Source organism: Excalfactoria chinensis, chromosome Z (assembly GCF_039878825.1).
Source record: "Excalfactoria chinensis isolate bCotChi1 chromosome Z, bCotChi1.hap2, whole genome shotgun sequence".
NCBI lineage: Eukaryota > Metazoa > Chordata > Aves > Galliformes > Phasianidae > Excalfactoria > Excalfactoria chinensis.
This window is the reverse complement of record NC_092857.1, coordinates 49,670,636-49,798,265: the sequence shown is the minus strand read 5'-3', so window position 1 is coordinate 49,798,265 and position 127,630 is coordinate 49,670,636. Positions and strand designations below refer to the sequence as shown.

General features: G+C 36.9%; 1 protein-coding gene across 1 annotated transcript; it reads right to left on the bottom strand.

Moving 5' to 3' along the window:
* Positions 1–6,560: 6,560 nt before the first annotated feature.
* Positions 6,561–115,830, bottom strand: MAN2A1 (mannosidase alpha class 2A member 1). Its single transcript, XM_072360356.1, has 22 exons — positions 115,232–115,830; positions 104,895–105,155; positions 96,779–96,923; positions 86,995–87,166; positions 85,240–85,367; positions 83,279–83,452; positions 81,024–81,210; positions 74,865–75,042; positions 72,040–72,242; positions 65,663–65,848; positions 64,778–64,892; positions 62,681–62,748; positions 46,391–46,556; positions 45,116–45,352; positions 44,834–44,956; positions 36,328–36,442; positions 33,769–33,902; positions 32,517–32,658; positions 28,852–28,985; positions 18,030–18,224; positions 10,368–10,478; positions 6,561–9,523 (listed from the first exon to the last, which is right to left on the bottom strand). The coding sequence occupies exons 1-22, from the start codon at positions 115,364–115,366 to the stop codon at positions 9,371–9,373; spliced, it is 3,462 nt and encodes a 1,153-aa protein (XP_072216457.1). The 5' UTR covers positions 115,367–115,830; the 3' UTR covers positions 6,561–9,370.
* Positions 115,831–127,630: the final 11,800 nt, after the last annotated feature.

Here is a 127,630-nt window from a genome sequence, read left to right as displayed (position 1 = left end):
ACTTTCTACAATATGCTCAGGAAAATGTTTGCAAGTGGTAACAAATTACTGGTGAAACAGGCATGCAGCTGCTAGTAAAACAACTGATAAAGAGCAAGATGTGCATGTGGTGTGCAATGTGTGAAATACTGGCATGTTCTGCTGGAAGAACTGTAAGGTACCATAGAGAAAACTCAGAGATTTTTGTCAGTGAGTAGTACACTACACACTATAAGATAGAGAACATTGGTAAAATCTCGTAAGTAATTGGTTGAAGCAAAAAAATGGTACAACATTCTTTCCTAAACTCTGAATTGCACTTGCTTTGGAGTAATGAGAAGGGAGGCATGGATTTTCAGATGAAGGTGAAGATAGAAATTCACCATCTGACTGCTAGTTTTAACAGGAAATGTTTAAATACTGGGCAATGGGGAAAGTGGGAAATGTCCCTGTTGTCTGAGGTGTGAAAGCTTCAGTAGACCTTCAGAAAAGTGCTATTTTAATTTGTGCAGCTGGGTTCATGCACAGACCTCATCACATCCGAAATTACAGTGAAAATTATGACTAAATTATCATGTCCTTCGATGAACTACATCACCCTTTTAATGAAAGCAGAGATGTATAGACAGGCATCTTGACCAAGTGTAGGCCTACATTTTAAGGATTTTGCATTCACTGCATTTCTTCAATTGTACTTGAAGGGATCCTTACAACCAAATGTTTTCTTATCTTGTTCGATATTAGTCTTCCATTAACGTTATCTTATCTTTCTTCATGTGAGGATTGGAGAAGGAAGTACAAGCTGAGCATCAGGCTTGGGGAAAGAAAGAGTGCTCTTCCAAGTAGGAGAGAGACCAAAGGTATCGTCATGGCAACAGGAATTCAGTGCAAATGCTTCTCCTGTCTAAACTCCAGCAGACTGGTGAAAATAATCTATTTATAAATTGGAAGTGCAGTAGTTCTGGTTAAAGATTGAATCTCTAAGTGACACTCTAATTTACATAAGTCGCAAAGGAAAGGCCAAGAGAAATGGATTTGTGTATTAAAGATTTTGTAATGATCAAGAAGGTATTGCATAAAATCCAAAATTTAAAACATTTTTGTTAAAAAAAATGTTGAGGAAAGAAAAAATAATAATAATAAAAATAAATAAATAGATGTTTTCCTTGTAGTACCTCCTAATGAAATAAAATTGTTTCCTATAATTAAAATTACAAACAAAAGAAGAAGCTAAACACCATCATATTAACAAAACACACGCTGGAAAAAATCTCTGCAATTGCTCTGCTAAACAGTGTGATAGGTACATCACTTTTAGCTGCGGACATTGATGATTTTGCTTGGTTGGTAGATTGGGTGGGTGAGTGGGTTCATGTTCTCCTTTTTGCTTTAAAAAGGTGTTACACGCATTTGAAAAGGCTTCTGGAAGAGCACAGATCCACTGATCCTATACTGCCATGCACCACTTTTTGCAGTATAAATTAAACATTCAAAACATTATGTAGTGCATATTCAACGCATTAAATGCTCAGGAAGTATGAAAAAGTATGAAAGTGTTTGTTTAAAAACTGTGATTTTGAGTCACATGTTTCTTTCCTGACGGAAGTTATGGACAGTCCTGTTTGGGTTCAAAGCAAATGATCTTTTTCCCCCATTTTACCTTGACACAGTCTAACTAGATCTGACTGTGAAAAGTGTAACTATTGCCCAATAGCAAATAGTGTTAGCAAGTTGCAAGGGGAGACCAGCAATCTGCTTTCCAGAGCTGAGTGGTACCTGCCTGCCTGACACAGCTGCTCGTAGCCACTACTTCCTAAGTGCAGGGACCCAGATCCCTCCTCACATACTCTGTAGCTCATCACTGTTGCTGTACCTACCTCCACACCTGGGAAAAAATCACATACGTGAGCAAATGTGTTGGGACTTCTCTCCTGGAGGAAAATTAACTCACAAACAGCAATATGAATCTGCGTCATGACTTACTACCTTTTCAGCAATTGATTCTCCCAAGGGCACTTCTCTTACACTGCCAGACAATGAGTCTTAAAGGCGCAGGAGCAGGCGGTCCCCCTGAGCCGCAAAATGAGCCGGTGGGGAAGAAGACCGGCGTGGATGAATAGGGAGCTGTTCTTAAGGTTGCGGGAGAAAAAGAGAATCTACCGCCTGTGGAAGGAGGGAAGAGCAACTCAGAATGACTACAAAGAGGCTGTTAAGATGCGTAGAGGGAAAAGCAGAGAGGCAAAAGCCCAGCTGGCAGCTGGGGTAAAAACAAACAAGAAACTCTTTTACAAATACATCAACTGTAAGAGGAAGACAAAGGGGAATCTCCATTCTTTACTGGACAAGGCTGGGAATGTGATCACAGAGGATAAGGAAAAGGCAGAGCTTCTGAATGCCTTCTTTACATCCGTCTTTAAAAGTCATCTCAGTTACTCCCAGGGCTCCCCACACTCTGGCTTGGTATCCTCGGCTGGGAAGCAGACTGAACCCCCTGTGATTCTTGAAGAAGAGGTCAGGGAATTACTGCTCCAACTGGACTGCCACAAGTCCATGGGGCCGGATGCCCACAGATACAATGCTACCAAGCGTTGTGCTCCAGGTGCAGCTTCAGAAGTGCTGAGTACTTCCCTGCTCCTGCTAGCAACACTATTTCTGATACAAGCTAGAATGAAGAATGTTAAAATGTTATAGGCAAATGATCATGTCAACAGGCATCACAACAATCTCAGCTTTGGCTGTTGGAGGGTAACTTAGCTTTTCATATCTAATTGCTGTAGGAGTTCTGAATATCTGATACATCCTCAAGCAGATGATGTGTAAGAGCCAAGTCCAATAAAAATCCTTCCATTGATGGCTATCTAGGAAGTTATTTAGTTTCAAGCAATCTGAGTTTTCTTTTTTGCCTGTAGAAATTTCTCTTTTTTGCTCCTCTCGCCTCAGTAATCAATCCTTTTTGAAATGATTCACATTTCCTCAGGTTCAATTTCATATCAGCAATCATGGATTCCCAAAGGCACTTGCTACAACATGGGCTTTTGTTCAAAGGCTGTACCAAGATACCATCTTTCAGCAAGCAAGGAAGAGCCTTCAAACATAGTATGAGGCGTTATGAAAGACAGTATAAATCACATTTTATTGTCAGAGATCTGGAATTACCACGAAAACATTTTTCCTTTGTCCTTTGTATTTGTTTCCATTTGCTAATACCTAATTTCAAAGTCATGAGCAGGCTGGGATCTTGCAGGTAAAAATGAAGGACTGGACCAATAAAGAACATATGGTGTCTGTGGTCTGCTACAGACCACCTGATTAAGGGGAGGATGTGGATAAAATCTCTTTGCTTCAGAGACAACAAGCACTGTGCTTGCATGTTCCTATCCTGATGGAGGATTTCAGCCACCCAGATGTCTGCTGTGAATGCAGCACAGTGGGCTGCAAACAATCCAGGAGAGTCCTGGAGTTCCTTGAGGGTGATTTTTTTGGTTCAGATACTGGACAGAACAATCAGAGGTGAAGTTTTGTTGAACCTGGTGCTCACCAGAGCAGAGGAGATCACTGAAGAGGTTAAGAGTGCCGGCAGTCTGGGCTGGGAAGATCATGGAACAGATCCTCCTGGAAAAGACATAAAGGCACATGCAAGAATAGGAGGTGATCTGAGATGGCAAACACGGCTTCACTAAGAACTGATTGTGCCTGACAGCATGGGTGGACAAAAGAAAAGGCAAGTGGACTTGTGCAAAGCTTTTGACACGGTTATGCACCACATTCTTGCCTTTAAATTGGAGAGATGGATTTGAGACAGAAATCAGACAGAATTGCATGCATGGTCACAGCCAAATGGTTGTGGTCAACAGTTCTGTGTCCAGGTGGATTCACAAGCCTGTTGAGGGGTAGGTGATCTTTAACATCTTCATCAATGACATAGAAAGTGGAATTGACTGTTCCCTCAGTTAAGTTTGCTGATGATACCAAGCTGAGTGGTGCAGTTGACACAACAGAAGGGAACCCAAGGAAATCTGGACAGGCTTGAGAAGTCAGTCCATGAGAAACTAAAGAGGTTCAACAAGGCCAGGTGCAAGGCACTGCACATTAGTCAGGGTCATCTCAGATGTCTGCAGACTGGGAGCGCTCTGCAGAGAAGACTTGAGCCAGCAGCAGTGTGTGCTTGCAGCTCAGAAGGCCAATGCTACCCTGGGCTGCATTAAAAGAGGGATAGAACAATATTATTACCTTTTTAATTTATTTTTCTGTTCATTTTCACAACTATGCCTTCTGATCATCATGCCAAATCAAGCCAAGTCACCAAGGAATGTTCTCAAAGACAATGGACATTTGTGAGAGAAAATTTCTTTTCTCAAGTCTTCATGGGATTTGTGAATGACTGCTGTGAATTTTGAGCATTACTGATGGCATTTAACCAGAACTGGCATTTAAACTGGCATCAGTATTACTGATTGCATCTAACTGGCATTTATCTGGAACTGCTGATTTACTTTTAATATTTTCCTGCTGAAATCACTGAAGGTTTTTTCTGCTAGAAAACTTAAAATTGTTCAAAACATGAATATCATCTATCTTCTAGAAAACTTTCTATTCCAGTACAATCAGATTGCTGGTTCTCTCTGTTTAATGTGACTAGAGTGGCTGATTGTTTTATGGTTGCTTCTCAATTTTGCTCTAACAGAGTCAGGTCCCGCTTGCAGGTCGCCTTTCTATTTTTCCCAAACAATTTCCAGCTGTCCTTCTTTTGAAAAGAGCTTACCCAGGTTCTGTATCATAAAAGATGTCAGGTTTCAACAGTTCCAGATATTTTGCCTATAACAATATAACCCCCTGCTGTAAAAATTCATTCTCAATACATCATTGCTTGCTTTTTGCTGTTCTGTAAGACTGTTGCTGTGTAGAAAAACATTTGGAGCACCTTAATGATCAACCATTGAGTAATAGATAAAGTTTCATCCAAGACAACTGCCACTGTCATGAAATCTGTGAACAGTTTACACGTAGGTAAGAGATCAGGTGATTTTTATTATTATTATTATTATTAAATACAAAACATCAGGGCTAATTTAGAACAAACACAACATAGAAATTGTCTGGTCCCAGCTCTAGGGAATGCATTTTATGTATTTTCTTCCCAAAGGAATCAAACACTTCAGCATCTCAGTTTACACTGTATATCAGACTACTCTTTTGCTTTTAATGTTATAAGAAAATATATTGTGTTATCAAAAAGGCAGACAACAGTACATTAAAACGCTTCCTGAGAGACAGCAGTACAAAGTGACATTTTGCCATATCACACAGGAATGCTCTGATGAAGTGTACAGAGCTGCTGGAGCAGGGCCTGATTTAGCCTGTAAAGCTGCATCATTCTTATCTCTAGAGTGTGCACAAGGGTTCCAGTTTGAGTCTCACTTTGGGTGCATAGGACAGAAATCCAAGTCCTAGTCTGTTCTTCCTGTAGGATAAGGAAGGCAGAGTCCCAGCATTAAATGCATTGAGCTTTATGCTAACACATGTGAGACCCAGAAGGGAAGCCGCAACGTGATCCAAGACAACAGTCCCTATGCACAGTGTATTTGTTGGAGATGCGTTCTCCCCCAAAGAGTTAAGGCTACATACAAGACCGCTCCCAAGCACAATCCTTTTAGCTCTATTGGAGCAAAGTATGTAAGTGTCCATGTAACTACAGACATGTAGAGAAGTGTGGAATCAACTAATTTAAAACATCGTATACCCATGTATGTGTGAAATACGGTAAAGTATATTTCAGCAAGATTTTACCTGTACCTGGAATACATACACTGTCTATACGGTCATAATGTTATCAGTTGATTTCAGGGCAGGATGATCTTAAAAAGGTGATGTGTTACTTCAGATTGGATCTAAGCCCATCAGTGCTGCTGTACGCAGACATTTTATACTTCTGTTCTTTATCCAGAAATACAAGCTTTAAAATTCTGGGGCTTATATGGAACCCATGCAGGTATACTTTTACATTCACAGCTAAAACTATCCAGTCCAGCATCAATTAGTTTCAAGCACTGAGAAATTTATACTGGCTGCCTTTGCAACCCATTATTCTCTGGCTCCAACACTTTGGGAAGCAAATCTGCAATACACCTATGCCTGCCCAACCTGTAATATGTAATTACAGTACCTTATATTGGCATTATATTGTTTTCTTAAAAGTATTCAGCCTAATATAACAGCTGAACTGTTAATTTCACTCTATTTTCTAATGGATTATTTACTGATTTACAAGAACAGCTTTCAATTCATTCCATTACTCTTGAATACTGTAAGTAGCAATGAAATTAATCTGAATTAAACGTAAAATGCAGTGATTTTACACTTCCATTACCTTAAATCAGTGCAAGGTTTCCCTTGTGAAAGAAGAAACGCCCACCACTTTCCCATCTCTTTAGTCTTGGCATCTTTCATCAGCAGTGCATCTCACTACCTACAATCCGATCCTAATTCCCAAATGCTATTGATAGATGAAACACCTTGCAGTAAGCTATGGGCACTTCGTATTTTTGAACTGGTTATTGCTAAGACATCAACAACACTGAACTCATCTCACAATAACATTATCTTTTATTAGAGATCTTATTTTACATATCCCCATAAGATATAAAACCTTCGAAGAGAAAATATCAAAAACCTTCAATTTAAATCAGTTTGTTTCAGACAACATGAGTAAGTAAAAACAAAGACATTTAAAAGGAACATAAAAGAAAAAAAATAATCAGTACAAGTATAACTAGTATGGAAAGTAATTACAAGGTTTAAATCTCTTTATCGTTTCCTTTTTGTTGTTGTTCAGCATTGTCTTTAAAACCATCCTGGCTGAAAGGAAGGATGTATGGTTTTCTTAACCAGTAGTTTTACAACCAGCAGCTACAAAACAGAGAAGAATATAATCAAGTTGAATGGTGAATGCGCAGGGAAAAGAAACACCTTCACTGGAATCTCACGGTAAGAAACTGAAGTGTTAAGCTGACAGTACGAACTGTTGAAAAAGGAAATCAATAGTCACATTCTGAACCAATTGAAGTAAAATTTATTTTCAGGCTTTGGAGTTTAGACTTAGTTACAGACTTCGGGAACGTCTAAATTCTAATCTGAAGGCTGTTCTGCTGCTACGCAAAAAATAATGCAAAATAAGAGAACGACGACTAAATCTCCTGGTTAAGAAAGACGCAGGCATTGTGATTGTACAGCTGATGATGAAAGGTACAATGCTATTTGATCTTCTGGAAGCAATTCCAATGGTAAAATGCTTTAAAACTTTATTGCATCAAAATTTTACCCTTCTGCTTCACAAAACTTGAAAAGATTTTGAAAGCTCTCTTGCACGGAACAAGCAAAAGTCTCTGAAGCATTTTAATTCTAACGATGCAATAGCATACACATCATGAGAACCTTCTGCTGGCGAGTCTACCGAGCTCTGACTTCCAACAGCAACAAAAGTATTTTCAATTACTATAGCTAAGAAAACTTACAGTACATGTTTATTGCATGAAAACATCATTTTATTGGATCTGATTCTTTCATTTGTGGTTAGTGGTTCTTGTATTTCTGACATAACTTGCACCAGATCCTGCTAAGTTTTCCACTAAGTAGAAAATATACAGTAGGCTGAATCAAATAGGGCAAATCAATGCAATCCTGGTGGAGAATCAACCCATGACAACGCACAAAACTAGAGTTTCGCTTTCAATTTCTTTTTAAGATAGCCTGTAGCTACAATTTATCATCTGATGAATCGTGGAACAATAATGATGGTATTAAATACAGTAGGTAATATTAGAGTTAAAAAATAGCACACCTTCTTACCAGTTACAGTGACTTTCCATGCAATAGTATTGAAGATAAGCGATGATGACTGGAAGGGATAAACAAGAGATGGACGAGGTACGAAGAAATGTGAAGACCAGTAAATGGTATAATTCTCAAGTGTATTTTCATATGAGTTAACTGTAAACAGCAGCTCTACTTAGGGAGTATTTTTCACACTTGAATGGCTTCGGCACTAAATATGAATTAGTTAATACGTGGAAATGAAAGCAAAAAGTAGGACTCCGTTCTTCGGTAACGCAAACGTGTGAACACTGGCAATGTAACTGAGGTTACATGACTGAAAAATGATGCTTAAAATATAGGCACGTGATTCTGAATACACAGGTCACAGAGTCTGTGACAGGCAAGGACATGTTTTGATGGGTTTGCAAACTATGTCTTGCTTACTATCAGCTTTCTGCATTGAGTTGCAACTTCCTTGAAAGCAGCTGAATTTAGATTTTACAGTAATTCTTGTCTGTTTCCTATTATGACATCATGTTAATACATTCAAATAGTTGCTCAGAACAAGATAGTACAAACTTGGTGAAGGAGGACATAGATCAGAGTGTGGCCAGCATTGTCAAACAGGAGATACACAGCTTAAGTATTATATAAACTACCCTTCCCCAAAAAACATTAACATAGACACCAAAATTGTAACAAGACATATCAAAAAATAAGGCACATTTATCTTGATATGGTAATCTTGAAATAGAAAACTCACTTCAGAGAACATTGATATCTAAATGAGTTTTATAAAAAATCTTGTATTCATGGTAAGTATGGACATTTCTCATCATGTATAATGGAATAATTGCACATATCCCAGTGTGTCAAGTAACAAAATGGGAGTTTTATTAAATGTTTCCATTGCAAAATTGTTTTGTAGGTTCATGTTTTCCTATTTACATCATTCATGTGAATGGCAGACGTGTTAAAATCTACCACCACTTGTCACAAGTACTGCAGGCTTTAATTTTACCACAATTAAAGATCCCCTTTTCGTTGAGTAAATTGAAATTAATTGTGGAGTAATGTGACCTTATTGTCATTTCAATTAATGATTGCAAGTTTTTGGAAATCAGCTGGTAACACATAAATTCTATTGTCTCTTGTTTCAAAGTTGAATCAGGGTTTCCTATGCTGAATTATTAGTACATAAATTTATCAGCAATCTACAAAGAAAGCTGTTCAAAACCCAATCCCCTTCTTATGAAAATTTCAACACCAGAAACGTAAATCAGCATTTAACCTGAGATTTAATCTGTTGAGAGGTTAACATCCTTATAAATTTCTTCACTTGCTGCACTTATGTGTCAACTTATACTGATGTTGGTATTTTATGAAAAAAAAAAAATAAAGTTGCTTGCAACATGGCTTTTCACTGCGTTGGTAAAAGTAAAAATAAAAAATAGACAATGCATGTTTTTCTCACAGTATCCAGAAGCTGGAATAATAACAATGTGCTTCTTATTGCACGTAAAACTTTGAGGAGATAATTGCAGATTCCTCTTCTCTATCTGAGTATTACAGCCAGATTTCATCTTAGTCGAATCCGGAATGTATTTATCTCCATAGAACTCATATTTATTTCACTTATATTTCTGGCATCTGGAGGTGAATGCATCAGAGATAAAGATGCAGGTGTAAGACTTTCCACATGGAATTTGTTAAAGAGTTTATGCACCTTTACCTGCAGAAAATAAATAAATAAGTTAGAAAATACATTACATACCTTAAACTTCACTTTAATCCCCAAAATGCTGGTCAAATACCCTTTACAAGTATCAGTGCAACAATCCTGGCACCAAAATTACCAATTACACCCCAGACGCTACATACTTGATTCAGTCTTTTTAGGTTAGTGTTTGCTTGCCATATTTCAAAGCAAGTAAGGCAAACCAGAATATTTAAAACACGACTGGAAATATTTGGGTTAAAATTCTCCTTGTATCTAAAAAATTCTTCAACTTAACCAAAATTCTAAATCTGTTTCAAGTTTTGCTGTAAAATATTTCAGAGATTCTAGAAATTACTACCCAGCCTACTTGCTGCCCGTGGTATCATTTACAACAAAGCTGTATAATTTCCATGTAATTGCTTTTACATATCACACCAATCCAACAGCATCTGCACAACACTCAGATATATGTATGCTTCATATGCTGTAATAAGAAGTCTGCGAAGTGCCAGCCACATGACTTGCAGATACGTTAAATATAACTTGGCTAAAGTTGCTCATACTACACCACTCAAAAAGTGTTTGAGAAATTCTGCTGTTATATGAAAACCGCACTCACAGGAAGTCAGTAAGACTAGAACTGACCTAAGAGTTAGCCTGCAGATGCTTACATTGTAATTTCCACACAACAGCAGAACTACACCTTTATTAAATGGAAAGTAGATTTCAAGATAAACTATGCTATAATTCTGCATTTCTCGAGAAATATCAACCTACACTTCAACAATAATTTACTTTGAATATCACTGTTATTGCAACACTTGCAAGGTACAATATCCACAGAACATCAGCATACCTTTCCCTGAGTGGTGGAACAGAGCAGACCCACATCCCTGTTTGAAAACCGACAATCAAATCCCTTTCTGTGAAAAATCAGAGCAGCTTCATCAGACGGCTCAGTATCTACCTGCAAACAGACCAAAAGTTACTGCAAAAGTTGCAGAGCCAGCAAGACGTTTTGAGACCTTGTAAGACTATCACTGCCTTAAAATGATGGAACCACTCATGCATTAAATAATGTTCAGCTTGAACTGAATGTGTTTCTTTTGTTGTCTGTAAGATTAGACATAAAAATAACTAAACAACAAAGTGATTTTACATACACAGGTACTACTAAATGTGAATTTAAATGGAGAACAAAAAAATTCAGAGCTCGATAAATTCACGAGCACAAGAAGACTCAGAATTGAAGTGTGTCTATTGTAGTTTTACTAATTGGCTTCCCAGGTAAATTATATGACAAAAACAAAAGAAAACAGAAAGCATCCAGTAATTAGAAATGCTACCTCTAACTACCCTGTCTATGTTGTATGAAATTCTTCTTTCTCAAATCAGCCCTGTGAAACTTCACACGGCTTAGAACTTGTGTGAAGTCACACACTAACATATAAATACTGAATAGATACAGATAAGACACATGGTGCTCTTGAGCCTCAGCAGACATCACAGAGTAATCCACAATCTCAAATTGCTAATTTGGAACAAATTTCTAAGATCATTTTGGACAAACAAGTCACATAAATGCCTGAAGTCAGAATCTCGTTTTGACATGTAATTTTCAGAAAACAGTCACACCCCAGAAAAAGGAAAGCTTCCCATGGTTGCAAAACTTTTTGTTATACACTAAGGCATAAAAATAAATATATATTAAATTGTACTGTAAGAGTAACAAATGGAATTCTACCTCACATTATAGATGTATACACACTTCATCTTCACAGCACCCACAAGTGGCCTGTGATGAGTTTTCCGACATGCCACAAGCTGTTTGCTGTAGCACCATACTCACCTGTCATTTATTTTCTATCATGTAATTTATTTCACTGTATGCATTTCCTATTTTAGTTCTTCAGCCCTTTACTTTATTAAATACTTAATAGAGTGGTGTAAGATTTTTGTTTTTTTAAAACCTTATTTAACTTGAGTTGTGCACTGACATTTTCTCCCAGTAATCTCTCTCATGAGTCACATTCATTTTTGGTACTTCAATAAGATCTATTGCCTCGGAGAAGCCTAAGTCAACAAGCATTAGGCATCTGTGAAGCTTCATCACTTTGAGGTGTAACAAATAAGCAATGTCAACAGATTAGGTCTTCAGATCCAAATCAAGTTTCTTCTAATAGAGTAGATCTCGGAACAAAAACTTGGACCGGTTTCTTTGAAATACAGCATCACACAGGTTCACGGTCCTACAATTTCATAGTTGTAAATGTAATTCAGATAACAAAACAATGAACTTGAGTTATTTTTTCTTAAGCAAGTTCTCCCTTTTAAAGAACAAAAAATGTACTCAGCAGTACTTGGACCTGAAACATGGTATTTTGTAGTAAGATGTTGACATGTAAAAATGCTGCATAGTTTACAAAACCAAAGCAGCACATCTCAGTTTGAGAAGATTTTCATGAGTAACACAGCTTCTAACCTCCTAAAGTCATAATGTTAATTAATGAACAGTATTCATAATAAAACAATTTAAACAGGTTTAATATGCTTACTTAGTATCTATGGTGGCTGAAAAAGTTCTTACATTTTTTATTAAAACAGCAGCTCCGCTTCCTAGATTAAATTAATAATAATGATTCATCAAAATTATTTTCAGTTTCCTACTATATGATACCTAGCTTTGTCATTTTGTCAGTCACATGGAAAACTACTACACTTAAAAGCAGACATTTTTACGCACACAAAATATTACTGTCTGTCTAAACATCAGATCAGAGACGCATTAAAATTCATACTAAAAAAGCCTGACTTTTGATGGGGTTAATCGATTTTAAGAATGACATGATCTAAGGAATTATCAAAACTTCATCTGTCTTCAACAGAATTCCCTTGTAGTCACCTGCATAACAAATACGCTACAGCTGACAGTATAAAAATTTCACTTCAAGTTTTTAAGACTAAATATTACCTTAATTAAGATTCAAAATGTTTAAACCAAAGTTAAGCGATGGTGCCTTCAGGAAGAGAGCTTTGCTAAGTTTAAACACAACATAATACTCAAGATTTTACACTTTCTAGGACTTAGCATGCACAAAGCATCCATAATGCATTACCAAAAGAGGTGTAAGACAGACCAAGCTGCCACAGTTTCCACATCTACTTTAACTTATCTATTCTTATATCAACTCTACGTAAATTAGGTTATGTCTATGCATGCGTAAGAGAATGTCTGAGAAAAAAAACGAACCAGACTTATGCCACATACACATTCTAACACAGTTGTGCTACCTGTATGAAAATCTCTAACAGATCTCTCAGTGTCTAGAAAACAGGAACATCCTTAATCTTGCAAAACTTCACACATTTATATTTGGTATAAGGGGACAACTGCACTTAGTTTTTAAATCTCAATGTCTTGTCCACTTATCATTGTCAAACAAGATACGCAGTGTTGGATTTCTTCATGACAGGATCACTCCCAGTGGCATTTTTAACCCCCTACAGGGCAGGAGAGTTTAAAGTGAAGTGAGAATTTCCCTTTTTCTCATTTACATTTTAATGCATTTTTTTGTGAATTCTCACTTCTACCTTAAATCTTAAATATATATATTAATTTAGTACTCTTTTATGTGTAATTGTTATGATATCATTTCTTGAAAATCTGTTCCTTAACAATTAGAAAAGTTAATGTGTGACAGTAAATGACTCTCAGTAGAAAGATAGGGAGGTACCCCATGACACATCCTCACCCACTCCACTCCCAAGACAACATCAAGCTGACTGCCCACTGACTATTATCTGCTGCTTCTGTTTCATGTGGGCACCAGTGATACAGGCAGGAGCAATGAGAGGATTATCAAGAAATACCGGGACTCTGGAGCACTGGTTGCTTTTATTTCAAACCTTCCTTATTTCAAACCGTCAAAAGGAAGAAACTGGAAAAGGCCAGTAGGATCTGAGCATCAAGAAACTGTTACAGGATTGCTGCCACAGCCAGGGACTTGGTTGCTTAGACAATGGGACTCACTTTAAGAAACCTGCTCCACTGAGAGCTGATAGGGTCCACGTGCTTGCAGAGGGCAAGATCATCTTAAATTGCAAACTTTGTCAAGCTGGTGAAGAAAGCTTTAAATTAATGTTGCCAGGGAAAGGGAATGCTGATATTAGTATTAGCTACAACTGCCCACAGATAAGAAAAGGAATAAGGTCGAGTAAGAAGGCACCTAAAAAGCAACAGAAAGGAATGCCAGTCAGTAAGTCAGTTTCAGTAGGGGCCAAATGCCTCTAGGCAAAAATGTTACATGGGAAATCAGCAGGAGGAAGATCTGCAGTTTTCAGTCCAGTCTTAGTGTTACATCGCAGGTTTCGGTGAGACATAGTGAGATGGCTCACACAACTGAGTATGTGATTTAAGAGATAGGCAGGAAAGGAGGAAGGATAGTCCTCTACATGAGAGAAGGTTTGGACTGTATGGAGCTTAGTTATGGTAGTGAAAGCGTAGAATGATCCCATCCTGGGACCAGTACTCTTTAATATCCTTATCAGCAACACCCTGAGCAAGTTTGCTGATGTCACAAAACTAAGTGGTGTGGTTGAGGCAGCAGAAGGAAGGGATTTCATCCAAAGAGATCTTGACATGAAAGATGGACCCTTTTGTGCTTTAAAGACACCTTTCAACTCTAAGCTCTCTACAATTTTATGATCTTTGAAATTCCTTACAGCCCAAACCATCCTACAATCCTATGACATGATTTTACTACACCACCTGAATACCCACAGATCTAAGACTCCAGATGGGATCCACATAAGGGTGCAAAAAGAGCTGGTGCAAGGACATGCTGAGCCACTTTCAATAACGTGCCAGAAGTCTCAGCTAAGTGGGGAGGTCCAAGATGACTACAGGTTGTGAAAGTGATGTGCATCTACAGGAAGGACAGGAAGGAGAAATAGGGGATTAAATGGCCTGCCATTGTGATCTACATACCAGGGAAGGTCATGGAAGCAGACCAACTCAAATGGTATCACATGGCACATGCAGAACAACCAGCTGAACAAAGCCAGACAGCATGGGTTTATGAAAGGCAGGTCCTGTTTGACTGATCTCCTTCTATAAGAATATGATCAACTTAGTGGATTCGAGGAAAGCTCTGGGTGTAGCTTACTTGGGCTTGAGCAAATGCTTGATACATAGCTTTCTCCTGGAGAAACTGGATGCAGATGCTCTGTCTGCTGGGTAAAAAACAGACTGGATGGCCAAGCCCAAAGGGTTGTTGTGAATGGAGTTAAATCCAATGGCAGCTGGTCACAAATGGCATTCCTAAGGACTTAGTACTGACACTGGCTTTGTTTAATACCTTCATCAATGATCCTGTCATTGTCAGGGATTGCATAAATCATAGTGAATTTGCCAATGACACCAAGTTGGGTGGGAGTGTTTGTGGAGAGTGTTTATGCAGAATGGCTTCGTGAGAAAGGACATGATGAAACTCCATTAGTTAAATTGTAAGAGAAGGTATGTGACTAGAGGCAGCAGCTGAGGAGAAATCAGGATGTGAAAGACAGGATATGTAGCTAAAGACAGAATATGTAGCGAGAGGCAAGGACAGCCTAAAGGGAAAAACAAGATGTGTAGCAATGTGTAGGCATAGCTGTGAAGAAAAGTAACCATAAGGCTAACCACAAAGGTCAGATGAAGTAATATGTAACCCACCAATCCTGAGCTTTACTTTTGCAATATGCATGAGCTTATTACTGACTGTATAAATGAGATGCTGTTACTCCTAATAAACGAGACCTTTTCACCATGATATATAAGACACGTCTCCCGTGGTCTTTTCCAACAAGTGTTTACCTATTTGAGCGTAGAAAGGCTGTGGAGGAATCTGGATAGGCTAACTTTAATGAACTGCATCCAATTGTACAGCATTCTACAAGGCTAAACACTGTGTGCTGCCTCTGGCTGTCAAACTTATCCCAGGTCATAAGGAACAGGACTCAAGGAAATGGCCTAAAGTTGCATCACGGAAGGTTTTGACTCAATATCAGGATGAATTTTTCACAGAAAAAGTGTTTAGGCACTGGAAGAGGATGCCCAGGGAAGCAGTGGATTTGCCTTTCTTGGAGGTAATTAAGAGACATATGGATGCAGCACTTAGGGACACCCTTTAGCAGTGGACTTGTAATGTTAGGTGGATGGTTAGATTTGATAATCCTGAAAGTCTTTTCAAACCTAAGTGCTTCTATGATTCAACAGTAAAAGCTATAAAGGAGTACTCTACATTTCTGGCAAAAACAAAACAAAAAACCACCACATCAACAGCCAGAATTATGGCATCCGCCATTCATATTCTCAGAAAACAGAAAAAGGAGGCAGAAAATCAGAAATGAATTGAAAAGGCCTTTTGGCATGCATGCAAAAACGTCTTTGCAAAGCTCAGTACCATTTCTGCTGTGGGTTAGAATTGTTCTGTACCTGTATTGATAAGTGCCCCCCATCCTGTGCCTATTAACCGTTTTCACTTTGAAGTATACAGAGTTATGCTGCAAACTTTAGCATTGTCCGTCAAGTATGCACTGAACTACACTACACTGTAGTGTAGCTTGATGGACAGGGAAGAAGTCATAGCCTCAAACAACTTTATGCCAACTGGGATAAGGATGTTGGCATAGTCTAGTTAAATTGGTAAAATTCACCTATGAATAATACTGAACAAAACAGCTGAAGCACAGCCAACTTTCCCTTTCATGAATTTCATGACTGCATTATAGAAACAACAGCAAGAAATTTAGGTCCTAAAGTTGAAAAGGTGGCATGTTCAAGAGGATCTGCTGCTAATCCTGACCTGCTGGAAAAAAAGAAGTGGCACTGAGCTGCCAAGGCAAATGGAAAAATTTTACAGCAAAGCCTGGAACATGCACTTCACATAAAGATTTTATTTAATACAAAGCTTTCTCCTTACTCTTCATGGGCTTCAGACTCACAGAATCAAGAGTTCACTTTGTAATTTAAAACAACAAAATAATAGCTGAGGGAGTTCACATGAGAATGAAATACTAATAGTAATCATGAGTAAATGAACTGATTAAGTTCTAAAATAATGATCGAGACTAAAAATGATCAACTGATAAAGCAGTTTTGCAGACACTATGAATAGGTTAGGTGTCAATAGAGAAGAGCAGTTCTACCTCAGCCACAATGGAGACTCTACAAGAGAAAGGACAATTCTAGATGCTAAGTATCTAAGGATTGAAGAATTAAAAAGGGATTTCACCGATGGAAACACAGGTGAGCGATATTACAATACTGCATAAAATTCAGATACCCACATTTTGAAAGGTGTTTAAAAGCTGAAAACAATGACTCTCTATAGCTTTCTAACAGGAAAATTAAATACTTTTACAAAACAAAAACCAAAAAGATATGCCAATAGTCCTTCACTCACTCCCCCAAAGCTTCCCATTGTGATGGGGGAGAAAATCAAAAGGAAAAATAGATGAAGTAGAACTCATGGGTTGAGATAAACAATTCACTAAGATAGAGAAGAAGATAAGAGTAATAAGTTTGACAAATATATATGAAAATATATACCAAGTGATGAACATCAGTAGACCACTACCAATGCCCAGCTAATCCCACAAGCAGTGGAAGAAAGCCAGGTGAACACCTACCCCTTTCAAATCTCTCCTTCTGCATGATGTCATACGGTATGGAATCCCCCTTTGGCTAGTTTGTCATCTGTCCTGATTCTGTCCCCTCTCAGCCCTTTGTTAGTATGAGCTGAGAAACTAGAGTGATCTCAGCTTTTTACAACATTGCTTAGCAATAATTATAAACATCAGTGTGCTATCAACATTGTTTTTGTCTTGGAACCAAACCATATACCACTCTGAAGAAAACAATTCTGCCCCAGCCGAAATTTAGACACATGCCTGGGTCTTTAAAACATACCAGAGAACAGCTTCACAAGAAGCCTAGACAGTAAGTTGATATCAGTATAATTAAAAAGGTCTTGTACTGAAGTATAAGAATACTGTAAGAATTTATTCCAGTGGGAGTTAGATGTGGCAGATTTTCATCAGGTCCACCAAATGAAATCAGATGGAACAAGATGCTTTTTTAAAAGCAAAAACTAGTGTACTCAGAGCAGGGTTTACTGAACTTAAATTTAACTTTTTATACAGAAGAAGCTGAAGTATTTGATCTAAGAAACTTTTCTTTGCTCAAACTGTAATAAATTTATGGAAATACGCTCACTCCAGAGACAGAATAAAATGCTGTGTGTTTTACTATGTTGTGAAAAAGCAGTTCTGCTATTTCATGACCTTCATGACCACTGTGTAATCACAATTCTTGCAGAATTAACAAAAATGAGCCATTACAATTTAGTTGTAATATATATAACGTATGAAACACATTATGTAACGTATGAAATACATGTATGATACTTTCCTAGAATAAAGCACTCGATTGGACTATATTAATAAAACTGATGATTAAAAAGCTGTTTGATCTTACCTTTGATTGGATTGTCCTCAGATTAACCATATGAATATCACAAGGCATGGATGACATGAGTGGAGAAAAAGTATTCAGCATCTCTGGGACACCTGAATCTGCATTCGTTGTCATTGCAATTACAGGATGATTTAAGAACGAAGATGTCATATGGCTAAGAAGTGAGGGAAAACTGACTGATGCCTTCTCTTCATTCTGCAAAACGTAAGAGAAAACAGTTATAGAATCAAGTTTCTATAGCAACATGTCTAAACTTCTAAACCCATTTGCCTTATTTAAGATTCCACTAACATAAGAGAAACTCTTACTTTATAGAATGTCCATTCAATGACTTCTGGAAACTTCTGATCATTTGCAAGTTGCCTTTACTAGTAGTAGGAGATCCTCCTGATTTTACAAATAATTACTATGTCTTTCAAAATAGTCACTAGCTATCTCCTTTTATATCATTAAGAGGCTTTTGTGTTAGCAAATTTCTCTCAGTTATTCAGTATTTACCTGAATACCAAAACCAAAACACTCTTTTGCAGGCTTCCTTTCCTCCATTTCTTATTTTTTCACACTTTATTCAGATTCATAAAACTTGAATCCTATCTCTCACTTTATTTTTTATTATATCTAGTATCTTAAAACTGTTTTCTGGAAGAACCTGCAATCTTTGTCTTGATCTACAATGCAGCTTACTTTCAGTGATTTTATTTCAACACTATGCCAGCAGGAACCGAAGGGAATCCTTCCCTAGCTTTTATTGACCTGTTCATTGAGTGCTTTTACGTGGCTGCAGAAACCGTAACCACAAACCCTGAAATAAATAACCCCTCATATTCACTCCAGCTACTTAAAGCTTTATAGAACCCAAAAAAGAAACCTAAAAAGTTACTTTCATTCAGTCAAGGAATCATGTGAAAACTTATTTTTGTTCTTACTTTTCTTCGCATTGTTTATCAGATAAACCCCTACTTCTTAAAACAGGTGACTTTTTGTGAAGACTTTGCAAAGAGTTTACATCATCTCAAACTTTGCCATTTCAAATTTGCATTTCAAGATAGGCTAAACATTAAAATAAAAAATAAGTAAGAATCCTTAAAGCAAAGAAGGAGATTATATATCGATTCATAATGAACAACCACACTAGTAATTCCTATTTTGGTGTGTACATGAGTATTTATTTCTTTTACCTCTGCAGAATCATTAAATACATCTGTCAGTGTAGCAACTGAAAAAATGCCAGAGCTGAGTTGATGCAAGTTGATCATTTCTATTTTGTTGGTGGATCTTTTCATAGCAATGACTAACAGCGATTTGCTTTTTTGGTAGCTACTAAGCATTGAGGACAATCTTTTTATTGATTTATTATGATCCCCAAAATTGCATTCCATAAATGGAAAAAGTTAATAGTTGCAAAGGAGAAGATATTTCCCCCATTTGCATCATTGCATCTATCTGCACTGAACTTCATATACAATTTTACTGCATGATTAATCAGTTTGAAGCCTTTCTGCAATTCTATGGCTAGCTTCAATTTTTAACATTATTTTATATAGCATTACTGGCATTTTTTTTTTTTTTAATGTTATTTCCCACTCTTCCAATTAAAATACAAACAGACTTGCTCAAAATACAATTAAAGCTAACAGAAGCCTTGTTTTTTGATTGCATGAACTCCCAAACAGACAAGGAAAATACACACATGTGTTCTGTTCAAATAAGAGATCACTGTTTGATCCCAAAAATGAATGCTGACTGTTTACTTTGTTGCCATAAACATGCTGAAGGCAGTTACAAACATTTTATCATCCTTCAACCTTTTTTTGTTTTCTGTAAAAGAACCTGATTAGATGCATCAGACAACTTTAAAAGTAGCATCCTTGAATATCATAAAAATGACATGTGAATAAGTTAAATAATAAATTCATTCTAATTCCAGCCATAATACCAGAGGGCAAGAGAAGACAAAACTGCTGTCCAGCAATCACAGTTGTTTGAGAGTAGTTCTTCATACACGCTTTTTAACTGTGGGCATTCATACTCCAAAGCATTTCACAACACAGGTTTTGCTAGAACTCAAGTTCTTCTATTTCTTCCCCTGGTTTTGAACACTGCCTAATATACACTACAACCACATCAAAGTAAGAGTTGTACACCTCATTTTTTTCCCCTCATTTTTTTACCTACATGCACATGTTCACTGTAAGACATCCCACATACTTGGAGAAGAGCCACAATCCATTACTGGAACTGCACCTAATAACTCATTCAATCAACTATCACTTATGAATGGAACTACAGTGCTGAGGTCATCTGAGATGTACAGAAGTGAGAATTTATACACGGAACTGAAGCGTTCTGTAAAGTATGTATCAGAGAATCGTGACATCCATAAGTTAAAACTCCTCCTAAATCTCCTCAATCTGCAACACAGGAAAATAACAGAAACATAAAGAGTGGCTCTCAACTTCCTAGGTTCTTGAAGTACTGAATAATGTAGGAAAATGACCTTGAAGGACTCTGGCAAATGTACAACCAGAGCTGAATCAACTTCACTCATCTTTGCTCCTGGTGTGCTTAAATATTTTATCACAGTCAGAAACATTCAACTTGAGCATTATCAAATTCAAACTTTTAAAAGCTGCACTAAGATGGGGATTATATGATGAATCTTGATCTGGAATGTCAATCCGCACCAAGAGAATCTCTGCAGTCAACAGGAACGGAGAGCAAAGCAGGTGTCAAAACCTGTCAGAAGATTAAGTAAAGGAAAGGGGGTTTATAAACACTGCCAAGACAATTGTCTGCTGTTACAAGATCCAGAAGGAACACTTCAAAGCCCAGTTCCCTCTCCTATAAGTATTACATTCACAAAAGGATTGAAGTATGGCCCCCCCTTCTTAATCAAATGATACAACATATAAATGTGACTCTGTAGAAATACAGAGAAGGGAAGGTTTTGGTTTTTTTCCTGTAAACAGAACAGATTTGGAAGAACAGTCATTCTCTATATATACATTCGCTATGTGTGTAGTTTCCAGCAGTACTCTGCTGATGCCATGTCAGGTTGGACATGAAGAAAAATTTCTACTCAGAAAGAATGCTGAGGTATTGGAACAGGCTGCCCAAGGAGGAGATGGAGACATCATCCCTAGAAGTCTTCAAGAAAGGGGTAGGTCTTGCACTGAGTGACACGGTCTAGAGCAGCCACAAGCACGGTCTGATGGTTGAGATAGATGATCTCACTTTCCAACCTCACTTATTCTAAAAGACAAAGTCCCACAGTCCCCATGTAACTAAAGTGCTGCTCTCTCAGAACTGTCACTGTTTCCTTAACTTCAGTGACAATGTTCAACAGTCAAAGTTTGAAACTGAGCTCCATTGGCAGCTTTGTAAACATTACATATTGGCAAGATTCTGACAAATGCCACTGATACAGCTGGCTTAATTTCTTCTAATCAAACTTAAATACTGCTTTTTAAAACTACCACGTAGCACATTCACATACAATTATCCAACTGGAAACAGTCTGCTTTGAAATACGCAATGATTTTATAGAGATGTACCCATACCCTAACACAGGTTCTTTCTTTGTCATCGAAAGTAAGGTGAATAGTTCTGAATTTCAGACTCAAGGGAAAAACAAAAAACAACCAAAAGGAAAAAACAAAACCAACAACAAAGCAAAACAGACTCCAATATAACCCTATGTTACAGTGTGCAACGAATTCTAAGGATGGCCTCATCTGTAGCACATGCCCTTTCAGCAGACAAGAGCTATTCTGTCAATAAAAGGAGAACAGAACATATTAAGAAAAGACTCAAACACTTTTCTGTTAAGAGTTTAAATTGAGGAACTAGGGTCTTTATTTAGAGGGGAAAAAACACTAATTAAAACTCTTCAGAAATCACTTAGTAATTGAAGGGAAGAAAGAACAGAAAACGCTGTAGAGAATACAGTAAAGCTGAAACAGCTGATAATTGGACTTCAAATGAGCTAACAGAGAAACAATTAACTTTTCAAAAGGCAAGTAGTCTTAAATTTCCTATGCAAAAAATTAAGGAAAGCAAAGCAGAGCAGACAGAATATCAAATCACAAATCTTGACTATTCAGTTTTCCTTTAGATATACTTCTCTACAAAGAACAGCCCAAATGTGGAACACCAGCATACAAACAACCTGATTGAGCCACTGAAATGTGGATAGTGAATATGGAACTCAGTGCATTCCAACAAGATCTGGAAAGAAACAGAATTCTGGGCCTGCAAGATGAAGGAATGCATATGAAAACACTTGTACTATTCTTGAAAGCAAACAGCCCATCACACTTTTTCATGTTGTGTGAAGAAACAGATCTTATTAACTTTCTCTTTCATAGGTTAAGAAAATTCACTGGCAGAAGAAGAAAGCTTCTGAACTGGACAATACAATCTGTGCAGTAAAAAGACTCTCCAGAGCATTTCTAGTTCCAAAACAAAGACAGGCAAAGTTATTTAATATTTCTCCATCACAACCTAGCAACAGACAGCAACTGAGACAGTAAGGTAAAGAATCTAAGGCTTCTCAAAGACAAACAAGGAAAGAAAAATTTGTTTTTTTGTGAAATTCAAAGGCTGACAATCTGTTTGCGTCAGCTGAAATACTCCCTCTATGTAGGAAACTATACAGGTGATACCATAATAACATGTTTATAGGCATAACGACAGACAAAATCACTGACTATATCAACATGGCAAAAACCCATGATAGTTAAGGACTGCTGCTTTATCTTTAAAATACATACATTAAAAAACAAAAAACCTTTGAATCCTTAACTATGTAAAGTGTTCTCCACTTGAAAAATGTCTGTAAACTGGAAGAGTGAAAAGATTATGCAAACTTCCTGCACACACATTTACCTGTAGCTTCTCACTTTGCATGGAAATTCAGACTTTCTTTGGAACTGATTTTAGTCAGACTCATGATTCTGACATCAAGCACTAAACTGTTTTAACTTCACTGCACTTTCCTTAAACAAAATTGCACAAAAGGAATGATCATGTCAAGTTCTATTTCACTAGAAAGTCATGCAGATATGGATGTACAGGTACTCCTTTCCATTTGAGGTCTCTGTCTAGAACTAGAATTTATCGTGCCTGTAAAGGCTAGTGTTTTTGAGAAGGCAATAAAAATATTTCATGGAGTTTACACTGATAGTGGAACAAATAGCAACTAGATGGTAATGCAGACTGGACAAAAAGATCTTGCATGTTTACATATTTACATCTATCCTCCTTCTGAAGCAACTATATTATTCATGGTTTGAATTATCCATTTGTGAAAAGCATATTGAGATCTCCCCTTAGCCTACAATGGGTCTCCAAACTTTAATCACTTCAAAAGCAGGAATTATAACAGAAAAATCTTTTTTTCTTCTGAGATGAAGAAGTCCTTTTTCAGTGATGAAGAATACCACCCATATTTGGCGAATGCAACCACATGTTGAAGAAAACACTATCCATCACTTCCTGCAGTTTTCACCCTTGCTAGTGCAAGTAAAGAGACACTATAATTGGGTGAAAATCAGGCAAGGTGATAAGACCTTCCTTGATTTTGGAACAGTTAGGACCTTGAGATTGCACAAGATTCTTCAGCTGAGCAATCAGTGAATACTCCATAAAAGAGCAGGTCCTCTACAATGAATTACGCTCCTAGGGAAATCTGGATAAACTGCCATCAGAAATATCAGCCAGTAACTTTAGTTCTGAGCAGGAAGCTGTCCTAAAATCTTACGAAGCTTCTGAATGAGAATACTAGCACAGATTATTTTCTGCTATAGTAAAGCACTAAGTCTTTCCTGAAATCTTGGGGGACAAAAATCCCTACTTACTTTAGTAACATGTCTCAATCATGATTTGGATTTCTAGGGTGATTTGGTGTGTTTGTTTTTTTTTGTTTTGTTTTTGTGTGCGCGCGCGTGTGTGAGCTGTTAAACTGACGGGCAAAGAAAGTATCAACTAAGTTGACAAGAACTGATGCCAGGTCTTTACCTGTGAGAATGGAATATTTTCAGTATATTTACTTGGAGGCTACACTAGAAACACACGGTGAAAGGGGTTCCTGAAGATTCATTATACAGGACACAACAGTTATGGGGCCCTGTGAAACATCCATGAGGTTCCAAGCTAGTTCAGAGTCACTCTAAAATCACCACAAAGTGTACCGGCAGAGCTGAAACTAAGACTTTCCTAAGTGAGGAAACCCTTGTCTTCTATGGTGAACTTTGTCCTCAGGGAATTTCTTTTTGCCAGTCTGCTAGACTCAAATTTGGTGGTCTCTAAGACCATTCCTATCCTAGTTCAAAAGACAGGAGACTGCTGTGATCCTGTTTTCCCATTCCATGCAGGAGCAAGGCCTGTATCCTCAACAAACACACACAACTTTCTTGGCCAGCCACACAAATGAAAACAGAGCCTTTAACTGAACCCACAGAGCACTCAGAAACAGAATAGACCTGACTTGATCCTACACATAATGAGGTCTAAATTCACTGGTGAAACATCATCACTGCATTAACATACTCAATATCTGCTGATGCCTCAAAAGTTAGCATGGACTTTAAGTCTGTCTGCTACTCAGGTCAGATATCATAGGCCTCTTAACCATTCACTAGATCAGGCTTTTACATAATCTCTGGTACACGTCCCCTACACATCAGCTTGACTAACTTCTGAAGAGACATACCTTCCTACTTTGGCCATTTACATGGTCTAGGAATGAAGAAACCAAGCTTTAATACTAAACATACTACTGAAATAAAATACTGTCTTTATATAAAGAGTTGGCAGACAAGTATACACAAAATAAAATAAATAAATACAATCCAAGAAAATAACATAATTCACTGCAGAGGTATTCATACTGTTATGGTTTTATAATTTTAGTTACTAGTATTCCACATTATAAAATCATGCAGTGCACTGGGAGTTAAAGGATTAATGCTCCAATTCTGTGGATTGTCATTATTTCCAGGTAACTGGTTCTCAGAAGATAACTACATATTCCAGAAGACTTTTGCTGTTTTGTTTCCATTTTTTATTTAGAGGGAAAGATAAAACTGCTCACGAGTCACAAGACTGTCCCTTCTTTACTGCTCATCTCTGCAATATGAGCTCCCTAGCTGTCTAGTCTTCAGCAGTAGAGTAAGGCCTTTGGTTCTGAACACTCTGTCTCCCATTTTATTTGATTTACTAGCTTCATTTCCAATTATATTGCATTATACATATATATATTATATATATACATACATACACACATATATATATTATATTATATATTACTATCTCGAATTCTGCTATCGTACTTAGTAAATTAGTTTTCTCCCTTAGCTCGCTGCCACTGTTTTTGTTTTTAGGCCCATCTCCCTACCTATTCCCATTTTTCCCTTCCCCCTCTCCCAGGTGTGGGTCTGTGGGTCCCTCCATTTTGTTAGTTATGGAAATGTGCCAAATTAGCACAAAACCATTATCAATTACACTTGCTGAGGTACAGTAATGAATAGCAGTATACAGTATATAGCTACCACTTGAATTATGTATATACAGTATAAATAGGCACTTCATATATGAGGCAGGTTTAACTCAATAATCAGACAAATGGTTATATAATCAGGCATATGTTTTCAAAGACAGTGGATACTGACAGATGCCTAATAAGAAACAAGAACAGTTGTATGTGATGGAGAAAAAGGAATTTAATTATACAACTGCCACATATTTGTGACTTTATTAACTTCTAGTAAAACTTTCTCTAAAACCTTCCCCAAATCATAGCAGATTTTTGAGCTACTGGTTCTTTGCTTAAAACTACACTATAAATCTAGTAATAAAAGCTGAACATGTCAAGCTAATGTACAAAATATGAACCTGAAGAAGAAAATGCCTGCTTGGAATAGCATCTTCTTCTCTGACAATGCAATTGATGAAATAAACATATTACTTCTTCAAAAAAATTATTCGCCATTCCTATTCTTATACTAATATAAAACATTGAGGCTTGGAAATAAAAAGGTTTATTTTTAATAATAAATGTAAAATAAAGATTCTGTATTTTCAAGAATAAAGCTTCACTTAGTGCTTTGGCAGACAGGTACTAATAATTGTACTCTGCTTCATTTTCAGCTAACATAATGATCCCTTTAAAAATAAAATGCATTTGATTCTTGCTGAACGATCTGAGGTAAAAGAGGAATGAATATGAGGAGAAAGAAGTAAAAAAGATGCACAGAGCCAATCAATGCTTGCAAGGACAAAATGAACATAGGCAGAAAAAGTTACATCTAGTAGAAGATGTATCTAGAGTTTGTATCAAAGCACATTAATAATACAAATTGAGGGCTCAGAAACAAAGTTAGCAGTAAATCAGATGAATGTAATTTAAAATGAAATGGGATTTGCCCAGCTCTTGGTATGTACATAGCTTACTTAATGTACAATACTGTCAGTTAATATATTTTTTGTAGTATCCAGATTCATGGTATGGGCCAAAATCAGTTAAACTAACCTGAAGCCATTTGTGTGGAGGTGATATCAGCATGAATACTTATTACTGGTGAGATGAGCTAAAATTCAACGGACAACATCCAGGAAACACTAGGATTATGCTGCAGCAACTACATTCAAGTGATGCACATTTATTTCAGTTTATCTTAAGGAATTTTCACATCCTACACTTCAAACATGTTCCTTCTTAAAGTAGAAGTTACTACTTAAAACAGAAATTTCCCAAAGAGTAGAAAAACCCCTACTCATATGAACTTTTCTGAGGAGAGAATTAAATTGGAAAAGCCTGTACTGACAAAAAATGCCAATTTATAAAAAAATCTCTCCTTCCTTCCATCATTCCTTAAGTAAATAACAAAGATAGGTCCTGACAACAAAATTAAGGTCAGTGTATGAGTCACACAGTGCATCCCATCACATAAATAAATTGCATATAATTTCTCCATAATCTCTTCTGACAGGGCTGTTGTTAAATTATAACAACAAACTCCTGAGCAACAACACACTAAAAATATATTTGCGTATTTTACAAAACACTGAGACAGGAGTATTTCCCCTTCCTTATCTCAACACATCAGAAAGGTACAAGAATCAGAAAACAATACAGATGTTTGGAAAACTTTCAAGAATCAAAAAGCTAAAATACTCCACAGAGGAACTCCAGATGTAATGTCAGAAAGATGCAGTTATGAATTCAATCTGATGGTCAACCACAATTAACAACCCACTAAATATAAAATAACCCATGCTATTTTGCAGAAGAGACTGAGTATGTGTGCAATAGTTTTCCTTTAGAGGAAAAGTAACAAAGAAGCTCCCTTAGTGCTACGCAACAGGTGTGTTACAACCCTTCAGATCACACCATCACAGTCTGAATCAATGATTAGCCCTTTGAATTATTTTTACACCTCCTCTGATATAGAAGTAGACCTGTTTTAAGCAACGTCTGGACAGTAGGACTTGCAGAGGTGCAAGTGTAAAAGTATGAAAGTATTTATGGTTCCATGGAAAATACCTGAACTGCACACAGTACAGATGCAATGCACCATGGCACTGATGGCACTCCACTTCTCCAGTCCCCTAAAATTATTTGCTATATAAAAATTGCTTTCTGTGTCCAGTAAGTGTAATTTACTTGCTTCAAAATGTAATTTAATTACTTTAATTAAATAATTAATTTTATTAATTTTATTACCCCGGGTACTAAAAAGTTTATTGAGGCATCACAGAAATTCTCTGCAGGCCTTTTCTTACCAAGATAGATTAACATGGGTAACAACCTCTGCTGTCAAAGCTAGAATGTTTCTAGCACTTCAGTGGTTCAGCTATTTCCAGACCATGCTGATAACTGTTAGTGCTTACGTTACACAGGATGAGGAACTAGAAAATTACAGCGACACGTACTGTCAGTCACGTTGGAAATTAGCTTTAGGCTTGATATTATCAACCTTTCACAGTGCTTGGTGGTATCCACCATAAAACAGAATTTATTTCCATTTATCTGCACATTCATTAGCAATTCAGTACACAACTACTCATCTTACGTCATGTGCCAATTTCAAAATCTATTCAGTGTTTTCATCATGACTGTATTGTCTCAGTATGAAAATGTACTTTTCATTTTATCCTTTTCAAATGGTATAAAAGAGAAAGAAATGCAAAGAACAGTTAACTCAAAAGATTAATACATAAAACACTAAAACAAGACATACAAGAAAAAAGAGGGGGGTTTTTTGGTCTCTGTTTTCCCAAAACCACAGTGAATTGAGAAGGCTTATATCTGGCATCTAAATATTTCTTGTCTAATTTTATTTCCCAAGGATTTTAAGTTCAGTTTTGTTCCACCCATTCGTCCCAAATTATTTTTCACCATTATTTCAGTTTCATTAAAACTCTGATAAGAGGAAGTCTCACTAACTACCCATCTCCTACAAGCTTCTTGGAAAAATAAAAGCCAGTACATATTTGAAGAAGAAACATTCACACCAGCACCTCAGCGATGGACTGAAGTGTAAAGTTACCTGTTTTAACTGGTTTGCTAGTAACACAATCAATATACATACAGTCTCAAGAACCTACCAAATAATCGTCGCCTCTTATCCAGGTGACAGATAAGGGAGGAAGGCAAGGGTAAGAAAGGAGGTATCTCTGTGATAAACTGTTAAAGATGTAGACCTTATGATGAGAAAGAACATGCAAGCAATCTCAGAAAACTCCCAGGGAAGCTGTAATTTCTTAGTTCTACTAAGCTCACTACTTTTACAACAGAAAATATCCAAGCAGTAATTCCTACCACATCTGTTCCATGCCTTCTTTCTAGCAGAAGTCGGAAGACATTAGCTGTAATCTTGTTATCTTGGACACCTTGTCCAAGGCCACGGTTGTCATCCTGCATAAGTCGACGATCCATGATTACTTCCAATTGGCCTAAAATACAACATAAAAATTACAGCAGTAGTAGAAGTATGTTAGGTTTCTAATAAATGTAGAAAAATGTACTGAAGTATGAATTATAAAAATCACATTTTTTCTCTTGCATACAGAGGATTAATAGTAGTTTCATATTGTTAGGACTGATAATAGGAACACTCCATGATTTTGGCTGTAATCTTCCAAAGTTTCAGTGTACAATCCAGTAGAAGGTTTGGTGAATTTTTTTTAACATACTTCTCTATGCTGAAATTTAGCATGAAGAGCTGTTAACCATTTCTTTCAACAGGGGTGCTTGGTGCATCAAATATCAAGAGTAGAATCACCTCAAGTAGCTGCAGAGAGACCCTTTGCAGTGGAACTTCTAATGCATTGTAAAACATGTCATCTAATGCTAGATAAAACACTGCACCTCCTTTTTTTTTTTTTTTTTTTTTTTTTTTTCTCTCTCGAGGGAAAAAGGAAAATACCAGATGAAAACAAAGTACAGACATCTGAGTTTATACACTGAGCTATAGCACTGCCATTGTAGCTGTTCTATCACGATGTTAAATCATAGATAACCTCATAGAAGATAATTTGTTTCTTTATATGTTTGTAACTCCAGAGGGAATGCAGCTCAGGGAATGTAATTGAGGTTGTTAAACATCTATCTTCCTAAATACTTGTTCTTCCTTTCCCTCACAAAAATTACCCAACAAAAGATCAAAAAGCAACAGATCTTGTGTACTCAGCTCAGAATTTGGATGGAAATTATAAGAAACCACTATATTTAGTAATATGAAATAAACATAGGATTGTGACTCAATTTAAAGTTTTCATGGATTGCAATATGAACACAGGTTAAAGGCAAACAAAATATGTCTGAAAAAAAGTTAGAACCATAGCAAGGAGAACAAATACATGATAAATTTTTGTCAAAGCCTTCAAAGAATGCTTGAGAGATTAAGATCTGAAATAATACAAACAAGTTTCCAGCATTCTTTAAGAAGCTAGGATGGTGACAGGTGATTATAATTCTTAAGGTGACTGTGAACAGAATATAAAAACAAAATAACCAGCACTGCTGAAGTCATGTAAAAACCATCTCAAAACTGGGTCAAAGAAAAAAAAATGGTAAAACTTCTGGCTTAAAATGGAATTAAAAGTATTTTGTGAAGCTTCAGGACATAAGTGATTGCTGCTACTTCATTAATTATCCATTAGACTGCAGGGAAGGCCATTTCACAGTGGTAGATGCGATCTACTTGGAGGTGGTCTTTCCTAGGGCATGTAGGATAATCCACTAAACAGTGAATTAGAGCAGAACTGGATGGAACTTACATCATGAATGGTGTTCAACATCTAACATTAAAAGCAAAATTACATATCCAATCCTACATATGGAAAGAGAGCCAGAAAAGTAGCAATAAGGACATAGCAAATGCATTTTATGGGTTTTGATCATGTTTCTTAGAAGCTCATACGATGACTGACAACTATTCAGTAAGAAATCCAACTCCACACTGCTGGGACTGTCTAACAGCATATGAGTTAACTGTTTCATAGTAAGAAACTGCCTCTAATACAGGAAAGGGGATAGAAGAAATAAATCAGTCGTTCAGAAAAATTCAAGTGGTGAGCTATGCCTTGAGACATACTGTCTGTGACTTAAGACATCTGCTTCAATTACAATGCTTTAGGTTCCTCTTTCAGGACCCTTCAAAAAAATTGTCACAAAACACTGAGCACAGCCAGAGAACTTTCAGCTCCATATTTCTTTGTTAAGGAGTCTCACGTATCCTCAGGAGAAATAAACACAGTAATTTTATCAAACATTACTTAATGATAACAAGTGAGATAAATACATTTATATTCTTTTAGTGGATGCAGAGTAAATAGCTGATGTTGCTAACTAGCTCTTGGACCTTAAGTGACATAAGTTTGCTAAAAAGAGTCAGACAATTAAATGATTAATACCATTAACAAGTATGGAATACATCTTTTGCTCTTTGATATAACTGGATTAGGGTAAAAAATCCTAATGTCCTCAACTGGATTAAACAAATGCTCACAGAAAGACAATTTCTCCCTGACATGTATGTGAAATACTGCATACAGCACTACTCTCAACTCCCCTAGTTCAAAGAAAGACGGAGTATCTCTCAATGTCTTGCAAACTGCATGTGTTCTTGTGCATAGACTAAGATAGCTAAAGCACAAATACAGGCTCTTTCAGCAATTGAGCCTTTGAAGACTTTTACTATTTACATAAGGGAAATCATAGAATCATAGAATCATAGAATCACTCAGGTTGGAAAAGACCTTGAAGATCATCAAGTCCAACCGCAGCCTAACCAGTAGCCTATCTCTTAAAAAACAACCACAAAACAATACCACAACAACAAACCTCTGCTAAATCATATCCCTGAGTACCACATCCAAGCGGCTCTTAAACACATCCAGGGATGGCGATTCAACCACCTCCTTGGGGAGCCCATTCCAGTACCTAACCACCCTTTCTGTAAAGAAGTTCTTTCTAATATCCAACCTAAACTTGCCCTGGCGCAACTTGAGGCCATTTCCCCTCGTCCTGTCACAAGTCAGTAGTGAGAATAGACCTGCCCCACTCTCACTGTAAGAACCTTTCAGGTACTGGAAGACAGCAATAAGGTCTCCCCTCAGCCTCCTCTTCCTCAGACTAAACAGCCCCAGCTTCCTTAGTCTCTCCTCATAAGGAGGAGATACCTCCTTATGAAATACCAACATAAAAACACTTTGCCCTAAAATGAGAAAGGCATAAAAATATTTCTACCATCATAGGATCTACCTATATAGGATCTACCATCATGGTACCCACAGCCTGTCAGAATGGACATTAAGATGACAGTTTATTGAAAAGAAAATTGCAAGTTTTTTGCATAGTTTCTGGCTGGGTGTTTTATTCATTTCTTGACAACATATTCATCAACTATTTCAAATAACTCCATTTAATATCTAAGGTATGATTTTCCTTTAAAAGAAGTAGTGTTGATATTCACAAGAGGTAATTCTTATTCTTTATTTCAGCAATTCCAGCCTTTCAAAAAGCTGCTAATGTTTTTCTTGATAGGGATGTTAGGCTACATCACTTTCATCTTAAGCTCTCTACTTTAAAATCAGATGAAGAAAACAGACAACATCACTTTATCCATCTTCAGTCTTCCTGTATCAGAGCAGTAGAAACCACTTAGCGATGCTGTTTCATGCTTGAGTTTCATCAGCATTCTTGGATGAAATATACCTGGTTCTGACAACTTCTAGCTCATTTTGACTTTTTGATGATCAATTTCCTCTAATTTGAGACATATTTTCTAATGAAGATGACAGGATCTCATGTGGGAACAATCTCCAGCTCTTCTTCTATAGATATATTTTAAAACCAGTCACAGACGGAAGAACTTATTTGTTTTCTTCAAGTATGAGTAGGTACAGTAATGTAGTAATCACTGAATGAACTATTTCAGATAATAATGAAAAAGATCTTTGTAATATCTACCTCCTACTTACCATTTTTCAAGCTTGCAACACCCAGGGACTGAGCTGAATGAAGTGTCAAACGAAAACCAGAGTCCTGGATATAAGCCATTGTAGTCATAGGATAGATATTTGCTTGAAGAGGCAATTTGCTCATTGTCAGTCTGGGCTGGATCTACAGTATGAACACAGACTTTGATAAAATATATTTTTTATGCATTTAAATTACAAAGACATTCTCAGACATAAATCCTATGTGCTTTAGAAGAAATGACTGACAACCAGCACCAAAGTATCCACTCAACTGTATTATTTACCTTTTTGGAGATTTGTGGCTAAAACTACCTATTTGGAAATGATAACTTCAGTGTACTTTCAGATCAAAGAACATTTTTTTCAAAACTAAAAGATTCATCAAGGGAATGTACGAAAAAAGAAAAAAAGAAAAAGAAAAAAAGAAGAATCAGTTATAGAATGACAGAAAATATTTTCTCCTCTAGAGAGCCAGCAGTGAATAGATTGAAGATAGCAGAAAAGCATTTGCTGGTATATAATGGGGTCTTATTTAAGCACTGGAAGAATTCCTGAATGGTACATGAAAATGAATAGTAGTATTTAAAGTACTTTCATGTTTAAATATTCACCGTCTCTAACAAAAAGCAGCTCTACACACTAATAGGCAGAACAGCGGGCATACTTGTAGTGTATTCACAATGCCAAATTTTAGCAAAGGAGGAAGGTCAGGAAAAGAAAATACATTTTTTTTTTGTCCTTGCTTTGAAGTCCAAGAAAGAGAGTAGTCACACTATATCATCAGATGTATTACCAACAGTGTATGTTATTACACTCCGAAAATGTACCAACTACTTATTTCTATCACAGCATCAAGTATTTGTTCTCCAGGTTACTCTTAGTAATTCTGTGCTACTGAGAAGTACACTTACACTCTGTGTAAGATCAAAGGCCCAAATCAAACAGCTGAAGGGGAAAAGGCATGCAAGACATTAGAAGAACAGCAGAAAGGCTTATTGTGTATTGTTGTATTACACTTCTTGTTTTCTAAAGGACACAGAGGTATAGTTAATGAACTTTGCAATTTGAAAGAAAACAACTGCTACATCATCTTATCTAAACCAATTTTATAATAGGGATACATTCTAAAAGCCTATTCTCTCTTAAGTGGTAAAGTGGACTGTAATATGAGTGTTTGATTAGTATGACTCATTCTTTAAAATTAGTTGAAAACTGAGACCCAGGCCTTTTAAAATTAGTAGATAATAATTACCTGATATCCATTAAGATCAGAATAGAATCTATTTTGACTGTTTATGTCAGATGAAATTCTCATTGCAAGCTCGCGATTATATTCTCCTCTGATATCCACAATATTGGAAACCTCAATAGACTGGCCTTCCAAACCTAAATGAAAAAAGATGCTTTCAAAGTCTTAATTTTTAAAAGCTATTGCCAGGTATAAGAGTTCCAGTGCTGATAATCAGGATGCAAATCTTTGCTAATTGTTGTCCATTTCATTAATGGAAAAATTAACTATCTGAACATGCATATAGATGCTCAGTATGACTTTTCTCATGCAACTGAGAGTTGCATACCAAAAAAGCTATTTCCAAAAAGCTGACTTTTTCAAACAGCTTAAGACCACACTTCCTGTAGTTTAACAGTTTAACTAACAGCTAAAAAGGGAATGTGCCAAACGGAACAGAAACATTAAATTTCTCTTGGTACTCAAGAGATTATACTGTGCTTGCCTGACAGGTTGTAAACACAAGATGGTAGAAAGCGAGAGACTAATTAGTTCAGTCCTTTGAAGTTTGAAGATTTAAAAACTTTGCTACTGAATTCTTCCTTTTTTTCAACTGCTGACTGTACGCTAATTCACTTATGGGCAAGATCATCATCAGTTGGGTTCCTAGGCAGTCAAAAGCTTATGCAAAAGGACGAAACATCTTCACAATAAAATGCCTAGATTCCTAAGCACACTGTGGTAAGATCTTTTTTCTACATATATAATTTTCCAGTACAGATGGCAGTTTTTTTTGAGAATATGAATGCTCCTCAAATAGGTTTTTACTTTAGCAAATTCTTGAACAACCGGAAACTTTCCTTCAGTTTTTATGTTGTATATAAAATACAGTCAGGTTTTGATTTTGTTGCCTGGGCTGAAAAGGGTATTAAAGTCTTTTTTTGTTTCCTCATCTTTTTAAAATCTGAACTTCACCTTCAATAGTCTCAGCAGCTGTTAAAAGCTCATATTTATCAACAGTGATTACACCACAGTACAAACTGAAAAGTATTTGGTTTTAGGTAAATTATTTTCCCAGGCCTTGTTGTGTTCTGTTCTTTTTGCATTCAATCATGGCTTGTCCAACTACTTTGCAGTAAGTCCATTTAACCACGCAGACAATGAACAAGGATACAATATTTTAGTTCACAATTTTAAAATGAATACAGCATGAATTAGTGTCAGCTCTTCCCCACTGCATAATTTAAGCTAATGTGAAAGTGCAGTTATGGAACATAATAAAACATAAGTAGCCTGATGAAAAAAAGAAAAAAAACAAAAAACCATAACAAAATTACAGTGATATCAACAATAGATGCTAATGGAAAGAAAATAAACCATTTAAATTTAAACTTAGAACTTCTGTCAAACTGGATTAGCCTATTGCTCAAGCTTTGCACCCCTTTCCAAGTAGGTAGACTTATAAAAGGATGTCATGTCTATTTAAAAAGAATATAAAGGCTCACACACAAGTGCATGTGCATATTTTTATCCGCTTGCTTTTTTACTTTATATATTTAGTAAGACTTTAAGATACCTTCCTTAATTAAAGTAATGCTATACAAACAGCTTTCCTTACAAAGCCAATAAAACTGACCTCACTACAACAATGATGTAAAGTCAAAAGGCCATTTCATATGAAGAAATCCACATCCAAAACACACAATAAAAGTAAAGTGAAACTGCATTTAACAAGTTGCTGTCTTTCCTTGTAACAGCTGGAAAGGTGGTACAGGACTTCAGTACAACGACTGGATAGGTAATGATGTAATTACTGGAAACTGATGAATCACAAATTGCCAAAAAAAAAACCAAACCAACAGAAAAAGAACATAACTAATAATTGTACTCTAGATGAAAGATAAACTTAGGCATTAGGAAATGGCTAGCAAGGTTTTCATTGTCAGCTCATTTCTTGTGAACTGAAAGTGTAACAACCCTAGCAGGCACCTAACAGATTAAAGAAAAAAAAAAGTTATAAGGAAATTTTCTTCAGAATTTTAAATAAATTACAATATAACATCTTAGACTGTATTAGTAAGGGAGGTGATATAGAGTTTGATCTAGAATTACTTCGCTATTATCGTTGGTCACAGGCAAGTTGTCATTCTTTGTGATTTTAGAGAAGACACTGTACCTATGCCAGTAAGTCTGAAGCTATGAGGAAAATTAACAGTTTGTTAAAATTTTTAATCATCACTAAAATATACTGTACAGTTTTTCATTTTCATAACCTATCACTAGGTTAGTAGTATCACTAGGTATACTACTCAGATGGCCCAACAACGATTTGGAACCCATTTCTGATAATCTATACTATAAGATTTCCTAATAATGAAAGAGCTCCAAGAAATCTTTATGTTTAAGCATGTCAGCTTAATAAATAGGAAAAGGCTTACAAAAGGATCATATTCATTGCACTGTACCCAGTTAAGATTTCAACCTGAATCTTTTTAACAGGTCAGAAGTTCTATTCACAAGACCAGAGTGTTGAAAAATAACCGAAGAGAATTCAGTGAGGGAGATACAGTTCACAGCTCTTACCCTGGACGTTATAGAGTCGCATGGTATGTGTCACATGGTGGAAAAAGCACACAACTTCTGAGAAAATTCTTCCATGAGTAACTCTGACAGTAGGTGGATCTGTAAAAATATAAGGCTGTAAAAATAAAAAAAATCATTTTAAAATTTTTATTTTTTGCTTTTTATTTATTTATTTATTTTAAATGGTTGTTTTTAAATAACTTATAACTTATCCCGTATCTAAGGCTGGCTAGCCTAAAAACTTAGTGCAAAAAATAAATCACCGCTGGTCATAAATTCACCAAAGTTTATCTTAAGTCCCACTTTTCCTTTAGTTGAAATTATATCTTAAAGATATTCTACAATGATTAATGGATACAAGACCTACAGACAAACACAGTATTACAGTACTGTAAATGATCTAAATTGAGCTTGATGATAGCAAAATTGTATTTGCTAATCAGCAATCAAATACACAACTGCACAATCTATGGCAGATGGGGGCTTAACTGCCTTTTGTTGGAACGCAGTTTACTGTATCAGTGGTACACACCGCACAACTTCCTCTGCACTGTTTTAGAGTCCAGCATTCATATTTTTCTGAAAACAGAAGGGGTAATGTAAGTCAAAAGCACCGACAGTTGCTCTGACTGGGGAGCTCCCTGGAACTCAGGGTAGAACAGGGTAAAATTAAGAAAAGTCAAGTGAGAGCTTGTTTCCTCTCTCACAGACTAGCAGAATAGTTATCAAAGAGGTGTAACTATTTAATCACAACATACTCCAAGTCTCAGCTGAGCAAGTGGTAACACTTTAAAAACTGTATCACAGAATCACAGAATCACCAAGGCTGGAAAAGACCTACAAGATCATCCAGTCCAACCATCCACCCATCACCAATAGTTCTCACTAAACCGTGTCCCTTAACACAACGTCCAAATGTTCCCTGAACATCCCGAGGGTCAGTGACTCCACCACCTCCCTGAGCAGTCCATTCCACTGCCTGACCACTCTTTCCAGATAAATAGTGTTCCCTAATGACCAGCCTGAACCTCCCCTGGCACAACTTGAACCCTCTATTCTTATCACGAGTTGATTTCAAACTATACTGTATATAGTATATGCTTTATAAAAGCACAGAAATATAAAACTGCTTGGGTTGGACAGGACCTTAAAGATCATCCTGTTCCAACCCACCTGATGTGGGCAGAGTTGCCATCCACTGGATCTGGCAGCCCAGGGCCCCATTCAATTTGGCTTCCAACATCTCCACCAGGGAAGGGGCATCTACAGGTTCTCCTTACAATCTGTTCTAGCGTCTTACCATCCTCTGAGTAAAGAATTTCTTCCTAATATCCAACCTAAATCTCCCCTTATTTAGTTTAAAACCATTCTCCCTTGTACTATCACTGTCAGGCCATATAAAAATAATCTGTTTCCATCTTGTTTATAGGCCCTTTAAGTACTGAAAGGGCACAACAAGGTCCCTACATCTATCTTCTCCAGGTTAAAAAAATGTAAAAGCAGGTAAAAACAAACAAACAAAATGTAAAAGATAAAACAAACTGAGAATTAAGCAAAATATAAGAAAAAAGAAAAATCAATATTTGCAGAAGTATCAGACAAAATCAGCATTTTATTTTTAAGAAAAAAAAAGGAATATATACATGAAAAGTATACTAATGAATGTGAACAGAAAGCTGTTAATGCGTGACTGTTTTCCTTCTGAATGCACACCAATGTTGGAAGACAGACAGGGCAATAACTCCAAAGATCAAATGTATCTTGAGGAAGACAAAAAAATCACAACTACATACATATGTACATAATATGTCAGAGAAGAATAATTACAGGTAGATATAGTCCAATGTGCTCCTTTGTATACTGACAGAGAAGATTTCAAGAAGTACTGCATACAAAAGAATGTGAAAGACTTTCAAAGACCTTCCAGTCATACATTTATTGTTAAAGCTTAAGGAAAACAAAAACAAAACAAGACAAACAAACTAACAAAAAAAAACCCCTACTGCCAGAGTTCCAAGAGGCAACTCTGCAGCTATCAACCATAGTAATATTTCATACAACAGTCTTGTAGAGGACTCACAGTTTCTTAGACACTGGTAATATATTTCACACAGTGTTTTTTCCCCTGTGTTCAACTAACACCAACATTTTATACCGTTAAATAGTACAGAAGCCCTTATGTGGAAACAGGCTATTCAACAGTTCATCTGAGAAAATGATAGGCTGATTCCCAAGTGTCTTAGTCTGTCATTACAATGGATGTCACGCAAAATACATTTGCTAGGTCAGAAAAACAGGAGTAAAGTATTAAAAGAGTAAGAAAGCCAGGTGAAATTAGTATAGTATGATAACAAATGCCTGAAGATCAGGCCTCGGGTTAGACTATGAGATAGCTTTTGGATTCTCTTGTTACAATGAAAAACTGACAATATCAGTCACTGGAAACTGAATCTCTATTCCCCTTGCAGAACAGGTTGATATCCATGTTTACCTCTCACACAAGAAAAAAGACAAACTCATTTAATCTGTGACTACTTCCTCCTACAATATGTGTTTAGATTAAAACATTATAGAGAAAGTGCATTACTGACAGGAAGATGGAATAACAAACTTTTCCAAGTTCTCCATGGTGATTAGGGCAAGAAAACCTTCAGTTTGGCAAAAGACAAGAGAACTATCAGAAAATGAGTATGAAAAACCTGAGGTTTTCAAGTCAAGCAAATAAGGTAAAATTACTGCAAATGACAACTAATTACACGAGCAGCATACATCCTATAAGCAAAGTAATACTTATGGCCTTATTTCTGTGTTTGAAGGAATATTTCTCAGTCTCAGCCTGTCCACTCCAGCCCTGCAATTTATCTAAAAACAAAACAGTAAAATGGAGAGATGCTATCTGTAGTAAGTCTGTGAACTTACTAGATTTTTTTTTTTTAATAAAAAACATTTTTTAAATAATAATAAAAAAAATGGAGGATTGTTATACCAACTAACCTGCTAGCACAAAACACGATGGCAATACTGACAACTACCATCAAAATACACTATTCCAATACCAGCAGAAAAGCTTAAAGAAGATGCACTTCACAGTTCTCAGGTTATGAGACAACACAACAAAAACCTATGTTCATATGCCAGTCTCCTAGCTGTACGCACATCCAGATCAGCTCTCCCAACCAATGGGATCACTGCAAGAAAAACACGGAGGCTGTTAAGTGTGTCTAGGGAAGGGCTGGGTCTGGAACACAAGTCTTACCGGGAACAGCTGTGAGGTAACTGGGATTGTTTAGTTTGCAGTCTGGGGGGACCTTATCAATCTCTACAACTACCTATATGGAGGTTTTGTTTAAGAGGGTTTCAGACTTTTTTCCCAGGTAACCTGTGGAAATACAAACCAGAAGGATGCTTGCTGCTTTCTGATTGTTGGGGAAATAGGAAAATTGAACAAACACAGTACTGAAGAAACAAGGAGTACTCCCAATTCATACTTATAGCTTTAAAAAGCACTAATCCTAGGAATAATAGAATCACTCAGGTTTGAAAAGACCTTAAAGATCATCAAGTCCAACTGCAGCCTAACCATAGTACCCCAACTCTAACAATCCTCTGCTAAATCATATCTCTGAGCAGAGAAGAGAAGAAAATCTTAAGAGTCATCTGGAGGTGCACCATGTTCAGAACCTGTAAAGACCGTGACCAGATATGCCTTACTGAAAATACTTCAACGAATCAAGCTTTTAAGCAGGGGAACTTTATGCACTGAATTAACAATTAGTCTAGTAGCACTGTAAATTTCCCTAGTGAGATGCACAAAGGCCTGTGAAACAGGTCGTGACTTTGAAAAACAAAGATATATTTGATCTGAAGATTTGAAATGCAAAAATAAGTCTCTTGCTGTTCAAACACTTTCTAAATGACGGGAACAAACAACTTCAGAACCATTTTCAAAATTCATGTACAGTTTCAATACTTCATTTCTTAAAACAGCTCAAAAGAATAGTTGCCACTATTCTTTTGCCCATTTCCCTCAGCCTCCCTCGTATCAACTTCACTGTACAGGCTCAGAAGCCTTCTGCGACAGGTTTTGCTTAGCCTGGTAGTCACCTATTTTCTGAAATGGGATAACACAATCAACCACTAACCATCTACTACTGCTACTACTTAACTACTAACATTAATGGTAGTCTAAAAATTTTTGGCACAATACTGATAGAGCACGTGACTTCTGCATCAAAAATGTCCAGAGGAAAGCTTCCCAGCATGGACTCAATTGCCCCCATCAAGGATAATGGCATCTCAGTAGCTTATTATAATTCATACTGCAGTACATGAGATTACACAAGTGTTTCAGGAAACAAAGAAAATGCTATGACTTCTCAAGAACTGTTTTAAGAATTACATGGTATAAGGGAGACAGCAGGAATTTTAGTATTTCAAGAACAAAAAGCACCGTGTAGGGCAGATCTCTAAGTAATATTTGTAATGCTTAACCAAAATGCATATCACCACCAAGGAGAGAAAAGACACTTCAAAGGGAGCTGATACTGGAGTACTGTAAGCATTCTCTAGTTAACTGTTCTTATATACTTTCCATTTCCTGTTATCAGGCATGCAAAAACAAGGAAAACATTCAAAGACAAGATCTTATGCTTGAGGAATAGGCCTCAACCTGTTTGAGAGGGAAGATCTGAAGAAGGATACAGGCGATATTCTAAATGGACAGTCTCTCCATTTGTGCAGAAGTACATCCCAATCTGGCTAATAAAACACAGAAATATACTGTTATCTTTTATTTGGGCTTCAAGGCTAAGCAGTTAGATAATGTAGATCCATCTTATCTGACAAGTAAATGCAATAGGTAGACCCAATTGACATAAAAAGGGATTTTTCATTAAAAAAAGTGCTTTGTTTTTTTTTTTTTAAACTTGTAGCTGCATTTGCTGCTGTAAGAGCTAGTGACTATAATCAGGAAATCAAGTCCAACCACAGAGTCCAAGCATGAAAGGGGACAGGACATGGTGAAAAATTCCATCGCTAGGTATCCTGCTGGATAAAAACACCTCCTGTTACAAATTCTGAGAGTACGTAAGTACATACAGTACATATGTATGTACATAGGCACAGCTGCCTAAGAGAGAATTTCCCAGTTTGGGAGTATCTAAAAAGTCTATTTTATTGAAAAATTATTCTGTAAAGCAAGAAAAAGAACTGCTCACATCGATCCCACAAACAGTTAGCTCTGACTCTAGGAAAAAACACTTTGTTCTCTTCCTTACTGATATTGACCACAGCTTGTGAGTAGGTAATCATAAATTGATTTGTCTTAAATACATAAAACAAAATACAGTGAACAAGTTTAGCCTGTTTATAAAACAGTGATGTTTCACCCCAGATCAAACAGATTTACAGAGTTTATCATCTTCCACAAAAATCAAAAAAGAAAAACAATGTTTACAATTCATAAACAGGATGTACTACCGTGTGTTTGTTATGATGTGTGACAAAAAGGTCCTCTCCTCCAAAACTCGATATTGTCTGTCAGCAAAAACGTCAGCAGCACTGACATTTAAAAAATATAAGATACTGCCTTTCTTTTTTGCTTTATCTTTTGCTTCTGCTCTACTTTGCAGAAAATACATACATACGAGATGAGCACTGCCTTATCTTTATAGCTGCAAGATAAAGAATTGGTTGGAAGGTTGCAGCCAGAGGGCTGTAGTCAATGGTTTCATGTCCTGGTAGAGGCAGGTAATGAGGAGTATCTCTCAGAGGCAGAGGCCCATCTTGGGACAAGTACTCTTTAACATCCTTATCAGTGACACAGACGACAGGATTGACTGCACTCTCATCAAGCTTGCTGATGACATTTTACTACACCACTTGGTCACCCACAGATGTGAGAGTCCAGATGGGATCCACATAAAGATACAAAAAGAGCTGGTGCAAGTACCTGCCGAGCCACTTTCAATAACATGCCAGCAGTCTCAGCTAAGTGGGGAGGTCCAAGATGACTACAAGTGACGCCAAAGTGACACACATCTACAGGAAGGACAGGAAGGAGAAACAGGGAATTAAATGGCCTGCCACTGTGATCTACATAACAGGTAAGGTCATGGAAGCAGACCTCCTTGAGTGCTATCACATCGCACATGCAGGACAACCATAAACCAGCATGGGTTTATGAAAGGCAGGTCCTGTCTGACTGATCTCTTTCTATGAGAAGACGAACAGCTTAGTGAATTTGGGGAAAGCTCTGGGTGTAGCTTACTTGGACTTGAGAAAACGCTCGATACATAGTTTTCTCCTGGAGAAACTGGATGCAGATGCTCTGTCTGCTGGGTAAAAAAAGACTGGATGGCCAAGCCCAAAGGGTTGTTGTGAATGGAGTTAAATCCATTGGCAGCTGGTCACAAGTGGCACTCCTAAGGACTCAGTATTGACACTGGTTTTGTTTAATACCTTTATCAATGATCCTGTCATTGCTGGGGATTGCCGTGAATCCTCATTGAATTTGCCAATGACACCAAGTTGGGTGGGAATGTTCACTTGCTTGAGGGTAGAAAGGCTCTACAGAGGGATCTAGATAGGTTAAGGTTAATGGACTGCATCCAACTGTATGGCATTCTACAAGGCTAAACACTGTGTGCTGCCTCTGGCTGTCAAACTTATCCCAGACCATAAGGAATAGGACAGAAACAGTGCTTAGGCAATGGAAGAGGCTGTCAATGGAAGCAGTGGATTCACCATTCTTGGAGGTATTTAAGAGACATATGGTTGCAGAACTTAGGGACATCCTTTAGCAGTGGATTTGTAATGTTATGTGGATAACTGGGTTTGATGATCTCATGGGCCTTTTTCAACATCAATGATTTTATGACACACTTTTTGCAATTTTTTTTTTAAACGTGGAAAAAAAGTAGGAAACTATCAGATACTCACGATGAAGAAAACAGCTAATATATTATCCTACTCTCTCTTCTCACAAGGACTTAGAAAGTGCTATATAATCCACCTCACACTGGGAATGCTAAACAGATGGCATTTCTTTTAAGAAAGGAAGCATTAGTTGAAGATGCTTTAGAAACTATGATAAAATTGCATTCTTATTCCCAGTGGGCTAATTATTGTTATTAAAATTCTAACCAAATGATTCTGCTCCAATAAGGATGAAGTAGAATATTTTTTAAGTATCACGACTTCATTTTTATTTTACAAAAATCTGAGATCTTTATCTTATGTAAAAATGTAGTTCTATTCCATTGATCATAAAAATCCAGTGTGTATGTTATTTTCTAGCTGTACATCCACTCACACAATACATTCAATTACTCATGACAGTTTTTAAGCAAAAGACAAAGTAGCATTTAAAATAAAACAGTCAAGAGATTGAAAATATAGCTGATGAAAGGTTAAAAAAAACCAAACAAACAACAAATTGTGCTTTTACATATTGTTTGGGTATTTATCAACCAAAATCTCTGACATTTGGCATTTACGATTGAGCCCTGTTGAACATAACTGAGACAAACATTTATGTAAATCAAAACTGCCAACTGGCAAATCTTAAACAGAATGTCTCTAGGAGAGACTAAGGGACTAAGGGAAAAGGAAATGATTCTGTCCAGTTCCAGACCGAAACATGCATAATACAAGAGAATGCTTACCGCTGCATATTTCCTATAGGGCTAACTCAAATCTAAGTTTATTTTATAAACTCAACTTTATCCTCCCCAGAAGATGTGCTAAAGACGTATGTTGCAAACTACCAAGCTTCTTAAAACAATTCATCATTTTTATCATTTTCTAAAATATCACGGTCCCCGTTCCAATAGTGCTACAGTGGATTTCTTTTGGTTATACAAAGCTAGCTTAAAAACACTCTGTCATTTCTGAATTTCCAACTAGAAAAAAAATGTAGGAGTATTTTGCTGCCTTCCATTAATTATGAAGTTAAGACAGTGACGGGCAACTAGGCACCTTAACTGGAACAGATGCTTGGTTTGCTATTCTCTGTGTATATTCATCAGCAGGGACTCTGCATCTTAACTACTGTATTAACCTACATGTACAAATCTCAGTTAAAAAGTACTACACTCTGAACTGGAATCTCCTCAGTCACCACTAAGAATTTGGGAGAACTGGAGAAGCGCAGATATTGATCAATCGTTATCTCCTATACATTTCAACATAAAAAGTGAAAGTGATCTTACACAGTAAACAATCACCTCCCGCTGAACTTCTTGTAAAGTCTAGGATCTTAAATTCCTTCGTGAATCATATATTTCCCATATTTTTTCACTTTGAAATAATGCTTTTCTTTCCTTTTGTTTTTAAATCCAAATCCAAGACTAAGAAGAAGGAAGTTACACCAATCATTTCAATAACTGAGGTGATTATATACAGTCACAAAGACATATCTCAGAGTTAGCAAAAACTGTTTATCTAAGTTGTATTTGCAGAAGGCTTCAAATGACTACAAGATTAGAATCTCTGTGCAAATTTTTACCTTGGCATCTCCGTCTGGTAAGAAGAGATAAGCTCCACTCTTATCACGATTACTGGTAGTTCCATACCAAGCAAATTCCACCTTCACTTGATGGTTTTTACCATCCTCTTTTGTATTTATTTTCTAAGAACAGAGAATCGTGATTGAAATAGGCAGAGTTAAGTTTCCACAAAAAAGAATAAAACTTATTATAAAAATATAAAGAAATATATATATAAAATATATAAAGAAATATATAAAGAAAATTATTATAAAGATAACATACAGTGTTATGCAACATACCTCCAGTAATCCAGATGTTCCAGAAAACCACAGTTTCATGTAAGAATTTTCTAAAATTATATTATCCACAGAATTTTGCATCTCTTTTATCTTAAAATATCTGTCTGGCTTCTCCTGAACAATATCTCTTCCACTCATATATATATTATAGTCTGCTAAAATTGCTTCTGAACTTGGAACTTCCAAAAGCTGGTAAACTCCAAGCCCCAAAGGTGGTAGATGTGCCAAGAAAGAGACCTGTTGGGAACAAAGAAGAAGCCATTTCTTGAAACATGAAAATATTAACTTTCTTATAGTGAAGATAAGCTCAAAGTGACTCCTGCTACAACAAGTAAATGAATATGAAATTATAACTAGTATTCAAAAATTAAAAACTCAAATACATAAAGAAGTAACAAATAAAAGTCTCTATCACTGACTTACTTGATATCAAGATCACTTACATAATGCAATGATTATGTGATGTGTAGTTCTGAGTAAATATGCTTTCATCACAGATACGTTGCATATCAACTGAATATGAATCCTACATGCAACCAAAAATGCAGGTAAAAGTTCACAAATTTGAACAGGAAATTAAAGCAACTGCATTATATTTTGTTTCTATTCGTTTAGGAATAGGAAGTCACCTGCACAGAAGGGTAATAATAAAAGCTAACCCTCTCAAAACAATTTGTTTAGAGTTTGAGTTACAGATATATAATTTTATTCTTCTTTTCTTTAGCTTGTCTAATTACCACACAGCGTTAGTTACCAACAATTAATCTTGTCACAGAACAACTGAGAAAAAAATAACTGAATTATCTTTGTTGTGTTTCCACAGTGACAATAACAAGAGGTTTCAGAAAGCCATAACGAATTTTATAAGCATGGTATGCAGGCTTTTCTTCATTGCTGGCAAAAATGCACAGGTAATGCTGGTGACTATGCTGAAAAATCATGTTTTGTAGCTGAGAATTTCCTCTATCAAACAGTGTTATGGTGCTCTTTGCATATGTTGCAGATTCCATGGAAATAAATAGGAGGCATTACTTTCAACGTAGAAGCTCAATAATTTATCAGCTTAAGAAAGACTTTCAATTTATGTTAAGTATGTCTTTTTTTCCTTGGTGACAGAATTAATGTCATTACCTACAGAAGACAGAAATGACAATGTTTGAAGTTTACATTATTACATTAATTTACATCAGTGTTTCATTTTATTTGAATGTGGATCTACAATATCTGTTGGATAATTTTTTTTTATTTTTTTTCCCCCCACTTAAAGCAGCATACCTGATAGGCTTCTTGTGATACTGTAGTTGCTCCATCCCAAACAGCACTAATCTGGACAGTAACGGGTTTTCCCAAAGGAGATAATAATTTAACTCTGGGTGAATTCACGATGACTGAGACCACTGAAAACCTCTCCTGTTCAGTAGGATTATAAATCAAAAGATACCTGCAAAAATATATTTTTCAATTTATCTTTTGGAAAAGAAGCTTCCTGCATCAGGTTTAATACTACTACACATAAATTTTACATACAGAGGTTCAAAACAATGTTAGAACAACAGGTACATATCACAACAAATAAATATGCAAAACAACCAAGAAACAATGGATATCTAACATCAATTCTTGAAAAGTTCCTTTCCTTAATGCTCTTATTTTCCAGATACTAAAACAATTTTGAAAACACTGTACAATCAAAATAGATGACTTTCATATCTTAACTACTAGCTTCTTTCTATAAGTAGTTAGAAGTATTAAAACATAAGTTATTTCAAGTGGATTTTTCAGGCTGAGCTTTTACAATCTTAACTACCCTTAAACATATCTGACTCATATTCTTCAAGGAAGCTAGTTCATCTCTGGTATAAGGGCAAATTCATAGTTATTTAAATTATGAATTCTCTACACAGTTCTCTACGAAAACTGAGTACGTATACACTGAATTAGTTCCAAACTCCAAGCCCGCCTGTGGCAGTCTTGGAACTAGATGATCTTTAAGGTCCCTTTCAAACTAAGCCACCGCAGAATTCTAGGAAGTCCTAGTAGGTTATTCTCCTAGTACAGTAGAAATAATCTGTATGTAATAATAGGCCTGCTCTTGCATTTTGGCACACAATTAACATCATTAACCAAAATAATTTAACTTGAAACTGAAAACAACAATTGTAAAGTGTTGTTTACTTTTTTCTTACCATTTTACATATATTTAGATACTGAAAGGTAATGATGGTAACAGAACATTTGTGCCTCACACATTTGTAGGACTAACACGGCATTTCTTATCTTCTCATTGCCAACCTCCAAGAGCACACAATTTACTTTGCCCTGATGTTTCTCTGTACATTTCTGTTCACTGTCTTTGACAATACAAAAACATGCTTGCCAAACTTTGTAATTACTTCTTCAATTCGATGTTTACACCGTAAAAGAAAGTTAACTTTTCATGAAATCTTATCTTTCATTGGATTCCACAATACTTCCCTCATAATTATGAAATCCTCCCTTCAGAATTTCTCAAGTAGAACGTCCCCATTCTCTCTGCCATTTTATATACAAATTTCTCAGGATTGTGTGAGTGGTTTTCTTTCTTTTCTCATATCTTTTCTTCTACCATTCTCTTTCATACCTTAACTTCCAGTTCAACTATCATCTTCAAACTAACATCCAAAGAACAAGTTACTTACACAATAGCTAAACCCCTCAAACCACTTTCTTTCCCATCTAAATCAGCTGAGGGGCCCTCTACACAAGCACCACAGGAATGTGAGGTCAGCTAGCAAGTTTGATATTATTTCAGCAAAGCTGGGCAGGCAGTAGACAGAGAAATACTGAGATTATACATCAGACATAGTGAAACAGCAAGATTTCCAGACTGAGAGACAGCAGCAAACTGCTAAGAGCTGATGACGAAGCACAAATTTTAACTCCCCATTTTGAGAGAAACTACTTATACAGTCTTCACCAAAATTTAATCCATCATTAAACTACAGATCTAATGCAGATGCACAAGGAACTTCCTTCCTCCTTTATACTGCTAAATCTCATCTATTCTCCTTCCACGCTGTACTTTCATTTTCATGTATTACAATATTACTCTAATCTCAACAAATGCAGTTTTACTTCACTGATACTAAGAATCCTTATGAACGCTGACCAGGCTACCAATTCCCACTTTGCACTGTCTCTTTTCATTTGCATCAAACTCTCTCTCTTCTTTTCAATCTCACTGTTCAACAGTACCACTCTGTTACCTCATAATCAGAAGGAAAGCTCAACCTCAACTTCTCAGTTGTTGTATGAACAAAAATCAGAGGCTATAATAGATTTTTTTGGGGTATTAAGATGCTTCAAATAACTGGCATAAATAGACTGAGCTTCCAACAAAAGAAGTAAAAAAGAAAAAAAAAGTATCTGTTTAACTCCTAACTTGAAGCTTCCCGTACTGAATTACTGTTAAACTATGACTGCTGTCGATATAAGCTACTTTCCTTGTATCTAGTCATGGTAAACTAACACAAAAAGCACACCGGGACACTTCTTTGACCTGATTTCATGATGAGGACTCCTAGCAAATGAGACAATAGTTTAATATTATTCCAGGTGAGCTTTTGAAGACCTTAACAACTTCTGCATGATTTTGACACCCTTCTCTAGAACTGGGTAGGTTACTGATACACTCTTACTTCACTGAAGATTTTAAACTTTAATGTAACTTTTTTAATAATGGTTGTGAAACTAAAAGCATTCTAAAACAACCTATTCTCAAACTTAATGTCCTAGAAAAGACCACCAAAGAAGATTAAAAAAAAAGCCACGCCCTAAACAGATCAGTGAAACATTTCTTTTTCAAGTACTTTTTGTATACTGTGATAAAAAAGCATAAAAATTGTCAGGAACAATACAAATCAAAGAGATAACGCAGCACGAAAGCTCCGAGTATACCATCATTCTCATCTACCGTTCTACATTATAGAAATATTCTTTCTATACATGGGACATCCCTTAAGTAAAAGTCTAACTTGGACTTGAAATTCCTTTTCAGTAATACTATATGACTGCATTAAAAGCAAATTATCCACTACGTGAATAGGATTTTCATATGAGAAAATTCCCAGCAATTTCCCATATCTTAACAACTCGCATATAATCACCATATTTAATCTGACTACATATATTGTTAGATAGTTGGATAAAAAACCCCTTGGGTAAAGATCCTTATGTTTTATATCCTCCTGAATCATGTATTTTAAGTGTATTATGTACTTGTAAAGTGATGCAGCCATAAAAGGTAGTGGTAGGACAGACTTTCAGCAGTAGTGATAAAGGAACTCTGTCTAGATGACAGCATTTTTCTCTCCAACAAGACTGAAGTATTTACACTCAGTAAGATAATAAATACTGTGCATATGTAAAAGCACTGACTAATATAATTTGTGATATTTCTGAAGTACCATTCAAGGTTTGTTGTTAAATAACAATCCTCTGCAACTACTTTCAATTCTATATGAAACAAAAGAGCCACATGTTTCAGTTAAGCACTGTCAATACAGAGAATGTCACCCACAAATGCAGCATACAAGTGCTTAATATGTTAAGGTTACAATACTTAGAGAAACAATACGACAGTATGTAAAGGTTTACTACTCCAGATTTCAAGGCAAGAATGAAAAGTTCTAAAGCGGCAAACTATTATTCAGGGTAATGCTCTTTGAAAATAGCACCAAAAAAACTAACAAAGCTCATATCTTTTGTCAAAGATTTTCTGGCTTCACCAAGATCAGACCAACCTGATGGCCTTTTATGACAGAATGACAGTACTAGTGAACAGGGGAAGGGTGACTGATGTCATCTACCTGGACTTCTGCAAAGCCTTTGATGTGGTCCCTCACCACATCCTTCTCTCTAAATTAGAGGTATGGATTTGAAGGATGGACTGTTCAGTGGATTAGGAGTTGGCTGGCTGGACACAGCCTCAGCAAGTCTGACACCAAGCTGAGGGGTACAATCGATACACTGGAGGGAAGTGAAGCCATCCAAAGGGACCTGGACTGGCTGGAGAAGTAAGCCCACGAAAACCTAATGAGGTTCAACAAGGCCAAGTGCAAGGTGCTATACTTGGGCCAGTGTAATCCCAGGTGATTATACAGACTGAGGAAAGATCTCCTTGAGAGCAGCCCTGTGGAGAAGGACTTGGGGGTCCTGGTGGATGAGAAGCTGGACATGAGCCAGCAGTGTGTGCTTGCAGCCCAGAAGGCCAACTGTGATCTGGGCTATATTACGAGAGGAGTATCCAGCAGGGAGAGGGAGGTGACTGTCCCCCTCTAGCCAGCTCTTGTGAGGCCCCATCTGGAGCACTGTGTCCAGGCCTGGGGTCTCCAGCACAAGACAAATTGAGAGCTCTTGTAACAGGTCCAGAGGAGGGCAACTAAGATGATCAGAGGGCTGGAGCACCTCTCCTTTAAGGAAAGGTTGAGGGAACTGGGCTTGTTTAACTTGTAAAAGAGAAGGCTCTCAGGAGACATCATGGTGGCCTTCCAATACTTGAAAGAAGCATATGAACAGGACGGGGGACGGCTGTTTAAAAGGTGGGATAGTGATAGGACAAGGAGGAATGGTTTCAAACTGAGACAGGAGCTTTACGTTAGATACTGGGAGGAAGTTTCTCCACACAGAGGTTGGTGACACACTGGAACAGGTTGCCCAAGGAGGTTGTAGATGCCCCATCCCTGGAGGCATTCAAGGCCAAGCTGGATATGGCTCTGGGCAGCCTGGTCTAGTGTTTGGTGACCCTGCACATAGCAGGGGGGTCGAAATTGGGTGATTATTATGGTCCTTTTCAACCCTAAACATTCTATAATTCTATGTTTTTTTCAATGCCTACTGAAAAAATTCAGGAGAAAAATTTCGTCAAGAAGCACAAGAATGGCTAAAGAGATAATCATTATTTCCTTCACTTATTCCAGAAGTAAATGGATTCTGAAGCTATTTTAAGATAAACTACACTGAAGTAAAAATAAATCATGTAACTTTTTACAGATATAACCATGGCCAATTGTTTCACACAGAGAACATATACTCCATCTGTGCACCAGCAGGAGGAGTAAACTTCTCTCAATTTACTCATTCTCAAAAATGAGAAACAGCTGCAGACCTGAGCTCTTACTCCTTAATGGAATAAATATCTGATATACAAATATTTGCAATTTCCAAAAAGCAAATTCTGCCATCAGACATTTTTTGAAAGATATCCATGAATCTTCTGATCCTATATTTAACTGGGTCTCCAAAATCCAAAGTGAATATCTAAATCATATGCATGATGATTTTTTCCTAGATAACATAGCATACAGCATTAATGAACTCGTGTCCTAAACATGTACATTCAAGCTTCAAAGAAAATTTTGAATAGTTTATTTTATACTAAAAAATAAATTTTCTATGAAATATTTTCACAGCCATAGCCAACTCCAATTCTTTCTTCACATACTAAAATAAATTATCAATACACATAAAGGAGTTTAGCTACATCCACAGTTAAAATATTGAAAATGTAGATTTAGATTTCTTAACAACTTTAATCATAGTCTTCAAGAAGTTCAGTACAGCACCTTTTTTTTTTTTAACCAAAAAGTTACTGTTTTTATAAGCCATTGGTATTTTGTTTCACTAATGTGAATAAATATGTCCATATACATATGTATACATACATGTATATATATATCAACACCTGCATACTTTCACTGGTAAAACTTTCAACAGTTACCATTCATTTAATGCTGTCTTCATAAGTGATGCCTTCAACTGCTGTGAGAAACCAGAATTAATATTAAAAACTCAAATTGTAGTGACAAAGCACTGTTTCAACCACCACCTCTTCAAGAGGCTACAATGTACAATAGCTTAGTCTACCAGCCTGCATTACTCAGTTACTCAAGTTTATTTTGAAAATCTACAATTACGGAAGGTTCTTGAGTTAATACTATGACCAATTTAACTGAAGCGTCTGATAGATCTTCATATGTGGATTAGAGTATTTCTCATAATATAACATCAGATTTATTTCACTTAGTACATATGCTCAACTTCAAGCAAAATTGTATGTACAGAACATCAGTGTCTTTCCATTCCATTAAGTGAAGGAAAAAAAACAACAAACCAGAGAACTCCTAATGTTACATCCAAAACTGAGAAAAGATACAACCCAAGAAGGAAAACAGACTATATAGCTAGTCTTGCAGTGAAAAATGAGTAAGAACAAACAGAAACATGTAGGTTATGTTAAGCTCAAAAGTCAAAGCTGGAGGGTGCATGGTGAAAATTATGAAGCCACATTAAAATGCTTAAAGTCCTAAAAATGGACTGAATCAGTTCCACAAATGTTTAAGTTAAAATAAATAAATAAATAAAAAAAAAAAAATCAAAAAACTCAATAGAAGGAGTGGTGGTTAGAGACCAGAATTCAACTACAAAGGTATTCAGAGATCTTAGGTGCTGAGTGGTACTTTATGTGCTGACTTTTCAAAATTTGAAATGATGCTGAAATGCACTGAACAAAGTCAACTCCGTGGAATGATAATACAATAAAAACTGTACAGACAGCAAATGGTAGGCCAGAAGACAAATAGAACTGGTCTATATTGGAAAATATGTAAGAAAGGATTAGTTTGAGGTGAGTTAATCAAGTAACATTGTCTACAGTGAATGCTGGTTAAGGCATATGGGAGAAATGAACTGGGAATTAGTATTAGTACTGTTAGTATTTTGTAACACAATTAGTATTTTGCAATGCACCATCTCCCATGTTAGCTCCCAAAACCACCATTAAATAATTCTGAACTGTGTGACTTTGTTGAAAGCTAAAAAATTAAGAAAATAAATATATATATATATATTTAAGTAATAAAAAAGCAGGAGAAAAAAATTACAGTCCCCTTCTCTGGTGACAGTGGTTAAAGTTCATCTACTTAAGTCTGTGCATTGCAAAACCACGTAATTTCTCCTTTAAAAACGCTCTTGTGATTCTTGCAGAGAAGCCCAAGAAAACATGTAATAGACATTTATTTTCCTCTGATTTTTAACATACGATGAAACTAAAGAGCCTGAAACCCAAAAAGGATTCTTATCCAGTTTAAGAAAGTTTTAAATTCTAATCTTATACAGATTATTCCCAGTATGACTTCAAATTTCACATTCTATTAAAATTCTATTTTATTAGCGTGCGATAGATACAAACAGAAAGCATTACGTGATTATATTTATTTTAAGAATTCATTTGTTGCTTAGTTTTGGCCTCACTCTTCACGAAAAGAAAAAAAAAAAACAACCCAAACACCTCCACCTTCTTCTGCTAGATAACGAAGGATATAACTCAAATACATACAACTATGAGTCGTCTGATAAGCTAAGCAAACAGTCTTACCATACACTACCAGAGGAAAGACATGTTCCTCTCTGATTCTGATAGCTTATCAAGGGACTTTTCATTACTGTAGCTGGTGAAGGATCTAGTGAACAGCACTTATGAGTACAGCTGAGGGGATGTGGGTTATTAGCAAGGTCTGTCTCTTCTCCCAAGCAACAAACAATAGGACTCAACAAGGAATGGCTTCAAGATGTGCCAGGAGAGGCTTAGCTTGGATCAAAGAAAAATAAAAAACAACTTCACTGAAATGGTTGTGAAGCTTTGGGACAGGCTGCTCAGGGTAAAGCTGAGAAGAGCAGTTGAGAATCTGTGATTCTGTGATCCCAGAAGGCATTTCAAAGACATACATAGGAACATGGTTTAGTGGCAGACTTGGCAGTGGTAGACTTGATGATTTTAGAGGACTTACTTAACCTAAGTGAATCTATGACCTCATAATGACTAAAGATATCTACTGGCTTTCTTAACAAGATACGCCTAATAATGCTGATATGCTCTGCACCACATCCATCTGTGCTTCTTACAAATTTTAGACTGTCAATACTGTTACAAATGTAACAAAAACAAACTGTTAGCTATAATTTTCATAATCAATGAAACTCTTAAGTCTTAGATATCTACAATAAAATAATACAAACAGATAAAGATTTTTCTCTTCCTAAAATGAAACCTGCTTTATGATTATGATTAGATCTTGCAGAACTAGTAGGAACTTGAAATTTCAGATAAAGAATATGAATTATTCTCAAAAGGCATAAAAACAAGTGAAACTGGAAACAACAATTCATTTGTCAATTTTTCATTACAGAATGAAACTGGTGACACAAAGAGATGCTATCCATAAATTAAGTAATATCCCAACAATACAGTGGTGAATGAGCTAATGCAAAGTTGTTAAAATCACATATTCTCCGTAGAAGCCTTAAAGACTGGCAGATCTGGTTTATATACAAATAATTAAAAACAACGATTCTGTGCTTAATAAAAGATTCCATGATTCTTATCCTGACATTTCAGAATTCTGAATTACTCCATTAACGCCTTCTTAATAACAAATCAGAAGTCGTTTCTGCAGTCATTAACAAAGGTAAGAGAACTCATACCTATCAATTCACCCTGCCACTACACAAATATATGTTTATTATTTCTACAGCTCATGCAAAAGGCAAAAATTAAGTAGGCTACAAGTATTTAATCCTCCTACTCTTACAGAAAACACAACCTTAGTGTGGCTTTCTGGAAAAGAAACTATTGGACACCCTCAAGTAAACAGCACTCACAATAAACACAGACCACAGCACAGTAAGAACTATAAATTTTGAGAACACATACACACACACAAAAAACCAACACCAACCTAAGACACGACTTGCAAAATTCTAAGTACCTACTACGTACGCCAGATACATGTATTTTCTGTGACTTGGATGGATTCTAGTGGCACACATTACCTAATTTGGAGCACAACACTACTCTCCAATTAAGGATAAAAGGATCAAGTCCAAAGGCACTATTTTAAACTTTTCTTTTACCACAAAGTTGTGAGGTCTGAAGTCCAAGATGGGCTTGAAGCCCCCTGACTTTTTCAGGATCAGGAAGTGCCTTCACTAAAATCCTTTCCTTGTTCTTCTTGTAGTGTAGGCTTTATAAATCTGCATTTAAAAGGGAAAAAAAATCTGATTCAGAAGAACAGAAAGACTTAATTATGCCATATCACTTCAGACTGTGCCTCCACAGACTTGAACTAAGTATAATATTGCCTCAAAGTAACCCCAATAAAAAGGCTGAATGGGCCAGAGCCTGGGGGAAGAAAAAAAGAAAGAATACACAAGTATTGGAACAATCTGAAGAAGAGTGGCTTCTGCTTTCAAAACCCCTACAACAAGTATGTGTACATAATCCAAATTTTTCATGTTAGTGCTCACTTCTTTACTACCATATTCCTTCATAGTGATCATAACTAGTGCTTATTTGGTCCTTTGGTTTTGTTTTTATTTTAATAATAAAAAAAAAAAAACACACCAGTTTTTTTGTTGTTGTTGCATTGTTTTTTAGCCTATTCTTAATGCCTTTCATATTATGCTTTCCTTACAGTGTTTTCAATGGAATCCAGAGAACTATTTAACATCTAATTTCAGAATTTTTTTTTGCAATATATGATGTTAATTTTTAGAGCAACTTAAGCATTGAATACAATTATCTGATAAAGATAACTTCACACTACCACAACAATCCAAACAAAAATTGATGAAATGCTGCTCATCGTGCTGAAAATACTAGAACTTGGGCAGTTTTGAGAAACTACAAAGATAAAATACTACAAAGTATATCATCCAGTTTTCCGACGCAACTCTGCAAACGCAATTTCAAGAGACAGTAAACAAAATTACTCGCTGGTGTATAAACAGTATGAAACTGAAATCAACAACAAAAAAAACTTGATGATTAAACGTTTGAAATGTAATTTGTAGAGCATGAACTCAGAGATATGGCAGTCACATCTGAGTTTTGAAAAACAAAGATCAATTCCACAAAAAGCTCCTGAATGCAAATAACTGCAAATAAAAGCTGCCTTTTACTTCTCGATAGATAATAAAATTTTTTAACAATTTGGAAATGAATCACAGTGCTCTGTTTTTAAGATCTATTACATACAAGCAGATCCTCATCCCTTAGTTTACTTGTTTCACTTCAGAGTTCCCTAATAAAACTCGTAACGAAGTGACGGTGCTCTTCCAGCTGCCAGTTCCAAGCAGCCTATGTATAATCCACATAAACAGTACAAAACTCAATAGAATGAAAATTGAAATCTCTTCAAACACTTGTGACACTAAAGAAGGAGTGAGAATTAAGGTGCAGCTAACTTTTTCACACCTTTCATCCCCTCTCCTTTCTGACTCTGAATGAAGAATTTCCCCTTTTTGGTCACAAAGACTGCTGCACAGCCACATTCTACCTATGAAGCCCAGTGATTTTACCTGTTCTTTTATCTGTTTCAAAATCACTATCCCTATTAGAATGATTTTTACCTGGACTTTTATTTCATGTTGATGTCAATTGATGTTTCACAATTCAGATGTCTGAGCCACCCTGTGTCAGCTAAGTTCCTCTCTGCTCTGACACCAGGTTGGTGTTCATACAAATCTAAACATTCCATTAGTCTAAAAGACCTTGAGTTTATAACACAGAACCTGTTAATCACCTGAAATCTAGCAAACTGCTCAGCCACAGATGAACACAGAGATTAACACTTTAATATATTTAAAAAAAAAAAAATCAGGCTGTTTTCAGTTTAAGCAGACAGTCTTAGAAACTAAAAATATAGCTCTGCATGCATTATCTCAAATGATTTTCTAGTTTCTGACCTGCTCACAGTACTGTGCTAAGAACACAAAAGCATAATTAAGAATTGTTAACAGAATAAAACTCTCTTAAGGCTTCACTGAATGACCATTCATCCTATCCACCTCCCTCACCATCAGCAACACAGAAGTTATAATGAGAACATGTTTGAGAACAATGCTATCACTACTTCATCCAATTAAAAATGAAAAGGGTACTGTTTTTCACAGGGAAGAAGAATACTCATTAACAGCATACAAACTCCCACAAATATTTTTGGCATCATTTTAAAAGCTACTGTATTCTTCCTTGTTTTCTCTGAAGTTTTCCCACTCCACCATCATCATTTTAAATAATGCCTGTTTCAGCTGCCTTTCCCCCTCCCACCAAATGTTTTAATACTTAACTAGGGATACACAGGCATACAAACATACGTGCCTTACCTTAGAACACATGAACATATAAAATGTAATTAAATGTATTTGATTAAAATGTCAAATGCTATCAGAACATCCTGTCCCCGAAACAACACTAAGTAACTGTCTGGACTGCAGTAACATAGGCAAAAGAGGTTAAAAAAACAAACAAACAAACAAAAAACACAACAAAAACAATCCTTTGAAGTGAAAATTGCCAAGGAAGAATATTAAAATACTATTCCAATCCATGGTGACCTTCTTAGCTCAGAAAGAAGTTCCTTTTCTGTGAAGCTTTAATCAATCGCATGACATCATGAGACTAGCTTTTCCTATTATCAACAAATGAAAACAAGATTTCCATACCAGCTGAATTTCTTCCTGAAAAATTCAGGAAAATTCAGGAAATTCCTGAAATTCAGCAGCAACATACATGATGCCAAGTGGGGCTTTGTACAAGCTTTAACTTTTGTACATGCATTTCTTATCTTGTATTGTACATATTAACTCAGCTTTGATTCCACAGTATGACAAAATGTTGAGAAAGCAGTGGATATACTTGTCTGCTGAATTCATGAGAGGCATCTAACCCACAAAATCTTACACTACAATTAAAAAAGTGGATGTGATATGATAGGATGTACACAACTTACATCAAAACACTGTTGACTAAAACCTGAAAACATAACCTGTTACCAGACAATGAAACAGGGATAATGGCAGAGATTCATTTCATCTCCTCAATTTGGGGAAAAAAATAAGAAAAAATGAACCTTTCTCTCACAAACTGGATATCACTAGAATACTTGGCTCTTTAAAACATCTCCAAAGAAATAACAGATCACATTATAAATACTGTATATCCTATTTAGAATTAATACCCTGGGATTCTCTCCTAGGTTAGCCATTTTTTTCCAAACAATTATACTAAATAATTCAAGCTGATACAGAGAACCGATTCAGGTATTTGGCCATATATTGCATTAGCATGCAATCCTGTCTCCAGGTAATACAGTGAACAACTGACTAGGATATCTTGCCACCCATAATATTAATGTACCCTTCAGCAACAACGTTAACCAAACTGGTGGCAAGAAGTTAATCCTCCCGTAATGGTCTCTTAACATTTAGAAAACAGCCTCTGGCAGACTTGCCCCAAGAAGTAAGGACCGTATTTAAGAACAGCACTCTTAGCAGAAGTATGAAGCTAAAACTGAAGAATACATGCACAGGAACCATCCCTAAGGATGTTACTATAGAAATTGCTAATTTCACAACAGAATAAAAGTAGTTCTGCATCTGGTTGGATATTACCTTGAGAAAGTTTTGTTTTCCAGATGGAAGCTACAGTCTTTCAAAAACCATGAAGCTTCTGTTTGTTTATACATTAAATAATCACATCAAGTCTCACATGCAGAGCATGGCATTAATATCATCAGTTTCAGCTTTATTTGCTTATTTAAAGCAAGTAAACTGAAGGATTCTGTCACAGATTAAATAGTATCTCCTTTTGAAAACAGTCTCTAATCTAGGAGAAAAAAAACCACAACAATGGTTTAAACTTTACTGATTTCCTTTGAATTCCTGAGAGTCTTAATTACCCTGGATTCTCTCATTCAGTCATAACAACATGCGGGAAAAGGACCAACATAACCAGAAGTCATTTCATGAATTCTCCACAAGGAAACAAGCAGGGGAAAAATCATAGAGCAGTTTTTAGCTACCCTTACACATTAAAAATAAAAAATAAAGTAACAGTAAACACAATTCTTTATTTAAACTGCCTAAGAAGAAACAGAAGTCTAAGCTAGGCATGCTAAGTCCACACATTTTTAACAAAACTGAAAAACAATGAAATGGTGTGTCTGCTAAGGAGAAACTAACAAAACAAAATACATCAAATGCTAGACCCTTATGGAACCCCAAATCAGGCATGAGAATGTCATACAGAATGAGACTGATCCTAAATCTTTTCAAAACATACCACAGAACCTGAAGGTTTTCATACTCCGGATTTTGAAAAGCCTTTCTCAAAATCTCTTACGTTTTGCCTCTCCTTGAACCTCCACCTTAATTGTATTGCCCAGTCTTTCACTTGATGACAGTACGTTTACTACACAGACATTTTTACTGTCCATATGCATTAAAGTAGCAAGATGATGTCAAAAAAACCTGTCAGTTCACTAAATCTAGAAGTACTACATTGTTGAGTTCTGGTGTTTCTAAAAGCAACATCGGAATTAAAAAGTGAACTGTGATACAGCTCTTCCAGTTACGTGTGGATTCTGTTTTCTTCTATTTTTCTTCTTTCTTATATTCTATTATTTCCTTTAAGTGGAACAGCACTGAACAGCATCAGCAAAGGTTGACTAGCAGAATCAAACTCCATAACCCTAAAGTAGTTACTTTCTCTCCCTTGCTGGGTGCCCTTCTCTCAGCCTTCAAAGTAACGACAGATCTTTTCAACTAAATTCTCATCCAAGTAACAGTGTTCACAAAACACCACTCAAGTAGCTGTAACTACACAAAGAATTACATACGTAAGGGGAATAGAGGAGTACTGTCAAAATCTTACCTTATTAACATCTGGTATTTAATGAGTGTTTCAGGGTTTGTTTGGTTGTCTCCTTCTCCCCAGTTCATTAAGTATTTAAAAGGGGTTTCATTAATTCACTAGGCTATAATTTCAGCACTCAAATGTCTGATCATAGGACCACTCAGTGTTCCAAAACAGAGTGTCACAGTAAGATATTAAATACTTTAAAAAAAAGCAAAACTTTTTTGTTGTTGTTAAAGATTCAGAAAAAGGTAGCAAAAGTACACTACAGACAAATGAGATGTATACGGGAGGTGCAAAGTAACACCGAACATACTAGAAGTGATACCTTCTAGGAACTAACTCAAAAGACACTTCTCATTTACACAACTGGAAGGAACTTTGTACTAGAACAATAACTACTGAAAATCAGAATTTTTTCTCTTCTTCCATGCAACTAAGTTGTATGAGCTCTTGTGTACAGTCTGTCCAACCATTTTTCTGCATTTACTACTGTATTTAGCTATCAAGAACAGCGAGAAGAACTAAAAGGAAGACTGAACAAGAGGCAAAAGTATACAATCAATCACTTTCCTGTTGAACATCAGATTTGAAACTGAAAACATCAGGACTAATTATAGAGATTCAAAAGAAAATATGAGTATCCTATCAGTAGTCTATTTCTCTAAATCTATGATATGAACCCAAATACTGTAAGAATGATAAATTGAGTATACAAATATTTTTAAAGACCTTGACATGAAAATGTGAAACTACAAAAAGCTAAATATTCAGCCAATTAAAAAGAAGTAACACATCAACAGTTACACTGACATAACCTCCATCTCCAGTAACGGCATATTCCAGTAATGGCATATAACACTGGAAACGTAAGAAATTGAGAGATTTTATGCCACTGACAGGAACAATACAGAAAACAGAACTTCTAATTAGAAAATAGGTTCATCTTCGAAATTTCAATATCTGCGTTTTAAACACGGGAACCCTTAATAATAATTTATGAAGTTGCATTATGGATTGTATTGGAATAAAACAGCTCTCTAGGTAAGTCATATAGGTAATCAAAGAATTCATATATATACACAATCAAAAGTTGCTGTCTTAGCTAATATATCGCCTTCCACAATGGTAACAGTCTTAACGGAGTTTCAGAATACAGAGATATGAGACTAAGCTCATCTTTTAAAGAGAAGCATACATATATTCCAACGAAAACCTTAACAACAGTGGAAACATACAGTACTGTATATTTAAGCGTTACTCTGAAGTTTTTTAAAACAGAAAGTCATTACGAAAAGGAAGGAAGTTTTCAGGCATCAATAACAATATTACCTTGTCATTCTTCTCCTGCCATTTACAATTTACAATACCAGAAAAGTTAAAAAATGGCAGAACTTTTCCAACATTATCTTTTTCTTAGACAGCTACAACAAGTTCAGAGAACAATAGTAAGAGGCTCCTAGGGTAGTATTAATTTTATAATAAAGATGTTTAACATCTTTATCTGCTCAATATATAACTACAAATAAAAAATAAAATGGAATTGCTTGAAATGCACTGACATCCAAGAGGGCAAAAAAAATTACTTAAGCATACTGTGCAGAAAGAGAAGTGGCACACTGGATGCAAACAAAAGAGCTGGCAGGAAACAGGAGAAAGGTAGGTGAAATTTCAACAGCTAAAGCAGGCAGGGAAAGCAGAAGTGTTCATATTATATTTAAATAGCAAGAACAACTTGCTTCCAGACAAGTAAATGTTTATTACAGTATCTATAATGCTCTACAAGAGAAGATTTTTAGAGAGATGTTTTGAAAAATGTGAAATAATTAGTTAAATAAATAGGCATTTATTTTTAACCATTTTGGACAACAAACTTAAAATAAACTATTCAACATCCATCCAGTCCATAAAGAGTCAAAAATTCGTACTAAAAAAAAGTTTCCAAGTTTACATGACAATCCTACAGACTAGTTTTTATCAAAACTGTACATACATACACACACATTATATGCATTTAACTTCAGAGGACTGAAGACAGCATCCTCCAAAGGCTCACGAGGACCAAACTCTTATTTTTCTTGTTAGAATCTCTGAATAGCAACTGTTATAATAGTCCGTCACCTCCGTGAGTTAGGCAAGCATTATTAGCTTGCTGCTTGCCAGAAACAGGGAAATCAGATACCAAGATCAGAAAAATGACATTCATTACTTTTAAACTAATCCTAAATCTCTTGTTTTGTAAGAACAAACTACCCTTGCATTACTTTACTGATAAACAAATCAGCTCTCATATCCATACATCTTACTCACTTTATTTAGATGAATTAGTCTTAGTGAATGTCTTAGTTATTTGAGTTCGGATACTGAATTTTTATAGGAAAAGAATCAAGAATCTTTACTAGAGTGGAAACTTGGAAGAAAAAACACAGATTCAAAATTGACTCTTTAAAGGTACACACTTATATATTGTGATTTTTAGGCCTTACAAAAATTCACGATGCAATCCGATCAGGTGTAATTATGTTCCATCAACATTTTGTTGCTCTCAGTCATCATTTATTAAGAATTACAATGCTGCTAAAGCATATAGTAATCAGACTACTTCACTTGCTGCAGATGAATTAGTGCAACGGGAGAAACTTCCATAAACTGAAAGAATGTTGTCCTCTTTCAAACAGACAAAATAACATCAGCATAACATGCTACACTGCATTGTACCTTTATTTAAAAGGAAAATCAGAAAATAATGCAGCAGTATAAAAGCTACCAGTTAGTGGAGAAAACAGGTATTACTAAAAGAATCTCAGACACCAAGTAACATGTCAATTATTTACCTTGGTTGCGATGTCAGCTTTATAACTGTCTTGTGTGGCAAAGAATCTTGGGAAGACTGAACATCATCCTACAAGATACCAATTATGAATTAGCTTTTGAATACACTAATACGTACTAGTTATATATAATATGTATGACATATAATATATAAAGATACTCCTCCTCAGGGTCTGTTGGAATAGAACAAGAAAAAATAGTTTCAAGCATAAAAAGAGTAGATCTAGTTTAGACATAAGGAAAAAGACTTCTACAGTGAGGGTGGTGAGGCTGTATCAGGCTCAGAGCTACCTGATTTTGCATTGGATGTCCCCGTTCATTGCAGGAGAGCTGGACCAAATGACTAGATGACTTTCAACTTTAAAGATTCTATGATTCTGTGATTGTATGATATGAGTTTTGTTGACTACACAAACTTTATGAAGTACAGTAACATGCTAGCCATACCATAAATAGAACCCTGACTTAGCATATTACACAGATGATGTCTTCTCAGAAAGAGATGTGTAATTTTTATGGTTCAGACACAGAATCAGTAAAGATTTTGATGTATTTAATACTGACAGAAGAAGCCTTCACAGAATTCAGTGAGAAATCTTTGCTTCTATTAATGTCTGTTATTATTATTAACCAATATCAAAAAACTCCATGTTTTCATCCCTGCGTGCCAAATGTTGTTATCACCAACCTCCTTCAAAATCTGCAAACAGCTACACAATAGCAAGCTTCTACTTAATCAAAGAAGTCCTATAATCCTCTATTTTTGTCACACAGACTTCAAGGCTAGTCTTCTGACAGATCTTGTCATAAATAAATCTTCAAAAGCAGTTTAAGGGTGTGTTTGACTTTTATATGACATAAGCTTCTTCAAGCGTTGATTCACAGTATACACAAATTCCTGTTTTTCACTAGTTTCTCTTTTCTCTAATACCAGCTTCAGTGAAATTAGGTAGTGATGAGATATTGTTTTCACTGTTAACTTAGTTTTTAAGCAAGAACACAGCTGATCAGTACTGTTTCATTTGCATTAGATTGTATAATTGTGACAGCTACAGAAGTAGCAACTGAAGTGAAAAGGCTTCCAGATCCAGAGAATACTTCAAAAAACACTCAATAAAAATGCTTTTCACATCAAACTATTGCCACATATATGAAAGCTTTTGTTCTGCACCCAATTAAACAATACTATGTACAGGGCTGATCCAATCAGTTGCGTTGGCTACTCCAAAAGCACTGCCTCCTGCTTTATTGTGCTGGCCCGCAATGTCAGAGGTCAATATGAATGTTGGTGGCATAGGGATAGGAGGGTTTATGGGAAGTATGGGAATATTAGGCTTATTATATGCTTTACATATATATGATAAAGTGTTTACATATATACATGAACATAAAGCATCTCAGTTTCAGTCTAATATGGGTGCAGCAATTCCTAAGATTATCTAGCCATAGAAGTGGACAGCATGTGCTTGGAAAGGGGAAAAATTAAGAATACTGAAAGTAAACAGTATTAGCAAGAGCCTTTCTTTAGGGTGTTCTCCATAAAGCAAGTCTCAGAACGATGGATGAACATCCACTCCTGACTAACTTCAGTAGATTCTTGTTTACAACGAGCTCAGCTAAAGAAAAAAGCACAAGGCTTGTCCAGACTTTGTCCTGAAAATCTGGTTTGGACTTCCACTCAAGACAAAACTATTGTAAGAAAAAAAATTCTAAACAACCAGCCATGTCAGATTACAGAACTGCACACTGCTACATATTCATGCATTACACCTATACTCTACGCTCCCAAAATTACCAACAAATACAATTTGTAAGAAAATCTGAACACTCAATTTAAATATGTCATTCATAATGTGGGAAAAAAAAAAAAAAAAGCCCAATTATTGTTGTGAACTTCTTTTCAGCATCAAGAACTGAAGTTTCCACCTTTTATTTTCCAACATCTTCCGTATGAACGGTGGAAAGAAGGTTCTTGACCAATTTTTGCCAGCAAATTTCAATCTGACCTTTCCCAGGCCACTCAACTGTATTGAAAAGACAATACTCTCTTTTTTTTTTTTTTTTTTTTTTTTTGGAAAAAATGAAGAAATATAGCTTACCATCTTAAGGAATGGAGTTGATGTATCATAGTTGTAAGCACCTTTATCCTTCAGGATGAGAATATGAGCAGAGTCAGTTATCACTTTCTTTAAGTTCATTAGAGAATGGAAAAGCCTGTTATAATTTTTGAAGTAGTGTTAGTTCTCAGAAATAGTTTTCTGTCATTTATGCTGAGTTATTTTCCTACTTTGCGTTTTTTCACGCCACTATCATACCACAAAATGTTTGCCCCCATACTACCATTATTTTACAAAATGTTAATCTTAGGGAAGTTTGCGTTTTATATTTTTCATTTCCAATATCTGAAGTGAAGATTGGCCTGAAAATTTGTTCTGAGTAAAGACTGTATTTAAACAGGATTAAAGAAACCATCAGAAACACAAAAATAATTCATTTAAATGATTACCATCACTTCCATTTTCTCAACTGATACGAAGTTCAAAGATTCATAAATATACAGCTCTGTAATTTTAATTGCAAAGTGAAGAAAACCTTTTGTTTTATATCTCACAATGGAGTGCACTGCACTAACTTATACATTTTAATCTGTTTTTTACTGATAAATCAATTTTTTTTTAAATTTAGAGATTGAACCTACTGAGTTCAAAGACTATATCAAAGGCAACTTAAATAGCAATTAATAATCTGTTTAACAGACATGCTGAACCACCAACCAACAATCAAATTTAATAATACTTTCTATTCCAACAGGCAACAATTCTCCTATACAATACAATGCAGACATTGCTGTATCTGATAACAACACACTTTTATAACTGAGCATTTTGCAAGCTGCAGTAAATGTGTACCTATTTTAAATAAACCCTTTTATGAAAAAATAATAGGAAAATGAGATTTAAGTGTATAGATCTATATTAAATTACCTAGTGCCATAATCCACAACTACCCAATCTTTTGCTGTTCCTGTAATAGCATCATGGTGCTGAAAGAGTCCAAGGTTCCTCCTAGCTTCTGTCAGCAATTTATAGTTATCCACTGAAGGAAATACACTCATCTTGTTGTATTTACGGGACTGTATCAAAGCCAAGGAGTAAAGGATCTCAGCTGTTCTGAAATTGTAGAGAAACATGAAATATTTTTAAGGGTTTAAAAAGCAAAATGCAAGACACATTTTACCTAAGTAATAAACATGCACTGACACATCTTTGATCATATCTGGTTCCATGAGATCTTTAAGCATTAATCTATTACTTTCCAGCCAGCTGCTAGCTTCAAATAGTTAGAAATCCTGACTGCACATCATCAACTAGCTTTACACCTTGTAAGCTTTCTGCAACGCCTGTCAGTGATGGACAATAGTTACAGACTAAAATTAGATCACTGTAAAATAGCATAAGGTTTTCAGAAATGTGATATATACAGATCAGACCTTGAAACTAAAACACTAAAGACAGACCGTCTTACAGGAGATGCACAGTTTTTATTTCAAAAAGAAACTATTTAAAAAATAACATTGTTTTGAATACACAAATCTGTAAATCCTATGTAATTTGAAAATACATGTATTTATAAACAAATATATATAAATAAAGGTATTCTATATTTTGTAATTTAAGGAAAATAAATTATCTACATGACTTATGTAATAAATCCACTCTAAATAGTCATCTGATATGTTGGAACTCTGGATACAAAAGGAATCTTACACTGAACACAGTGAAAAGCCCTTTTATCCAATTTCTTATGCTAAAGCTTCTAGCACTATATCATCATCATCAGGTTTCAACTAGTTTCATGATAGTATGAATTTATTTCACAAAAATGATGTAACTGCCAGCTATTCTGAATATCTAACAAAGATTTCTGGATATCATCTGATAACTTCTTCTTATCTCTTCTTCCTAAAATATTAGGGTTCTGTTTTTAAAACTGAACTTTCCTCACAGTTAAAGCAAACCAAGAAGATACGTACTACTAGTGTAAAGTGAAAATAAATAAATAAAAATGTGTATTACTGATACAAATGTAAAACCCTGGATAAACCCTGTATGAAAGATTTTCCTTACTTTTTAATGAGCTTAGCCACTTCCTCTAGAAGGAACACTTTGAACGCTTTTGACTTTGAGGAAAAAATGTGATTCTGCTTTATGGATGTGTCTTTTAGACACAGATTTTTCCTTTCAAGTCTCAGTGTTATTTTAAACAGTAGAATGGTTCAATGGTCTAAGAAGAAGGACACCCAAAAGAGAAACCAATAGTAATACTATACTATATAAAATTTTAACTTAGATGCAACAATTTACATCTTTCAAAAATCTGCCTATGGAAGTCATTTAAAGCCTTGACACGTCTCACATCTATTTCAAACCATAGCGTATTAGAAGCACAACTAAAAGAGTTACTTAAAAATCACCCAGTTTGCTCTAATTTCAATCTGTAATTCCACTTGACACAACACTGAATTAACCAAGTATTACTGGACTGATTTCTTAAAGATTATACCCATTTCATCTTTTGGTCTACTTTATACATAACCTAAATAAATAAATGATTTCACAAAGAGTTTCTGAACTCTCAAGGTATTGCCTTTTCTAGCCATGTGTACAAGCATTTACACATCTTGTTCTTACATGTCATACACACAGGCTAGAGAAGAATGAAAACCTTTCCAGGTACAAGAGCCAACATGCTTTGGCTAAATTCTTAAGAACAAAAGTTTAGCTGAGATTCATCTGCATATCTAGCAGCTTTTGCAGCCATTGAAGTTAACTTCGGCAATGAACTCTGCCCACTATCGAAGTTAAACAAGGCTGTATTCATTGAAGAAGAAAGATACTTATGATAGATCAGTTCTCATTAGCTTATTAGTTATAAAGAAATTAAGCTAAAAATAAAACAATCCTAAGAAAACAGTATTTTTGTATTCTTTAAATACCTTTACAAAAGCACAATGCTTGCAACATTTCAAGTTCTGATTAAAGGTTCAGAAAAGCTTTTAAAAGGGCTTTCGTTTAGCAGAGAAAGAATTTTATTATATTAAAGAAGACTAAAATTGGACACTTTATTCTTGGTCCATTTTTTTTTAATTAGATCACATGAACATCTCAAATCTCAGTAGGTATTTTACTTGAGTTAAGCTGTCAAATACCCAAACTGTTACTTTTATTCCATCTGCCAGAATTGAATTTTCACAGACTTTTAAAGTATTCTAATACGAAAATATAAAGTCACAATTTCTCCTGTATATTGCACCTGGGTATATTTAAAAAAAATAAAAAAGAAGAAACATTTTCTATTTCAACTTCCTACATTTTCAGTAAAAACAGTATGTTTCCATAAATGACTAGCTTTGACTTGCTTGTAGCCTTTACACTTAGTAGTTGCTGCGTCCTGCTAGAATTTGAATTTCAATAAAAACTACCTCCAACATGGAAAGAGTAAAACAGTTAAGCTCAAATCAACAGTCAGATACATGATTATTTCCGCATCCATTCTAGAAGTTCAGCTGTGTGGCAGCCTACAGATAACTAAGAGATGCTGAGCAGTGCTGGCAAAACATTTTAAAAAAAAGCTCAGCTGAGCATAACAAAGATTAGATCTACTGTTTAAAGCTACTCTGCAAAAGCTAAAATAATTATCTGACAAGCACTTCTGACCTGATTTGCTTCCCCAAGTCTTCATTTCTCACAAAGCAATGACATACAGAAAACGTCTTACAGAGGTTGACAATTTTTCACAGTAGAGAGAGATAATTACTGAAACTGATACCATCCAATCTGAATACTGTTTTACAGTATTTCACAGGAGGCAGCAGATTGATCAAGCAATTTTTTTTTTCTCAAAAAATCTGCCTTACTACAGACATCTAACTACACACAACCTATTAAGCTTTTTTGTTCATCAAAAACATACATAAAAGCATGTCAGTCAAGGTCTTGCAGTGATCAATACAAAAGGTCAAGTCTGAACTATTACCAGCTCTCTTCACCTCCCTCATTTTATCTAGTAAGTAGAAGTGAACTACTGAACATCTGGTAAGCTCAGCAGGCTTTGACCACAGGACCCAGTAATAGGACAAGGAAATCTATGCTGCAAAGCGACTCTATTGGAATACAACTCTCACTTCACAGTCCAGCATCAGACAGCAAAATACTATTTCCAGGGTAAGAATGTAGAAGGGACTATAATTTGGGGTCCCAATGCACCTAATATGCTGGTAGGGCTACATAAAGGAGGATGCCAGCAGCTATCTGGTAGTAGTTCACCAAAGAAGAGCAAACTGGCACATAGATCTATAGCTTTGTCTTTTCCACTGTATGAAAAGTGCTTTAAATCCAATTAATGTGCTAGCAAATACAAAAATATGATTACTTGATATAAATCACTATAACACCAAGCATTTGTGAAATCCAGAAAATGCAACCATGGAGATAAGCAGTTAAAAATTAAAGATGTACAAAAATATTAATAAATTGTTAATAAAAACACTACTTACTACTTAAAAACAGTACTTTTGTGCACGTTTTATTGTGGTAAAGGCTTTCCTGAAGGATATCTAAGTAGAGCTTGTATGGCCTGGTCTCAAAGCACATAAACCAGGCTTTGCAGTCTGGAAGAGGCTGGAGTTAGTGGGCCTTATCAAGGGCTGGAGCCTGCTCACATAACATCAGGTCTCCAACACAGCATGAGCAGGGACAACGTCAAATAAAGGTCAGGAACATCTACCTTTGTTGATCCTCCACCCCTGGACCACAGTGATGGCTGGATGGTGCATGTGCACAGATAGGTAGACAGATAAGGAGAAACACACATCTGGGATCAGGGATAGGAGACGTGCCCTGTGAGGAGAGACTGAAGATACTGGGCTACCTAGTTCAGTGAAGAACAGACCAAGGTGTGATCTCACTGCTCTCTGCAGCAGCCTGAGAAGGGGAAGCACAGGTAGATGCAGGGCTCTGCCCCCGGAGATTGATGGAAACAGCACAAAGCTGCACTATGAGGACGAGTCAGACTCAGCAGGAGGAAAAACTCTTTACCATGAGGGTAGTCAACCACTAAAAGAATCTTCCTAAAGTGACAGTTGATGCTTCATGCCTCTTAGTGTTCAGGAAACATTTGGACAGTGCCCTCAATTATTCTGTTGTGCTTGATGTTTTGGTTAGACATGAACAGTCAGGCAGTTTGACCTGATGATTGCTGCAGATCTCTCAGAACTGAACTATTCTGCTGTTTTTAAATGAACAAACTTACAAAATGAGGGGAAGGAGAAAGAGGAAGGTAATTATTTTATCTGTTTACTACATGGCACGATGAAAAGGGTTTGACGCCTTTACATTTTGCAACTGTTTTTAAGAAGCCTTAGCCAGAGATCTCAATTTCAAATTGCCTCTTCTCAGTAAATTTATTTAAGTGCATCTATTTTCTGATAATAAAACTGAGACTGCAAAACACTCCTAAAATCACTTGTACAAATAAAAAAAAATTCCAGATAAGTAAAGCTAAAACAGAAATCTAATTATATTGTGAACATTCCTTGCAAGCACACCATATCCTACAAAAATTGTTTTGACTCAAATCCCTACATTTCAACAAGACTGTTTCAGCTTTGAAAAATGAGTCCGTAAACAGATAAAAATATATATCTTCAGTGAGAATTTAAAAAAAGAAAAAAAGAAAAATTGTGCAAGAAAACACTTTTAAAAGTAGCATAAAGAATGAAATGCTTCCAAACAGGAAGAGCAAGACATAGGACAGCTATCAGGTACACAACTCCTAGATGACACAGAGTCACAGAATTGTAGTGGTTGGAAGGGACCTCTAGAGATCACTGAGTGCAACCCCCCTGCCAAAGCAGGCTCCCTACACCACGTGGGTGTACAGAAGCAAGAAGAAAAAACTAAGCCAACACTGGAAGCGTTTCAGCATTGAGACGATAAGAAACATAAAACATGAATAAAGAGCATCATTTTAATGAGTTTTTATGAATTATGCATTGATAATTTTCCAAAACCATAATACTACAGAAGCAATTTCCTCATCTTTACTGTAGTATTTTTACATTATCCTGTTAAGGGAACTTGTCCTTGCTTTTTGCCATTCCTTACAGCTCTGGTCTTCTGTCCTTCTTGTTGGCTGTCTTGGTTTCCTTCCTCACTACTTTGAAATTTGTGAAACTTCCTCCTATTCACTACAGTATTTTTGAACTTCTGTAACATATTCTCTTCCTAAAAACCTTTTTAAGTTTCAGGTCCTCAACTTCAAATTTCCTAAGTCTTGCTCTTGATTCCACTTCATTATTTTTCCTGAGATCTGTTGCTCTGTATTACTTGAGTTCAGAGAGAACACTAATAAAGCCAAGTTAATTACAAGATAAACAGACCCTAAAGATGATGTACAAGATGCATCTCAAGTTTGTGAAGCCTACTCTCTGAAATCCTATATATTACACCTTATATATTACACCTTTCTTGCTCCCTCCACCACTGCCATTACAACACACACACACACACAAATGTAATCAGAAATACTTCAAGGATCATTCATCACTGTAAATATTTTCTATAGTCCAAAAGGGTCTGACCTGCACAAAGAGGCTGCACTCCAATACCTATGCTCCAAAAGGTCCTTCCGAAAGACAAAAAAAAATAAAATCTCAGAGTCATTCTTGGCAACAGAACTGCCAAGTTTTGGGAACAGACAAATCACAAATTGGCATCCCGCAAAAATAAGTTCCTGGAGCCATAAATACAGTTTAGTTTTCCTGCAATGCATCTGATCCACAGCTACTACAAGGGAAAACCACTTAATAACTGTGTTAATAGAGCAATAATTATTTTTCCCTCAGAAAAGGTGTAGATACTTTTCACAGCAAGGCAGTTCTTACTGTGATAAGCCCAAGGCAACATGATATCCTTGATTACTTCTAAACTGCCTCTGAAATCCTTCCAAAACTCTGAGGAAGAGACTGATTTGACACTTATCCAGATCCAATACAGAAATATAAAAGCAAGCTACCTAGTACTTCTCATGGATTCAGGACTTGATAGTCACTTGAAGAATACGTAAATTACTTGTATGGACCGAAAAGATATCACTGTATTTCTGCAGACTGGTGAAATTTCAGGTATACTGACTAATCATCATCGCTAACCACTGGGAGGCTACTGCGCTATTTATTACCGCTAAATTTAAAATACAGACTTCCCATCGGTTTTCCACCTAACCAACACACTTATTTACATGTTCACCTCTCTCACATATTAAATAACATGTTATGTATTTATTGGATAACAGTACTTACCGTAAGTAGGATTCTAAGACTCTATCCAGCCGTTTATAGAAGGGTCGTGATGTAAAATATCCACTCCAGTAATGATGATCCCTGTCTGCATAGGTGAAAAAGTCTCCACTTAAAACAGGGAAAAATGAGCTGCTGCTCCTTTCACCCAAATTACTTTCTTTCCGAAGAGCTTCAAAGTAATCTGATAAAGTTCCAAACTGGGCCTGGAAGAAAATTAAAATGACTATAGTTCCAATTTCTTTATTTAGACATATGAAGAGAATGATACTCACACATTCCAGGAATATGTCAGTCTTGAAGAAGAATTGTAACAGAAATCTAAGGTTTCTCTGAGCTCTTTTCAGATGAGGGTAATGATTCTTTCAGACGTTCTTCACGAATTTCATGTTGTAGAAGCATTTTTTCCCCCATTTTAAGTATGCATTAATATCCAAAATACAAGCTAATTCTCAAAAAGGAGTAGAGTATTCTCTTGTGCAAGTCTAATATATGAGCCAAGAATTTCTTCAGTATTATCTAAGTTGACGTCTGGACTAAACAAGAAACTGAATATAATACACCAAAATCTAGAATCTATACCATATGTAGAATTCCAGGCGACTGCTGATCAGAAAATCAAAAATGAATGCCAATAGTTTTGTTTTTTTGTTTTTTATTCTACATTTAAAGAAATTGTTTACGGAGATCTAACATGATGAACAGACAGTACCTCCAAGCTTGATGGGTACAAAGGCAGACTGAACACTACCTTGTGCAACAATTAAAATCCTAGTCATCACAGCTCTTAAGGCAGGATGGTGAACTGTATATATTCTGGGTTCTTAAGAGGTTGAACATAACTTTTTATTTGCCTGCTGAGTTTAAGTTCACTCGGGAAGGTGCAGCAGAGAGTGCAGGGTGCAAGTTCTGCTAAGGTCATATTTCCAAGCATAAATGAACCAATATATTAAATTTACTTTAAAAAAAAAAAAAAAAAAAAAAGAAGAAGCAAAACCCTAAATAAATAAATAAAGAGATGGAAGATAGGGCTAATAGTGCTGCATCTAAACAATGCATCTTAGGTATTGATTTTTTGAATCACAGAATCATAGAATGGCCTGGATTGAAAAGGACCACAATGATCACCTTCTCTCAACCCTGGTGCCATAGGCAGCATCACCAAACACCAGACCAGGCTGCCCAGAGCTACATCCAGTCTGGATTTGAATGCCTACAGGGATGGTGCATCCACAGCCTCCTTGGGTAACCTGTTCCAGTGTGTCACCACTCTCTAAGTAAAAAATTTCCTCCTAATAGCTAACCTAAATCTCCTCTTTGTTCAAAACCATTTCCCCCTTGTCCTATCACTATACACCCTGGTAAACAGTCACCACCCCTCCTGTTTATAAGATTCCTTCAGGCACTAAAGGCCACAATGAGGTCTCTCTGGAGCTTTCTCTTCCCCAAGCTAAACAAATCTTGTTCCCTCAACCTTTCTTCATAGGAGAGGTGCTCCAGCTCTCCGATCATCTTTGTGGCCCTCCTCTGGACCCATTCCAAGAGCTCCATGTCTTTCTTGTGCTGGGGGCCACAGGCCTGGATGCAGTGCTCCAGATAAATATGAATATTAACTTGATTTTTGTGTATAAGTTTTGAAAACCAGAAAAAGGGCTTGCTACTTCACGTGATTCCCAAAGCATTAATCCAGGTGGAAAAGCAAGGGCTAATGAAACCATAATAGCAGACCACTGAGAGCAGAACCTTACAGAAATGGTCCTTGAAGAACATCAGAGACACAGCCCACAGCTTTTGTCCCACTGTTGAATTCGTATAGCTCTGATTAATAGGAAACGAGACAACAGATTATCTATTGCTGTTTGTGCCCAAAGAATAACCACTGGTCAGTCTAGTAAAGCTAGTGATAGCGAGATGACCAAAGAGTATTTTCCAGGTCTATCCCCTTCCCATTGTAACCATTCACATTTGTCATGTCATCCATACCTCATAGGAGACAGATGCTGAAATTCAGCTTTCAGACAAGCTGTGAGCCCAACTAATCATCCTTCTTACACAGAACACTAGTCAAAAAGCAGCAGGAATAACTAATGCACTACTCAGATCTGCAGGATTAGAGTAATGGGGGAGATCTGAGAGAAGTTAGGGTATATACTGTACACACAAACTGAAAAAGAAGTGAAAAAGGTAGACCAGGTTTAAAAAGACTAATTATGGTGGAAAAAAATAGCTATCTCATATCATACGTAAGAAAAAACAAGACTGCTCCACTACCTCTTATTCCCATGCTAAGAGGTGATGAAAAGGTAACAAGAATTCAGAAAGCATATACTGTAGAAGTCTTTGAAGTACACAGTCTAGATAATAGAATGAAAGAATACAGATACCGTCATCTGAACACAGCTATTCTCATCTGATAATTAACCTGACTACAGAAGTATTGAATGACAGATTTTACTGTATTAAACAGTATTATTTTGACAGTAAAAATATGTGCAAACAATAGCCCTTCAGTTAACTTTTTTTCTTTGTTTAGCAGCACCATAGGCCATAAAAACAAGAGGACCCAAGCATAGCAACATAAGTTTCCTAAACTTCCAGTGAGAAAATACAAACAATTATTTCAAATAACAAAGACAAACGCTGAGAGCCTTAAAATAACAAAACTTGAACCCTATGAAATAAAGGATATCTAGTTTGAATATTTTTTTTAGAATTTTTAAGCAGACAGTATTTCTGGGAATGTTTTGCTTTGAAACTACCTGTGTTTTACCATTATATTTCAGAATATTGAGAAAGTTCTCTCCACAAACATGAAGATCTGTATTTACCTTAACGTGCAATTCAGGATGAGAATTCATATAATCAAACAACTTCTGATAATTCTGGTACTGCTGATCCCATTCTGAGCTCTCAACATAACGGAAATCATCGCCTAGTGGAGCCAGCAAAACTTTAGTACGGAAGAGCTTTGACTTCTTTCTGTATTGATCTAAAATCATCCAAGCCCTTCAAAAACAAACAAAATAATTCAGAAAACAGAAGAATAAAGATCAGTATTTCAAATAATTGTATGACATCAAGCTGTGCATTAGAGTGACCGTAAAAAAGACATACAACACACTGTTTCACTTTGTAACTAAAAGCAAGATGCAATTCCCTCTATTGGGGCACCACATTCAATCAACTGTGCTACTTAAATCTTTCAAAAAGCTTATCAAGACCATATAACAGTAGGTTTGTCTGCATCAATTTGCTCCTGTGCCAGAACTAACAGTTTAAATTATGTCTACCTGCTTTATGCTTAGATAACAATCCTAATCCTTTCCAGCCCTTTTTTAAAATAACAAGCAAGCTCTTCTCTTCCCCCTGCTGTAATTCACTCAGACACCTTACTTCATACCTTAGCATCCTTGACAGAATAACTTTCCAGAAATTAATCTTGGAGGAACTTCAGCCTTGCAAATAAAATTACTTTTGGAAGACCACTATTAATAACCACTGTTTCCCCTCCAGCCAACTTCTTTCCTGTCTTAGAGTCAAGCTCTCTTAACCTCAAAAACAGCCTTAAAAAAATAAAATAAAAAAACACACAAAACCAACAAATCAGGTGATTAAAAATAAAAAATAAATTAAAAAAAAAAAAGCAGTGAAATTCTCCTTTGTCATCTACTCAGTTCATTGACAAGGAAAATATGTTTCTGTCATTAAACAGCCATTAAGCAGCAGATTAAGAAGAATAGGAGTTACAAATTTGAAGCCTGGGCTATTGAAAAGGTCAATACCAAAATCTTGAGATGTTTATCCTCTTCAATTAAAGCTGCAGAAATAATTTTATTAGGGAGTACAAATTATAGTAACATGTACAAGTGAACACAAGTAGGAATGAGATGAAGTTTTAAATTGAAAATAGCAGCTAACTCTAGACTCCAATAACCTTTTTCTCCCAGAATTTTAACAGATGTTCTGCCATCATCTAGTTTGAATTTGTTCTCAACAGATAAACATTTCTGTAAGAACTGAAACATATTCAGTACCTTTGAAATCCATAAACCCATATTTGATCAGCAAGTCAGCGTTTGTTCGTTTTCTTATCCGATTTTATAAGTATTGAGTAAACATCTGAATGTATAGTGATGGGAGGAAGACATCAACACAAAACAACTACAGTTCTGCGAACATGAGATTACATACAACTAACAACGCTGCTACAGTAAAGACAGAGAGGGGAGGCAGGAGCATACTTTATAGTTCAGATTACCAAATATTTATCAATATTACCAAGTATTAATATTTGCCATGACATCCAACAGGATGCTGATTTAAATGTGAAGTCTTCCTTCTCATACAACGAATACAACAACTGACATAACAGAAAATTTGGTAATTCTACCTTATAAGAAGCCAGACTAGATTTTTCCATTACACTCTGTTGTTAGGAAGATATTTTAGAGCCTCTTGAAAAGTACAGGACTCCAGGAAAGGTAAGTTACTGGTGTACCGGCCTTTGTTATCTCTTCTCAATGTCCTTCTGTATCTGTTTTTTTCCAAATTCACTGCAGAATTCATTAGTGTTATTTGCCATTACCTTAAAGTACATTTTCTGTAGGATACCTAGATACTTTTAGGGGAGCAGTGAGATCCAGCAAAACCTAGTATCAAACTAGTTCCATTGCAAAGCACCAATGAAAAATCTGATGTAACATGTCAAGTAAATCTTCTTCTAAAAATTCAGGAAAAGTTGCTCTTTAGTAGCTTCCTAAATCACTCTCAGAGGCAGTAGTGAGAAAAAAAATCACCAAAAACCTGCAGGCCAAACTTGCAGAAGATGAAAAATACTTCTGTAGAAAACACAAACACATTCAAAAAAACTTTCACTTTCTGCTCCCTCAGCAAGATATCAGGTAGGCTTTGAGATACATTTACTCTATCCTTCTGAATAAAAATATGAAAACCATATGGATGAATCATGATAAATGCTTTATAGCCATGTAACAATGGCTATATTATAACAGCAGCAACACCATTTTACTGGCTTCTTAAATGGTTAAAAATTCCTGTAACTGTTGACAAAATGCATAATACATTTCTCAATACATCAACATAATATTAATAGGCCAAATCAGTAACAACATCAACAATAAAAACAATTGACAAGGGTGGTTCTCCCGCTGTTAACAAAGGAGGAGCAGCAGTCTGTGGAAATCAGAAGAAATTTTGCAGCAGCTAATAGCTATTCCGATATGACACATTGATAATAGGGACTGTGAAGTCACGACTTAAGCCCATACAACACATTAAGCATGAGATTCTCACTCTTCGCTCTATAACCTCAACTAGAAGACAAAAATATTTGGTTCATCCGCAGCTTGCTATACAGGTGATTTTGTGAAGGAGATTTTTATGCATGGTAAGTATTTCCTGCTAGGCTGCCAACCTAAGAGTCTGAGATCAAAAGCGAACACTAATGCCACGTAAGCATTTTAATTAATTGAAGCACTGGAATAGGCTCCCCAGGGAAGTAGTTGAGTCACCATCCCTGGGTGTGTTTAAAAACCATCTGGATGTGGTGCTCAGGGACACAACTTAGCAGAGGGTTGTTAGTAAGGCCGGCATGGTTAGGTGACGGTTGGACTCTATGATCTTGAAAGTCTTTTCCAACCTGAGTGATTCTGCGTCTCTAATACTACTTGTCAGTTCCACATTGAGCAATGTCACCAATTATAAAGAGAAAAAAAAACTGAAAATGGCTTCCGAGCAGTAAGGGAAGAGAAAGAAAGTCCATTTTTCATGCCTGTAGAGTACCAAGTGTACAATTTTGCGGTTCTAATTCTTTCCTGTATCTATAAATGGGAAAGAGATGTTCATCAAAACAAGCTATGCTTCCTCAAACAAAACAATTCAATTCCATTCAAGGAGAGGGAAAAGAAAAAAAAAAAAAGAAAGCTGTATTTTCTTGCAAGTATGACTAATCTTTTAAATCAGGCACAAGTTGTTTGCTTAAAAGCTAGAACTTCAAAATATAGATGACCGTATGGTTGAAAGACTAGGCACGTACAATCTTTATAACCAATGTTGTTTTGCGGTATATTTTGAAAAGGACAGGCTTTCAATTAGGCTGTTCTCTCATTCCTTGCTTTAATTGCAATTAACTTCCAGGGCAACTATAAATCCAACAGCTACTAGCCTGAAGTTCTCAATCAAATATTTCTTTAGAATGCACATAAAGCCATAACAGTATTGAAATCAAAAGCAACCCCAACTGAATATTTGAGATGTCTTTCATCAATTAAATTGCAATTCTAGCATTGATTAAAGGTCAGTGATGTAAACCCTGACTCTAAATTTAATGAATCAAACACTACCTTATTCAGATTCATGTAGCAGAGATCTCCTATATCTTTTTTCAGTCTCAAGAAACAAACCAGAAATGGAGAGATATGACTGTGCTACAGACCTTTGCCTTGGAAAGCTCATGGCATACAGATTTTCCTACTACTCCTGTATTTCCCACATCTTTTCTCCATAAAGAACTGTAAAACTTCTGTTACATAGGCTCAATCAGAAAAGTTTGTTTTCTAAAATATTCCAACATTTTCTTTAAATGAGTAATACTTCCAGCATTCTCCAGAAAACCAGTATCTCCTATATTTTATTGGAGTTATTTGAACTCCATAATTTCCACTATTAAAGTGGAAATTCCTATGCTCTTTTTTATTTTACAAATGAAAAGAAGCCAGGCTCTGAACACAAAGACAATTAGTCAATTTCACTTTCTCCTTAGACAGTATCTACCAACCTGTTGCAATTCTATGCTAAGACACCAGAATGTATCTACACTTGCCAATTATCTACTGAAAAGTTTTTGAGACTATAGTGAGACTTGAGATACTCCAACTTGATCACACCTTCACAAAATATTTTCCACTCATTTTTCATCAACTCCATGTAACATGATGAAAGAACCATTTCTTACACAAGGTCTAATTTAAATTGCTACGCAAAAGTGGCATCCTGGATGCTCCCAGATGAGACTTAAAAATAAATAAATAAAATAAATAAATTCAAACTGGCTTTCCATTTCATCCTCATTTTATCTTTGTTAAACCATTTGTCACTCATACATACATTTGTTGCAACAAATTGAGTCACATAATCAAGCTTTTTCAGTATGTAACAGGGACTTAAGTACACATGAGCTTTTCCTTACTACTGATAAGTACTCAGTAAGTAATTTTTTTTTAACCTGTACTCAATCATAACTATTGCTCTCTCGTCACTTTCACCTTTCATTTTTCTACTTTCAAATAAAACTACCTTCTTCCTGTCATCATTTCTAGTTCTAAGAGATGACAGTTTTGATATATGTAATTTTTTTAATGTTACAAATCACATTTCTGATGACAGTAGCTCACTTTTAATCATCAGCATCTAGACTAAAACTTTAAAGTCACCCTCCTATTTTTAACATGTCATACTCAACAACCTGCAATAATTTTGAACACCTCCATAGACTTCTCTTGTATGCACAGATGTTATACAAGGCCTGAAGGCAGTAAACTACCACAAAATACAGTCTTTCTGGGAAAACAAACAAACAAACAAACAAAAACCCCCACAACTTTAGCAGTTCCATCTTATGATTTATTTTGTTTGAAAAAGGTAAACGGATACGTAAAACTTCAATAGCTCTTAACAGTATCAAAACAATTCATTATTTTGTTTCGAAAGCTGAACTGGATTGCATCTGAATATGTTTAGTTTCTAAACAGGACACACAAGACACAGGATATAGATTCATCTGAAGCATTTACACTAAGAAACCTAGGCCACAGATTGCCAAGTCCTGTGAGGATATACTGTGGGAAAATATCTCACTGTACTGCAGATACAGAATACCAAGCTTTGCTATCCCTGCTTTCCCTAAAATCTTCCACTGGAAGAGGACAAACCATCCTGAATTCACAAAAATTACAGTAAGCCACGTTACATATCTACTAACTGGATTTTGTTACTGAAAGCCCTTTCACAGTAGAATATTGAAAATAAATATAGAATTAGGGGAATTGGACCAATCTCAATTATAGCATTACCTAAATTTACTGTCCGAAATCAGTATACCCCTTTCTCCATGCTGCTTTCATCAGTTATTCAGCACACTTGCATAATACTGATGCTTCAGAGCTGTACCAGTGAATGCCCAGCGATACTGACAGTACAATTCTGACCAAATACAGATCCTTAGATGCATCAAATTAGTCAAGAATTCTGACCTGTACTTAAGAAAATGAAGTAAGAAAGATAAATAGCGGCAGGGAAAGAATTTTCATTCTAAAACAGAGCAACTATCAGAAAAATTGATGTAATTCAAGATTTTTTTCATGCTTTGTAATATCAACATAAAATTTTTTCAAAGTGATTAAATACAGAACAAAAATCTCAGAAAATGAAACAATAAATTGCAACAACTTAACCGTTTGGGTTGCTGAGGTGCTCAGAACCAGAGTGAATGGGGTGGGGTGTGGGCAGAGAAAGGGGCAAGTATTTGAAACAGTGAGATAAACTGAAGTGACAATCTGAACAGACACATCTGAAGGTTTTTTTCCTCTTGTTTGATTACCAAACATGTACAGTTTTACTGGATGCTCTGCAGTAACGCTGCCAGCAAGGACCAAGTGAGCACGAAAACAGAAAAAATTTAGCATGCCTACAACCAGGATTTACCAGAGCCGATAAAACTTGTAAACTCACATGACATAAAATGGAAAAACAGAAATGAAATGCGTCTTCCTTAATTATCACCTATTTTCAAACTTCACTGTCTAGCTATACTTTGAACTTAAGAGCAAATACTAGGTATTATTTTCCCACTATATTTAACTTAAGAACTACATAAACTCACCAAGCTAATCACAGTAGTTATCTTAGACCAGTGCAACTTTTCGTTTGTTTTTTGAAGTTATTTTCTTCAGAATATGAAAAAACTGTACCTGTGTTGAACGTTTCCAGAGTGAATGGCTTCAGGTGGAACTCTCCATGGACAGCTAACTCTTCCTCCAGGAAGCCGTTTGAAATCAAACTGGCAACAGATTTTTGGATCTGGACCACAAGTATGAGGAACATCATAGCTATAGAAAGGCATCATATGGCAAAGGATATCTGTACTGGATCCCAAATCTGGAAATAAATAAATAGAGCACACCTTTACTATAAATTCTTAACTTGCCAGAACTAAATCAGTTCCACTACCAATCCAAGACCAAGACAATTTCTTGCTCTGAATATCTGTATCTGGATTCTATGTAGAGCAGAAACTTAAATAATAATACAGGCTAAAAACTGATCGAACACAACTGGAATCCCAACAAAACATGAGCTAGTTTGGAAATATAAGAAGAAAATGTTAGGGATTTTTCCAATCACATAAAGCTGACTATTTCCAGAATTAATGAGGTCAATAAAAATATTTTTGTACTTTAAAGTGAAAAGAAAAAACTAAACATAAATAAAATGATGCAGCCACTTCCCTCAAAATAAATAAATATGATGTTATTCTCTTTAATACATCTGAGCTGATGAGCTTTAGTAGTACCTGGATTTCTGGAACCTGTGACTTTCTTTACCTGTATGGTTCCACATACTTGTAAAACAGATTTTAAGTACTCATAAGTAGAAGCGCATATACTTCTTCGTAAGCTTGAGATCACTTTTGAATTCTTAAATTTTCTAGTTAGTCAGGTCAGTCCATTCTCTAAAGTTCACCCCACTAGGATTAAAGCTGTATACAAACTCTGTCCTTCTCAAAAGAAGGTATTCCAAAATTTAATGTCAAAGGAAACCTTAAGTTCTTTTAGATCTTAAATGAGCCCTAAATTTGATCACATGGTAAAAATTCCATACGCTGTTTACTTCACTACAAGTCATTCTTATGCTTAAAAAAAAAAGGGATGAATGCTGCTGATGTGCCCAAGAACCTGACTCCTAAGAAAAATACATCAATAACATATAACCAAATACTCTTCAAAATCTTAAGTCTTTGTCACTGCTCTTCAGACCTCTAATTAAAATACTTTTTATTTTAGTATTACTTTCTTATGACTTAGAAGGCAATTATCCACTAATGGATGTATTTACTTTTCAGCTACAGCAGAAATCTTCATCTTGGGTACTACATCTACATATTATGCCATACGAGCATGCTTTGAACTTTGATCTGTTTTGAAAAGCCTTCTTCTAAAATACATACACTACACCATTACTATACACATGATTTATGCATGCAATCATGAAGGGCAGGTCAGTTAAGGTCATCTATTAAACGAGAGGCATACACCAACATTGAAAACTTGGAACTGTTCCTAAATAACTGTTTATTTCACAGTTTTGTGTCTTCCTCAGGAAAAGCTTGTTTGCACAGCAGATTGTCTTCTCTGAGTACCTTTCTCACTATAATTTCTGATTAACAACATACAGATACCATAAAACTTCAATATCATCACTCCCTTTCAATAGCAAGTATATAAAAAAACTTCCTATACTCTGTACTGACAAAACAGTGACACAGTTTATTTTAAAAAAGCAAATAAACTTGACTGTATACCCTCACCGTACAGCTTAAAAGGACTTGGAACAACATACTAAGCAAAACAAAAGATTCATATGGAAAAGCACATTGATTTAAACACATACCAGTTTTCTAAGATAGAACGACCACAGTAATTTCTGAAACCTTTCAAACTGTCTAACGTGTAATTTATAAGAAAGCAATTACACTTATTCTAAAAGTAAAATGTACTTTTCTTATATACCTGAAAGAAAGATGAGCTTTTGTTCAAAGTTTTTAAGTGCAAAATAGAAAAAAAAAAAAAAAAAAGCACAAAACTTACACAGTATATGGGAAGAGGAAAGAAGAGATGGGATGTGGAAAATGAAACAAAAACACTTGCAGAAGTGAAGAAACAGTAAAGATAAGATGACCAACAGAAAAACTGCAGCATTCGTATTTTAATCCCTTTCCTCATGTTCAAGTATTCACTTTTCCCTTTTGTTACAAAAACTATCCTCAAATAAAGTTAACAGCCTATTTCTTTTTTAATGGAACTCCAAGTCTATTTTTTTCTTTTTTTTTAAAACGTAAACTACTCTAAATAACCTGTCTGTGAAGATTTTCAGAGTACTTATTCAAGATATCTCCATATTTTCCCTACATAAATAAAATATACATTAACAGAAAGGAAAAACATACCCCAGTTCTGTCTCCAGAAGAATTCTAGTGTCTTCTGAGTTGCAAAATATTTTTTAACTGAGTAATGCACTCTCTGTATAAGCATATTTGAAAATCCTGCGCGTTTCAGAAGATAGGCCATTGTTGGTGAATGCCCAAAGGGATCAACTGCCCAACCAGACTTTGGTTTTACTCCTGTTGACAAGGTAAAAAGTTAAAATGGATGTAAAATTCTTACTGTTCACTCACCAACATAGTTCAAATCAGACCATTAAATACAGAATCTCAAAGAAGATTAAAGGAAATCACATCTGAGTACTAAGCCTCCTGCAAAGCACACCTTGAAATTAACTATCTAGAATTAAACAGATAATTACTTACGAAAAAAAAAAGTCCAATATCCTAGGGGCAAGCCCATCAGTCTAATAGCATTGAAAAAACTGAGATTAGTACCTTATATTGTTATACTATTCTCATTTTGTCTCTAACATCTTTACATGGAAGCATAATTAAACTTCTTTCTCATTTAAGTCATTTCCAGATGTTACAATTGGAAAGAAATGTTGAAAGAAAATGAACCGATGCAAACAGATGAAAACATGATGTGACTTGTTTAATTTTCAGTCAGTGTAATTTAAATAATTTTAAACTACGTTTGCTTTGGGACTATTTTCTCTTTCAAAATGAATTAATTCACTTGGCTGGCAAATATTAGAATCATACCAGTTACTACTGCCTTCTAGTTTAACTTAATACTAGCAAACAGAAGTTGCATCCATCTCTTGTTTAACTAATTCTTCAATGTGGCTCCTTTGAATGCATTTTTACCTTTTCATAAAAAAAGAAATAACAACAACAACAAAACAACAACAAAAACAAGCAAGCAGTAGGGAGCATACTATCTTCTTGCTATAATACACTTTCAACCCCCCCAGCCTCCTAACTGTGAGACATAATTACGGAAACTGCAGTTTAAGAAAGACCACTCTAGAGAAGTTTGCTGTCCTCCAGTGGCCTGCATTTGTGGCATCAAGAAGAGACCACATATGATAAAGCCAGGAAACTACTACTCCTTACTGGTATTTCCAGCTAGATCACACAATGCTGCAACCAGGGAACAGAAAAATATCTAAAAAAGACTTTCGTTTCACATCTTCCCAATGAATATATCAGAAGTGCAGGTAGTGAGTGTTCTCACTAATCCTTTTGGCTGGGTACTGGAATCCTGGCAAGTGTCACTCTGAAGGCTCTATAATTTAACGTGTGACCTCGATAAACTGGTTATGCTGGTGTGGAACAGGCCATAACAGACAAGGAGAAGGCAAGCATATACCAGGCAGCAAGCTGTCTGGGCTTACTACCAGGGCTTTAAACTAGAGCTGCTTGTTGGTTTGTGGGGTGGGGAGAAGGGGGAAGAGTATACTGCTGAGTGACAGAGAGCCAGGGAACACTGTCACTTTGGGAAGCAAGCTGGTAAACCTCAGGTTTGTCCCAGCCATCTGTGGGACCTAGGAAACTAACATGTTCAAAAAGCCAGCTGAAGTGCCCCTATATCAACGCACACAGCATGAGAAATAAGCAGGATTTAGAAACCACGGTGTACTTAGAAAACCATGATCTTGATGCTATCACAAAAACCCCAGGTGGATGATTCACATAACCGGAGTAGCATCATTGAGGGCAATACGCTTTTTAGAAGGGCTAAGTAAGGTATGAGGAGTGGGAGAGTTGCCTTTCAGAAAGAGAGTGGGTAGAGTGCGAGGAGCTGCCTCTTAAGAAACAGCTGGGAACAGGTTGAGAGTCTGTGGGTTAAAATTAGGGACAGGATGAACAAAAGGCAGCTGGTGGTCAGGGTCTAATACAGGCCACAGTCTTTTCACTACAAAGGTCTGATTTAATACTTCTGGAAAGCAGAGCAAGAAAAGCCTATATTTTTTAAAAAGCTGAATGAACACAGCAAACTTTTAGTTCAGTCTACATACCCAAGTTCTGTTCCAACCATTGATGTCCTTCTATCATTTGGTCAATTAAAGAGAAGTAATGAGCAGAAGCTTCATCAGGCATGACCCATCCTCCTGTTACTATTTCAAACTGACCATCTTTTATCAACCTGAAAATTATGTAAATTGAGATCAAAACCTTGCATCTGGAAAAAACACTTTTAAAATCAATTTCTGGATATCCAATAGGTATTTATAAGGGGCACAAAAACAAAATTTGAATTATGCTACTTCCATCACTGGATTATATTTTTTTTAATCAAACAGTGAACAAATGAATACATAAACTGTGAATTTCTTAATGTTTCTGTACAATAATAATTACAGCTCCAGTGCAGTTATTTTTCTTTTCAAGTCAGGAAATAAGCTATTTCATGCGTAGATTACAAAAATAAAATAGCGAACATGTTATCGTGCTAGAGGTCAACTGAACAAGATGCTACATTTAAAGCACTACTAATGTCTCCCATCCATGATCTACTGTTCTTTTTACTGTTTTAGAGAGCTTAATAAAGCTTCAAAGTTGATTATACATATATAAAAGCTCCAATATCTCACTCATTAAAATGGATTCTTGAAAACCAACACTAGATGATCCAGTTTCCCTATTAAGATGTCAATGAATAGAATGATGCTTCCAGCATCAGACTATCTCTATAATTTAGTCTTACTATTGTGCACTAGCATGTAACTGTTAAAATAAGTTAATACAGATAATACCAATAAAATTACTGGAATTCATACAGTAAAAAGTCACCAATGCAGTTTCCCTGACTGTTGCAGCTGTTTAAACTAATATCTAACTCCCTTGAAGAAAGCATGTAGTTCCTTAACATCACTTGCCTTTTACAGTGCTCCAAAATATTTCTTTAATCTCAGAAAAGAACTCTTGCATATATTCATGCATTAGAAAAATATTTTTAAAAATTATTTACATGTTATTTTAAAGATTTTCAGGGTTGCATAAAGTTTGCAGTCGTGAGGATTTCACAACCCTAATTGCATACTGCACCCCACAGAACTTGAAAAGCGGGAGTACAAGCAGAATAGCATGACAGAGCTGAGCAACGGACAGTTGGATCTGGTCTTGGAGCAAAGCACGTTATAAATTAAACACCTGTTTTTAAAACTCTTAATTATCCTTACATTTATCAATGAGCATCTTTACTCACTTCAGTGTCTAGGCAAAACATTTACTTTTGCATTACATTTTCATTTGTGATTTTAAAAATATATGAGTGAGGGTGTACAACTGAAAGTGCCGTGTGTCTTAAAAATATATTTAAAAAGAAATAATCTTATTTCACAACAGTGTTGTACCTGAAGGAAAAAAAAAAATATATATATATATACATACATACATATATATATATAAATCACTACCATGAAAGATTATTTTTATTCAATTGTCAGTACTTTAACATGTCTTCAAATAAAGGAGCTAGGTTTACAATCACAATTCAGTATCTATTTGAATGACATATTAAAGGTTGGACATGGAAAATTTTTCAGCATGTCAGAAACGAGGCTCTATTTGTCATAGAATCATACCACATTTCTCACAACAGTTTTAATATTTTACTGAACAACAGTAAACAAAACAGAAAAAATCAGTACTTGAGTAGCTGCAGTAATCCTGCATCACAAATGAAACATCAAGTTTACAATGCAGTCAATTACACACAAGGTATCAAAACATGCAATATGGAATGTAAGAAGCAGCAAAAGCGTTCAAACCTCTTAACAGCATCCCTTCTCTGGCTATCAATTCCATCCCACCATTTTGAAAAGTAAGAAATCTCAGACCAAATAAATTTCCTTCGGTTGTCTTCTTGCAGTTTTATAACCATGTTATTTAAGATATGCTGTGTCTGATCTCTGAAGTAATCATCAAAAGTCTTCAGCCATCCTACGTTCAAAAAAAAAAAAACAGAAAAAAAAAAAAAACCAGATGAATTTTACATGCTGTTGTTAGTTTGTAGGGCTTTTCATCAGTTTTATGGTTTATTTTTGTTTTTGGGGCGGGGGTTTGTTTCTTAACAGAAAGAGACTATCAGTTAACTGGTATCTTCCCAGCCTGTGAGTTATTCCATCATACACATCCCCATAATCATCCTTGAATTTGTTCTTTATCTAAAAATCTTACTAGCAATACATTATACATACAGCTTAAAGAGAAAATGAAAAGAGATTAATGGTATTGCACATCCTCAGGTGTAAAGAAGTAAAATGACAGCAAACTAAGCAGCATTAAGCCCTGCTACACAACTCCAGCATCATTTATGATATGTCTGTCAGCAATGACTGTTAAAAGGTATCAACTCAGTGATGTGTACCTAATCAACCATGTATTCAGGCTTCACACTGCATAGCCTTCCATGAAATTCCTTACCTAATAACTTATATGAGGAAAAACATTCATCTTCCATTAAAAAACTTGGAAGATTTCTTTCCATAATTGCAATTAGGAAAAGGAGGCAGATAAACCTGCCTACTTAACACACAAGCAGAATATTTCTACTCTTCATACCAGCTCTTGTCATGAATGTGTGCGCTGCCAAAAGTAACTTGGCAGCTGAGCTTCTGTAATGTACATTAAGTACAGAACAACACAAGTGAAATTGCAAGCCATTCCTACAGCATCTACATTTTAAGATTTTGTGAAAGTTTCTATAAGATGTGAGAACTTTATCTGGATAAATCTGACCCTAGTGATTTCACGCCGATTACCAGTTTTCCCCCTGGCTTTTGTACTATGAAGGCACTGCTATCATATGACAGAGCCAACAATAAGCATGAAGCTGTTCTGGAATTAGTTAATATCATTTCAAAACAGTTGGATAAATGCAAAAGATTTCAGTATAAACTCTAAATTTATTATTATAACAATTCTAAAAAAAATAAAATAAAATAAAAATAAAAATCAATATTAATATTCTACTCTGCTTTCTTTTCATGATAATAGATAGATGGCATTATTCTTAGGAAGAATTGAACATAACGTTACTTCCCCGCTTACATCAAATTGTCAATCATATCATAAAGTACAGGACCTAGAAATAACTACCAGATTTATGGAAGTCTGATTTTCAGGTTGCACTCAAGTTTGTAAAGGTCAAACTCAAACAAAAGTATTCTGGAACAAACAAAAATGCTGCAAGTTTCCAAAAAGGTCTGATTTCTACCTTGAAAATTCTAACTCTCCTAAGGAAAAGTGCTAGTTCAATGTCTTTTAAAGAAAAACATCAATAAAGACACAAAAAACAAATTAAAAAAATATATGTTTTGTACCTAGAAGAATCTCCACATCTAAGTTTCTGCATATATAAAACTTAGAGGAGAAAACCACATTTCATTAAGAAAATTAATTTGAGAGCTTTCAATGGAGCTTTTGGTGGAGCTGTAAACATTCAAACCTAAGTATCAGAAGTTGAAAAGAACAATAAATAAATTTACTTGCAATTGCTACATATATGATACATTCATCTCAAAAATTAATTCACATCTTAGTCCATAACATCATTAAGATTTTAGTACAACTCCAGTTCATACTTTGCTTACACACAAACTAAACATTTATTCCTAAGTTGACAAAAAAAGGTTTACCAGTGTATTTGGATCACAATAAAAATTCAAATACCGTGGAAAGAGTGCAGCAGCGTAACTGCCAAAACAAAACATAGTTATGTCAGCAAAGTCACAACTCTCAATTTAAAATAAGTTTCTGAAAATAAAACAGTAAATAAGAAAAAAAATATACTGTCTTATTTTTCATATGCTATTCTTGACTTAATGAGTATTTAGGACTTTGCCAGTTACCTTCCTTTTCTGCAAATATAATACAAAGAATAGAGGCCTTGGATTACCTCACACATATTTGTCCACTTAAGTGGAAAAAAAATCAGATTCCATCAGTTACCACAGATTATAATCTATCTGTTTGAGGTTTTACTTCCTCTATCTCCACTTTTCCTAGTATTCACACAATTTTTTTTTCTGGTTGACAGAATCCAAGAGTCGTGTCCCAAAGTCAACACAACTGACTTTCATAACAATTGTAGAGCATTTCCCTATACTTCCCATCTCAGTTCCTCCCTGAAACTTTACAACACACAAGAAGAGTTATGGGTAAAGCGTCAAAACAAAAATCAGTACAGAAGAGAACAAACTAGCATAAAGCAAAAAGTAACCCGAGTACATAAAAGCATTTTACCTGATCATGCTAAGAATCAGAGATCAACCTTGCAAATATTAAACTGTATCTAGTGAACGGCTTGAATACTGTCAGTTACTAGATTAACACTGCCAAGTTACTTTACTGTAGATCACACTAAGTCCCTTAGTCTGAAACCTACATTTCAGTACTTTTTGTAAGTGAAGAAATTTAAGGAATTAATCAGTTTTTTCGCACAATTAAGTAAAACCACTGAATTTCAGTAAGCACTGTACAGCTTTCCAGAAAAGTAAAAAAACAAGGTAGTGAAACTTAAATTCTTGGAACTTTAAGATGCACAGCCAAATTTGTTTAAAAAATGCTGTTGTTGGCTTTTTTTTTTTTTTTTTTAATTTCATATCATTCCATTTAACACTCAATTAACCGGATCCTGGAAGACAAAAAGCTGAAGGAGGGTGTCTCGATTCACATCATATCCATACTTTGGGTAACGTGGGAAGCTTAAAAAAAGAACAAAAAAGACAAGATTGGCTGACATGTAGCTACAAGTTCAATGCCTTCAAGAACTTCAAAATAGTGTATGTGTTTAACTAATCATACACACAAACATTCAGTAACACAAGAACACAACTACTAAAAACAAAGAGATCCAAAAGCTTGTAGATGCAGTAATTGAAAACAAAAGCCCTTAAAAAGCCTATGCATCAATTCTTTTTAGAAATCTTACATCATTCATGTCAAAACTAAGAAAAGCAAGTAAACAAGTTTACTGCTTTGCTATGTTTTTTTCCTAAAAAAGGTCCTGACAGAAGACCTCAATGCCAATTTCACAAACAAGAACTGCCTTTCCAATAAACATGAACAACTCTCTCTGGCCAATGGGAAAGAAAACACTGATAAAGTATGTTGTCTCTGAGGTAAAGCTAACTGAAAAAGTTAAAGCAGTCTTAAGATTAATTCTCATTTTTAATATTTGGCAGAGTATAAACCAGAAAATGACAGAAAGCCACCTCCAACATTTATGCGAACTCAGAAGATAAGCACAACATGACCTTGCCCCGAAGTTATTCTTCCTAGAAATACTATTCAGGAAGAAAAATCCTAAAACGGTAAAGAAGTACTTTTATTTTTCCAGTACCATTCTTCAGCTTCAAAGAGATTTTTCTTCAATAAATTCTAAGAATTATTCTGTATCTGTTACACACACACTTTCATAATCACAACTAACAACCTATTTGATTACCAAAAGCAAAATCTGTTATGAAATATGAGATATTTTATATGTATATATAAAAATTATATATATATAATGTATAAATATATAAAAATAATATTATATATAATATATATATTATATACATATATAATATGTATATAAGTATGGAGAGAATAGTGTCTGTGGCTTACACAGGGCAAGATCTATTTCTGGTGTGTACATAACAAATCTGCTGCCCTCATGCCTAAGATGGAAAGAAAAATTATACTGATCATTAATCAAAAGCATGCACTCTGCAATAGCACTGTCAGTTTTCAGTGGATCTGTCCTGACATAAGTGGAAAAAAAACCCAAAACTCTTCACCTAAAAGTTAGCTACCATCTTACATGCAACCACAGAAATACTGAGAAGCCAGTAATAAAAACTGAGATTGCTGTAATTCAAAACATCACAAAACAAACCCAACAAACACCCAGCTCTGCAGATGCCATTTCTGTTTCTAGATGTCACCCTCCTCTACAGAGCAAAATTACCTCTCATCATTCAGTTTATACTGTATCATCTTTTTATACTCCTAGGACACTTCCCTGTTAAACACTGTGGCTGTTTATTAAGGCCTAAATGAACAGAAATGATTGTATTTCAAACTTCCTATCAAAAACAACAGGAACACATCAATTAGTAAATTTTCAGTTTCACTGTCTACAATTTGAAAGAAACTTTGAAAGACAAACTCAGATTTGATTCAAATGGTTTTATTTAATTTCTGCATCATCATTATATCATGTACTTATATTTTAATAGCTAAGAATGTCAGGAGAACTAAGTCATCCAAAAACCCTACCCAGATCTGGTCAACAGATAATAAACCTGAAACTACACAGTGTTTTAAAATTTTCTTTACTCTTAATGTTTCAATCCATTTCTTAAAGCTACAGAGATTGCCACCTGAGAAACTCAGACAATCTTAAGCAATAAAAAGGAGTTATTGCAATGGCTAGTAAGGCAATGTAACTGATGATACAGATAACTAATAGAGTCTCCCAAAGCAGCATTTAGGCCTGATATATGTGCACCTACACTTTCACATATACTTAGGCAGAAACCTGGGGAAAAAAGAAATGTTCTAATTTCTGTAGGCTCTACTTATGAGCTGCTCGTGTTATGCCTGTAATAATCACATCCAGCAACAAACACTCAAATAATATGTACACATGTATTATGAAGTTCACAAGTCTCAATTCTATAATAGCTAACTGAAAAAACATTATCAAGTTCATGGTCAATACAGCAAGAAATGCTACGGGGTGGGCCAGTCAACTTTAAAGTCTTCTGACTTTACGTTAGCAAAATTTTCTGATCTTCGTTGACTACCAGTAGCTGAAACACAATTATGCCTGGAATTCATCCAAAGCATGAGAGGTACTCATTCTCATACCTATATTCCCAATAACTTATGCGCATATTATTATCAATGGGGGAATCATAGAGATCTAACTCTGCAGGTTCTGGTGGCGTTCTCATGGAAGAAGGCAAGCCAGATTTATAAGCATCTTATAATATCAAGTGATTCAAAGCATCAGACCTAAAAACAGAGCTCAGAACTGAAAACTACCTTTTCTTTCTTCAAGGATTCTGCTTCAGGGCAGCTTCTTTGCCTTTCAGCTACAGATTTCAGAGGTAAAACTGGTTATGTGAAAAGCTAAAGTACTCTCAGACAACAAAATATAATACAGAATGAGAATTTTAGGCTTCTAGAGCTATTAGTTAAATCTTTATCAACTAACCCTATTTATTAGTAAATATTTTTCAGGTTTATTTTTACAATGTAGCTTCATCATACCTTAAAGGTTTTTTTGCCAGAAGGCATTTCCTTTGCATCATGCCTTTTAATTCTCAGTGGAAAAGGAATCATGTAACCATTACCTACACAAGAGTGTAGAGAGTCTCTTTTTCAAGTGCTTATTAATAAGCATTTTCATAATACAGACAATTCCACTGAAGTGCTGTTACCAGAAGTCTGAAGATTTCCTGTGGTAACAGTCTACCTAAAGCAAACAGTGTGACACAATCACACCTGTAGTCAAGGAAGGGACTACACATACCAGTGCTATATCTCAGTCCAATGTTATTTCATATCAGTTAAGAAATCTGAATGTGATTGAAAACACTTAGATTGTAAGCACAAGGAAATGATGATTCCTTGGTTTCCTAAATACAGATTTTATATTCAAGAAATGTATCGCTTAGATATTAACAGCCAAAACAAGACGTTAGTAAGGTGAAAGGTATCTCTGATGTCAGCCAATATATTGGACAAGCCCTTGGGCATGACCTATGTAGGAGAAAAAAATAAATTCACAACAGAAGAAAAGCGACAGGTCTCATTACTTCACTGAATTACTCAAATGTTATCATATGAGAGGCAACCACATACGTGATTTCTTTCAGAGATCTGGAAGAACAAGTACCTTGCTAATTTAATGACTGATTCCCTCCAAAATAAACAACTGACTGTTGATAGAAGCACCCATATCAGAGACAAAATTCATAATGGCCAACACCCCTGCACTTGGAAGTGGGACAGCACACTGCTGTCTGGTGAAGCTGCCTGGTAGAACCCGATTAAACTTCGTTAAACTGAACTTTCAAGCACACCAAAAGACACCACCACTCAGATGTAAAATTAAAGAACTGACAGACACACTGCAAACATACCTTCTGGGTAAGAAAGTTCTGCAAGCGACGAGACAAGAAGTTAATCAAGAAAAGGGGCTGGCAGGACTAACTCTGGAAAAGCCTGTCTTGGAAGTTTAATAATACTGCCAAATCAAAAGGGTTTTCGCTTTTCTCTTGTTTGGTTTCTTTTTCCACAGACAACAAACAATCCAACCATGACACAGAAAAATGCAGAATTCACGGGTTGAAATAAAACTATGTACTAAGACAGAGAAAAGCAAGAGGATGATACTTATGACTACATATATACATGAATGTATATAACAGATGATGCACGAGCAATTACTAACTGTCCCCCAGACAATGTCCCGTTAGCCTGCCAAGCAGTGGAAGAGAGCAAGATGCAGTCCCACCTTGTTCAAAACTCCTTCAGCATTATGTCATACAGTATGGAATATCCCTTTGGTCAGTTTAAGCCAGCTGTCCTAGTCCTGTTCCCTCACAGCTTCTTGAGCCCTCCTCTGCATGTAGCCTTGGCTCTGTACAGCACTGAGTAGCTGCAACTACAACATCAATGTGTTACCAACATTTATTTATTTTTTCTCCTAGAACCAAAATTCCTCAGTGTAAAAGCAACGTAAGTGCAGAGGAAGTCTAAGTCCACCTCATGAGGAGAGATGTGCACAATCCATGGGGTCCAATGACATGCACCTCAGAATCCTGGACTAGCTGGCTGAGGTGGTTGCCAAGCCATATTCCATAGCATCTGACAAGCCACGGCTGTCAGTTGAAGTCCTTGGTATTGAAAAAAGGAAAGCATCATTCTCATTTTTAGGAATGGGAAAAAGGAAGACCTGGGATAAGACAAGACAATGATTTTTATTGCCTGTACCCAGAAGATCACGGAGCAGATTCTCCTGGACGCTATATTAAGTCACATGTAAAATGAGGAGCTCATCCAAGACAGCCAAGCTTAGCTTCACTGAAGGACAGCTCATCCCAACTGATCTAACGGCCTTCTATGATGGAGCAACAGCACTGGTGAACAAAGGCAAGGCAATGGATGTTGTCTACCTCAGCTTCCACATGGCCTTTGACATGGGACTGCACCAGATCCTTATCTTGAAATTAGAGAGATACGAATTCAAAGGCTGGACTATTTAGTTGGATGGCTGCAGCCCTCTGTAGGCCTGTGATCAACAGCTGCATGTCCAAGTAGAGGCCACTGATGACTGGAATTCCACAAAGGTATTGGGACAGCTAACTCCTTAACAACTTTAGCATTAAAGACATAGACAATGGGATCAAGTGCACCCTCAGCAAGGCTTGCAGATGACACCAAGCCAAGTAGAAGAGTTGATATAATAGAATGAAAAAAAATCATCCAAAGGTATCTGGACAAGCCTGAGCAGTGGGCTCATGAGGACTTCATAAGGTGCAGCAAGGCCAGCCACAAGGAGCTGTACTTGAGTTGCAGTAATCCCAGATTTCTGTGCTGACTGAGAACTTGCTGATTAGAACCCTACAGAGTAGGACTTGGGGGTCCTGGTAGACAGAAAGCTGGACATGAGTCACCAGCAAACGCCTGAAGCCCAAAAGGCCCAACAGTACCATGGGCTGCACCTGTTCTGTACTAATGAAGCTCCATCTGGGGTATTGCAAGGCTTTCCACAGCAGGGGAGCTGGAACTAGATGAAGTTTTTTTCCAATCCAAGCCTTTCCATAACTCTATTATCCGTAGATATAAAGATTAAGCAAAGAATGAAGCAGAAAGCTGAAGGTTAGGTCCAAAGAGACCTTCCAGAATAGCAAAAGAAATTGTTCAGTTATGTACGAAGCACTGGTTAGACAAGGCAGGTAGTAGAACAAAATCATACCAATCTGATCTTACACAGAAGACTGTTACAGATGGAATGTCTAGAGAACAGGTTAAAATAATAAAAATAATGACAACAGGATTACTAAAGCCCGTAGGAAAAAAAAAAAAAAAAAAAAAAAAGAACAAAGGGCTATGTTTAAAAATATATATACACAAGGGAAAACCCTGACTTTGTCAGAAACTGTGCCTTTATGGAATTCATATGGAGAGTAAACAGAGTAGTGTACTTCAAAGTAGGAAAAGGACGAATCTACCATTCTCATACATCTAGTTAGGCAGTTATAAACCAGCATATTTAGCATTAGAATAAGAAAGCATCCGTCTCCTGGTTAGTTTTGGAAAAGCCCATCAGAACAAGTGATCTGAAAGTTAACATTCAGTGATCAAAAATCTGCTCTCCTGAAAAGAGGCAAGGAAAACGTTGACTGAAAATGCAGTCTCTTAGCCTTCACTGTCATATACTGCACTTGATGAGAAATTAGTATCAGAACACTGAGTCTTTATCAAACCTCATGATGTTAATGGACACCTAAGAAGTTTTAAGCAAAGCTCTTTTAAGCTTCTACCTGTAACCCCCAAGCATCATGCACATTGTGCAGAGGTTATTTTTCAACGCAGTTAAAATCATCTGAGGACAGAGGTGACAACCGGCAACTGTCAGCCTCTAATGAGATCCCAGTCTACTCCCTGCAGTTAGAGTACGATCTTATTAGCATCATTAGAAAGAAGAGAGAGAGGTAGACTCGATAAGTCATTTTACAAAGAGCTGAGAGATTTAGAAAGTGCTGCACATTCCTTAAGTGTTGTTTCACATTCATTAGACAACTGCACAGTGTAGCTTTCATTGGAAAAGTTTTCAGGAGCAGAACCAGAGAGGAAACACACTGACACAGGTTTAAAGACAGTTCAACAAAAATACGGATCAGTCTGTATCATGATTTCCTCTGAGTAGCTTTACTGTACAATATTTTAGCTGTCAGAACAGTATAAAGCAGTCACTCCAGATTATAGTGTTCATATACTTTTATTCTTGAGTATCTAGAGTTTTCAAAGTCACATCCAAATTACCTATCTTAGTCAGATTTCAGTATAAGTGAAGGCTTCATATTATCCCACTGTAGCTTTCCTGGGCTAGGGGACAGACAGCCGAGTAGGGAATGTTTCAATAGCAAGTCTGAGGTTTTTGACTACACAACATCTACCAGAAACTACATTCCTTTAGCAGAAGCTGAGGATTTAATATCCAAGTTACACTAGGAAATCAAAATAAGAACAGATTTTTTTTGATGCACCAATGAATAAGTTGTGTTTAACAGCAACACAACCACAGAATATTATCTTCCAATAACAGCACTCAACTTTTAACTCCACTTAATGTATCCAACTACTAAGTCCATCATAACAAGTTGTCCCTTCAAGTCAACAGCATTAAAATTGTATTTCTTTGACTGTTTTACTAAACTTAGATGTAACAAATTATGTAGCATGCTTCAAAAACACTCAGATTATAACAGAAACTTTAGAACATATCTTAATTCAAAAGCCTCTCCATACTGGAATAAGAAGTATTACCTGGATCATTATGTGAGTGAGGCACAACAAAAACTTGAAGTGGTTCACTGTCCCATTCATTTTCATTGTACGTAATATCAAATCCTTGTTTCCAAACGCCACCATCTGGATTATCGAAAGGAAGAATGTCATAGACATCCAACATCTAAAAAGGGATAAATATAAAATATAAAATAGAAATTCATCAAAAAGAATTCTATTAAACCAAAGTTCATTTCTTCAAAAACCAGCAGTACTACTGGATCAGCCTGTTCGTTACAAAGGGAGAGATTAATTGTAAGATGAAGCTCCTTGCATACTTCCAAAGTTTGCTTTGTATTTTTGAATTATGTAAGAAAGATATCATAACATTCTTCCCAAACAAAATATAACAAAAACTACCTTCTAAATTCATCTTTAAAATCTAAACATAGGTATATGAATTTTCACAAGAAGTACACAAAAAAAACCAACAAAGCTAACTAGCTTAAAGTCTTCCTCAGCTTGAAAGCAATTCACAATGTAAGATTATCGGTAACAACAGGTTTCATTCCATGAAGATCTTTCCAGAGCTGTGCACTCAGGTGATAATTAAAGCCAAATAAAAACAAACCCACTTTCAGAAGGTAAGGATTTTAACAATTTCAGTTTAATTTCACAGCAGGTAAAGCAGAGCAAACTACAAATTTGTTAATTTGAACTGCATAATATTAGGTTCAAAACATAAGCTGAACTTCAAGTTGCCATCTTATACCATCCCAAACAGAACAAGACAGCTATTTTAACTTGTGCTACAACAGTGCTGGCAGAAATTATAAGAGCATAAAAAGTTAGTGCTTTTTTCCTGCTGTTTTCCTCAGCACACAAATTTCACGATATTCACAATCCTGTGAGAAGAAAGATGAGAAATGAACCAGCATGTAAAACATAAATTACATTTTACTATTTAAGAAAGAACATCGATCTCAGAACAGCATTGCAAAACTGTGTAAAGGAGGATAAAGACCTGTTGGATCACATCGAGTGCAGGGCCACAGAAATGATCCACAGTATGGATCTCTCCTATGAAAACAGGCTGAGAGGGCTGGGGCTGTTCAGCCTGTAGAAAACAAGGCTCCAAGGTGACCTGACAGCTACCTTTCAGTAATTAAAGGGAAGCTACAGGAAAGAACAGGACAGGCTCTTTAGTGCAGCCTGTGATGAAGAAACAAGGGGAAATGGTTTCAAGCTCAAAGGTAAATATAGGTTAGATAGAAGGAAAAATTACTTTGGAGTGAAGATGGTAAGGCACTGGAACAGGTTGCCCAGTGATGTGGTTGATGCCCCATCCCTGGAGACATTCGAGGTGAGGGTGGATAAGGCCCTGGGCAACCTGATTTAGCTGTGGTGTCCCTGTTCTTTGAAGGGGAATTGGACTAGATGGCCTAGCTCCCTTCCAACTCTTAAGGATTCTATGATTCTAAGATCATTAGGATTGCAGTTATTCTAGCACATTTTCTGTGTGTCCCTTGGTACTTGAATGTGTGGTGCAAAAAATGTTCATGCAAAAAATGTTTTGCCTTGAAGACAGGATGTGCTCATACCTGATGCATAGATGAAGTGAGTTTATAAGCACAGAAGAGAAGTTCCCTCCAAGCAGAGCAGAACTCTTTTAAAGAAAGTGAGTATGGAAGAAATAATACAAGTATGGTATTTGTACAGTGGAAATAATATGAGTATGGTATTGTATGGTTGGAATAGTACAAATATAGATGGAAATGAATAGCTAGAGGGTAACTAAGGAAAAGCACTCACCAACTCTGAGTCCTTCAAGATAGGTGCTCGCCTTTGTCAAGATAGGCTCGCCTCAAGAACTCCACAACAGAGCAAACTCCAGAAAGAGATGCTACATTAGTGGTGGTCAGCCCTTAAATGGAATCTGGGAGAGGTGGAGTCAAGCTCCACCCCTTCCAGGAGCACAGCTGAACTACCTTCACCTGTGCTCCCATATAAAAGAATATATAAAAGGATAAAAGAAAAGGAAATTACTTATACATCCTGACTGCAGCATAGTTTTTCCTCAGCTGGGAACATGTCTTCATGTCAGAGACATAAGCCCTGGAAATGTGGGATCCAGTGAGAATTAGGAATACATGCATACATTTGTAATGCCTAAGAAAAATAATACAAGCAAAAATGTTATTTTTACATTATTTTACACTAGTAAGAGTAATGTTACATTACTCAGTTAAAGTTCCAACAGGCAGCCATTCTGATTTGGTAGCCACCTAAAAAGACACACTTCTGCATGAAGTCATCTCAGGTCTTCCACTGGAAGCTGTTTTTTCCTGCATTATATAGAGTTTGTGATTTGCCAATGTAAACACACTGCTTAATCACAAATCGTAATGCTGCACTTACGGCAGCTAAAAGGTACAAGTTATTCTAGGATGAACTAAGATGAAAAGAATTTTCAGTTTCTAAATGTTTCAGATAATGTGGGTTTCTACCATAAGTATGTATAAACTGACATTAAAAAAATAATCCTCATTACAAGGGATATTTTTACCTGGCCACACTATAAGACATCAATAAAGCAGTAACTGTAAGGAAGTCAAAACCTCGATGCTTAAGACAGCAGCTCTGCTATTTTTTTTTTTTCAGTTTCTTCTATATGCCAGTGTTGAAAACAGTGATTAGCTACCCCGAGCCAACCTTCAGCCAGCTCCCTTTAAATAGCAAAATTGCTGCTTCAACTTCTATCAAACTACATTTTCCACTTTTGCCTTTGGCTTTCAATATATAGGCTTCTTAAAATTCTGTATTCAGCATTCGCAAAACACAGATTTGATTCGTATATTTCTTATCTGTTTTATTTGCACAGTTGGAGCACATAGCTGATCCAACACCCAACCTTCTTTCCCCTTTCATTTTATTCAGGGTATTTGGCAAATGCATGCATTTTAGAAGTTATATTCTAATATACTCAAGTCCGTCAAGAATTAAAAAGAGGGGAAAAAAGCCATTTTTAACTCTTTTTTTATTTACTTACAAATCAAGCCAGAGGCTTAGTTGGGCCCAAAACAAATGTCAGCTGTGTGAAATTTACTCAGCACTCACAAGGACTGGGCAAAATTGAAAACAGCAGTCAAGAAAGAGTTTTATTCTTTTGGTAGACTTCTACACCTGCTCCAACAACTCAAGTTAAACAACTCATGACTGAGCTAGGAAGAAAAATTAACAGACATATGGCATTTGGAATTGTCAGTCTTCATGTGCTTTCAGGAAAGAAAAAAAAGCCACTGAATCTCACCTAGAGAGAATGATCTAAGGGGAAGGCACACATTCGGGAAAAATATAAGTTAAATACATAAAGCACAAACTGTTTTCAGGACTAAGATTGTGCATGCACATAAACACAAGTTGGAACACAAGCCATCATAAACCTAGACCTCACCTAGTGCCTCACTTGGGCCTTGACTAATTATGTGAGTTGCATGAGGTAATGTCCCATCACAGCTGTGCTGGAATTGCTTCCACCCTTGAACAACACTGCTTAAGAGAAAATACAGGTGCAACAGTAGCAGGCACATACATTTTGTTTTGTCCATTCAAGGAGAACAGATATGGATAGTAGGCAAAAAACATTTCCCTGCTTTCCTAGAATTTTATTTTCAAGAAATATGATTCTTCTATGAAATGCATTCTTTGTGGAAAATGATGAGCATACTCCGCAAATTTGCCTGTTACCAATAATAGAACATAAGACTGAAAAATTCTTTTGAAGTACCAAACATAAAAACATATTTATTTAAAAAGCAACCACTCATGGGAGGCACACACATTCCCTATGAGTCTCTCTAAAGTGCGATGCCTGAATTTCATATAAAGGTTTCTACATTCTGCAAGATGCCAATTCGTACAGTCCACAATATATTCAATATATATTAATCATATACATATACATATATAATATGCATTAGATAAAAAGGGATCCAAGACTATGCTCACATGGTTCATGATCTGGGAACTGCAACTCAGGAAACAAATCCTGGAGTTCTCTGAAATAAGTCAATGATGCGGTGTGCCATCTATTAAGGTTTGCTTCCTGCCAGGGGTCCAGATGCAGGTTGTTACAGAGCTCCAAGCCTGCTCAGCTCTCTGACTACTCCTTCTTGTTGCTCTTCCATGGGCAGAAATGACACCGCCAAGGGCGACCTGCGCAATTTTAGAAGTGACTGCAGGGCTTAAGAGGCCATCGTCAAGGACATGAAAGTCCAGGTGATGTTTTTCTCAATCCGGACACTGAGGGGAAAAGATGTGATAGCTGAGATCAATAACTGGGTGCAGAAGTGGTGTTGAAAACAGGATTTGAGATTCTATGACCACGACACCCCTGTCTGCAGATCAGTTTCTGCTCAGAAAAGATAGGACACTTCTCATTTGGCAGGACAAAGTGATCTTTGCCTGTAAAATGGATTCCATGGTAGTGAGAGCTTTCTGCTAGGAATGATGGGTAAGAGAGAGTTTTCAGCAGACCTGTGAGGTAGGGAATTTACTGACAAGGTTGACTATCAAAGGGCCTACAGTAAGACAAAGCAAGATGGCTCCAAAATCTACAGTGTTGAAATGAAGGAATGCAAGCTCCTGAGGAAAGACAGGCTGGGAAGACAAAGTAGGGGAATTACCCATTTTGTGAAAAAGCACAAGTGCATGGAGTTCTACTACATACAGACAAAGGAGCCAAATGAGAGATTATCCATAAGGATTAAAAAGATAGTTCGGATGGCACTGCAGCGGGTATCTGGAATAGGCTGCCTGACTGACAGCTGCTAAGGCCCTCTGCAGACAGATGGGAGCAACATCACGTTTGCAGACCTGGGTTGCAAGAATCAGTGGCAGCTCACCCACGCCAATTACCAACACAGCAAGGCAGAAACAAACAGGAAGCTCCTTCCATCACAATCTGTAATGAGAGGCACCCTGCTGAATCTCACCCACACAAACAAGGAGGGGCTTTCTGGGGATGGTCAAACACAACCATGGAGATGTTAGAATTCAAAGTCATGAGAAATGGAAAAAAGGATGAACACAACATCCGACTACAAAGGAACTGACTTCAGTCTCTTTCCTTGGAAGAGTCTCAACAAATAAGGCCCTGAAGAAAAGAAGGACCCAAGAGAAGCGTCTAATATTCAAGAATCACCTTATCCAAGCTTCAGAGCTCAACTAATGAGAAGTCAAACAAAAATGCCCTGGTTGATCATAAGGAATATGGCAATGGCAAAAAGAGCAGAATCAAGACCCTGAACTTCATGGTCCAGAGGAGGGCCATGACAATAATCAGAGGGCTGGAACAGCTCTTCTGCAGAGAACGTTTAAGGGAGCTGGGCTTGCTCAGCCTGCAGAAGAGAAGGCTCTGGGGAGACTTCACTGCATCCTTCCAGTACTAGAGGGGGACTTATAACAGGAGGCAGATCAAATTTTTACATGGTTTGACAGTGATAAGACAAGAGGCAATGGCTTTAAACTACAAAATGGGGAATTTATGTTAGGTGTTACATACGAATTCTTTAGTTACAGGGTGGTAAGGCACTGAAACACATTACCCTGAGAAGTTGCGGATGTGCAAACTAAAGAAATTAAAAACACAATTCATGCCTCTTCAGGTCACTTTTTTCTCTTAAAAATACAAACAAAAAAAAAAAAAACAAACAAAAAACAACAACAACAAAAAAAACACAAAACAACACACAAAAAAACCCACAAAAAAACAGCAGAACTCATGCTTGGTTTTAAACAGAGCTACATTACTATGCACAATATTAGATAGTTCAGTGGTTGAAGGGGACAAAGAGGACATACCTCGCAATCAGTTAAATTCTCAGCTGAATGTTATTTTCAGCAGCCAGCTCTATTACACCATAAAGTAGGAAGGATGCTGTAAGTAATTAAGTGTGTCATTTCTTGTTTTACAATTTTCCCATTAAAAATCATCCTTCACCAATACTATTCAAGAACCTTTTGGTTCTCATGTTATTAGTACACTATCTCCACCAGCTTACACAAAGAAAATAAACCTCTTGGAATAACAAAACCTAGTAATATTTCTCATTGAAATACCAGAGGTTTTCAATCTAAATTTGAATCTGTTCTCCTAATGGCCTCTCCATTATGGATAACTATAATGGATTCCCATAATTAATTCAGTGAAGCATCTTCTGTGTTCGTTCTCCATTGCAATTATTATCCAAACATTAAATCTCATCTATGCTCTCTCATTTCTTTCTAATCTCTCATTTCTTTGTCATATATTCTCTTTAAAGACAAACACAGAAGAATAAAGGTCCAAATCAATAGTTTTAAGTTAATATTTATGAACAGCAGATAATTAACACTCATAAGCTGTTTAAAAATTTAAAAAATACTCTTCAAATAATCTGCTCAGAATTTCTCACTCTATAAAATTTAGAAGAAAATAAATAAACTCAGGTTGCAGAGTATATCATCTTTGGTGAGTCATTACACAGTAAAGCCATTCAAACACTGCAACTTAGATTAGTTAACTTAGGTTAACTGGTGCTACCAGAAATCTGCTAACACCAAGATTTTAGATTCCGTAACTGAAACGTGACTCAGACTAGCACAATAATAAATTGTATATAAAGCAGTATTACACTTACTTAATAATATATGGCTGATAACACATGACTACAAGATACTGATTCACTGACATTCTCAGCCTGTGTAAGTGAGAATTCAGGAACAGGATTGAGAACATTTCCTGCAACCTAAATATAAATGCATACAGACTTAAAAGTAAGGAAAACCATCACACAGCAAATTACATAGGTAGCTCCAAAATTCTGTTTATTTCCATGGAAGCTACAACAGATATAAAGAGCACAGTAATACTATTTGATAGATGAAACACTCTGCTACAAAACACATACTTGCTAATCATGACAAGTTAGCAGGTCCTATAGCGTAAGCCAAAACATTTCACCTCGAAATTCTTAATATTTGTATTCACTTTAACCTTCTTCTAATTCACCTAAAAAAACTTAATACAAAAACAGACTGTGAGAGGAGTAACTTGTTAACAATCCACCATCATGAAAACAAGTTAAGGCTAATGCGTAAGTCTTAACACGCAATACACAGTAAATTAGATATTACTACCCTTAAAAATCTTTCTCCATGAGAGACATATTAAGGAAGTGCCTATCCCTGAAGAGCAGAAAAGCATTATAAATGATAAATCATAGGTTACAATTGTTCACATGTGTAAACGTATTCATCTTAAGTCCACTGTCTTTTGCCTCCAATAGAAACACCTTCACTTGTAGAATGAGAGAAAGCTGGAATTCAAAATGTAATCTTTGCTTTAGAGTACTATGAATATTTATAGCACTCCCACAAGACTCCCAAAAACCATACAGATCACAAACTTCACACAGTATTCTTAGCATTCCTGAAACACTGCATTAAAACTGAATATATAAGAGTCAATGAACTCACAAGCATCACCAGAAAGTGAAATAAATTGAGCTTGAAGAATTTGACTTTTAAAACTCCAGCCTGACCAGTTCATGTCAACCAGTCAACAGGATATATGTTTCTACTATTAGAGAAAGGTGTCTATACAGACTAGAGAGTCATGAGAACGTCAAAACACACAACTGATATTCAAAGTAGAGCACAATACTAGAGATTGTTATAAACAATTAACTACTAAGCAAACTTCATCTCCTTTTCATGACCCTAAAAGTAAAACCTGTTTAAATCAAGATTCCCAGATTATTCTACACCAGTTTTTACAAGATTATCAGGAAGTAAGAATGAATTTGAGAGCCTCTAAGAACTTCTGAGGATACTAAGCAATAAACAAAAAGAAATGATTGATTTCATACTGTTTGTTTTTAAGAACTTCAAAGCACTCTGACATGTTGGGTCATCATAATTACATTTTGTTTCTAGACAGTTTAGAAAAGGTAGAAAGGAACAGTTTCACAACATTTTCTGTTAAATACAACAACAGCCAGTTGAAGAGTTCTTAGGTAAGAGGCTTAGTTGCAGGCTTTTACTTCTACATAGATGTTTTCAGAACCATAAAAGGTAATGGCAACTAAGAGAATAAGAAAGACATTCTGCTTACCTGCACACCCGAAGTACGACTTCCACTTTTTGAAGCAAACAAACAGTCTTCAGAATCAACTGAAAGCAGAGTGAGAGCAGAAGGAAAGAGCTCCGACTGGGATCCTTGACTGAAGTTTATAGCCACTGGATTTTTTTGACCATCTTTTACTGATTCACTCAGATTGATCACAGAATCTCGTATGTTTGAAATAATCTCATTATTTTCTGCCAAAAGGCGTTCAAGATGATCTATTTTTTCTTGCAATATTGAAAGCTGGCCCTGTATAAAGAAAAAAGCAAATTTAATTACTTCTCAGACTAATTCTTGATTTATTTTTTTCTTTTACATCAATTTCACAGTAGTAGTATTATCACAAAAATATTCTGTATTTTATATGAAGACAAAATAAGGAAGAAATCAAACCTACACAAGAAAACTACTCTCGGAACATGAAAAAAATAACAAAAGTGATATGAAAATATTCCAAAGAGGTCACGTTGTTTCAAGTACCAAATATGCCTAAATCAAATTTTTCATGTCTATCAAAAATGTGCAAAAAACATTTTAATTTGCTACCACATCAGAACACCAAAGGGAACACCATTTTTTTTTTTTTAAGACTGTCACTGCATGATGGATTTAACAGGACATAAATACAGTAGTTCTTCCCTCTACAAGTGAAACGTTTCAATAAATAGTTTTTTATTTTCAGTGAAATGTGGAAAGAAATTAACAGCACAAAAAAAGATTTCCTTGACTGCCTGAGCATTCTAATAATCTGTATAACTAGACAATCCATATTGTTCTGTAAGATGACAGTTCAATCCGATAGCATCTGCACTTTGAATGTCATATTCAGTTTCTGGAGAACTGGATCCTGTAGACGATTCTAGTTTACTCCACAGAAGGAAGGACAGAATATAACATCAGCACAATGAAATTAGTCAACGTAGCTCCAAAGTAACTTGGAAAGAGAGGTGCAGACCTACAAAGCACAGACCTACATCGCACAGAGCAATTTATGTCATTTAATTACTGTAGTGTTGGAGTACAAGAGATAGAATAGGAGAGGAAGATGCCTAGGACGGTACTGCTCTCTGATGTCCTAGCCACCCATTCCAAATCACCTGGGGTATACTTTTCTTTTTCCCCCTCCAAACAGTGAATGTGTTAGCTTTTCCACAATCACAAGAGGCCATATCACCTAAGACATTTTTAAGGTTACTAAATTTTAATAATAATTTATTTCTTTCCTCAGAAAGACTTCAACTTAATGATATAGAAAGGAATTGGGTGCTTTTTTTCTCTATTTTTAAAGTTGTGGACAGACCCCAAAATATAGTGTCTGACTTTGTTTTGTCAAAAAATCGTAATTGCAACAAAAGCACCTGAGGACTCAAGGGTTTGCATTTCACCTAGTATACAAGATACAAATAATAGTCATTCAACAGACAATCATTCGGTGATCTGTGCTTTTAATGACAAGTCAAACAACTTCCTATGGAAAGTAGGAAGCGTAATAGAATAGTATCAGAGACAGCCTCAGTGTATTAGACTTTTTCCCCTCATGACAATCATTCACATAAGAGCCTTCCATTTTCTTCTTAATGTACAAATTGCCTGGTTCAAAAGCCAACTAAGTCCAACTTCTGTAGTTTGCAAAGGATTAAGCCTTCTTTTAAAGCTGCCATGAGCACTGTCTTTTAAATTCTGCTCAGTTTCGCAAATCTGTAGGAAAATGCACCCCTTAACACAAGATACCAGTCTTGAGCTCTACTAGTCATTTCTGTAATTTCATCTCTACAGCAGTTCTTTGTAATTATGCAGAAGATAAGTTTTAGCTTTTTTTAAATTTTATTTTACAGTTGGTAAGTTTGCCCCCTCATTTCCCAGGCTGTGCAAAATGCTGATTCACTGTTTCATTCTGTTCTTAGTTTTATGCATCCTCAAAACAGTAAGAGGTTTTAAAAATGTAACACATATAAAAACCTTATTGTTTCTCAAATGACAAACATGCATCTCGACCATAGAACCAGGTTATGTTAATTGAGACATAGGGCAAAGACCCTAGAACCTACACAGACTGAAGTCAGATAACAGAAACTTATGAAATAAAATCAACTATGAACAGGAGATCAATATGCAGATGACAGGACACGGGAAAAAGGAAAAAAAAAAAAGTGTCGTCCCATGCCCCCTAGTGGCCCAGAAGAAACAACGAAGCCGAAAATCTTCCACGAACTACATTAAGTACTGTAGGTACGCGTTTCATAAGATCAGTATTTTCCCTTTCAAAGTCTGATATTAAAAAGAAAAACACGGGGAGAAGTTTCTCTACTCAGATAACATTCTGTTATGTCACTCTGAAATGGACAACGTAAAATAATATTCCTTCAGACTATACAGGCTGCCCAATGCAGCCACTGATCTTTAGGTTCTTAAAAAGCTAGAATAGAGATATCATCTATTGTAGCTATTACCTGCTTCACTGCATATGATTACAGCTCAAAATTATCAAATGAGTAAGCAGTTGAAATGTTATTCACACCTATCTCACCCCTATATACTCTTCTTCTGCACCTGTAAAAACATACATCTGTTTAAAACTTACCTTCTAATTCATGTACGTTTTACCTGCACCTACAAGTGAAGAGCCTCATAGTGATTACCAATAGCGCACCAACCATCCTTTCATTGATTACACCACTAATCTGCCCCACACCATCCAGCTATGTACTGTCTTTCCAGAAGCAGTCAACAGCAGACAGAACATTTTAAAAAGATAACACTGAATGCATGTTTAGACTCATCCTTCCATTGGCATATACTGCCAGCTTCTGGCAGTCATACACAAACTTCCTAAGCCAGAGGTCATGTAATATTTCTTATATCTGAAAGATGGACATTTTGCTTAAATTTCTATACTTTAAACCGTAAAATATCTGTGGTATGTTCAAGCATTTTTTACAGTGTATTATATGGCAAAAAAAATATTTTAAAACTGAGTTCCCTGCTTCTTGTGTCCAAAGAAATAGTATTTTTTTCTCATTCATCTTCAATAAATGATTTTATATATTGCAATAAATTTCCATCAATAATTTATTTTGAAGGTGGAGAGTTCAAGTCTATCTAGAACACTGAAGAGCAGTAGTTTTTATGAGAATATAAAGCATGTAATTACTTCATCTTTGGGGATGAAAATCTTTACCTAACCTCCCATGGTGGAAACTAACAACAGACATTAATTAAAACTATCTGCTTTCTTTTCCAAAGACTATGAGATATATCATGTCTCTCTTATAAACATTTCAAACATGACACTTAATAACCCAGCTTGCAGGGAAAACATCAAATGATAAGCTATAGTTAAGAATATTTAACTACAGCTTCAAGCAGTATCCAATTTAAAACTGACAGGTAACCAAGCCCTTGTAGATTTTGAAAATATTTTCAATTTCCATTGCACAATATATCAGCTATTGGATTTAACTTTAAAAAACATCACAAACTAAAAGTGGATCCCAGACTTCATGAGGTATAAAAATAGTGAGATAGTATCAAGAATCCATTCTCAAGTTCATAATTTCATACTGAACACTTACCAAAAGCTTTTTCTTTTTTTTCTTTTTTTTTTTTTCTTCTCCTCCTCCAGTTGAAATTCACCTTTTCTCCTTACTCACATTTTTAGTGGGCAGGAGTAGACAATGTTTAAAATGCAGTATTCAATAATGACATTACTTTAGAATTTGAGATAAACATGAAAAATACTCCAAGCCTTCAAGGCAATGAATATAACAAATGGACTTCGGCTTCAGCATTGATAGAGAAAGGTAGCTGACTTACACTGCCCCATTTGCTAGTTGCCAGTTGATTGATGTCGACTTATTAGTAAAACAGATTAGCAACATGTAACAAGAGCACCAAATAGGCCTAATTAAAAGATAAAACAGAAGATAAAACACAGTGTTTCCTACTGATCACTATAATTGTACTCCAGCAGTATTTTTCTAAATTAAGTTTGAAAGTTTTCCACATATTGGGACTGAAGGGCAGTTTTATTTTAATATCTGAGCACAGATGCCTTAATTTTATCTTAGTCACTTGTTCCTGAAATGCTGTGGTCTAAATGGCCTTGTAAATACTAGACAGCATAACATGGAGCGCTGTACAATTCATAAGCATCAGCAGATTTTGTCCGGAGTTTACAGCATCAGTTCCTCCGAGAACAGAAGCAGTTCTCTTCCAAGACTTTGAGTTTTACTAAACCACATAGAAAATGGGAGATATGCTTTCTGGATAACTACTGCTCAGTCTAAATGGAGACCACTAAACGCCACTCTGTGAATCTACATACTTATTTTACATAAGGAAATGCAGTGTGAAATTATGCAAATCATGTGACTTACGAAGCCAGTAAACTACTTTTTAGTAACACTGGTAAAAATGTCTCCTTCATTTCTCTCCACCTTCAGCTACTGAAGGGCTATACAAATAAAAGATTTCACTCAGAAACAAGAAGGCAACATAGCTCTCAGTTAACAGAGAACTCAGGATATTCTATGATTCTATGTAGTGCAAAGTACCAACAAATCCAGCAGTACTGAAACTAGGTAGAGCTGCTTTGGTAGGATGGCTTCACATGAGTAGCTCATCTCTTCAGCATCCCCAAAGTTATACAGGGTTGGAAGATTTAGTTTCAGCCCAAACTGAGGACAACCAGATAAATTCTCCGCCCATTTGAAGGAAAAAGGAAAAAAAAAAAAAAAAAAAAAAAAAAAGAAAAAGATTTAAAAAAATCCATGCACATTAGCTGCACTGAAAGAAACATTTGGGAGCATTTGGACAATGTTCTCAGACACTGGGTTTGAATTTTGGGCATGGAACCTCAAATCGGACTGGATGACCCTTGTGGGTCCCTCCCATCTCAGGATATTCTGTTGCTCTATTCTGGGCAAGACAGAAGAATTTCCTCCATCTAAGCATTCAACAATGCAGAAAAGAATATTAGCTGCAACCTTCATTTCTGCAGTAACGTTCACTCATTTTCAAAATGCAGTTGCTTTCAACAGGCAACTGGCGACCATTTCATGAAGAGACTGCTAGCTCAAGAAATTTAAGTGGGAGCATGACAGAACATGACAGGCCATGGATAAGGAAATCACACAGAAATTGGTAGGAAGAAGAGAAATTCACATTACAGGCTTCTGAGGTTAGGACAGCTAAAACTATGACATCGGTTTCTTTGTGCGCAGATGCTGTCACTCCATCGAAGAAGGGCACTAGACTGGTCTGGCAAAATTACCTGCCTTCAGAGAACCATTCAAATTGAGCCCACTGTAATATTTTTGTGAGATCACAATAAGAACATGAAGTAACAAAAAAGGTACGTATCTGTAGTTTAGGTAAGCCACTATTTCATTTACTTCACTGCAATATGTCTAGCAAAACTGTAGCTATGATGTGTATTTCTGGTGTATCAGGTCCCTTCCAGTGCTTCACATTCTGTGATTTCAAAAGCAGAAGGCATAAAGTCTTGCTAAAACTGAAGGGAGCTGAGGTATGTACTGCACAGAACTGGGGCACAGCAACTGTGGAGCACGAGCTGATGTCTTTGTTCAGTCCTCAGATTCAGAGAACTGCTAGTGTTTCTGCCACGTATTTGGCTGCAATTTCCTCCTATTACTGCTCCAACCTAAGAGTTATATTTTGGCTAGGTGGTATTACTTTCAAACAACTGGTAAGCACAGATGAAATAACACTGCACAGTGCAATACTCACTACTTGTCTCTTTCGCTGAGAAGTATATGAAGCATCATGTAGATGCTTTGAAAACAGGAAGCCAGCAGAGAAGCTTTAGTAATAACATCAACAGCCAGGCCTTAACGCTTTGCTGGAAGGATACAGGAAATGAAAGAACAAGCCAACTGCTTTTAGAAAACTGTATTTCATCATCATCTCTGTTCAAGACAATGCAGCTACAGAGCCCATAAAAGCTGTTCACATACATAAGAGTATCAAAGTTTGAAATAATGAAGCACTGGGAGACAGGGAGGGGTGATCAGAAGGAATGTGAAGACTATACAGAAGAACATATTTCTGAAGCAAAATATCATTACCCCCAAACAAATCCTCCATTTAATTGAAGAAGCGCTGCATTTTTAATATATTACCTTGTCTTATGATAGCACCGCGCTCTCTGAGGCTTAAGCCAAGCACAAATCGGGATCGAAAGAAATACTCCACCAACTTCTATAAATGAACAGCTTCTATGAATTTATTCTAGCTCAAGATAAAGTTAGTTGAGAAAATAAGCAGTTAGTCTAACGATTTTTCCTATTAGAATCCAAAACAGAAAATAGATTGATATGTGCTTATTTGTATGTGGTATTCATCTGTATACAGTAACACTGGATCTTCAAGTGAAGCTGCTCCCTTTCAAACTTGAATGAAATTTTTATTTAGCTGTACCAGTGTAACCCAAAATCCCTTGTACCTGACAATCAGTGCACAAGAGACAGCAAAGGACTAAGCTCCATTCCAAAACTTACTGCACCAGTCACAAGGTATCTCAGAGAATTCGTTATTGCAGACAAAAGCAATATGCACTATGGCTTGCTTTTTTGCTTTGTAAACTCCACTAGGTGATTTACTCAATTGAACTCGATTCAATAATAGTAAAAAAATGATCTAAGGCTATTCCTCCACCTTGAGCTTGTCCCTGCACAATGGAGAAACATCATTCCTATCCTAAGACAGGATGCTAAGACACACAGTATCCTTGTGTGCCTTGAGACAGGAAGCATCCTATTTTGAGGCAGGGCAGCAGGCATGCAAATCAGCTGTACAATTTGTCCTTCTCACTTTCAGGATCTTTCATTAGCTCTTCCAAATGCAAAGAACTGATAGCTGGAGTATTTTCCTCTGCATTCACACAGCCACAGATGTTTTCAGACAGCCTTACTAAAAGGATGTACATACTTTCCCCAGCAGCTTCTATTTCTTTACTTAAAGGAGTGGAGGAAGGGGAAAGGTATCCAGCAGCAATTCTGCTGCTACTCTCCAGAACTTATATAACTAGCATATTATAGTAGCAACACTGACTAAACTGAGAAGGTTAAAATAAATACATAGCAATGCCTGAACCATCTTGAGCAGGTCATTATTAACAGCTGATTAGTTCCTCTTAAGAGATTTTAAGCCAAATGCTCTTTCAGAGCAGAGCATTCATGGGAAGCAGTCACGGTTAACAGTTCTGGACTATGGAGATCCACATCAGAATCATACCAAAGAAATATAAAGACAAACAGCAAGGGAGAGGAAGCGAACAATATCTGTGGAAGAATACCAGAGTCCGTGGTATACTACAGCAAGAAAAGATCCTACAGTGGCTACAAATAAGTTATGAGAGAAAGAGCTTGTGATATGGCTACATTAAGAATGATACATTTACAATTATCAGGCAGGATCCATGAAGTTCCATGTGGGAATTAGAAGTGAGGCAAGCCTTAATCGACATATACTGCAGGTAACCTCATCTTCCCAAAGTTCTCAGAGACTTCTGATCTACGGCAACATGCACCATTAGAGATGACAAGGCTATAAATTATCTCACCAGTTCAAGTTCTATTACAGTTACCATAACGCCACTTTACCACGGTGCATGGACAACATTCACTTTGAAGCCAGCTTTCGCAAATTCAACCCCTGAAGAGAAGATATTATCACCATCTCCTGAGTCAGACCACAGATTTGCTTTCACACAGCAGCAAAAAGCATTTCCAAGCATTTCAGTTAGAGAATATGTAAAAGGCACCTGCTTAGGGATATTTATGCATCTTGGGAGATCTTCTCCCGAAATTATTTCGGCAATTATTCCTGTTGGCATGCTTGAACAACTACCTGAACTCTCAAACTAGAAATCAAGCTCAGGAAGAGCAATCCTTGAGCACAACAGCAAATGCAGCTGAAAAAAGACAGGTCCACAAGTCTCAGTCTGAGGCATGCTATCATGAGGTCATGCAACAAACAGCATCTGGAAGAACCTGTGAAAATGAAAGCTGAACAGTAATCATTACCAGCATTTTACCACTGGCACTAGGTACCACATTCTTTAGGCAATGCAGATCAACAGGCACTGCCAGCTAAAAATCCCAGCTCTAATCCTGGCAGAAACTGAAATGTAGATAGACAAATACTCAGAAGCTTAGAGGGGAGGATGCTTTCAGTGGTACCCGCTTCTGTCCTCCTAGATTATGTATACCTTCAGGACATGAGAGGTCTCTTAGCTGAGCTGTACAGAGAAGCAAAGTTGAAAAACTAAACACGTTATCACAGATGAGAAAAAGATGAAGTGAAGCTATCAAAAAAGTAAAAAAATAAAAAATAAAAAATAACAAAATTCAATCCCTTTAAGGAAAAAAAACTGACCTCGGTCATCACGAAAAAAATGACCTCCTGTATCCACAGACATGCAATACACTGCTGCCAAAGCTTTCCACAAACAAAAACTGGTTGAAGTTTTTACATCTGTGACTAGTTTCACTTACAGTACAGAATGTAGTGTTCTGGGAATGCTACAGTGACATAGTTTTCCTGTAAGCTAAGACAGCATATTCCTCTCAAATATTTTTGGTAGCCTCCACTGCCCTTCTCCATCTTCCATTCCAACCTTAAGCTGACACATGATAGGGCTCAGAAGCATTCCAGTTTTTAACAAAGTGAAAAAATTTCTATTCAGAACCAGAAGGGCAGCAAAAAAGTTCCATCAGCTTAACACATAACCTTCTCAAAGGATAATGCACTAAGAAGGAAAAGGGTGATTATTCACCCAAAAGAAGGAATGAAACAGTGCTGGCAGAAGATTCTGCAGTGAGAGCAACCAGCCTCAAAGGGATTTCTGTTTGGAAAAGGTAAAAACAAGTAATCGCTGACAGAACATTCCAGGTCTCAGAAGAGAGGAAGGAGGGCAGATAGTAATGTCTTCCCTACCTGACTCTACACCACAAGACCACTGTTGCACTGTTGGAATTTCAACTGCAAGATACTGACAATGGAAAACCAAACACATCCAGTAGGTCTTTCATATTCACTTCGGTTTCTGAAACCAAAACATGACAAAAAGATATGCTTTCCTATTCTATTCTTTACCAGGATTAAACTCAGCTAGGGATACAAGGACACACGATGCTCTGCTAATACTGGCAGTAACCGTATCACCAAAACTCACAATAGCTTTAGCAGGTACCACACAGTGTCTGTAACACTGCTGGAGTTACAGACCAAACAGATGCAGCTGCAAAAGGTTGCATCCTTCTTTCTCCACTGCTTCTTTCCTGTTCTCCTAGCTCCAAAAACAGCCAGTGGCCGACCTCTGAACTGTAACTCCAAGAAGCAGAAATGAACAAAGCTGTGTCCTTTCTTACACTGAAGCTGAGGCTTTTAACTTGGCCAAAAATAAAATGGTGTCAGCTATTATCTTTGTGCTAGAAGAGATGATAGTTACTCTATCCGAAAAATAAGATGTTACTTTTTTGGCACGCCTTCCAAGTTCCGCCTGAAACCTCATGTCTGTGCTAAGGTTTTTCCAGTTGTTTCATTTCCCAAACAGAATAAATACAAGAAAGCAAAATGAACTGCATCTTCGGTTCCTGACTTCCTGTAATTCTGGTCTACTACTGCAAAAACGTAAAACTCTTCACACACAGCAGTTCTGTCCTTCTGCACGGCATTCTGCGTGTTCTCCAAAATACTTCAACTCCTGTTGCAAATAGAGATAGCTTATTTTAATACTACAACTAAGTAGCTTCCAGCTTTCCACCCGTGCACGCACCAAGACGAGGCGAGGTGTTAGGACACACTCTGTCCAACAGCCACATCGCCCTGTCAGCTGTGAGCCACCTCCGGCTCCAAACCAACGTTCAGCAACAACGGCGGCCCCAGCGAACTCAGCGTTCCCCCCAGCCCACCTGTTGACGAGGTTAACGCCTGCCCTCCAGTTCTCCGTTTTCGGCACCAACCTCCCCGGCTGCCAGCGCCACTCGCAAAGAACCCGCGCCCCCCTCGGGCGCCCCGAGGCCCCGCCGCGGCCGGAGGCAGCACCGCCCCTCCCTGCCCGCGCCGCGCTCGGCAGCGCCGCCCAGGGGCGGCACGGCGCGTCCTGCCCCGCCGGCCCGCCCGCCCCGCCGCCGCCGAAGAGGGGAGCCACGCTTCCCCGGTACCCCCAGCGCAGCGACTCGAGGGGAGGAAGTGGGCGTCCCTCCACTTCGCTTCCCCCGTCCCCTCCGCCCTCTCCCCTCGCGGCGTGAAGGGCGCTCGCTCGCCCCCGCCCCGCAGCGGCCCGAAGGCGCCGCGCTCACCTTGGGGAAGGTGCCCTCCCGGCGGGGGCTCTTGGGGTGGTCGAAGTGGCCCCGGTCCAGCATCAGATAGAGGGAGAAGATCACCACGCAGAACACCGCGCTGCCCAACACCGTGAACTGCCGGCTCAGCTTCATCGCGCCGCTCTCCCGCCGCCCCGCACGGCGCTGCCTGGGGAAAGTTCTGCCCCCGCGCCGGGCGGCGGCGGCACCGCGGCAACGGCGCTCCTCCGGCGGGGCAGCCCCGAGCGCTCCTCGGAGAAGTGCGCGAAGTCGCCCCCGGCGCCGGACACAAAGCGCCGCCCGGAGCCCCGCGCCGCGGCCGGAGGCGAGCCGGCAGTTTCCGGCAGCGGATGAGGTTCGGGCTGCACCCGGCGGGGAAGTGGCGGCGGCGGCGCCGCGGGGCCGAGCGAGAGCCGCTGACTCCCCGCTTCCCTTCCTCCTTCTCCTCCGGCCGCTCCGCTCCTCCTCACCACCGGCAAGCGGCGCCGGAGTCTGGCACCTCCTCCCCCGCCTCGCGGCCGGAGCGCTGCCGCCGCCGCCGGAGCACCGCGGGCCGCCGCGCACACGCTCCGCGCCGAAAGGAACCCCCGCCCGCCCGCGCCCGGCCCCGCCGCCGCCGGAGCGCCGCGCTCCACCCCCGCGCGGGTGGGCGGTGCCGGGAGCGGGTCACGGGAGCGGCACCGCCCCCGCTCCCCGCCCCGCGGCTCGGTTGGGCCGGAACGGACGGCGCAGCCCCGCGGCCGAGGGGGCGCGCGGCGGCCTTCGGGCGGGTACGGCTCTTCTTCTGCCGCGAGGGTGCCCGCCCCGCGCTGCCCGCGCCCTACCCGCGGAGGGCAGCGGTGCGGAAGGCCGCAGCAGGCGGCTGTCCCCGGGGCCCCGCCCGGAGAGGATCAGGGAATGGGGTTCTTCCCCGTAGTCGTGGCCGACAGCAGCCCGGTGCTCGGCAGAGACTTGTCAGAACGAGGGCTGCGCCCTGTGCTGCCGCCGTTCCTCCCGTACAGCGTTCCGCACGCGCATGGATCGCCCCGAGTTCAGGCTGAGTCGATGTTTTCCACATCCGAACAAGCTTCCCGCAGATGCACCTCGCGGCTCAGCAGTGGGGGCCCAGCACTGGGGGCGCCTCTCCTGCTGTGGCCATGCTCCTCATTCTGACAGATGTGACTCTGTGAGATTTCAGAGCTTCCACGCCCAGCGTCTGTGTCTGAATAACGCTTTGGGAAGTAGTTGGGACAAGCTGTCTGTTAATGAGAACCACACCAGTGCTGAAAGCTCTAGCAATGTATGCGTGAGCTCTTGCCAAGCAGCTCTGACATCCCCATAGCCTGAAGTCTAAAAGACACCGGTGTTTTTTTTTCTTCATTTTTTTTTTCCACAAAAATACCACCAAAGTTGTTAAAACTAGAAGAACTGACCAATAACATTCAGACTTATGAAGAATTCAAGAAAGTGAAATCTTCACTAAGTTTCTCCACATCGAGAACTTGTTGCAGTGCCTCACAGAACCTGCAGACCCAGATAAGCTGCCCAAAGCACCCACCTGCCCCCCGGACTCCCACTATGCAACAGAATTGGGTTGCTCTGGGTGTGCAGGCCCCACTGTCATCCTGCATCACAGGTGGGGGTGCAATGCGCCATGGGGTGGGTGGGGGCACAGAGCTGCTGGTTGCTTTGAGTGCAGACTGTGTTTCCGTTCAGAAGGACTGCTTTTTGTAATGCCGTAACGCCAGGGGAAAAAACAGAAAGCTGAAGGGTGGAGCTGTGCAGCGGAGGCAGGACAGGGGACGGACAAAAGAGTGGGAGCTATGCAGAAATGGCCAGGAGTGCTGACCAGGAACAGCTGCAAGTTAAGAGATGAGGCGGGTCGGGGTGAAAAACAGCAGGGGGAGGACACAGCAATCTAATAGAGGGACAGTGCTGGTGGGTATCCCGCAGAACCTAGAATAAAACAAGAGCTTTGAAACAGGTAGCATTTTGCAAAGCAAAGGACTGTACGTAACACGTGGCTCTTACCTCCTCACATTTGCTCTCTTCCCCCTCTAGTGGCAGATGCGCACAGAAAATAAATTTAAGCGCTTCTTTTTCCGTTTGTCATTTTCTTAGTGGAGGTCATTGTTGTGGTTTTATGATTTTTGGTTGTCGGTATTCCACATCACAGCATCATGTACTGCTCTGGGAGTTAAAAGAGTTAATGCTCCAGTTCTGGGTACCTGTTCCAGAAGAGAAGAACTTCATCCCCCAGGGGAGTTTGTGTTCAGAGAAGAGGTAAAATCCCTGGCAATGTCTTGAGACCAGGCTCTCTTCCCTTCTGCTCATCCTCACCACGCATCTCGCCTCAGCATTAGAGTAAGGCCTTCAGCTTTCAGACACTCATGTTATTCAATTTATTATCTTCAATTCTAGTTATATGGTGTTATATTGTATTATAGCGTGTTATCTTGCGTTCTGATATCTTAGTAAATTAGTTTGTTTCTCCTCAGATCATTGTCACTGCTTTGTTTTGTGCCCATCTCTCTATTCTTTTCCCTTATCCCTTTGCAGGGTGCAGATCTGCGGGTCCCTCTACCCCGCTAGTCATAGAGCTGGGCCAAATCAGCCCATAAGCTGTTGGCAGTCAGATATCAAAAATCCAACTTTGCAGTGATCTGTGTGAGATCTTATCTCCAAATTTATCTTTTGTAAGAGGAAAATTGCATTTAAATCTATGTTAGGGTAACTGTGAGGTTTCAAAAAATGATTCCAGGATTTGGGATATGTGTGATTAGGGTTCACAGAGAAGCCTTTGTTCATCTTTTGCTTGATCAAATATATATTTCCTCATTTATTTCATGGCATATTTAGTTGATTCTTTGAACAGGGTACCTACAGGGAAGGATAGGACTGTGAACAAACCAGCCATCAGCAGACCTGTTTTCCTCTTTAAAAACATCAGGAGTGCTTTGGAGAGAGTAATAATCAGGTGGCTGAATCAACACGAGTGCCACAGACAGTCAGACACTGTGCCCATTTCTGTTACAGGGCTTATTTCCCATACTAAGTCACCCAGACCTAGGCAGCTACACAGAGCTGGTGAAGGATTGTCTGCTGTTAGGGTTCTTTCCAAGAGACAGGTGATCAGACCTGTGGTCACAGTGCTCACATTTGGAGCTGAAGTTAATTAAAGCAATGAACTTAAATGTTTCCTCACAAGCATTTTGAGAAGAGCAGTATTGCTTTTAATAAAATACAATTTCTTAGAATATTACTTAAGTTTAAGAAGATTAAAAGCTGTTTTGATGGTAGCATCAAGGAGCGAGAGTCTACAGCTTAAGATGAGGGTAAGGCTATGCACTGAATCATGTTAGGTATTGTCATGTGTGGTGTTGAAAGTAGCTCTGGTCCTATGCTTTAAAGCTTTGTAATAATATATATGTGTGTGCCTGAGGAGACTAATTCAAGTGCTGCTAAAACAGTACCATAACGTATATATATGTATATATCTTCAGACTTAGGCTTGTGGTTCTTATTTTCCATTTAGAGGAAGATGGGAACCCGGGTACTGAGGTTAGGACAGACCCGCACAAAAGTGCTAGACAGTCATTGCACTCATGTAAAGAAATGTATTGTTAAGTACAGATATGCCTTAAGCTATTAGCAACTGGTGTGGTGAATTTTTTTTTAGATATTGGTGTTGAATTTGCGTACCATCTGTCTAATCCTACCTTTGACCTTTTATAAAGAAGGAAGGGAGAGAGGGTGGGAGGGAGAGAAGGTGGGTGGAAGGGGGGAAAGAGGAAAGAGGGGAGGGACAGAGGGAGGGTAGGGGTAAGGGGGAAAAGACGGAGGGAGGAAAATACGAAAACGTTGCATGGGTTTAGCTTTTCTAACTCCCTTCATCTTCATACTAACTCATTGAACCATAGAATGTCCTGAGCTGGAAGTGAGAACAGGGATCATCAAGACCAAGTCTTACAATTAGGCAGACAAAACTGTCGCAGTCATCCCAGTGGTTGACGTTTCAGAACCACAGGAGCAAACACAAACTGGTCAAGGGCACAGCCACAGGTTCAGCTGCACAGCTGTGACTAGGGAAGAAGCCTCTGGTGATGCCTACTCTGCTTTCTCTTTTTTACTCCATGCTTTTTGGTGTAATAATGAGTAAGGTAGTCCTCCAAAGAAATAGAGATCCAGTCATAGCATTCACAGAGGCAAATGCATGGCGCTAATAAGTTATGAGAGTTAGGTATAGGTGAAAACCATCGTTGTGAAAAAGGCACCACATAGTTCACAGTAAGCTTTTCATTTTTTTCATCAGATGGTAGCAGCTGAAAACATGCCTGAGAAGGGCTCGTCTGGAGTGCTTTGATACCCAGTAAAAAGGCAGAGCACTCAAATCAGCAGCTGAGGAGTCTCTGCACAGTGTCATTTTCATTGGGAGGGGGGTGGGGGGAAGAAAAAAAGATAACCTTATTCTTAGAACTTCAATAGATTCCCCAAGATTCTGAATTCTCAATGCCAGGCACTACTTAGCATGCACCCCTGGACCCATTAAGTCCTGCAGACACTCTCTACCTCTTTTGCAGACTCGGACAAATTATCCTTCAGCTACAGCATGTCTCCTATGAATTGCAAGGGAAATAGCCCAAGAAGCAGCTTCCCTGCTTCAGACATCTACATCCATGAAGAAGAGACAAGGAGGCAGACAATGAAAACCAAGAAGAAAAGGCTGTGGCACTCAGGGGATGTGGGATCAGAGGAAGGCTGATGCTGCATCCTGGAAGTCTCACTCGCCTACGGTAAAAACAACAGTGCAAAGGTAATCAATAGTTCTCGTTTCCTCCAGGTTAAACATAACTGGTTAGATAAAATCACTGTCTTCTGACAAGCCTGGATGAACCTTTGATCCTGAGTGACCTCTGACAACGTTCTGCTTTGTTTTACTGTAATATCAGAAATCAGGGACAAACATTAATCATTAACAAACCTTGCATTAACAGACCTCATCATACTTTCATAGCATTTCTGGAAGTGTTTCTGCTTGCTGCTTTTGCTTCCGTGTTCATGCTCAGATGAATCACTACACATACCACAACATATTTAGCTTCAGGCCATTATACATGTGCACATACCACCTGATTGGGTAACTTCTATACTTGTAACAATCACAGAATTTCAGGTAGAGAAAAGAATACTCTGTTCTAGGAGAGAAGCTATAATTATTGCTGGTAACATTATTGTAAAAAAAAAACAAAACAAAAATCTGTGAAAGTATTTACTGGCAGAAATTTGTTTCCGCACCAAGTTGATGCCTTTTAAATCATGAAATTTAGAGATGGCCTGTCTATTTTTAAATACTTGTAATTTCAGTAACTATATCATTGTGCTTTAAAATCATAACAGTTGAACTGGTCAGCAAGTCACCAACAAATTTTGTATTGGAAAACTTCAACTGATCTCAGGAATTTCTTAAGGAACTTAGAAATCCGGCTACCTTGGCAGGTTCCCTTTCCCCTCTTTAGCACGTTCTCAGTTTTCCCCTTCCCCTTCCCGTCTTTCTCCCTTTTTCCCTCCCCCTACCCCTTAATTTATGTGTTTACTTGTTTATTTACTTATTTAAACCAGTAAGCTTTCACATTCCTATCAAGCTATTAATTTTCACTTTATGATCACTCAGTGTCAGATCGACCACTTTATTTAAATCCAAATGAAAAATCTACCAGAAAACAGTTTTGCAGAGCCTCATTGCCTGGTATTAGTGTCATGTAGAAGTACTTGCCAATCTTTGCATTTTTTGAAGATGTAAGGCTCCTGACTGCAAAAAAATCAATCAGCGTTACAATCAGTCAAGTTATTCTTCTCAAAAATATCAGTAACTACTTAAGCAAAATAAGGCATTCCTTTCAACTGCAAATTTCTTTTCTTGCTTTTTGTACATGGCTTTTAGACATTGCATTAGATGACGTGATTAAAACATGGACCAAAGTCATGTAAATTTTAAACAAATGTATGTGTATTTAAACTCACGACTTTAGAACTAGAGTGCACTGGCCTAGTATAGACCTTGATACACTATAACAGAGGGGAGCCCTGGGGAACTGATGAAGCCTCATCTAATTTCGGCTGAAGTATAGTTGAAAACATGAGTATGGAGGTTGCTTAAACTTCTGTTGGTTTCTGTAGTTATAATACACAAACAAGGAATATAGAACAACAGTGGAAGCTTCCATTTTGTTTGTCCTTTAAACTTTTGTAATGCAAATTTCTGCTTTTGTTTTTTCTTCAAAATCTATTTGCAAAGACTGCGTATCTTTGAAGAAATTTAATGTAATTTGTTGACATCCTCTTGATAACACTATCACACTAAAGTGAACTGATGTGGAAATTTGATTTTTATAAAGAAAACTTCTACATTTTACACACTGAACTCGCCTCTGACTGATTTTAGACTGTATGATTTTAAATATATGTAATATAATATATTTAATACATGTTATGTATTTACAGTTTATGTTGTGTTTTTTTTTAACATTTTCTTTTTGGAGAGTAAAAAAGTGCTGTGGAACTTCTTTGTTTTATCAAACGATTTTGTTAAATTCTGTAGTTTCAGAATTTTGACACTGTATCTTTGCAGAAAGTTAACATGGAAGCTATCAGTCAATTACTTTTGTTGTCCTGACAGGCCCCAGCCTATTCAATCCAATCATAATTTATTCAATCATATTTATGTACTTCAGGTTCCAGTAAACTGCAAACAGGTAGGAGTAAACAAGGCTAAATGTAAGAGTTCGGACTCTTTCAAACCCATGCAAGGTTTTTTTCATTAGTCTATCTTGACAGCTGCTAATAATAGTGCAGAGCGTTCTCACAGATCATATTAGAACTGATTGTTCCCTCTCACCATGTGTTGTCTGTTACCTCTTCCAGTTTTTTATGAACCATACAATTTATTTTTCCTAATGGATGACCAGTTTGACCACCAGCGGTAACAAGGCCCTTTTCTTCTGGAGAGCTGTATCCACTATTTTAGCCTTACTGCTGTGGGTTGAATCCCACTGCCAGCATAGATTAATGTTGTCAAACCCACATGAAAACTTTTGAATTTCTTCCACAATAGAAATCGCACAAGGATTGGCCAAAACAAAAACATAAATAACAATAAAAATTGTTCAACAAGCTTTTTCACTGATGAGGAATTGAGTCATTAAACAATTTATCATCTATTTATTTTATTTTACAAAATGAAGCAATGTTTTCATTCCTTGCTGACTGCAGTTTGATGTTTGCTTTTTCTTTGCTCACTCAGGCTTCTGTTTAGTTATATGGCTATTCTCTTGAAAACACAGTAGAATAAAAGCACAAGGGAAAAAAAAAAAAAGTAAAGAATGTATCTGCTGCAGCTATATGTTTTTTTTCCACCCCCTCAAAATATGTACTGACTCCATATTGAATGTAACGTAAATTTGGAGCACAGAAATAATGAAGTCTTTGTTACTAACAAAACATCATTGGTTTTAAAGGTAAAACATAAGGCTAAGTTAAGGAAAGTCTACACAAACATTGTAGGACAAAATTTGTCATGGGGTATCCCAGAGGCAATTTGTAATAGTAAGCGTACATCCCCAGAACAGACAGAGGGAGCCTTTTGTATCTGCAGATACACTGAATATAATAGATACCATCTCTAGAAAACATGATAGGAAGTTAGTGTTTAATGAAAGATAAAGAATAGACTATCATCCTGATTATTCTCAGAATTACCCAAAACTTGGAAGCCATTCTGGTGACTGCAAATCTTTAAGTATTAGCATAGCTTAAAGGGAATAAAGCAACAATTAATAGACAGAGATAATTTTCTGCAGTACCAACATCAAAGCAAAGAGCAACGTCTACAGTTTAAGAAGTCAAATAGAAACATCAGTTAAAATTTTTAATTAAATAATATCTAATGAATATTCAAAACAAAACAGTGACAAAAAATATTCTTCAGACCATAAGTGTCACACTTGTAAAAAGGCCAGTTATAAGAGTGAGATTAGTGATTTACTTCAGAAAATGTGTGTTATCATTGTAAGTCTACTAATATAAATCAGTATAAGCCAAGCTAAGTTAGTGTGGAACAAAATATATGTATTTAATGTTTATTGTTTGCTGTCTATGAAAACAAATATTCAGTATTGTAGGAATATAGTATGATATGGTTTTGGATGATATTCTGGTTCTTATTTTTTCCTTTGATCTCTTTTCAAGTCAGTTGAAATCCATGTCAGAAAAGGGATCTTACAGATCAATGTCACATTTGAGAAGTACGTTTTTCTCTTGGTTAATCCTTTTGACTATAAAACAATATATGGGCAACAGTTTACAGTTGTGAAAAAATGCTGTTAGTCTTCAAGGCTGTATACAAAGCTACAAAAAAAAAAAAAAATAAAATAAAATATAATAATAATTAAAAAAATAGTTAACTAGATAATTTATTGAAGTGAAGAAGTTGGGCAGCTCAATCCTTAAAAGTCCATAAAGTTCTAAAAGGAGAAGAAAAACAAAAATGAGTAAAATGTAAAAAGTAACTGGTATCATCTGCCTGGGCTTGTCTAAAACTTTTGAAACTGTCCTACATGATATCCTTGTCTCTAAGTTGGAGAGACATGTATTTGGCAGATGGAACATGTCAGAGATAAGGAATCTGCAACGTGGTTCCACTCAAAGAACTTTGGTCAACAGTTTTATGTTGAAGTAGAGACCAACTGCCAGTGGCACTCCTTAAGGGCCAATATTGGCACATGTACTACTTAACATCTTTGTTGGTGATATGTTGGTGAGACTGAGTATACTCTAAGCAAGTTTTCCAGCAGCATCAAGCTATATTATGCAGTTAACACGCTGGAAGGAAGGAGTCGCATCCAGACATACCTTGACAAGATGAGAGGTAATCCTAAGTATAAATGCAGGATGTATGGAGAATGGATTGAGAGCAGTTCAGAGGAGATGGACATGAAGGTGCTGTTCAATGAGAAACAGCATGAGCCATCAATCTTGCTTACAGCCCAGAAACCTAAATGTATCCTGGGCTATATCAAAAGAGGGGTTTCCAGAAGTTTGTAGAAGGTGATTGACCGCTTCTTCTTTTCTCTTGCAAGGCCCCACCTGAAGTACTGCATTCAGGTCAGGCATCCCTAGCATATAGACAAGTACTCAGTGAGTCAATCTTAGGCAAAGGCGAATGTAAGAGTCAGGCCCTGAGTATAGTGAACAGGCAGCGATCACAGCAGTCGCATGCAGTAGCTGGCACAGTGGTGGCATGCAGCAGGGTGTGTGCAGGTGCATGAAGGAATCTTACTTGCTCTATTACTTTCCAGCAACATACACTTTATCAGACACACCATAGAACACTTCTCCTGTAGCTTCTGGAGTTGCTGCATTGACAGACTTGGACTCAAAGAGATATACTTTTGATTCAGTTATATGTGTCTCAGGCTGTAGGGAGTGCTGAAAGTCTCTCTGTGAAGCCAGGAGAGATTTATTGCCTGCCAGGCAATATTGGATATGTGGCATCATCAGAAGTTTCCCAAGGCTTGTTCACACTTCAAACTCTTACTCTCTGCTCTTCCTCAGTGTGGGCACTAATGGTACCATGGGCAAATTGGGAAGAATACTGGAAAGAAATTGGACTAGATGATCCCAAATGGTCTCTTCCAAACTCAACTATTCTGTGATTCCAGTCTCCTTCAACCCAAGCCATGCTCTTATTCTACCTTAGGAACATAGATTTTGATATAGATTTTGATAGTTACATTTCTTGAGACTAAACCGATCCTTTTTTCCATCCTGGATATGCCTCAAATATAAATATTGCTCCTTTTTTTTTTTTTTTTTTTTTTTTTTTTTTTTTTTTTTTTTTTTTTTTTTTTTTTTCCTTTCCACTCATCTCATAGATGCCCTGAAAATTAATTTCAACTGAACAAACCTGGCACTGTTCACTAGTGAAGAGGATGAACACTCTCCACCAGTTCCAGCACAGCCTATAAACAGGAGTGCTTTACACAGTGACTGACTTGATGCTCTAGGCTGTTTGATGATGAAAGAAGTATGGCAGTCACTATCTCTGATTGAAATTTCAACAGAAAATTTTGCTTTAAATGTATGTTTTCATTTTCACATGAAGCATATTGCACTTAAGACAACAATAATGTAGGGAAAAAAAGCACATTAACAAGATGAAAATACTATTACACATTGGAAAACACAAATAATATGCATTGTCTTGTAGAATAACTTGCAACTACCACCCCCTCCCCAGCATATTTTTGTGTTTAGAGTGATTATAAAGAAATCTGTAAGATGCTGAAGTGTTAACTAATGAGAGAGAGCGAGAGAATGAATGAATAAGCAAATGCACAAACTTGGAGTTTATTGAATCTTGTAACATGTTGTAACTTGTTTGTATGACACAGTACATGACCTTCATCTTACAGAAACACAATACTAGGTTGCGATATTCCACTTTTTCATGTCACATTCAAAAAGAAGTAAAAAGAACTTACAGCAAGATTTATACTACTCTGGTTAGAACAGCCCCACAATTCCTGTGGGAGATAGGTAAAGAAATAATTTTGCAACGCAGAGTCTAACAGAGTACCTCGGAGTGTTAGTTCGAAAGCAAAAAAGAGAAGAAAAAAAAAAAAAAAGGAAAACTAGTAAATGTAGAGAATGAAAAGAAGTTCTGCTGGCAGCAAGACAAATAAGACTTACTTTTGTCTGTTTTTTTTTTTTTTTTCTTTCATAACATGTAAATAAAGGACAAGCACCATTTTCCACAGTGGTGGCATTTATTAGTCTATCTTTCCTATGGGGAACCTTGTGTATATAAACAGGAGATAAGCTCTATGAACTTCAGAGGAATTAGATGCCTGTCTTCTACCCAACTGCCCGGTTTCATTAATTTTGTAGGACTTTAATGTTTTTTTAATCTTTGTTTCCTTGCTGAACTTGATCAATGTTTGCCAGTATTTTTGAACATTATACAAATGTGAGAACAAGTAACCTTGTAATTACAGAAATTTATTTTTCCTTGAAAAACTGGCTAAAAAGGGAAAAGTAGTGACATTTTTGAGGAAATCATTCTCTGCTATGTGAAGATTTAATAAGCATAGTGTCCTCCACCACCACAGCACAACAGATTGAAAAGAATAACTAATAGAAAAATGTTCACTGTCCAGCACTTCAACTGTCTTCAACTCCAGTAGTCCTCAGTCAATTCATTATCAAATAGCATTAAACACAGATCACTAAATAGTTATGATAACAACCTGACACAGTATCTCATCTTTTCTGTTGGTGGTGTTGCATTTCTCTTCTCAGTGATTAATTAGCTCCTTAGCTTTTTCATCTCTTTCTTTCTACTGTGAGCAAAAATGTGTGAATGATGGGGAGGAAATTATCTCTCAATCTCGTCTCTGCTGGAAGCAACAGGGAGAAGATTGAATTCTATAGCTTTTTCTTCACAGCATGCTAACTGCATCAGAAGTAATCATATGCTTGTCAACATGACCATGTCTGCCCCATGACCACACTGCCAATGTCAGTAAGACTCAATTGGCACTCACCGTGGTGATGACAAGTAATACAGGTGTCTGATCTGCATACAAAAGTTCACACGATCATTTTATTATTGCATTTGTAAGTCTTGTATTTAATGTGCATGTTTATTCCTGTCTTTAAGAAGGAAACAGTTCAAGTCGACAAGAGTAAGGTTACTCTGGTTGAGATTATGAATCTTTGCCTCCATAACTATTGGGATAATAACTATTAGGAAAATAATATCTCTGATTTTCAGAAGTGACGTAAGTTATTAAAGTGCAGAACAGTGAGAGAATGTAACTTCAACAGCTGTATAGGACAAGCTTACATGAGAACACATTGAAAGGGGTTGGTGGCTTGTGATGGAACTGCAGATAACCATTAAATGAATATTTACACTTCTGCAATTAATTTTTATGGCAATAATACTGTGTCTGAATTATAGGGTCCCATGCAGTATTTTGGTGCTTCTGGTTACAACAGAATCAACACTGTTGAATGGCCTGGGTTGAAAAGGACCACAATGATCATCCAGTTTCAACCTCCCTGCTACGTGCAAGGTCACCAACCACCAGACAGGGCTTCCTAGAGCCACATCCAGCCTGGCCTTGAATGCCTCCAGGGGTGGGGCATCCACAACCTCCTTGGACAACCTGTTCCAGTGGTTCACCACCCTCTGCGTGAAAAACTTCATTGTAATATCTAACCTAAACCTTCCCCTGTCTCAGGTTAAAACCATCCCCCCTTGTCCTATCACTATCCACCCTTGTAAATAGTCATTCCTTCCCCCCCCCCCCCCCCCCCCTGTTTTTGTGCTCCCTTCAAACTGTGTGTATTATGGACTGT

Excerpts from the sequence above, each read along its gene's own strand:
- MAN2A1 (XM_072360356.1), bottom strand. The coding sequence starts at position 115,366 with ATGAAGCTGAGCCGGCAGTTCACGGTGTTGGGCAGCGCGGTGTTCTGC. Across the intron at positions 81,211-83,278 it reads CTTCTGGAGACAGAACTGGG|ATTTGGGATCCAGTACAGAT; the intron begins GTATGTTTTTCC and ends ATTTATTTCCAG. Across the intron at positions 28,986-32,516 it reads TGTTGCAAGCTTGAAAAATG|GCCAATTGGAAGTAATCATG; the intron begins GTAAGTAGGAGG and ends GTTGTATTTTAG.